This window comes from Phycodurus eques, chromosome 10 (assembly GCF_024500275.1).
Source record: "Phycodurus eques isolate BA_2022a chromosome 10, UOR_Pequ_1.1, whole genome shotgun sequence".
Lineage (NCBI taxonomy): Eukaryota > Metazoa > Chordata > Actinopteri > Syngnathiformes > Syngnathidae > Phycodurus > Phycodurus eques.
Genome location: NC_084534.1, coordinates 17775342 through 17897724, shown reverse-complemented (window position 1 = coordinate 17897724; position 122383 = coordinate 17775342). Strand labels below are relative to the sequence as shown.

Genomic DNA, 122383 nt, shown 5'->3' with positions numbered 1-122383 from the left:
TTTCAAGCCTTATTAACGCCCTCTGGATGGAGTTTAATTGGTGCATAATCTGGGAGCCAACTCCACCACCCACCCCCTTCCCCCTTCCCCTTCTGCCACACTGGGAGGCATCAGGGAGGCAGAATGTGTTGTACTGACGACTCTCAATTGCCCATAGGTGTGAATGTGTGCGCAAAGGGTTGTTTGTTTATATGTACCCTGCGATTGGCTGGCGACCAGTTCAGGATGTACCCCGCCTCTCGCCCGAAGATAACTGTGAGAGGCTCCAGCATGCCCGCGACCCTAGTGAGGATAAGCGGTACAGAAAATGGATGGATGGATGAACATTAACACAGCACTTAAATATAGGAAAAATAAAACCACAGTGTTTAAATACTGATTGTTTTTGTAGATTCTCAGTCATCCAGGTCACAATAATCCACAAAGGTTCAATCAAGGCAACTGGACTTTCTTGTTTGTTGAACACATTTTCTCTTTAAACAGAAAGGCTTTTTCGGTTCTAAATTTTTGCTGTCGGGTCTTCCTATTCATGCCTCGGTGGGTGTTCCCTGGGGTCGGTAACAATTAAAGGTGAATCGTCTGCAACAGACAAGAAAAGTCAATTTGCCTCAATGTAACATTTGCGGATTAAGCAATGATTTAATTAAAATGTATTGGACATAACAGTTAAATGAAAAAAAAGTAGCAATGTGCAAAAAAGTGACTGTTCAAGAATCAAGTTGTAATAAAGGTATTATGAGAAAAAATTAAGATATTACAAGAATAATGTAGTTTTAAAATAAAACAAAGCCATTTTAAAACGAATTAAAGGGCACATATTTTGCCAAACTAACTTTTTCTAATATTTGGGATGTAATATTTTCTCTATGGTGCCTAGGTAAAGGTGTGAAATATGATTTAACATCGTCCATGCATTCCTAAATTTCAGACGTTTTTCTGCCGAGAGGACTGAGGACTGCCGGTCATTTGAATTTCTCGACCTTATCTACATCACTAGGGAAGATCCCCTTACTGCTCCTTAGCCAGCGTGCTCTCACAAGCGGGTCTTCTAAACGCAGTCAACCAATCAGAGAAAAGGGGGTGGTCTAAGCCAAATATGGACAAAGCGGATGCAAAACTGGGTCAAACAGAACTAGCTGTCAGAGGGGCCTTTTCTGGGAACTTGTATGACAAAACCAAGGTTTTTTAAAAATTATTATTAATGAAAATGACACTTTTATACTAAGTCCATGTTAGACAGTCATTCTATGGCGGTCTAAATAGCCAAAATACAGGACCTTTAAGTTAAAATATTTAGATGAATATAATCCAAGAATAAAGTTTTTATTATATGAGAACAAAATTCTATCATAAAATCTTATATATAAGAGAAAATATTCTAATCGAGAATAAAGTGGTAAAATGTGATTTATTTATTTTTTATATCTACAAGACTAACGTCCGAATATTACGAGAACAGTCGCAAGTTTACACAAAGACTCTTAATATTAATAACATCCTAACTTTACCTGAAAAATTTGCCGTATTGCAAGAAAAAGTAGTATGCGTGAATAAATTCCAAATATTCTCCAGTTGTTTCTGGCATATTGTGAACGTGAAGACAGTTGAGAATTTGGGAACCCTGCACAGTGAATAGGAGCCAGTTTGAAAAGATCATGCAATTACTGTAAACATGGGACACACTTCCAAAAATCAAACTGACACAGAGACATACTCTTGTGTAACATCGTTTAGTGAGTGTGTTTGCGTGCGTGTGTGTGAGTGTGTGTGCGTGCGTGTGTGTGTGTGTCTGGAGTCTGATAGTTGTAGCGGCATGACCCTTTTTGGGTGCTAAATCCAAATCCAGACTTTATCTCTGGGATTATGCTGGGTTTAAACCCCAACGATGACCTCATCGCATCGCTAGGAGACAGTGGGGGAAACCCTAACTCGTGCGCGCGCACACACACACACACACACACACACAATACAGGAGACGCATGAGAAACAGACATTCCAAATGTCCTAATTCTCTATCATTTTTACTGTGCTAGCAAAAAATATTAATAATAACAAGATATCTTTTGTTCATTGCGTGCGAGTTTAAAAAGCTTTATACAGTTTTTCTATTTAGAATATAGATGAGTGCAACCACACTATACTACCATGATATACAGTAATGCAGTACATCACAGTGCAGTACTGTACAGTTAAGTTATTCTACAGTATGTTTTGTTGCACTATACTATGCTATACTGTACTATCTTAAGTTAACCTATACAATAGCATCGTGTAATATACTGTACAATACTATGTAGTATGTTATGTTATATGACACTGAAAAAAAGTCATTTGAATTTATTTAATTCGAACATGTACATCGGTTGCGCATGATTTAAACGTGTTAAACAACATATTGTAGATGTTTGATTATTTACGAGAACATTTTTTTAATCATGTGCAACTGAAAATTAAGTACTTTTTTCAGTGTATGCCATACTCTGCTCTAACATATATAATGTACTATATATACTATGCTATGTTGTGCTATATGCTAAAATAGATTATGCTCTTTCTTAGTGTACTAACTATAGGGTATGTTATGTGATACTATTCTACTGTATATTCTGCAATGCAATACTATGCTGGACTGCACTGTACAACACTGTTATACTACTACACACTGCCATGATGATAATAATAATAATAATAATAATGTACTTTTTAAACGTTATGCTATGCTGTTTTATGATATGCACTGTTGTACTATACTACTGTATACTGTCCAATATTATTTTATGTTGAACAATACGACATCATACACTGATATATCGTACAATACTATGGTACTCTGTTATACTATTATATAGTGTACTATACAATGCTATGTTGCACTATACTATGAAAGGACTAGATTATGCTATTTTCTGATGTACTATACTATAGTATACTATGTTGTGCTATACTCTGCTATTCTGTACAATTGGACGGCTGTGGTTCAGTTGGTAGAGCGGGTCGTCCAGTGACTGAAGGGTCGCCGGTTCGAATCCTGGCTCCGACTGTATGTCGAAGTGCCCTTGGGCAAGACACGGAACCCTAATTTGCTCCCAGTGTGCCTGGCAGCATACAGCAGTCGCCCATTGGTTTATGAATGTGTGTGTGAATGTGAGGCTTTGTAAAGTGCTTTGGGCACTGTGATGGTGTAGATAAAGCGCTATATAAGTGCAGTCCATTTACCATTTAAATATGTTCTGTAATATAATACTACAGTGCACTATACTATACTACACTATGCCATGATATACAGTACGATACCATTATAAATTAAACTGCACTAGTCTTTGCTACGTTATATTATACAATACCATATGCTATACTATGCTAGGCTATTTTGTTCTGTATATTCTGCATATATTCTACTGTACCGCACTATAGTATACTACACTTTTCCATGATACACTGTACTATACTATTATAAATTATGATGTGCTATTTTATTTTATAATTTGTTGTACCATTACCATACTATACTATACTGTCTATGTTACTTTATAACACAATGTTGTGCACTGCTACAATACGGTATCAAGACAACACAAGAATGCATAAAATAATCCCAATAAATACAGCAAAGAGCAAGATTTATGAATTAATATCTGAATTGCATGTGTCACGGACTAGGTCCTGATAAATGTCACCATGCCTGTCAACGATGTCAATGGTTCTGGTAAATTCTAAAAAGGGGCTGACAAGGGAACCCAATTCTAATGATGTTTTGATATTTTTCACCAAGTATCATTTCAGAGTTATTTGACAATATTGATATTTTGTCTCACCTCTATTCTTCTGTGAGACAGGCAGTAATACAAACCACAGAAAAGCCGATTCACATGTTCATTAAAATAGATTGGACAATTGGTGCAGGATTTTTTCAAGTCTGAACAAAAATTAATCCGACAGCTGCGACTGGTCCAGAATGCCGTTGCTTGAATTCTTATTGGTACCAGAAAACTGGACAACATCACATTGGTCATAGAATCTCTACCCTGGCTTCCTGTGAGTCATGAATAGATTTTTGTGAATTTGACTTGATGATCTATGTTTTTTTTTGTTTTTTTTAACTTGATAATCTGTTTTGTCTTTCACCATTTTGTTTTATATTTTCATTTATCCTGCTTTATGTGAGCATTTATCTTGCCTATCATGTTTTCATTTGATCTTGTTTATAATCATTATTTCTTTGCTTTTGTAAAGCACAATGGATTTGCCTTGTGTATGAATGGTGCTACACTAATAAACTTGCCTGCATACGCGTCATTACCGGCAAAATTAACCAATAAAATTAACCAATAGAGTATTGTTATTATTAAAGCTGTGGCCCAATGGTTAAGATCAGCGCCTACCACCGTGGGGGACCTAGGTTCAAGATCCCGACCAGACATTCGCCTAACATTCCCCGGACTCACTGCTGTGGTGTCCTTGAGCAAGACACTGATATGCCGAACTGCTTCCCGGGTGCTTCAGCTGCCCCCTGCTCCAGTGTGTTCCACTAACAAGTGTGTGTGTTCACTGTGATGGGTAAAATGCAGAGAACAAATTTTGTGTGCATGCATGCATGTTCATGACAATAAAGGTGATTCTTATTATTATTACGGTATTTCATTTTCAGAATCTCATGTTTTATAGCATCAATCAATATTTTAACATCCCTCACCAAAAATATCATGTTGTTTTAATCTCACATGAAGACATGGCAAAGAAGGAAAAATAGCTACTTAAATTATTCCTGTTGTGCTTTCAAGGATCCCTTCAGTACTGTAACTTAAGGCAGTATAGCTGCACACTCTTTTGTGTTGTTTTTCTCCCAAAACTTTCCTCATGATTTATTTATCGGTGCTTGGAGATCAGTGCTGCTTTTGTGGTGATTCCACATGGACCAAACCAAACATGCCCTATATTGTTCATTTTGGGGGAAAACTAAAAATGTACATCATCAGAACCATATTGGAAGCAGCCTGCTTGCATCCCCCGCCAAGTGGCTGATAAAACATTGCTGCGTTGTTTGGCACTGCGCCTTCAATTCTGTAGGAGGGGATTAACATAAAGCCTCCAGTGAAGGATGGTGTGATGTCTATATGCGCATAGTGTACATGCCTCTGCATACAAGTGTACGATGCCAAACCTTGCGCCAATCGGATGTAGATTGCCCCCAATTGGTTTTCATGGTGTGTGTGTGTGTGTGTGGGGGGGGATTATAAGGGTCCAGGGTGGTGACTGGAGAGGGAGGGGGGGCTAGTCGTGAAAGGCTATTTATGGATCCTCACCGAGGGCCCTTGTGTTCGTCAGCGATTGTCAGTTTCCCTCACCGCTGAACAGACAACCAATCATCCACTCGGCTCTGTTCCTATAGGAACATGCCAAATAAAGCAAAGACAATTAGCGTGCAGCTTTGATGTTATAATGATGTAAAAGGTACAGTACAATATTCAAAATGGAAGAAGACATGTAAGGGAGCAGGGAAATAGTTTTATTTTAGATTGAACTCCATTGATAAAACAAGTCAATTAAACTGCAGTGATCTCTGCATGCATGTTTTTGGGATGTGGGAGGAAACCGGAGTGCCCGGAGAAAACCCGCACAGGGACAACATACAAACTCTACACGGGCGGGGCCAGGGATTGAACCCCGGAACTCAGAACTGTGAGGTAGACACTCTAACCAGTCGTGCACCGTGCCGCGGTAGTTAATTGAAGACTCTAAATTGCCCGTAGATGTGAATGTGAGTGCGAATGGTTTGTATGTGCCCTGCGATTGGCTGGCAACCAGTTCAGGGTGTACCCCGCCTCCTGCCCGATGATAGCTGGAATTGGCTTCAGCACTCCCGCGACCTTTATGAGGATAAGCGGCTCAGAAAATGGATGGATGGATGGATGTTCCCTCACCTATTTGCGATTCATTACTGTAATCAGATTTTTGGGGAAACCTATCTTCTTTTATTTGCTGAAAAAATTGCCTATTTGCTGTTTCGTTCTCTTTCTGAAACATCGTAAGATCACACAAGATGATGCTAAAGCCCTGTCCAATGTAAAAATAGTGGTGCTAGAGTTGTGTGCTATATGCGGTATAGGCGGTATAAATCTGGCCCATGTTAGAGATTTGGACTACCGACCAATCGTGATAACGCTTGTTTATGACTACATAATATCTGCCTATGAATGTGAAAATGGCTTCAAACACACCTGACCACAGAGCTGCCGCCTGCCAGTACATGTTTTAAAGTCACCCATCCTTCCTGCTTACCTGGGCTTCTCTGAAACGACCTGCTAGGTGCTACGCTAACTTGCTCCCGCACCAGCTACGAGCTGCGGCTGGCTAGCTAGCACAGCTAAACACTGTCCTTCTAAAATGCAGATCTGCTCCCCTAGGACACTAATCCTACCCTCCATGGAGGCAAATAAGATACACTTCTGAAAAATATTGTTAATCACTAAAGAATGACAAGGAGTAGCTAAAAGAGAGAACACGAGAACATGGAGAAGCCCATGCTAACTGCTAAACTAATGTGAAATATTGATTAGAGTCGCAAAACACCAAAATAAGTGCTAAGGTGGGACAGTACACTTTTAACAGAAGTCTGGCTTCAGCTGTGTTTCAGCAAAGAGTAACCAACTATGACCAGCAAATTAGCAGGTAAAGTAAGTGATAATTTACCTTATTAAGTGTTACAAGAGAAAATAATGCAACAGCTACACAGCAAGCACACACGTCCAAAAACCGTAAATGAATAAGTACATTACCCAATTCGTCAGTGAGGACATGCAGCCTATGGGAACGTTTGCTGTGTTATTACCAAATGGTCACGTGGTGTGTCGGTTGGCAGAAAGTTTGTCCAACTAATGGCCAACTGGAAGTCATTGGGTAACTAACGCTTATTTTTGTTAATTAAAAAGGGTAGTGTCTTGTTGCGTTGTGGCCTGTACATACAGATTTGATAAGAATGATCCTAAGCACTTTTATCGCATGCCAAAAGAAATCTGAAGCTCATTTAAAGCTTTGGATCATGCGGCCATTACGCAAGGCAAGTGTAACCCACTGACCGACCATGTTTGCTTTTGGCACTTTAAATAATAGTAAGACACATAACTTTATATTATTTTGTTTTAAAATGTAATATTATGATATTAGATAGCATATTGTTCCTCCTTAATCTTTATATTTTTCATATTTGGCACAAAAGCAATGACAAAAGATTAATCTCACAGCTAATAACTTGATGCCTGCATTACATTTGGTTATATTTTACCTTTTACAGAAGGCCTATGTCTTCTAAAAGTACGCTAGAGCAAACAAATTACGAATGGAATATGAGCCTCAAGCGTTAACCAAATAGGCAAATAAACGTCACATATAGAGACATTTCATCGTCTGAACATTTTCAGCAACTGAATGACTAACATTTACTGGTATGCATCAAGAGACTTGTAGGATTTCATTCAATTCAGTCTCCATGTTTTCGTCTGCTGCGCTGTGGCTTGCGCTTCTGCCTTCCTGTACAATCTGAGGGTACCGTCATTGTCCGTCTTTTCAGTCACTGTTCATGCAATCATTGGGTGGTCTCACTGATCTGTCATTATAGCAACACCACTGATAAGTGTCTACACGGTAATGACTATCGTATGGCTGTTCTACTTTTATTTTACTTTGTTTTTATATTGTTGTTTACATTTTTATTACACTTCAAAGATGTTTTCCATGGAAGCATATTGTGAGACCTAATAAAAGCATTGTTCCCAGTTAAGTGAACTTTCTTTGATTAAAAAAAAACATATTCTCCAAGTCATAAACCAATCTGCAGCTTTTCTTAATCTGGAACCACTGTTTTGGCAGTCACTCAAATGTTGCAGTTTGCTAAATTTGCTGATTAAGCTTGAATTTTTATTTGTATGATATAACATAAGAAATAATACTTTGCTAACTTTTAAAGCCTTTTTTTCTGCAAAAAGTGAACTTTTACTCAGTTCTGCAGAACCTCCACAATTCCCTGCAACCTGAGATCGATCATGTTTTGATGGTTCCAAAACAAAAAAATTTTCAACTACTGCTTTCTTAGGGTCTAATATGCAAAAATGATGAATATTTTGGCCAAAATATGTCTTCTAAAAGTAGGCTAGAGCAAAATAGTCACCCCCCCCCCCCCAAACCAAAAGATGGTCTCCCCAAGTAAGGATGTAAATGCATGTGTTGATGTCAGCGGAAGCTGACCTTGGGGCGACATTGTCATCAATCAGTAACCCAATGTATCATCCATATTGTCTACTGGTGGATTCGTTTAGAGTGGCGCCATCCTATATGGTTTGGTGTGAAGCGGATAGACAGTATGTTGTGGGGAAAGGGGTCGTGGGGTTGGGGAGGGGGGATTCTCCATTGAAACGAGATGATCTCACCTCCTGTCTGCCACCCAGGAAGAAGAGTTTTCATTCATAAACTTGATGCGCTCATGTGGGCACATGCATACGGTACGAGCACTCCCGACAGGAAGTCAAGGATGCAGTCAATAAAGCAGGTGAGATCACTGCTGAACTCTGTAACGGGGTGGACAAACCTTTGTACTGCAGGGACCCATTTGATTTTTAAAAAACACAACTAGGCAAAACAATAAAAAATAAAACAATAAAAAACATTTATGTAAAATATGTAAAGAAACATTTATTTATTCATTTACTTTATTGATAAAAAAACGACATTATAATGTTTTGTTATTATTTCTAATTAATTAAATTGTACAAAATGTACAATTTACAATTAATTAATAAAATCCAATGTTAAATGTATGACACTTTATTTTACTTACAGTGAATCAATTAACCAATTATTTAATGAGATAAATGAGTCCTGTAATATTTGTTGTATTAATTTACTGTTCACCCCCAAAAATTGGCTGGTCAAGATGTATTTATTTAGTTTACATGTATTTTGTATTCATTTATCTCATTATATAATTAGTTTATTTAAAACAATAAAACACAAATTTGTAAAATAAATAATTATATATGCATTTAGTTAGTACAATTTTAAACAAATAATTATAATGAATTAACAAAAAATATTAGTAAAATAATGTATTCTCTACATGTACATGTATTTATTTTATGCTTTAATAAAATCATTTCATTAGAATTAAGAAAGTAAAAAATACTTAATAAAATAAATACATAGAAGTAGCCTATCCCAGCTATCTTTGGGTGACACGCGGGGTAGACCCTGAACTGGTTGCCAGCCAATCACAGAGCACATGTAAACAAACAACCACTCCCACACAACCTACCACGCATGTCTTTCTGATGTGGGAGGAAACCGGAGTACACGGAGTGCTCGGTGGGCTGGATTAAAGAACAGAGCGGGCAGTATGTGGCCCAGAGGCCATACTTTGCCCACCCCTGCTGTTTCAGGTTTCTCTCAGTAAGGATGTGTGACGCTTTCACCATGATTGACCTTGACAACAATGCTGCAAGACACAATGCATTGTGATTTTTCCCGTACAAGAGGGTCTCTTGGTATATGACTCATTCTTGTGTGATTTAAAAATATGATAATGCAACATTTAGATCAAGTGCCGCTTTGATCTGATGGGGGAGATTAGTGATGTTTCCCTTTGAGAGGCACGGAGGCAACGAGGAGAGGGTTAATCACCATAGAGGGGGAGACGGGAGAAGACTTCCTGACAGTCACGTGGTCTGTGCCAGGAAAAGGAGGGAGATGGAGATGGAGAGGGGCGGGGCGGGGTTCGGGAGCATGTTGCCATAGAAACAGAATCCTCAGTCGGCCGGTGTGAAGTCAGCGGTGCAATATGAGGTGGTGACTGCAGTTGGATGGAGGTGGGCGATGGGGTGTGTGTTTGTGACACACAGCGGAGGACGTACTCGGAATTCTAATAGGGCCACACGCGCGTGCGCAGACAAATAATTGGCAAAATCGTCTATCACGGGCGGGGAAACCTTTTGTGGGTGCAGTGTTATGGGGCTTTGGATCACAAACCCTCCAGCACAGTGGGCTAGTGTTTAGAAAATCTGCTTCAGAGTTCTGAGGTTCGGCGTTCGAATCTCAGCTCAGGCGTTTCTGCGGAGTTTGCGGTGTCTCCTACATTTTTGAAAAACATGCATGTTAAATTCTTTGAAGACTAAATAGTCTGTATGTGTAAATGTGAGTTAAAAGTAAAATAAAAATCCTGCTTCAATAAGAAAAACAAACCGTTCTAAAAGTTTAAATGCAAATGTATTGTACTTGACAAATGTACTCTACTGGATTAAAAAAAGGTTGCAGCAACTGTAACATTATGCCCAGTGTGAACATTTAATTCAGTGATTTTCCACATATAACTAAATAAAGACTCTGAATAGTCCATAGAAGTGAATGTCAGTGTGAATGCTAATTTGTCTATAAGTCCCCTGCGATTGGCTGGTGACCGGTCCACTTCTCTGGGCCAAAGTCAAAGCGGAGTTTGACGACTTGCTAAAAAACATCAAACTCTAATAAATAAACTCGGCAAGGTCAGATGAGTTAGCAACATGACATTTGGTTGATGTGTCTCATGAGCAGACCCACCAAAAAGTCTGAAGAACCCATGCTGTAAAACAAACAGGAAGCTGCCATTTTCGAGTCCTTTTAACTATTTCCAGGGGTCCTTCAAAGACAAATTTGTCCAATAGATTTTGTGCAATTGCTACTAAATTTGTACCACACATACTAGACAGATGGTTGGTGATAAATTGAATCTCAGTGTTCGTCTTTAAGTATGGGCGTTGTAGTATGACGGCTCACCATAGAACACCAAACTAAGAAATCATTTCCATTACATGTAAGAAAAAGATAAAGAATATAATTCATCATATTAAATGGTAAATGCATTAGTGAGTGCACGTTTTAAAGAGAGGTAATCTGTTAAAAGGGATAGGCACATAAACTACAGCCAAGTAATTGGCGACAGTATAATTACACAGGCCTGGCTATTCCAATTAAAGATGTAATATGCGTAAACCACGCTCAAGATTAACATTGAATTAACTACACTTCCCAAATACCCTGAAGTGGGGCTGCTCACCAGCTGCGAAGAGTGGGCGTGGAGCCTTAATAATTATGCGGACCATTATCATTATTATTAGGATCTTGTTTTGAGTCGAAAGGGGTGTTTGTAACTAGACATGTTGCAAGCACACAGACTAACACAAACATACACACAGCTCAAGTTAGCAAACATGCAGGGTTGGGAAATAAATAGTGGCACATCAACGAGACTTCAGTGAATTTGACTGCACTGCATTTTGTCTTCACACTGGTTATCAGACCACAACCTGAGATTAAATCCCAAGGGCAGCAATGGTATTACTTTGGCCAGAATAATTATTATACCTTATGAATTATGCATGCTGTTTATAACATGGCGGCACGGTGGTGCGAATGGTTAGAGCGTCAGCCTCACAGTTCTGAGGACCCGGGTTCAATTCCCAGGCCCCGCCTGTGTGGAGTTTGCATGTTCTCCCCGTGCCTGCGTGGGTTTTCTCCGGGCACTCCGGTTTCCTCCCACATCCCAAAAAACATGCATTAATTGGAGACTCTAAATTGCCCGTAGGCATGACTGTGAGTGCGAATGGTTGTTTGTTTGTATGTGCCCTGCGATTGGCTGGCAACCAGTTCAGGGTGTACCCCGCCTCCTGCCCGATGACAGCTGGGATCGGCTCCAGCACGCCCGCGACCCTGGTGAGGAGAAGCGGCTCAGAAAATGGATGGATGGATGGATGTTTATAACATCAACTAGTATCTCATATGCTTACCCGAGACACATTCTTTACATCAGCTATACAGTATAGATAGATAGAGATGCCAACATAATGTAAGATATGAAACAACTAAAAATAAATAGGAAAGGTAACTCATAATACAAAGATAAAAAACAATACAAAGGAGGCATAACATTAAAAAAATAATGGAATACAACAGGGTTGTATATGGATGACTGTACAACTCATCCAAAATATGATTGTGCGGGGTATTGTGCAACTTAGGCAAATTGTTCAAAGTTTTGGTATTAGAAACTATACATTACACGTCATTTTTTTGGAGTAACAATTATGCTGGTATTATTCTTCCAGAAAATTTTATATTTTGTATCTACATGCATTTTGTTTTTCTTTAAGGATATATAATTAATTTTCCCGTTCATAACTCCAGTTCAGAATAGTTCTGATGATATATGTAATAGATGGATGGATGGGTGGATGAATAGCTGAATAGATAGATAGATAGATAAATAGATAGATTAGATAGCCACAGTCTCAACGCTTTATCTATTGATCGATCGATCGATCGATCGATAGATAAAGCGATAAAGCTTTGAGACTGTGGCTGGATAGCACAGAGGAATGCGACAAAAAAGCCTTGCCCCAAAACCTGATAATTGACGTTATGACTGAGCGTCCGAGGGCTGCGCTGTTCCTTTTAAGGCAAGCAGAGACCGGCTCATTTCCTGTCATCGCTGTGTGTAAAACTGGAAGTGGCGAGCAGGAGGTGGAACAATGGTGAGACAGTGTGTGACGTTTCTGCATCTCAAGGTTTTGGGGTTGTGTGAGAGGATGGGCTTGGGACCAATGGGGAGCGCGCATGGCAGGAGGTGGGCCGATAAACATTCTTTCTAGACCTTGTTTATTTATGTTTATCTTTGCGCATGACTCGTCATTTTTTTGTGTGCGTTCACTCAAGTGAAACATCTGCTTTGATTATCTCTCTTGCAATGCCAACCAAAAACAGACGTCAGTACATGATGTCCAAGTAAAACTCAGAACACATAACGTGCTAAAGACAGGATAATCCTTTCAATTAGTCAAATATATTCATCATAAATCAGAGTCAGCCACATTGTCTGCCCTAAATTTGTATTCTCGTTGCCAACCATAGATATGCTAATGAGCCACTTGACTGCATGAGCCATTAGAGACATGAAGGGTCATTTATTCGACTGGAGAGGATTTAGTTGTGACAAATAAAAAAAAGTGTCAACACAAGGCGACGTGTTGTTCTGTTGCATCCAAAGCGATTAGCCAGTGTAATCCCATCAAGAGGAGGAGGAATGTTTATTTGGCGAGTGTATGTGGGATACTGTCCATGGTGCTGATTTAAGGCCGGAAAGCCTGATGGTAAACAGTGCTGATTAAACCTATGCTTTTACACTGCATGCCTTAAATCGGGAGTTTGTCATATAAAAAAACAACAACACTTGTTGTCATATTTGTTAAAACTGTCAGTATGACCTGACAGTAATACATAAGTAAAACGATCTGTGAAAAAAAATATGCCGTCTCTAACCCTGTCTTGTGCATATCAGAATTAGCTAAATTTCTTCTTGACACGTAAGCTTATTACCTCTTTTTGATTTTTAATTGATTGAACATGCCCAAAAGAAAAACTTCAAACCAATAACATTTTGTGTTATAGTAACACTCGATTATACGTAAGTCATCCCATCAATTTAGCAGCCATGGCTAACGTTGGCTTGATTACAGTGCTAATGCTAGCTTAGTACTGCTAGCTATTTTGGTGAAGCTGGATACTGTATGTGTTCTCTTTGACAATTATCACGACTATACTCTTTTATAATCATATGTTGTTATGAATGTCCATGTCTGAGAATCGTACATGTGCGCGTTTAGTGAGGGGCGTGGCTTTGTCAGAGATTCAAGGGTTGATTAGTCAATTAAGGAAGTAAGACTACATTCAAATCGAGCTAGCAGTTTTAACACTTAAAACACCCCTTTTCCCAGCAAATTTCTGATTAAATGCCTGTATCTAATTCATCCAATATTATATATATTTCCATGTACATTTCAAGTGACACATATCTCATATGACTCGTGTTTACACAGACATAAACAATAGTACAGTGGTACCTTGATTTACGAGTGACCTTGACCCGATTTATGAGTTTTTCAAAATATGAGCCATCCCTTGGGGGATTTTTTTTGTCTTGAATTGCGAACACAAATTTTAGTTGAGTGCTAGAATGCAGCAGTGACCTTTACAACAAGTAGTTATTTGGCAGACAGTGAACAAATGTTCAAAAAAAAAAGAGGCCAAGTGCTTGCTTCAAGCTGTTTATTGCTAATTTAATTCTCTACATTCGATTTAATTATGTTATTACTGTATGTTTTTATAAAGGACAGTACTTTTGAGTGGTGTTTTTCTTAGTATAAAAAGGTTGTCTTCTTGTGTCTTTTTGAGGCACTGGAACAGATTAATGGCATTTTTAATTATTTCAATTGGGTAAGATGATTTTAAGTTTGTATTTTTTGAGTTACGTGAACATATTAGTCTAAAGTCAAGGCATTACATTAACAATATAAATATTAAACGTTACATAGTGTTTAGTTGGCCTGTGCTTCCTATTCCCTCCATTGACTTAAATGACCGCTTACCCTCACCAGGGTCGTGGGTGTGCTAACGCCTATCCCAGCTAACTCTGGGCGAGAGGCAGGATACATCCCAAACTGGTCGCCAGCCAATCACAGGGCACATATAGACAAACAACCATTCACACTCACACCTACGGGCAGTTCAGTCTTCAATTAACCACGCATGTTTTTGGAATGTGGGAGGAAACCGGAGTACCTGAAGAAAACCCACGCAGGCCGGGAGAACAAACTCCATACAGGAGATGCAGGATTTGAACCCGGGTCCTCAGAACTGTGAGGCAGATGTGGTAACCAGTCGTTCACCATGCCACCCTAAGTATTTGAATGTAAAATATATTTAATTATATAATTGATTCTCTTTCTAATTGTGCCAGGCAGTCACATGCTTCCAAAATCCTCAAATCCATTTCCATATCCGGTTCTATGGTCATCATCAGACTTTTTTAACCAACAACTCATAATCCCAAACTATCTAATTCAGATAGTCTCTATTCCTAAATTTGAGACTTTCATTCAAAAAATATTAAAACATCAGATTATTTCCGTACAAGTGTTTATTCCCCCCCCCAAAAAACATAATTTAAATGAATATTCACTTTTTCTGATCATTCTTGATAACCAGTAGCGTACCAAACACGAGCGGAATGGGCCTGACAAAATTGAACTACAGCGCACTCTGCTGGTTGTAAGAAGTACGAGTAGCCGTGGATCCTGTTTCAAGGCTCTCTCTCACGCACACACGCAACACTGTTAAAGGTACCTGAAAAAGACATATTTCCAAAATGTTGCTAAATAAATTATTTACAAGTAAATTAACTTTTACTTTATTTGATTACTAATTTCATTTTAGCATTACAATAATTACAGTTACAGGGTTGCAAGTAATAAACGTTTTCGTTTTTGTTCAAGAGTACACACTGGCTATATTAGCTGCTGCTCAAGAACAAACTTACCAATATAATAAAAAAGTAAAACATAAATAACATAAACATAAATAATACAACAAATACAATAAAACAATAAAAAATACAAATAAATTTAAAAAAAACTTTGACAATGATGTCTTTTTCTGATAATAAGAATAACAGGGTTGCGTTGGCTGTATTGACGGAATCCATTATGACCCCCCCCCCCCGCCCCCCCAACCAAAAAAATGAAAAATGGAAGCAAGGACTTACCTCAGGTGTATTCATGACAAGAGCAATTATCTTGATGATGTCATTTCTGCTGAGACACGCAGCTTGCATTTTTTCTTTGCCTGCAATGTCTAAAAATGTTTTAGTAACAGGGTTGTGTGTTTGTTGAGAGACACTACTTCAGAGTTTAATAATACTTAAAATACACCTGTGATAAAACAAAATTTTTAACGATTACAAGGAAGACCCCCAAAACGCTGATTTGAAACCTTTATTTGAATGTTGTATAGAAAAAACTGCCATTTTAGGAGATGCTCAAGAGCTATTTGATATTCGCTTTATGCGAAGCGTCGCATGACCAAACCTGGAAAAAAGGCTTGTGGACTTCCTGTGTATACTGCGATCACTAGCACAACTACAGACTGATGACTTGATGGTTTGAACTCAAACTTGACAAAATGTAGTTTTGTTTATTGCTGATGTTTTTGGACAAAAGTTAAATGCATCTAGACCAGTGAGGATAAGGGGTTTGGAAAATGAAAATGATATATGTCAAGCCTAAACATCGGATATGGTCATCTTGGTAGTCGAAGAGATCTTCTGTAAAACAAAAGACAGTGTAGCAATACAATTTGTCTACAGTTGTTCGGTCCTGGTTTCCTGCCATAGGGCTCCGCCATCCACCTGAACCAGAAGGAAGTGCTTCGACCTTTTACAGAAGCTGGGCATAACCAAGGAATAGAGATCACTTTACAGCTACAGTTAACATTTTGTCTCAGGACAACTATAATTTACACAACTGGTGCATTTTTCTGTATTTTGTAGATTGTTGGAGATTTTATAGTACAGAAAATGTCCACCAATGGCGAAACCGATTTCCATTAGCTTCACAACATTCGAACAATAGAGATTGCAACTACTGAAAGCGCATCCATGTTTCCGCCGGTTCATCTAACAGACGCACAATATCCGGTCCTACCCTTAAATGTGTCCCCCGCCGGCTTGTTGCATTGATGAGGCGCGCGTGTGTGTTAGCGACGAATTTAGTCCGAACAAAATATTTCGCAAACACAAACAATAACACAACTTGGCACGGCGCATTGCAAAAGTCGCAGCGTGTCTCATTTGTCCTTCACGCCGCAGGGAGACGACACATGTCGACTGAAGCCAAGAGGCTGTGCGCGGACAGAATGGCTGGCAAAAAAATCGGAACCCACAACGGAACCTTTCACTGTGACGAGGTTCTGGCCTGTTTCTTCCTACAGCAATTACCCGAATACAAGGTGGGCACAATGTCTGTCATATGTAGCATTATTACGGCCTTGTGTCATTACAACATGCCACATCGGGGCGCTGTTATAAAGAGACATGGAAGTCTCGTTCATTGCATAGCTCCGAGTGCATATTGCAAAGGAAACGTCAATGTGTTATAGTGAGCAAATTGATCAAGTTTATCGGTATTACCTTATCGCGGTATTACTAAAAGAAATGGAAAATTGGGGATTGGCTGATGCCAGTGGCACAAGTCGAAACATTAGGTACACTTGCATAATCGAGAACAGTGGTTATCATACTTTTTTTTTTTTTTTTTTTTTTTTTACATTACTTTTTTTTTTTTTTTTTTTTCACATTAAGTATCCCTTCAAAAAATAGTTGGCTGGAAGTACCACTATAATATAAACATAAAAAAACTGTGCTTTAAAAGTGATTACATTAAAATAGCAGATAACAGTTTGAAATTGCCAAAGAGCCAAAACAATGAAATGTCTAAAAATAGAAAAAAATATTAGCAAAGACACTGTTACGAAAAATATACAACGATTAAACCAAAATTACTCAAAATACAAAAAAAGAAAATATGAAACAAATTAGCAAATATTCAATCATCTCACAAATTGTAGAAAACCAACTATTTGATGAAAAATACACAAATATTTGTAAATTGTAAGAAAATGAATGTAAACTACACAAAGATTAGAAAATATAAATACACAATTGTTAGACAAATATACATTAGAAAAAAAACATTGAAATTATAACATGTAAAATACAGAAATATTAGAAAAAATACAACAAAACGTTTGCCAAAAATACACACATTAGAAAAACTGGGACGGGCTTGGGACTCATTGTGGTTGGGTATTGGGGCACTGGGTGGAATTACACCCCATCCCTCCACTCCCCCAAAAAACAAACAAACAACAAAAAAAACCAAGTAAAATATAGAAATATTTGAAAAATTTAAGATTTGACAAATATCCCAAAATATTTGACAAAAAAAAAATTGTCTAAAAAAATATGAGACAAAATTCTCTGAGTGCATTCCACCCTGTTTTTTTTTTTTTTTTTTTTTGACTAGTGTAAATGAGAGCATTTGAGTAGCAAATGAGAGCATTGGAGTAGTGTTAATGAGAGCAAGACTCGTGTGTATGAGAGTGTTGAGTAGTCCTTATGAGAGCCTTTCAGTAGTTTTTGTGTACGTGTGTGGAAGCATTTGAATAGTAAGTGTGAGAGCTTATCCTGAATAATGTCCCTAACAGCCCCTTATACGTACGTGCGAGCGAGCACGTTGGCGGAGAGGTGTGTGTCGTGGTAAGACACATTTAGGAAACATTGTAGTGGCTGGCTTCAACTGTTCGGCTGGCCTGATGGCAGTATATATAAAAAAACAAAAAAAAAACCGAGTCGAGTTATTTGCAGTTTGTGACCGTCCACGACTGAACAATCAAGCAGAACACCAAAGATGTACCCTTACTTGACAGTTCACTATATTGATGGGGATTTTCAAATAAAAAGTCGGCGCTTACAGCCCGGTTTTATGCAACTGCATTTGCTTCCGTTAATTTCAATTAGTGATTGCACTTTGTAATAGCACATTTATTCAGTTAGCCCTTGGTAAAGTAGAATTTTTGCGGGTACATTTATTTTTTATAATATATTTTATAATATATATATATACATAAATAAATGTGCTATTACAAAGTGCAATCACTCATTGCAACTTAACGGAAGCAAAAAAAATGGTTAGGGAAATCCTCTCTCAATCAAAATCGAAATTATTTATCTTTTGTAAAGGCAGAATTTGCAAGTGTGCCTAATGAAGTGTCCAGTGAGTGTTCAAGGTTACCTAATGATTGATTGGCTTGTCAAAAGGTTAAACTTGGTTCCTCCTTCGGGTCCAATTAGGCCGTCACGATCACAGTAATTGCTGAGCAGGATTCATTTAATTTCCCATTCAATTAAATCCAGTCGGTTTAGGGCACCAAAATAAGACATTTGGATGAATCGGATGTCATTTCCCAACGACTTCCTGTCCCACCTGACCCCCGCTCATTGGATAATTGCACGTCCGTTCTGTTCATCGCTCAGGATGCAGAGATCGTGCGGACCAGGGACTCCACGCTGCTGGCTGGCTGTGACATTGTCGTTGACGTGGGAGGAGAGTTTGACCCACAGAGGCACCGCTACGATCATCATCAGAGGTATGTGGCGGTGATTTACGGCTATCTGGAGGATGACAAAGCTGCTCCGGCTCAAGGTGTTTAGTCCAGCGGGAGAATCCATGCCGGTGAACTTGATATACAACTTGTAAATTGTTTATGATTCTACGTATTGGGGATTAGATGAGGCTGTTGTGATGGTTGGACTGTCAAAGTGGAACGTGGTGTTGAAATGAAGCCAGCGGGGCCATTCTGTGACGTTGGTAGACTTTGAAAACCACATTTCCCATTGGGATTAATTATATTTGAGTCATCTGTTATAGAGTCCAACCCATCATCAAACTTTTATATACTGTATGCTTCAATTAACATTTTAACACTAAGAAAGAAACAGAAGTCAACTTGCCCAATGTTAAAACGTTAAAGCACTCGTTAAAACACTCAACGTTAAAGAGTCCATATTATGGAGAAATAGCTTTAATTGCTTGAGTACTCCATGTGTAATCCCATATAATGGTAATCCCATTTTCAAAGTGCGTTTGCCTCATCTGCGAGTGTACCATCGCTACACCAAAGAAGGGAAATGTGTATTTGTATCTCTATTTTTGGGCTAGTTATACAAACTACGTCACTGACTTCTCTCCGAAAAGCGATCTGAGAAGACGAAAGGTGAAGGAACTAAAATCCCACTTGTCTGGACAGCAGTTTTTTTTCTCACGGCTAACTTAAAAAGCAAAGGCAGCCACCGAAGAAGTATCTTTCAGAGTGACTCACTTCGTTGTTAATTTTAATAATAATAACTTGAATAATTTCATACTGATGAGAAAGTAATAGATATAATTACAACCTTGTCTTTAGGTCAGGTTTATTGTGGTTGGACACATCTGAGGACCAGTCCACAATTCCAGATAATTTCAGATGGCGAGCTAACCCATTTATAAATATGTTTTGCATTTTTCTAGTAGGTTGATCATTTTGACTTGTTAATTTTATAAGTAGCTCGCATGCTGAAAACGTGTGGGCAGCCCTGCACTTGAGTGTCTTCTACTTGCAGGTCCAGAGGGGAAAAAATGTAGCGTCCAGTAAAACAAGTCATTTTGGTAAAAATACTTCACACAATGAGAAGCGCAAGTTCTTGAATTGCAGATGCGATTCACTTGCTCAAAGGCGACTGGTCAGCTCGGTGCCCTGATGTTAGCAGCCATATATTTTCTTTTTTTCCCCTCCAACCATATGATAAAGTCATAGCAAGTCCCTTTTCCTGGCGGGCGGCTGTTGATAATTAGTGCTCTTCTATTGATCGCTCTCCCCGCTGTGCGTTCACGAGCCACACAGGCTGGCACCACACTGACAGGTGCCCACAGGAGAACGTGGGTGTCGCTCATATTGCGCAGATGGGCGGGGCGAGATGTGAGTAATGGGTCTAAGCGGGCTGCGGTGTGTGTGTGTGTGTGTGTGAAGTCGGCGATAGAAGGGACATTCAGCAACAGTTTAACAGATGGAGATCACAACACCGCTATTAATATCCCATTTTGAAAAAAATACACAAATAGAAAATAATAGTAAATATTGGATGACAAAAATACTAGAAAACTAAAGAAGATGGACACAAAAAATAATATTGAAACATAATAAAAAAAATCTTATTAAAAACAAAGATATATATATAAGATGTAAAACACACAAACAATACAAGAAGAATACAAAAAAATATCACGGAAAAATAGCAAACTAGTGAAGGATAATGTGTGTGTGTGTGTATATATATATATATATATATATATATGTCTGTGTATATATATATAGATGTGTGTATATACATGTGTATATATGTGTGTGTGTGTGTGTGTATATATATATATATATATATATATATATATATGTATATATGTATGTGTATATATGTATATATATATGTATATATATATGTATATATATATATATATGTATATATATGTATGTATATATGTGTATATATATATGTATATATTAGTTGACAAATTCACAAAAATTGGAATGAATACAAACATAAGAATATTTCACACATATTAAAAAAAATGAAAAAGAGATTAAAAATGCACAAATATTAGAAAACAAAAAAATATTAGACAAAATACAAGAAAACAGTGAGAAACAAAATGACAAAAAATGTTTTGTGCTTTACATCAGTAAACACAATTATTTGACAAAACCATTTGGGCAGATAACAAATATATTGGAATAATTAAGTACAAGTAGACTGTTAACAGTGAAAAGGGACAGCTCTCTGTCTGCACTAATCAACTTAATGAAGTGATCAGGTGAACTGAATGTGACAGGGAAGTCATTAAATCAAATTTTTGAAAAAAAGAGGAACAAAGTAACAAGATCAGACTTTCTTATTCCAATCGTGCCACCTTGGCAACACAAACATCCTTTTTTTCTCCATTTTTGTGTTGACTTCTCCTCTCACTTGTTAATGAGCACAGGGCTGCGCCATCTTGGCCAATTAGGCCCTTTAATGGCCCTGATTAGCCCCCACCTCCCTCACATGTCACTCATTCACTTGACAGTCACTTATCTGCTGTGGTGCAGATCGCGCGTGCCTTCCAATTAGGCCTGAATCAAATGACCAGCAGTGACTCGATGCCGCCGGATGAACCACCCTCCCAACCCCCCTTCCTTCCACCCTCCACACCATCTGTGCACGTGGCTGTTTATTTATGTGTGCTCACGCTTGCAAACATGCCACGCAACCTGCTAGCTCTCCATCTCTGTACAAAGCAAACTGCCACTGAAGCCTAATGGACTATACAATATTTGTGGGGCTCCGAATCCTCGCTATGGACCTCTGATACACATCCATCAGATATTACAATTTAAAAACAACTTAATGTTGAGTTTTTGATACTAATATTTATGTAACTGCTCTTTTTATGTCACAAATATTAATGGTGGACCTCCAGCTCTTGGGCTATAGGTGACCCGTGAGAGCATTTGATCTGGCCTGATATGCAATTCTAAAAGCAAATTAAATCTACGCGTAACAATGACTGGGCCCTTGTGCCTCATTTTCCACGGTGAATCCTCGAAAATTATTATAAAATGGACCGAGGCTAAAATTTGAAATTATGCAAAATTCTGTCGGGTTTAAGTTATTCCCGTGCCAATGTTGAGTCTTATATTGAAAAATTTACTTTTTAATTGCCTATGTACAATTACAGTGCCGTGCCAGTACCCCCTCTCAAATTCTTATATTTTTGCATAGTTTCCCCCCTTTCTTTTCCCCCCGTTTGAGATCACCAACAAATATAAATATCAGACAAATGTAACCCAAGTGAACTTAAAATGCTGTTTTTAAATGGTGAGTTCATTTATTTAGGAACAAAATCAACAGTTGAAGCTACATTGTGACCTTTTGGTACCTTTCGATGACCCTGCTCACATTCATGACGTCTGTCTTTACGTTCAGGACCTTCGCAGAAACCTTCCACAGCCTGCGTCCCGACAAGCCCTGGGTGACCAAGCTGAGCTCTGCCGGCCTGGTCTATCTCCACTTTGGCCGTCAGCTGCTGGCCCAGCTGACGCAGCTGAAGGAGGACGACAAGCAGCTGGAGATCCTCTATGACAAAGTGAGAGTGACAGGACAACGCTTCCCGGGGATGTTGTGTCTGCTGTTATTTTCTATTGGAACAAATGCCCACTGCGGGGAGGTGATAGAGGAAAACAAATCAATGCATTAATATAGTAGGAGGACATAAAGACCCTTTCCAAAAAATTTGAATATCATGGAAAAGTTTATTTATTTCCATAATTCCATTCAAAAAGTTAAACTTTCATAGATTATAGGCCCACAATTTAACAATTGCAAGTATTTATTTGTTTATTTTTACATAATTTGGGCTTCCATCTTATAAAACCCACAAAATCAGGAATTCCAAAAATTGGAATACTGTGACAAAGTAAGCCCAGGTTTTGCAGGCCATAAATGTTTTAAACTGAGTGTCACACACACTAATCATCTACTAAACTCAAAACACCTGCACAGGTTTCCCAAGGTGTCATTAAATTAAATCAATTGTCTCAGTTGGACTCAATATGGGGAAGACTGCTGACTTGACAACTGGCCAGAAGACCATGATTACAACCCTCCATAGGATGGGTAAGTTCATAGCTAAGGAGGCTGGCTGTTCATAAAGTCATTTCTTGCCATCATGTTTACATATACTTTATGTAAAAATCAATGATCAAAACACACAATAACCATCAATTTAGCATACAAAAGCTGTTTGCCAAGAAAATGTTTTCCTGCTTGATAGTAAAAAAAAAAAGAAAAAAAGAAAAAAAAACCTTGCAACATTTTAGTCAATCGGCGACCCAATAAAGATGACCCGGCATCTAAATTCGTAGGAATTGTAGTTAGTCCAACTGTACAGGGCTAGTAGTTCACATGGTTGCCAGATGTTTGTACACTCAGTTAAAAACATAAAGCAGTTCACAAGTAAACTAGCCAACTTAATATAGCGTTTACTTGAATTATTCATTTATACATTATATTTTGTGTAAATTAAAAATGCAGATGCTGATATATGTCACTGATGGTGTAGTGATACACTCGCTTGACTTTGGTGCGGGCAGCGTGGGTTCAGTTCCCACTCAGTGACAGTGTGAATGTGAGTGCGAATGGCTGTCTGTGCCTGTATGTGCCCTGCAACTGACTGGTAACCAGTTCAGGGTGTAGTCCGCCTTTCGCCCGAAGTCAGCTGGGATAGGCTCCAGCGACCCGCGATCCTGAACAGGAGAAACAGTGTTGAGAATGGAATGGAATGCTGATATATACACTGTATATTAAACCAGCCTAATATTCCACTTTCTGTAAAGCAAAAACCAATTTCCTACATTTTTTACATCATTCAAAACTGAGTATAACTGAGCTTTTCCACTGGGGTTCATTTTTCTGTGCACGTGTACCTACTGATGTGGCCAGTGAGTGTATGCCAATACAAGCATAATGTGAGGAAATTATGCTAACTGCAGGCACATTAGTTATTCCTGTTCAAATGTGGAGGCTCTTAAATAGGACATATTATGAAAGATTGACTTATTAAAATGCTTGTATACAGCGGGGTCAGGTGAGCAGTGGCTCATTTGCATGACACAGGCTCAGTTCAGGAGGCTAAAAAAAGTGAAAATGTGTTTAAATTCCTTATCCTTGGGGTATTTTGATGAAAGCATTTTACATGTTAATAAAACACTAGAGAACTGTTTTAAATTGTGGCAAAAACATGCATGTCTTTCAACCCCCCCCCCCCCAAAAAAAAGCATAGTATGTAAGAAAGGAAAAATTTGTTTATGGCGTTCTGCCTCCATCAGACACTTGGCGCAGAGAAGGACCAGAAATAACAGCAGCTAGTTGGAATTGTGGCACTTCCACTGTGACAGACTCCCGACTGAGAATACTGCAGTTCTATTTATTGAATTTTGGACCCACCAGCAGGAGGCACATGCATCTTTGCATGGCACATTAGGCTCGCCAAATCTTTGCACGCCATAAATGTAGTCACTATTAACTTGCATCATCTCCAGTCTGTGTGAATCCTCAAACATAATGTTTCGTGTATGCTCCACAGCTACTTTGTAAACACAGCTTTTTTTTTTATGCCTCGAAGCTCAGTTTCCCTTTTTACCTCCCTCTTATAGTGTCAACTGATCAGTGTATTACCTTGCATGTCCTGAGAGGAAAGGACATTTAGTCTGAAATACATCTCTATCTGTGCTGTCCCTCTATTGGATCTTGTCCAACCTTTTCAATTTAACTGTAAAATAGTAGCGGTCCTCTCTGGTTTAACAAGCTTGCATTGCACTTTAGCTCTCAGTCACTAGCTATACATTTGGACCTAATGGGCCCCAATGTCCCGTTGCTGCTTCCTTCCCTTTCTTGGAAAAAAAGGAGGCTTGACATCCATGCATTAATATAAAACTGCCTATTTCCATGTCATTACGCATTCATTAAGCTCTGTGCTCGCATCCTCTGTACACTTCCCGGCAGCTCTATGAGAACTTTGTGGAGGAGGTGGATGGTGTAGACAATGGCATTTCACAGTGTGATGGCGAGGCACGCTACGCCATATCCACGACACTGAGCGCACGTGTTGGCCACCTGAATCCGCGCTGGAACAGCAAGAGTCAGGACACTGAGGTGAGCGTGTTTGTGTGTGCGCGCGCACACTTTGTAGTGGAAATCACCGCGGCTCGTGACAGAAACGCAACGTGAAGCTCGGCATAAAAGGCAGTCATACATCAAACACTAGAATTGTTAGTGGAGCTAAAGGTTTTCCATACAATCCCATTATTCCGACTGTCAGCCCCTAAGCAGTATAAACAACTTTAATACCCACAGGTGCATAAAGTTGGCAAATATGCTTATTTCTTTTTTTCTATCTATTGCAGCAAATAGCTAATTGACTGACTAGTTTATAGTAAAATTACGTCAAAATCTGTCCGTTGAATATACAGAACTTTATTTCTTTCTCTGTGACAGTTCAATCCAGTTGCAGGGCGTCCTCTGTTTACGATGGAGTTTTGTTCCTTTTAGGGATGTCCCAATCAAAATTCTTCACTTCCGATTCGATATCGATATTGCAGCCTTGAGTTTTGGCCGATATCGGTCCGATCTGATATCGGCAATAATCATACATACTTGACTTATTTTGTAGTAGGGAATGTTAGAAAAAGCCTGATCAAGTGATATTACTCAAACAGAGAGCAATAATCAGCAACAGTAGGTTATGTAAATTTATTATTAATGAATATTTATTATTAATGAATAGATTACATAAAGTAACTTTTAAAAATAAGAATGTACTACCCTTGATTACAATAATAATTAGAAAATCCTGAAAAATAACTTAAAACCAATATTAAAAAATATAGATTTAAATTGCAACGTAACCACTGTTTAACTTAAACATAAGCATATTCTGCATTTGAATAGATACAAAAATTTGAAAACCATGAAAGATAACCTCAATAAATAAATACAAAATTATACTTTTAAAGTGCAACCTAGCAAAGTTCAATTCACTCTGTATATCGTCAGAACAGCATTTGCTTTCTCCATATGTGTAGCAATACACTTGAACTTCTGGATGCAACTGAGGTCTTGTTTTTGACAATGTCATGGCAGATAGGAAAGTAGGAATATGTAGTGAGGCTCAAGGTGCTTAACAGTCTCTGTGTCCCTTGTTGGGATCGCTGTTCCTGCTGTACACGCCTTGGCCTCTGAGGGGCACTGTGGTGCACGCAATGAGATGCACACTTGCAGTAACAAAAAAACTAGAAGTCACAATCGAATGTGGTTAATATCTGTTTCCTCATTAGTGTTAACAGGGGAATGCCTGCGGGGGAAATGGCACGTTATTGTGCTGACTGTCATGAGACACCTGCGATCTACCTATGCATAACCATCATCTGTGTCAACACATTATTTTATATTTTTCCATCATCCAGGCTGTACCAGCTTGGCCCATTTACTTTGTGCCATTTCCGTTCTCAAGTGAATCGATGCAATTGCCTCCAATTGCCCTGCTCTTTGCACAACTCACGCAGCAATGTAGTGAGCACAAAGGAGCTCCGATTTAATCGGAAAATTGCTTGGCAAAAATCCTCAATAGAACAGACTTTTTAGGATGCAAAGAGATTCTTATCTCTTCCTTGCCTGCTAAAGCTCAGACTCACAGTTCCCTGTAGTGCAAATCTGAACTGGAGTTATTTTGGCCATGTTGAATGAATATAAGTTGACTTTACCAGAGGATATTAATTTTTGGTTTTGTTCCTTAAACTGGCCTAACATGGCAAAGCTACACAAAACCGAGACATTTGTTCATAGCAAAATTAAAATGTCCCAATATAAACCATGTTTGAGTCTATATTTATCCATCTATCCATTTATCGTACAGCGTATCCTCATTGGGGTCGCCGGCGTGCTGGAGCCTATCCCAGCCAACTCTGGGCGAGGTACACTCTGAACTGGTCGCCAGCCAATCGCAGGGCACATATAAACAAACAACCATTCGCACTCACATTCACACCTAAAGGCAATTTAGAGTCTTCAATTAACCTACCATGCATGTTGTTGGGATGTGGGAGGAAACCGGAGTACCCGGAGAAAATCCACGCAGGCACGGGGAGAACATGCAAACTCCAAACAGGCGTGGCCGGATTTGACTGTACATTTAACTTAACTAAATATACAGTCGTGCTCAAAAATATTGGCACCCCCAAACTGCCAATATTTTTTTAGCAAACTTTTTATATATATTTGTCTAAAAAATCGTAACCGCTCACTGTTCTGGCATTTAGCAAATATAAATGACCCAAAACAGGAAAGGTTGAGTCAAATGTCATGTCAGACAGTCAAGGAAAAAAAAAAAGCATAATGTGTGTTTAAAGTCGTGGTCAAGTCTTGCTTGCTTTTTGAAAAACGACTGTAAATTAGTAATACAATTGTTTTAATATCCGAATTTTGACTACCCTGTCTTTCAACAGACAGTGGTGCCTCGAGATAGGAGTCGCCGATTGTCCGAATTTTTGTTTTGACTTGCAAGGCCAAACTTGAAACGAGTTTTGTATGGCGGTAGATGGCTCCACTCACTCCACAAAAAGCAGAAGTTTGGCTGATATAATTAGTTAATATACTTTTAAAAAGAGGATTCAAGTTATGGCTTGCCACAACCAGATGGAGTTTACTGTCAAACTCAAGAAATCCATTACGCCGGAAAAGTTATGGAGATAAGTTGGCAGAAGACATGAGCCATTCACGCTATGGAATGTGGAGGATTCACACAAAAGCAGATCGGCTCATATAACATTATTAAAGAAGAACTGCAGGTTATGTGGGGGTGCAAATGTTGTTACTGTACCGTATAAAATATAAACGCCGTTTCAAATAAGTTGGGCGTATTGCTAGACATGATGTCTGTGAGCCAGAGGCTGAGCTGCACTTTATTTGTTTACGGAGTAAACTAGTGACTGCAGCGAGAGACAATTATACTTTCTGTCGTTTACCTAATATGTTCAGTGTAGGAACTTTGTACACCTCTGTTTTGTACCGGAAAAAGCAAAAATGCAAATGCATGTAATCTTTTACTACTGCTACTGCTTTTACTACTGCTACTACCGCAACCCACTTTTAGGTCCAGACCAGCAGTAGCGAATCATATATATGGTATAGATCACTCTGAGGCTTGACTAACAAACAGATAAAAAAAACATGAAACATTATGCCGAACTTGCCAGCAAGAGCTCTTTTTACCGCATCAACTATATCTTTCCATCTGTAGGAGGGGTTCAAAAAGGCCTTGGCATTAGTTGGAGAAGAGTTTCTGGACCGTTTGGATTTCTACCTGTCTTGCTGGTTGCCAGCCCGCCAGGTTGTGGAAGAAGCCATCAATGAGCGGCACAAGGTACACACAAAATGTTTGATGTAGCTATAGTATCTTTTCCTGCGGTGTTCATTGAGTGTTGTTGTGTTTGAAAAACTTGAGACAGACAATGATTAGCTCCTCTTGTTTCCAGGTAGAGCCCAGTGGGCAGGTGATGGAGTTCTCCCAGGGCGGTTGTCCCTGGAAGGAGCATCTGTTCGCCTTGGAGAAGGAGCTCCAGGTGGAGACGCCCATCAAGTATGTGCTGTACTCCGACCAGATTGGACAGTGGAGGGTCCAGTGTGTTCCTGCGGGCCTCAACAGCTTCCAGAGCAGGTGATAACAGCTGGCAACATGATTTTTTTTTTTTAATAATGTCGACTCGACAATGTCCAGCTGCACGCTCATGTTACCAAAGGAGCCTGCATGTATACAGAGTGGTGACAGGCTTTGGCTCCACACTTTCCCCGATGCGTTTAGTTGACTCACTGCTCATTGGAGCATTTGACAACAACTCATGGAAGTACAAAAATTCCTGTTTGTAGAACGAGAAGCATCCTTTAGTTGAAGCAGAGGTCATTCCTCTGTAGAGAGCGAGAGTAAAAAAGATGTAAACACATCCTACATCTCAACAGAGCCCCCTGAACCCGGAAGTCATGTGTAGCTCCCTCACTTCTGGGAAACACTACATGGCCACTTGCCTACATGACGAATGCTTTCATTGACAGCCGATTATCCGTATCAACTCCACTCCTTTTTTAAAGGTGGATTTTAATGAATGTGAGCTTCACAAGTTCAATCTCGCTGGCAACATCCTCTATTGAACTAGTGTCTTTAATTAACCCGTCACCATAGGCGACCTGCATCCACCCAGGGGAATGCAGTGGAGCAAGGTCAGCCCAAATTTGCATAACTGTTGTTGCATGAGAGTCCACTCTATTAATGATGCCATTTAAAATAAATGTGATTGTTCAGTCATGAATGTATTTTTGTATAATGGACACAGGGTACAAAAACTGTAATAAAAGGTATTACTTGCCCAGCCCTATATTTGAGATACAAAATTTTCCATCACATTATAAATTGCACCCTAGTGAGGATAAGCAGTATGGAAAATGGATGGATGGGTTACGAATTGCGCCATGTAGTGACTCCAGGAGCTTCTATCTGAAGCTGGGGTCCATAATACTCTCCATGGTGATATGACCAAAAGAATATGGTGTTCAGTAGGTTCTGTCGCACAAGCCCCAGCCTGCAGTCCACCACCTTTGTCAGTCCAACTTCATGTTCATTCTTTTTTTAGTCTTGCTGATTAATGGCGGTGACGATGGGACGAAGCTGTCAGTGTGAATGTGTTAGATGATTAGCACCTTTCAGGAATGGCTCCTGTTTTCCAGGAGGGAAAACGTTTACCCGCTGAGACTGTCCACAAAGCTGCTCGATTAACGTCATCAGTGGCCCCACCGGAGTGCCGTAGTTGCTGTTATTGACTCGCTGTGCCAGCATGCCACACTTGCTTTGTATGTTGTTGGAGCTGCAAAAAACTTGCCTTTGTTTTTCCATTTTTAATCCTGCTAGTATTTTCTCTGTGAGCTGTGGTCACTGTACTGTAATTTGTGGCAACAAGTGGTGTTGGCGGCCGATCCCAGCTTGTTCCAATAATACAGTATTGCCGAATGGACATTCATTTGGCACGCGTTCAACATAAGTGCCTGTCAGATGGGCGCGCAGCGGAGCGCCTAAAAGCCGACTGTCTTCCGTCGCCCTTTTCCTCACTCACCTGGATGTGTCTCTTTAAAAATGGCAGTAACGGCGTTTGTCTTCAGCCAGCTGTGCTCTGGAGACAACCTTGAAGCAGGTGTAAGGGTTTGATTTGTGTTTCACTAAGGTGTGGCAATGATTGGCAGTGTGGGGATCAGCAATTACTCTGTGCAAACAAACTCAGATAGTGCCTTGGGGAACAAGCTGTAGGAGCAATTAAGTGTTATCTACGATTAACTACTTGGCTTCATAATTCTACTTAAGCAAAAATAGTATTATCAGCCATTAAAAATAAATAAGGAAACCACACATTTATTTTCCTATTAAAGATTATTTCCTGAACAACATAGCCTGAGACTCGTTGCCTAATTCCTTGCAATTGTAACGCACAAGCCAACAGTAACAAAATACTGTAAAGTAACTCCAGCCTACTTGTTCTTCATGAGAAGTATGAGCCTGTCAACATATCAAAGCAGTGAAGTGACACTAGCCCCTCTGACAATGTCTTCTCAGCAAATTAGGGCATCGGACGCGTAACTGTAGACATGGCATTTATTTGTCAGTCAGTCCAAAGTTGTTGCAAAGTTTCAGGGATAGCAAAGTACTGATGCAGAACAATGTCACTCTGTTCACTTTCTACCATTCGCTGTTGAATAGATTATACATAGTTACTACTGACTTTTTCTTGTTTAAAATGATCCCACACTTTGCTCTCTTCCTGCACAGATTTGCCTTTATTTCAGTCAGCAGTCTATTTAGGCAGCAAATTAGATGTCTCTGAATTAACTACACCCCTGAATGAAATCCATCGTACCTCAATAGTTTTCGGACATAGCAACTTCAGAACATGCTGTGACATTGTTAAAGAAGCCACCCTGCCCCATACACTGTTAGTAAGTAAAAGCATGTTTACTCTTGGAGGCAGCATTTCATACACTACACTGTGTATATGTAGCACATGGACAGATCCCCAAACACAAATTCCCCCCCACCGCGTCAACAACTTCACGGAGCAATCAAATACTTGCCGCTTATCCGAAGGAAATGCTCTCGGGATGAAACGTTTTTTGAAAACCCTACAAATGGTTTGGTTTGACTTTTTCAATTTGGTCCGCATGTGTCCCGTTTGGTTCATAACAGGTGCGACCTTTTTCTTCTTCTACATTTACCAATGAGGCGAGGCAGTGTGTCCACTCCAGAGCAAAGTAGCAAGTTAGCCAAGATGGTCTTGCATACATGTCATCTGCGTCATGTTTTCCAGCGATGTCACCAGGCGCTTCTTCGTGGTATTACTGCATGATAGTACCTTTGCATCATGATTTTGCAGACATTGTAGGCTGTTGCTTGAAAATGGTTCTGGATCTTCCCCTCGCCTAGCTGGTCATGTCATGGCTGGTGAAACTTGATGTGGGGTGTTTGTCATTTTACTTCAGTGGTGCTAGAGTACAAAATGGACTGGACTAGAGACTTTACACCGATCTGATTGGCTTGATCGATATCGGCCGATAATTAGCATTTTATGCTGATCGGCTTTGTCCTAGTACACCGAAGATCGGCTCTGCAAAAGACATTTACTTTGCGTCGCCATCGTGTGCAGTATATTTGAATCCAAAAGCTGGTTTATTTTTAGCCTTGTTGTGTGTCTTTTGACGTAGTACTGTAAATATCTGACGGGCAATAAAGTTATTTTTTTAAAATACGTTGGCGGTATGGGACAGACAACACGTCTGAGACCGACAACACGTAATGCCCGGATCAGACTACAAGACAAATTTGGTCTTTCACGATTGCACTATGTCAGACTACTGCAATAAAAGCTTGTATTCCGATACCCCCGCATCCCGTCTTTTATGATCACTGGGCTTTATCTTGTCAACTCAAACGCAACTGGATACACGCGTTACCATGGTGACGACAACAACAATCGATCGCGCGTGTATTGTATTGGTCAAAAAAGAACAAGATGAGGGAAAAACGTGGTGTTGGTGGTTACTGGTGCTCGGGAGAAGACGTTCATTCACGGATTGCTTGAGGTATGTTCAAGTAATTTTAATACGATACGGCTTGCAAGCAGGCAACCAAACATTATGTAGCCTAGCAAGCTCGTGCTAGCACTAACAGTTCTACGTAAACATGCCAGCGTTCTGTCGAATCATGCGCTAAGGTTTTGATGTGTGTGAAGTATTTTAATTACAATAAAGTAATTTAATTACAGTAAGTTAGCACCCATTATTTCTGTCATGATGTAATGTTGGTTTGACCTGACTGTTTAGAATACATAAACTGACAAGAGAATATTTGTGAAGATACTCAGTATACACATTGGTTTATCTAGTGATTGGATCAGTGATCGGTTATCTTTTTTTTTTTTTTTTTAACTCGCAGATCGGCCCCAAAAAAATCCTGATCGTGTGAAGACTAGTAACGGATACTGTACGTTTTCAGACTTAGGCAGACAACACAAGATTTACTTTGTTTAATTTCATACTTGATGAGTGGGGATGTACTCCAGAGATCCAACTATTTGTAACATATTAAAACCAAATCAATTATCCACAATATGTCCCCTGTAATATAAGATGTAATTAATTAAATTCCTCATTGTGGACACCAAGTGCTAAGCACAATAATAAATCCATTCATGTTTTGTGTTGAGAATACAAGGAGTCAGGCACACATGAGTGAGTGAATGAGTTTATCGCTCCACTTGAAGAGATCTGCAACGTACATTCATTTGGCGTATCTTCACTCTCACCCGTTCCGCTGCGTTGTCACTCCACTTACTCATCACATGACAGTGAAAGAACATTCCGATGTGCATATAACACGTTAGGCAGTAGAAAGTATTTAAATTACATTCCAGTTTATTGCCCTCAATCTTGGTTCCTCTGCCTCGAGCTCAAAATCATCCACCATGCAATTGCTTTTTTGTGACATTATTATAAAAATCTCCATTTTCTATATACCCCCACTTCCCATACACACACATACAGTATATGCACCCACCCCTTTCAGTGTCTCAGTGGATAATATAATCTCAACCCGTGACATAAAGATTAATCCCATAAATAATCACTTTCCCATGATAAAATATGTTTGCAGTTTGTTTCTGTCTCGCTTGTAACCAAAGGAAATGCATAATAGAGGTCTTAAGATGTTGCTAATATTTTGGTAACCATACTTAGCATGAGCAACCATAACTGAACATAATTGCCTTCACTAAATGGGATGGCTTTTGATGGGTTAATAATTAAATTTTTTGCTTTATATAGTTGGATGGTTTATCATCTTGACTCAATGCTCTACTCCTTATTGAAGCGTTTCCATTGGCACTAGATTATGTATTGGTGACGTACACCACCGCTGCTCGCTTGTTGATCTGTCAGATTTGTCATAATAGAAATGACAAATGCAAACGTTAGCTTATGTTTGCTCTGCCTTCGCTCTGGATGTTACAGTATAAACTCAACAATAAGACTGTAACGATACACCAAAGTTAAGAGTCTATTCGCATCTCAATTTCGGACCCACGGTTGGATACACGATTCGATTTAATGGTATTAGATTAATTATATTTATAATACAGTTTTAGGGCTGCAATTAACATTTATTTTAATAATCGATTATTCATTTTTTTACATCGTTGAGTTGGATAAGCATGTTTTCATTTGCTTCCCTTTAAAAAAAACAGGAATTTTTTTCAAATTGATAGGGCATAAAATGCACACACATAAATTGATTATGATTCAGTTGCTGGTTTGGTCCGTAACATGTCAGGAAATATAGGCCTAAATGTTGATCGTTGTTTTCCAAAGTAAAAGCAGATGTTTGCAAATGTCTTATTTTGATGAAACACAAAACTAATCTGTCTGCATTCATGGAGGACTAATGAAATCTGAGAATATTTACTGTTGAGAGATTGACATTAAGAGGAGTTGGACAATAAAAGTTAATGTCTCCAAAAAAATTATAGCTGATCGAAGTAGTTTTTCATTAAGTTGATGATCGATTAGTTGTCGATTAATCAGTTAATTGTTTCACTGCTATTATTCATTGATAGTGTATGATAAATACATTTGTCAGACTACACTGTGCCTGTGTTTTCTTCAGTGTCCCACTTAAAAATCATTTTGGGATAGTGTCTTTGAAGTTGCATTAACATCTTCCACACGACTTGGAGACGTTTTTGAAATACTTACGGCAGATAGTAAGTCGACGGATAGTCGATTACACGATTTCCATCTCTGTTCTCAACCGGGTAGCCGAAATGCTCCATTAGCTCTGACCTAAATGAGCTTGAAGGGCCCACAATTTCAGGTTTATTAGTCGTACTAGCCGTCATATTAGTGTCTTCGTCTCCTCCGGTTCACTTTGCGTAGTTGAACAGAACTAATATGTAGTAGCCACTGTTTTGCTCACTCCGGTCAGATGACTATCACCCCAAAAATGTGTCGCATGATGTGCAGTTGGAGGAGGCTTGCTGAAGAAATTTAGCTTCAATCTAGGATTATGTTTTTTTAAACTAACAAAAAACAATTTTTTAGTAAAGCGGCAACTGAATATGCCGTGTGAGCATGCGATATTACACAGGTTTTTTTGGGTGAGCGGGGGATCCAGCTCTTGTATTGTCTCATTAAATGGTGTGCTGGTGTTGTGTGCATGCAGTGTGTGTCTCCTGTTACTTCACACACTGTTTGCTGGTAAACACGTCATACAGTCCATTCTCCCTCTCTAACTCATCCTGTTAGTTGTTAAGTACCTCAACACTGATGATTCTTCCGCGATACGGAAAAGTACTACATCTTCAGCGCCTCCCAAGACAATGTCGTCAGAGAAAAAGCATGCTAAATTGAGATGGTGAACAAGGTATAATTGTAACCTGCGAAACACCCGACTGTCTGCTTTTATCCTCTTATTACTGATACAGGAATAGAAAGAGGGGTGGATGATGTGACCATGGCTGTTACTATTTTCACCTATGTCCACAGCATACATTCAACCACCCCACTATCAGTAGCTCTCCCATTGTTCCCCCCCATCTCACCATCTCTTTTATGTACAGTATTTTGTGTCTTTACGCTCTGTATCTGCTTTTTCCATGGTCAATCTTGTGCCATCCTTCCACTAATTCCTTCCCTTTCCCTCGCCCCCACCCAGCCGTCTCCCTATCTGGCCACCTCACCTTTCACACGTAACCTCATCCCCCTTCCCTGCGCTCCTTTCCACTCCACTGCAGAATTTCATTAGGTGTTGGCGCATGTTCAAGTCAACTCTGAAGCTCTCCAAAGCTTTAAATTCAAACAGGAGCATCGATGAATGGGAAAGAACAGTGTTTTAGATGAATACAAAAAGAAATAAAATAAATGTAAAAAAAAAATAAATAATCCAGATGGCTGTCTCTCTGGGCGGCCCGCGTCCTCCCAATAGACATGTGCCAACTGTTCTATAGGGGTGCTGTTATCACCTGTGTCCCTGCCACTGCACCTGTAGTGGAGGGCGGGGGAGAGGTTTATTTTTATCGGAAATGTGTGTGAGCATAGGGAGGAGAACAGTGGAAGCAGCGCTTCCTCGGAAAGGTAATGTGAGCTATAGGTGAAGCGGAAAGAAAATAGAGGCTGTACAACACAATATCATCTTCCTCTTTATTGCCCAAGAAATCTTCTCAACAGCCTCAAGGAGGAGGAAGGAATAATTGTTTTCCTGTCTTTGCTCCCAGGTGGCTTTAACTGTTCTCAAAGGTTATTTTGACTTTGGCCCATGAAGTTACAGTATGTTTTCACTGGCATGGAACCATGGGTTGTTGGTATATTTGTTAGTGTAAAGTTGAGTTTTTGGGTTATTTTTCCAAGAATGTCCTCGTGAAAGTATGGAGATGAGTCACACATTCTCCATTGTGTGACATCTTTAGCCACTAAAATGTTTCAAGAAATCTCTTTAATTTCACCCTGTTAGGAAAAATAAAAATAAAATCTGTCAGATTTTAATTAATTTGAATAAGATTTGTTCTCTGAAAATCCATCCATATTCTATACAGTTTGTCCTCATTAGGGTCATGGGTGTGCTGGACCCTATCCCAGCTATGTTGAGAGGCGGGGTACACTCTGGACTGGTCACCAGCAAATCGTAGGACACGCGCAAATAACCATTCACAATCACATTTACACGTAGAGACAGTGAGTCTTCAACCAACCTATCATGCATGTTTTCGGAATGTAGGTGGCAGCCCCCACGCACAGGAAGGCCAGAGCTGAGATTTGAACCCTGAAACTACTAATCACGAGTCCACCATGCTGCTTGTTCTATTTACAGTGCCACCATCCTGCATCATGAAGTGCTTTAATGTGAACTTTTTCAATTTCAGTGAGCTCTTGACATTTTAACATTTGGAAGGGGAATGAGGAACCGATGCTGTTAATTAAGGGAACCTGTGACATAAACCTTACATCAGGTCATGGGCTCATACATTTGTGAGGCACTCTACGTAACGTGACAAACTGTATTTTCAAACAGGTTTATCTACATCCATATCCACCTTAAACAAGGACTCACACAACATTGCAGAGAGATTACATGTCCGCGTCTTCTCTGCGTTAAAGACACCATGTCCACAAACAGTAACTTAAAGATGATCTAATACTGCACAGGGAAATGTGGCAAGACTCCACACTTTTTGCCACTGTTGACGAGCTTTAGTCGGTGCCCCCGTTCTGGTCAGCAACAGAGACTCGGCAATTAACTCTTTTGACAAACTGGAGATATTTTTTCATTGCTGTGCATTGTCAAGTGAGTTTAATTCAGTACACGTGCTAATTCAGTACAGCGCTTGTATCTTAAATTTGCACCTGCAAGTCAAAGCAAAAAAACATACGAATTACGGCTCGTATCACAAAACTCTTAACGTATCTCAAGGTGTGTGTGTGTGTAAAAAACCTACAAACCAGCAGCCAATGTTTAATGCAGTGAAACCATGATTCTTGAGTTTCATCTTTTAGCACTGAAGCACTCGCTGGTAGGGTCTACTGCGTAGGTGACTAACTCAAGGCCCGGGGGCCAGATGCGGCCCGCCACATCATTTTATGTGGTCCGCAAAAGCAAATCATGCTAGTCAAGTTCCGTGATTTTTGCTAAAATCTTTATCCAAATTGTCATAATAATAAACAATAATGTTGAGGTATTGCATTTTTCTGTTACCAAACCCTTCTTCTACAGTAACTTAAACAATACTTGAACAAACTATTATCCTTGTCTTCTGATTTCAAAACTAGTTATCCCTCAATTTGTTGTGTAATGGTAATAATATGATTTGGCGATTAAACATTTCCCTGTTCTAACGGCCCTCTGAGGGAAATCATAAATACAATGCGGCCCGAGACAAAAATGAGTTTGACACCCCTGGTCTACTGTATGTCATGATAGTACTTTAAAATGGAGATCTATGCGCCGTGCGACTAATTTTCTAATTGTGGACTTTATATCGCAGCTTCCTGACCTCTCATAACAACCGCTGCAAACCTTCCCACTCCTTCCCCTCATTACCAAGCCTGTTGACCTTTTCCGCGCAGGCAGCCATACAATGGAGCGATCCACCACTTGATTCATTTAACAGCGATTATGGCTGTGCTTCGCTCACCTCCGCAGGCTGTCTTTATGGAGATCAACATATATTGACATGAGTTCATGGCGCAGGGGCTGCAACGTGGTTGTGTGGCGCTTATGTTTTTGCCTTGGAAACACAATGCATACCAGGTGGACAATAATGGTAAGCTGTTAGGAATTTATTTTGTCGTACGGTTTCAATATTCACTCACATAACGGGCCGTGTCGTAAATTCAGTCTATACAACGATGGGCAATGCTGATAACGCTGCATCCAACAACGCTGCAACTCTGCTTCACCTCCATCTTTGACGGAATAGCCCAACTGTGACGTCACTTTAGGGCCAAAATCTGAACGACTTGCTTAAAGGCACATTTTCAAACATAGGCAAGTAACCAAAAAAAAATAATTATAGGGGAGCCTCGTTATACTATACTTCCATTCCTATGATAGTGATGTAATCCATATTTGTATCTCCGTGTACGTTCTTGTGCTGCTTGTCAACGTACAGTATTTTTTCGCTGTGTTTCATTCGTAACCCCAAAACTTCATGTCGGGATCGTCTTAATAAAAGATCCACCTCTACTAGGTTGTATAATTGTGTAACTTTACACTTGGAGTCTGTGGTGCGGCCGTGACCGTTGTGTCTGTGGCACAGACCCAACGATTAGTATACTGTACATACAAGCAATTAGTCATGGTTACATACTGGAGGCCCCCATATAAATTTTTATTTTTTATTTTTTCATAGTGTCATATTGTGTAGTTAAATGAATTATAAATGAGAATGAATTTAATTAAAAACTAGCGTATTTTACATTTCTTTATTTTTACCTCATCTTCAATTCACCTGGCCCATGTGTCCATTTTAAAAATCAAATGTGGCAAGTTTGCCAGCCATTTCCTGTAATAGACTGTAAAGTATACATGTACATTTCTTCTTTTCATCAAGCTTTTATTTGTTAAAAAAAAAAAAAACATGGCCCAAGATTGGCATGGTAGCTCTAGCTGCAAGTCATCTTTCATATATAGAAACCATTTTAAAGGCAGTCAGTGAGTGCTCTATCAGGATGTAAAATAGTGAGATAATGGAGATAAATGGCACTTCACAATGACATTGATACCCACACAGAAAAAGGGGTTGTGCTCAATTTGCGAGGTGGCAAATGAGCTGTTCTATGTTTTTTTATTTGATTTTACATTTTCATGCTCTCATCCACTTTGGCGGTGGTGAGGTCAGCCCCTCTCGGAGCCGATCTTTGCCCTGATTGACGGCAGACTCTGGTGTCCCTGTATGACTGTGATTTTTCACATAATTGGAGGAGAAGAATAAGGGCTGATTGCTTCTGGTGGTGTATTTGCGACGTCTGATTGAGGCCGCGCTACGGTTCATGTCCTTTAGCTACACATGAGGAGAAGCATAGACACAACACTTTTTGTACAGGAGGTTGAAACAGCTGCTGCCGCACGCGTGCTAACCCCGGTCTTTTGTCTTCAGACTGCCCCTGCTCGAGGAGTGGCGCGGCATCCGCGACGACCAGCTGTCCCAGCTCAGCGGCATCAAGGGCTGCGTCTTTGTGCACACCAACGGCTTTATCGGCGGGAACAAGACGCGGGAAGGGGCCCTGGAGATGGCCCGCAGCACCCTTCAGGCTGCCGCCAAGTCGTCTGCGAACGGCGAATGCTGATCGGTCTGAAAGCACCCCCCCCCCCCCTTTTTTTTTTGTTTGGGTTGTGTAGTCAGAGCTTGTTGGGGGTCACTAATGTTCATCTTGTTAGTCTAGGGATGGTTTGCAACTGGCCACAATATTAGGTACAACTGCACAGTCAAGTACAACGATAAGCTGCCTTTAAAGGTGATAATACTCAGTTTTGATGGACACTCTCAGAGGTGTTTCTAGCCAAAATAAGGTTACCACCTCTCATAGTAATGTAATACATGTCTACATTCCAAACCGTAGTAACACTAACGAAAGTAGAAGAGCCCTTTGCGGGTTTTAGACCTTTGCCAAGGCCCAAAAATGTTAATTTGAGTCTAGACAATATTGCACCTTCTTGTATACACGCATCATGCTCGTACTTGAATTTTCTCTGTAAGTTATTGTTTGAGAAATTTAGAAAAAAATAAAATAAATATTATAGTAATCACAAGATTTAACAAAAATCCACATCTGAACCCATTCTCCCCCTCCCCCCTAAAAAAAAAACCATCTGCAATGGCCATATCTCAAAGGTTAATTGAAGAAATTGTCCGTAGGCGTGAATGTGAGTGAGTGGTTGTTTTTCTATGTGCTCTGCGATTGGTTGTCGACCAGTTCAGGGTGTACCACGCCTCTCGCCCAGAGTCAGCTTGGATAGCCTCCAGCACGGCCGCGACCCTAGTGAGGATAAGCGGTACGGAAAATGGATGGATGGCTGGATGGCCATATCTGGATTCATACTCTATCAGGGTTGGTGGGTTGTAGACCTCTGCCAAGGCCCAAAGTAGCTAATTTGAGCCAAAACGAAAACTGCACACTTGTTTGCTCCTGTCCTGCATGCCAATGTAGTTTCTCTGTCAACTTCATACATTGTCAGACAAATTAAGGAATTTGTCAAACTAAATACAACATTTAAAGAAACAAACAATAGACTGGCATCCAAATTTCTTGTAGTATTATGACTATTTAAAAAAAGAAAAAATTCTGTATTTTTAAAAAATAATAATGAATACTCACAAAATTTGAAACAATACGCATCCACATATTCCTCTGAATATTATGACTAATCAAGCATTTTTTTTCTTGTAATTTGAGTTCGGTTATTTTTCAGTAATGGTCCTGATATCTGGAGCAGCGCTGAAATAATTTCTCGTTTTCCAGTGGTCCACAATTTTGGTCAATCTAGTAATTAACAAAAAAGAAAACCCCCTCCTTAGCAGAGGTAAATATTTTCAAGTTAATGCAAAACGGCATTATCATCTTTCTAAAGGCAGTTTTTGTTTTGATACAGCTCTTCCAATTGGATCCCATTTGATGTTGTCGCTGAACCTAATAAACTGCCATTCATTTCCATTAAAATGCTCTTAATACTTTGTGGTCTTTTCTATGTTTCTAGCAGTGAAGCTGTTGCTTTGCCAAATCTGATCATATCATCGCTGTCAACCATCTGCCAAGGTTGGCCATTGAAGCCTGCGAATAGCCATGAATTCCCTTTTTAAGGACGTCTAATTCATGCAGACCGGTACACAGAGGGGACGGCGAGCTCCTTTCATTGGTTGTGCACTACAAAGAAACGCGCAGGCTATTTCCACCAGGCTGCGGCATCAAAGCGTCTATAAGGCGCACCTTGATTAATGCACAAAAATTTCATTTTCAAAGGCCGTGAACAGGCGCTCCTCATGGCGGCCCAGTGAGCTACACGCTCAATTTCTGTCGGATTTTTAACACATATTTCCTTCCCTTGATGGTCAACCTGTTGCTCCCATCATACAGTCAGGTCCATAAATATTGGGACATCAACACAATTCTCATCTGTTTGGCTCTGAACACCACCACAATGGATTTCAAATGAAACGAAACAGTAACTGCAGGCTTTTTTAATTTGAGGGTTTTTACATCCAAATCAGGTGAACCGTGTAGGAATTACAAGTTTGTATAGATACCTCCAACTTTTAAAGGGACAAAAGGTAATGGGACATATTAACAATCTCAAATCACACTTTCACTTTTTAATACGTGGTTGCAAATCTTTTGAAGTCAATCACGTCTTAAGTCTGGAACGCATAGACGTCACCAGATGATGGATTTCATCTTTGGTGATGCTCTGCCAGACCTCGACTGCAACTGTCTTCATGTTCTTGGGGCATTTTCCCTTCAGTTTTGTCTTCAGCAAGTAAAATGCATGCTCCGTAAGATTCGGGTCAGGTGATTGACTTGGCCATTGCATAACATTCCACTTGCCTTTAAAAAAAAACAAAAAAAAACTTGACGAAACCGAAAACCAAAACTGAGGAACCCAAGGCCGAAAACTGAAACACCTGAACAAATGATCAATCAATCAAACTTTATTTGTAAGCACTTTTCATACAAAAAAGGCAACACAAAATTATTTGGATATTATATCAAGAACATTACCATGGGACAGTTATTGCAGTATATTATGTCAGAGGATAAAAGATTAGGCGACAATAAGGACGCACCGTTTGGGCTAGTAGCCGCTACCATGATAACGGAAAAGCCACGCGATTCCCATAATTCACTGGGACATGCAAATTTGAATTATTACAGTAAAAAGACATTTATCTTTGTTATTAATGTGTTTAAGTTAACAGTAGTTTGTTGAACATGTGTTATTTAATATTCATGCTTATTTCACATTTGTGGTTGATTTATGGCACTATAATCGTTTTATTTTGGTGAAAAAAGGTAGTTCGTTCTGAAACCGAAAATGCTGTTCTTGGCTATTTTCGGCCAAAACATTTGTTTGCACTGTGAAACTCCATCCAATGAGTTCTGAAGCAGTTGACTGAACATGAGCAGATAATATTGCCCGCAACACTTCAGAACTCAACCCGCTGCTTTTGTCAGCAGTCACATGATCGAGAAATGCAAGGGAACCGGTTCCATTGGAAGCCATACATGCCCACGCCATGACACGACCACCACCATGTTGCACTCAAAAACAGGAAGACTCATTCATTGTTATTCACTGCTGCGGACTGTTTCTTTGTCTGATCACTCTGCATCTCTCTCACACATTTTCTCCCCCCCTAGTGTTATTACATGGATCCGTCATGCTGTCGTATTGTAATTCACAGCAATTAGGGTGCCGTTGTTACGTGGGGAGTAATGGACGGATAACCACTGACTAGGAGGCAGCGGCAGAGTTATAGTCTGATTCGCTGCGGACTCCTATTAAAGGAAAATTTTAATTAATAAAATTTGCACTAATAAGCTACCTACCCGCCATCACCATTCCCGCACATCTGTTTTATTTATATATGGTGGCTGTCCAATGAAAAGTATTAATTTATCCCTAACACCAAATATGGATGTAAATGCACACAGATCAATTAATGTTCTCTCTTAAGCCACACTGGAACTGTTTCCCTACCCCAGAATACAGATAGTAAGGTCCCAGTCATGTCAATGTGTGAATGCATTCGCACATACTTTAAAAAAAAAAATTCTTATTCTGACAACTTGCAACGCCCCTTCCTCATTTCTCCACAAATTCAAACGTTCAAACGTTCAAATATTCATGACCTCTGATTGAAATGAAGAGAGACAAGTCATTCTTCCATATTTCACAACTTATTCCACTTCAAACTATTCACATTTGGGGAGTTGTTTGTATTTGGCAATGTCATGCGCCACACCACAACATAATTAAGAGACTACAGATATCTGAACATAAACTTTGCAGTAACACATGTAGACAGATAATTTAACAATACTCACAGGCATATAGTCTTTATCCTCTGCGAAGAATGACTACGTAATAACCCTGGCATACTGAGTAGCTGAGCCTCTAGTACAGTATGGCCGTATGTCTGTCTTGTACTGCCCCCAGACGACCGAGATGCAAACACCAGAATGAAAACGGTTTAATCCGGTTGATTGAAGACTCTAAATTACCCGGAGGTGTGAATGGGGGTGCGGATGGTTGTTTGTTTATATGTGCCCTGCGATTGGCTGGCGACCAGTTCAGAGTGTACCTCGCCCAGAGTTGGCTGGGATAGGCTCCGGCACGCCCGCGACCCTCGTGAGGATAAGCTGTACGATAAATGGATGGATGGATAAATATAGACTCAAACATGGTTTATATAGGGAAATTTTAATTTTGCTATGAACAAATGTCTCGGTTTTGTGTAGCTTTGCCATGTTTTTTCCAGTTTAAAGGTTGGTTTGTTTCTATGTGCCCTGCGATTGGCTGGCGACCAGTTCAGGGTGTACAACGCCTCTCGCCCGAAGATAGCTGGGATAGGCTCCAGCACGCCTGTGACCCTTGTGAGGATGAGCGGTACAGAAAATGGATGGATGGATGTCATAACTATGTTTTTAAAAAGTATAACGTCATAGAGTGCAATTTTTGTAATAACAAAACACGTAACAGATTATTTATTTTTTTAGGAGGGGAGTCTGGAACATTTCCAGTTATTAATAGGGAAAGGTGATTTGAGATACAGGTGTTTTGAGTTGCGAACAAATTCAACCTTTATCTCAAGGCACCACTCTATGTACAGTAGCGCCACTTTGTAAAGGCAGAATTTTCTAGCACAATGCAACATTTCTTATCCTTTTTTGGTTTTCCGTCTGCCTCAATACAACAAGGCTTTGTGCCGTTTGTCACGTGTATTGGTTGACAAATCCGGGGGGGGGGGGGGGGGGCTCACGGGTCCCACGAGGCAGCGCACTGGAAAAAATGGCTACCAAGCGGCTGGCTGAACAGAGCAGAGCACCTGCCCCCATGCTGACCTATTGTTAGTGCATTTAATCCCATGAGAAAGACAAGAAATGCTTGAGTGCTTTTCTTCTATCACTCCACACTGCACGGTGTGTGTGTGTGTGTGTGTGTGTGTGTGTTTATGTTGTCTTTGTCTTCCTGCGGATGAATCTTTTCCGCTATCAGCGTCTGTGTACAAATGAGCGCGAGCTTCATTTCATTTGCTGACAAACAGATGATGCCTCTCGCATTGTCAACAAACTTCATCCTCCTGTTTCCAGACAGACAACAGCCAACTCTTGTTATTCCTGCATCTCATCTTTCCAGAGCCTTTCTTGATTCTTTGCCTCCTCATCATTCTGGGTGGTAAAAAAGTGTCAAAGTCAGCCAATCCACAAGCATCTCCGTCGGTCTTGTCAGCCGAAGAGACTGCCGTCTGTCAGAAAAAATGCATTCACACACACACAAAAAACAACAACGCCTCTTCCACCCACAAAAATGAGCAGCTTTTTACTTGCAGCCTTTTGCATTCCATTTGTCAAGTCTGGAAACGTCACTTTCGACGAAGTTGATGGGCTCACTGCAGAGGAGGGACCCACCAAACATCTTGAGGGTCCTTTTGGGAGCTTTGGTACCGCTTGCTAGCTTGTGTGAAGAGAGCAGGACGCTCGCCACTAGAATATAAATCTGAGAAGAACACGTTTCTACATACAGCAAGAGTGCACAGTGTGTGTGTTTTGGTGATGAACACAAAGTCAAAACGTATGATCGATCCCACTTTAGCCGTGTAACCCACACCTATAATCAAGGCATGGAATTGATCGCAACTGGACTGTTCTGGTTCAGTCCAGTTGCGATCAATTCAATGCTCGGAGAATGAAGTGACCTAGATGAATGAGAATATTCACAGGCATCCTTCACCTGCTTATTTTTTTTCTTTGTGAAATAAGTCATCAACCATACCTGGCTAGACTGACACTTAAGTTGGAGACATGTCTAACACTGTATCAGGGGAAATTTCAGGAGGACCCTAAAATGCATTATTACCTTTACAGGTGACTTTAATTCAACCTTCCTTAAACCTTTTAAATGCACATGTCCAACTTTTCATCTAACAAGGAGCCGAAGGGCAAAATTCACAGCAAGTGTTTGATCCCGAATGGACTGATACATTTCCTTGTTCTCTTAAAATTGGTATTTAAACAGTCCTCTTCATCATGCTGCTCACATTTGAACACCACGAGACCAACACAACACCTAACAAAGGATCGACAGTACCTCACCGTTGAGGGGCTGCAGAAGGTTGACCCCCCCCCCCGTTTCTCAAAACAGGACCCGTTCTTGACAAACTATACAGTGTAAGGCCTGCTATCACTACTCCTGATGAAAACACCGACATCCCAGAGCAGACTTTGGTGCGAAACCAGGGAAAGTCTATCTGGAGGCCTCAACGAAAACTGGATTCAGCGAATGCTTGGCAGAGTGATAAAGCTTTACCCGGACCGACTTCAGGATGTTGAGCATCATAATCTTCTGCTTGAAGCCGCTTGGAGTCTTGGGCTTTGCGTGACTGCTCGAGGGGTTCAGTGTTTTCATTAGTGGTGGGAGTAGCAGTCCTTCCTTCCGCTGCATGGTTTGTCAAGAACAGATCCTGTTGCGAGAAACTTGCCATGGACGGTGTAAATGTGTACTACGCTTGGGTGCAGTGTGACAGCCATGAAGCTTCTCAACATGCCGCCGAACTGCAGTCGGGGGAAAAAAAAATAACTTCTTGCCAGGCGTCAATTTTCCAACACTGCTTCAATGTCAATTGGCGAGCCATTTTTGCAAAAATGCAAATGGCCTCATGTCTGTCCGAACGATACCTGAAATGAAATAGAAAGAAATATAATGATGACTTTTGGGACACCCTGTGCAAGAATAATCATATAACAACCAATTTAACCTTTTCGCAGCAGTGCCATTTCATATTTCTTGCTCAAGCATGTTTCATCACCCCCTCCCCATTCACACACACACACACACACACTTCCTCTTTAAAATATTAATGCCTTAATTCTCCTAGTGACATCCCTCCGCAGAAGACACGCCGCTTCTAAGGCCGCATGACACCTGTAATCAATACGAAAATAATATAGGCGTCCTCATGGCGGGTAAGGGAGGATGATGACGTGAGATGCACCTCGGGAGGAGAGGGAGAGGAAGCGAGAGGGGAGGAAGACACGCCTACTCCTCTTTCGTCCAAGTTCTCCCTCGCTCTCACTCCAGTCACTGATGATCGCCTCACGCGGACACAGCAGAGTAGACGTCAAAATTCATATTCGTTTTTTATGTGCCCGACCGAAGATGACGTCCAATCAGCTTTGGGGGAAACTCCACTGAAAATCCATCAAAGAGATTTGAGAACATTTAACGACACATTTCTGAGGAACCCATTCACATGTAAGTTGATCCATTTGTGGAGTTTGTTCAGGCTCTTCTTACTTGCTTTTAATGGTCTGGTTAAACTGCTTTATGTTTATGAAATGCTAATATAATACATGTGCATGGACTAAATGTTTTATCAAGTGTTTGTCATGTAGTCTAAGAACTAATTGGAGTGTGGAAGGGAAAAGTGTAAATGTGTCAAGTCACCTCTTCGTGTCTCACATCACATTTGTATTATCTTACTGCATGCACATGATTATTGCTATTAGTTGTTGATCTGCATGCGTTTTTATCCAATTATGGAAATACAGTAAGAGACGCTTCATTAATGTCGGCTCATTGGACATCACCGTCTCACTTGGATTCACTTGGAAGTCAAACTGATATTATAGTATTTTTCACTCATTTATAATTGAATTGTCTATTTATATTTGACAATTTATCATGAATTATTTTGAACCAGAACCAGATGGTCGGACACCATTTTGGCCCCAGGTAGATAAAAGAAGGAGAGGAAATCCATCCTTTCATTTTCTATACTGCTTGTCTGGATTAGGCTGGAGACTATCCCGGCTGACTTTGGCCAAGCGAAGAGGAATACAAAAATATACAAGACCAAAAAAATGGTGTAACGTGGGTTTTAATAAGAAGAAAAAAAAGTGTTGATCTTTATAAATACATAGAGTAATAACATAATTCAATAGAATGTGAAGAATTGAACAGTTTGCGCATCATACTGGCGGCTCATTCTGGTGTGTGCGCCTTGGCCACCAGGGGGGCAGTATAAAGCATCCCGATATACGACACGTAGATTTGATGTTGAAACGCCGAAGAAGAGTGTCTCAACTGAGCTGCGATAATATTTGATATTTTTCACAGAGGATAAAGAATACATACCTGTGAGTACTGTTATACGCTCTGTCTACACGTGTTGCTGCCACTTGTATTAAAACATAAGTTGTGTAGAAATTTCTAATTACACGGACATTGATGTTGGTTTCATTAGCCCATCTGTGGCATTTTGTATTGTGTGTTGGCATTACGCTGGCAGACTTTTGCAAGATAGTTGTGTTTAGTTTTCTTCAACTAGAAGTGGAAATGAACAGTTTGAAGCAAGCACTTGGCCTCTTTTGAAGAATTGTTTACTTTCTGCCAAACTTGAAGTTCGCTGCCACCAAAGCTAGCTAAAGTCATTCTAGTCATTTTTGCTCACAACTCAAGACAAAAAAAAAAAATCGGCCTAGCGACAGCTTGTAGCTTGGAAAACTCGTACGTGGGGTGACTTTGAAGGCGAGGTACCGCTGTACCGTCAAAATACTCCCCGTGAGGCCAGGACATCACGTCCTTGCTATCCATTGTCTCGCCTTTTCGTGTTGGTGCATGGAAAAGTCCGATATTTGAAAACGTGATGCTGAGTTAGGTGGTACTGATGTGAGCCAAGCGCACATTTTGCTCTTTGTGTGTGTTTGATGAATTGGCACAATACATATCCCCTGTAAAAATGTCATCAGAATCAGAATCAGAATCATCTTTATTTGCCAAGTATGTCCAAAACACACAAGGAATTTGTCTCCGGTAGTTGGAGCCGCTCTAGTACGACAGACAACAAACAATTTACAGACCACTTTGGGGACATAAAGACATTGACAAAAAACAATTGTGCAAAAAGATGCAGAGTCCTCTAGCACTTAGAGCAGTTCGAACGACTAACATTGCAATAGTCCGGTGCAATGACCATTGTGCAAAGGGCGCCGAGACTTCAAGGAGTGGATGCGCTTTAAAGTGAAAACTCAAAACTAAATTCCTACGTCTGCCCAGCGCGAAGGCACACTGAATTGTTTGTCTTTTGGTTCATGAGTTTCTACAAAACTCTGAGAGGTGAAATGTGGGCTATTCATTTTGGTGCAAATCAGGATTAAAATGTTTGGGTCACGTTAGCAAATGTCCCCTCTCTCAGAACACTAATGATACTTACTGCTATCATGTTTTTTTATTCCCCACTCTTTTTACTGTTTGACTGAGTCCTAAAGTAGAGAGAGTTGTTTTAATTTTATTTCATTATTAACTTAAATCGTTTTTACTCTCACTTTGCCCACGATTGTGGAAAGTGGGATTTTAGTTTCTTTGATTTTATTTTGTTTACAATTTTAGTCCCTGTCTCCTTGAGTGGTATTCAATCTTTTTATGATTTTGGAGGATAAGCGGTACAGAAGAAGGATGGATGGATTATTTTGTATTTCTAATAAAATTTTCAATATTTTCATTTCCCTTCATTCTTCGATGGAAAGTGTAATTTTCTTTGATTTCATTTCTGTTTTTGTTTTTCATTTTTATACTAAAGGAAAACGATATTGCGCCAAAATAAATATCATTCCCCCTTGCCCTGAAATATCATTTTTATTTGTTTTATTTTAAATCCTCCTCATCCTGAGTGCTACTTTAGTTTTGATTGCGCTGCAATTTGTCAAATGTAATTTCATTCGATGTTTCATTTTATTTTAATGTTACTTGATTTTTCTGCTCAAACTCCCTTTGCCATAAATAGAAATATTGTCCCAAAATATGATTTGATTTAATTTTCTAATATATATATATATATATATATATATTTGTGTAAAGTATACTTAGAATTTTCATTCACCCTCAAAAATGTGATTTTCTTTCTATTTTCTTGCCATTTTAAAACGCACATTCTCGTCTTACATCCTTCCTTAGTGTGATGCGTAGTCCGGACACGTCTTTTTACCTTTCAAGCGCGCAAGGGATTAGGGCAGCTGCTCCCCCCTTGACCAATGCTGGCCTCGTTGTCCCTCCTGTGTCTCTTATTGACGCTGCGAGACTCCAACCGGATTGAAGTTGTCTGTGTTAATAGCGCGCCGGGCCTTGCTTACACATCGATCCCATCCCCTTCTTCTACCCGTCATCCTCACAATGCGTGCATAATACCCAGAAGTCATCGCCACGAAATATGATAAAAGGGGCTGGGACTTTCATGGGAAGACAAACAGAGCTATAAATGAGTGGAATGGGATTCTTTTAGTCTGTATAAAAAGACAGTCAGGGAGAGGAACTGGGATTATTCCGGTTTGAGGGCTTGCGCGCACAAATGAAACATTTGGTGTTTACCTGTTCTGTTCGGCGCACTGGACAAAAATAGTTCTGTCACGCTCCTTACACATGAAAGAGACACTTAAATAGAGCCTGACATGAAAGGAGGGAACCTTGACCAAAACACTATTTTAATCTGCACTTTTGATTGAGCAGGTTCATAATATTTTTGTATTTTTTTATTTTTAAGACCTCGAATAGAATCATTACTGTCTGAATAGTTTTTTGATTGAGTTTTTTTCTAAATTATTATTATTATTATTTTAAACTTCCAAAAGAACCAAGACTGTTTGGGACTGGCATTTGCCATTTGTACTTGAATAACTTTTTCCTTTTAATATATCTACAGTATATATATATATATATATATATATATATATATATATATACATATATATATCATATTTTATTCATTTATCTATTGCTATTTTATCGATTGTGTGAGTAATTTATTTACATAGTTAATATTTTGTATTTTTTTGTTATTCATGTTATTTTTTAGAACGCAATTGCTTGTTCTTAGAGGGTAGGTACGTACATCATATGGAAAATTGCCTTTTTAACGGCTTGTATACAAACAGTTGGATCTAGTAAATCTTTTATTTTATTTTTTCTAAAACTATTGCACGTAAAACCATTCAGAAATTTTAAAAAGACTATGATGTAACAATGTAGCTAATTTACATAATAGCAAGTTTCTCCATCCATGACTTGGCAGCTTTGCTGGGTGAAGATTTGCCATCTTCAAGCGACAAACGGAATACACGCAAGCAAAATCATGACAAAGCCAAAAATTCAAATAAGATGCAATGCTAGTGCAAATTAGAATTCGCTAACAGTGTTAGCTTCTGAGAAATATTCATATGTCGACATGGGGCTACTTGGAAAATGTGGAGAAAGTTAAGCGCTGCGATTGTGAATAGAGCTGCGGCTCTGAAATATTTTGATCGTGCAGTATTTTACTGATCATGCAAATGATGGATCGAGTCATCGGATAATAATTGATTTCACATTATTAAACAGCAATCCCAATACAAAGTGTATATGTGAGGTGCAGGTATTATTTATGTCCGCTTGGGGTCACCATCCACACATTTTACACAGTCTACACTGCAGCACCTTTGCCTTTGAACGTGTGTGGCTTTCAAAGGCGGGGCCCGGCCCGGTGAGTGACGCGTGGGTCAGCGAATGACAGCTCGGATAGCTCTCGTCGGCTCGATTTAGCCAGTTGTGACCATAGCAGCTCAAATGTATTACGTTTCTTTCTTTTGTTCTCGTTTGTTCAATAAAGAAATTGAAACCGGTGCGTCCGTCCTCCATCCTCTTGTGAAAACCTATATTGTCCAAAAAATTGCTAAATTGTGCAATCTAGTAGAAAACAGCAAAAAATTAAAGAAAATTAAGATTTTAGTCTAGAATGAAACCCATTTGACCCAAATTACAATGCGTGATTGAATCCAATAAACCAAGAATTAAAAACTGTAATTTTCATGGGTTTCAATTGGCCAAAAGTGGCCACGACAGAGCAACAAGGATCAATGTATTATTATTATATATTGAAATATTTAAAAGGCCGAAGTTTTAAATGACACAATCGGCCCCATCCGTGGAGAGTTTGATTCCATTTGCAGCTGAAGCACAGATGGCCAGCATGGAGGCCATTAAGTACAGCGAGGGTGAACGTGATAAGATTGTACTCAAAAAGAAGGTAGCTTGCTCCTAAAGCGACAACAGCGAAGGCCTTTTTCATCGCTGTCTGCTTCAACAATAGCGTCCCCTGCTAAAGGTCATTGTGACGCATGTGTCGAGTCCTCCGCCACAAAGAGACCTCTTTCCTCCTCAATGTGCCAGACGGCGGCGGCGGCGGCGGCGTCCGAGTGGAGGTGCGCGTCGGGGGGCTGCGCCGAGGCCATGTGCCCGGTCCCACCACAGCAGCGATGGAGCACACCCCGAAAAGAAGAAGACCCCGAGGTGAGTGCGTCTCTGTCTGTTAACCCGCCGTCAGCCCCAGAATCGATCTATCTATCTATCTATCTATCTCTCTCTCTATCTATCTATCTATCTCTCTATCTATCTATCTATCTATCTATCTATCTATCTATCTATCTATCTCTCTATCTCTCTATCTCTCTATCTATCTATCTATCTATCTATCTCTCTATCTCTCTATCTCTCTATCTATCTATCTATCTATCTATCTATCTATCTCTCTATCTCTCTATCTCTCTATCTATCTATCTATCTATCTATCTATCTCTCTATCTCTCTATCTCTCTATCTCTCTATCTCTCTATCTCTCTATCTATCTATCTATCTATCTATCTATCTATCTATCTATCTATCTCTCTATCTATCTCTCTATCTATCTATCTCTCTCTCTATCTATCTATCTATCTATCTATCTATCTATCTATCTATCTATCTATCTATCTCTCTATCTATCTATCTATCTATCTATCTCTCTATCTATCTATCTATCTATCTATCTATCTATCTATCTATCTATCTCTCTATCTATCTATCTATCTCTCTATCTATCTATCTATCTATCTATCTATCTCTCTATCTATCTATCTATCTATCTATCTATCTCTCTATCTCTCTATCTATCTATCTATCTATCTATCTATCTATCTATCTATCTATCTATCTATCTATCTCTCTATCTATCTATCCATCCCTCGCTGCTACTTTCTTTCTCTCTCTGTTGTGCTTTATCTCCCTATCTCTCCTTCTGTCTCTATAGTTCTATTTCTCTCTATCTATATCTCTCTTTACCGCTCTTTCTCTGTATTTCTTTCGATCTCTCGCTATCTCTCTCTCACTATCTTTTTAGATTCGGATACAGTATTTCTCCGTCTCTATCTCTAGGAGGCAATTCGGTGCCGTGGCTGTTATTTTTCTGCTCCCTCTGGAGCCCGGCCCGCCCGCAGTGTCCCGACGGCTGCCGCTGCGCCTGGGACACGGCCACCGTGCTGTGCTCGGACGCCGGTCTCCGGGAGGTCCCCGAGGGGATCCCGTCAGACACGGTGTCGCTGCACCTGGAGCGCAACAACATCCGGAGCATCCCCGAGAGCGCTTTCGTGGAGCTGGCCCACTTGCGGGACCTCTACCTGGCGCACAACCGCATCGACTCGCTGTCCTCGGGGGCCCTGCGGCGCCTGGGCCCCGAGCTGCGCCTCCTGGACCTGTCCCACAACCAGCTGAGGCAGGCCAGCCCGGACGAATTCGGGGGCACGCGGGCCAAGACGCGCCTGTACCACAACCCCTGGCACTGCGACTGCACGCTCCAGGAACTCATGGAGACGCTCAACCTGGAACCCGAGACGGTCAACGGAATCGTCTGCGAGAGCTCGGTACGAGGGCTGGGCGAGGCCAGCCGCTGGGAGGACCCGGGCGTGCTGGGCGAGCACGCCGGACAGCCGCTGGTCAGGCTCCTGGACTCGGGCGTGAATTTCTGCAGCCTGCATAGGAAGACCACTGACGTGGCCATGCTGGTCACCATGTTCGTGTGGTTCTTCATGGTCATCGTGTACGTGGTCTACTACGTGAGGCAGAACCAAGCCGAGGCCCGTCGGCATCTTGAGTACCTGAAGAGTCTACCGAGTCCCCGTAAGACCCCTACTGAGACGGATACCCTAAGCACCGGCTTCTGAATGGGATGAACCGGAATGTTTCACCCCTCCTCCAGCTATTGATAACATTTCTTTAAAGAAAAAAAATCTGTTTGGTCATGCAAAATGGCCTTTTTATGCTGGAGCAATTTTTTGTGCAACAGGGGAGTTTCATAGACAGTGAACCCCCGCTATTAGGGAATAACCCCCACCGCAAATAGCAAAAATCTACGAATAATTGAAACGTCTCCGAAAATGGGTTTGTAATTGCCTATAGATGCCACAAGATGGCGGCAAAGCATTTGAAACAGAGACTGACTATTTGGTTTGGATTAATTTATTCACTGCGGTCTTCAGCGACACTGAATATTAGATGCGAGTACGCTTTGGACCCCGACTGCTACTGATGGCAGCAGCACGCTTCACAACATTCGGCCACCATCAATTCACATTGCTTTCTTTGTCGTTGAAGGAGAATATCAGTTGGTGGCGGTAATGTGCCATGAAGCTGCCAATGTACCCCAAGAAGAAGAACGCATCCAAATGCCCCCCTCCCCCATCCATACACGCCACTGGCGCAGTTGTGTTTCCTGCGTGTTGTATTGCAGTACAATACTGGAGTGGAACGGATTAATTGCATTTCCATTCATTTCAGCGGGGAAAGAGGATTTCAGATACGAGTGTTCTGAGACATGAGCGTGATCACGGAACAATGTAAACCCTTATCTCGAGGCACCACTGCAGTTCAATTATTCAACACAAACAAACCACCTTCACATGAGGCTCGTCAATAACACGAATCTGCAAAGGAATCGAGGCAGCGAGACTTGATTTTGTCTGTTGACGATGTTTCGCATTTCATCCAAAAAGGATTCTTCAGTTCCACATTTTTAGGATTCCCCTGATTTATTCCTCACGGGTGTGGGGTGTTGTTGTATAACAAAGACAAGAAGAAGACTGTTGCTCGCACAGCTCACCAAATAAGAGACGCAAAGCCAGTTGACGCTTACCGTAAAACTGACACGGAAAACAAAAGACAATTTAACATTGCAGATTTAAATACCAATATTTTCGACCAAACCATACTGTATCATTTCGTCTAACGAAAGTCCACTAGTTTAATGCGAACATAATCATAATGCAAATAATGCGCAACGCAAAACTCCATGGATGGGCGAACGGAAATTAGCCGTTACACACCTTTAAACAACTGCTACTTTAACACAACGTGGTACTACATTGATGGTGTAATTCAAACAAGCCTGGATACTGTAAAAAAACAACAACATTAAATTATCACAATATGGTCGGGGTGCCAAAGACGAACCGCAATGTAGCGGGCTTTCACTGTATGGAGAAACAGATGAATCCGCACAACAGGAAGGACTTGAATTGATCTTGCGGTGCCCTCTACTGCCTCTTCAGTGTCTCAATAAGGTCGAATTGGGACTAATTGCCTCTTAAGAAAGAAGCTCATCATCATCATCGTCATCATTATTATCTGGAGTGTGTTTGTCGTACGGACGCTACGTGTGCCAGGATTTGTGCGTGCATTTTCAGCCACTACACCATCAGTGACTTTAGTTAGAGACATTTAAATGCCAATAACTTCAACTTTTTTTTTTTAGTTTAAATTAATGTAATTTATTTTCATCTTACTGATCAAGATTTATTATCCATCCATCCATCCATCCATTTTCTTTACCGCTAATCCTTATTAGGGTCGCGGGCTGCTGGAGCCTATCCCAGCTAACTCCGGGCGGGAGGCAGGGTACACCCTGAACCGGTCGCCAGCCAATCGCAGGGCACATAGAAACAAACCAACATTCACAATCACATTCATACCTACGGGCAATTCAGTCTTCAAATAACCTACCCTGCATGTTTTTGGGATGTGGGAGGAAACCGGAGTACCAGGAGAAAACCCACGCGGGCACGGGGAGAACATGCAAACTCCACACAGGCGGGGCTGGGATTTGAACCCTGGTCCCCAGAACTGTGAGGCAGATGTGCTAACCACTCACTCACCGTGCGGTGTGATTTATTATTTTTTAAATTAATCAGGGGATTTTTTTCATTGAATTGTAATTGTGATAGCAGGTAATTTATTCTTATACCATTTTTTGATTGAGCACCAGATAATTGTATTTATTTGAACCATTTAATCATGTTATTTGTTCCTTTTTTTTTTTTTTTTTTATAAAACATGCCATTTATTATTTTTTTTAGATTTATATTTTGATTTTGTATTTTTATTTTATTGCTTAAAAGGGGGAATTATACATTTCATTTTTATTGAGCAAAGAGTTTATTTCATTTGATTTTATTGATTGAGCAGGTGATGATTTTATTATTGTACCAATTGAGCAATGTATTTTTTTAAATATCTGGTTCTGTTTTTAATTTATTGATTGAGTTGGCCATTTTTTAAATTTTGTTTTGTTGATTGAGCAGATGATTTCAATTTTTCTTATTTACATTTTTATTTATTTTGGTTTCATGTTCGTTCATAATTCATTTTCTGGTGTTTTTTTTCTTAATTTTTACAACACTGGACCAAGAGAACTGTTGATTTATCCTCAGGAATATAATAATATAACATATAATATAATAATATAATTTTTAATTACATTGAGTGAAAGCAAAACTTTCATTTATCCTTCTTCAGACGTGCTTACATTTAACTTAAGTGAATATGAAAAAGAATAAAATACAATTTAGACAAAAGATGGAATCTTAAAAAAACTTTTTTAATGTTAATGGCTGAATCTTATGAAGTCAAGATGTAAATTAAGGGAAATAAGTATTTTTTTTTCATGGAAAAAATAGATTTGAACTTTATAGTAATACAGTTGTAATAGTACGTGAAAGAAAAAAATAATGTTACAAGTAAAAATTGTAATATTTCAAGAATTTTTTATTTTTTATTTTTAGAAAAAACAAAATCCTAATCTTAAGAGAAAGTTTTAAAGTACTGGGGAAAAACGTTGCAATAACGAGACAAAAGTCAAATTATGATTAAAAAAAAAAGTTATACTTTCAGAAAAGAAAAATCTAAATCTTACGAGATTAGATTTCTAACGGTATGAGAACAAAGCTGTACTTTTTTTTTAAAAACAGTAGCTAATCTTTCGATACTGAAGTTGGAGTATTGCGACGAGATAAAAATGACATACTCGCACGAGAATAAAGAAGCAATGTTATGAGAAATAAATTGTATGATTATGATTTTTTTTTTTTTTTTAGAAATGAAACGAAATTTACCTCAACTTAAAGTTGCAATGATATGAAAAAAATTCAAGATGATCTAATAATTTTTGGTTTTTTTTTGAAAAAAAAAACTTGAAAATCGGCCTGACAATGTTGTGTTCAGGCCTGCCTGGAAATTTTTACATTCACTTCAAACTTTTTTTCACATAATGCTACAACTTTATTCTCATAGGATGACTTGATTGTCATAGTTTAATATATTGTATATATTATATATGGGAATGTCAAAGTGATTCATATACTCTTTTCTTTGACGATGGGACACAAACACAACTTTTGTCCCGATCACCTTTCAAATTTCTCTTAGGTGCCTCCTTGCCTTTTTTCCCCCAAACATTTTCTGTCAACTCACCTCAATGTGTGTCTGTGAAACAATTCACAAAAAAGGGAACTTTTAATTTTACATTACTAAGCCTCTTGATTGTATGTATTGTATGCACACATCTTCAGTCTTCTGTGTGACGTGTGCACTTTGTATTGTCAACTTGAATGTACCGTAATGTGTTCTATGTGACATACTCTATGTTGTATGATGAGTGGAATATATTTATCATTTTTGTATTATTGTCATTAGGTCCGCAAAATCCGTTTGTTATTGTCAGGTGACCTTCACAATAAATTCGTATGTGGACACTCGTGTATTGGAGTAACATACTAGTAGAGCGCACACACATACCATGATACACGACATGGCAAAGGTATTGGGACACCAGGCCAAAATGTGGGACCCGCGCTTACTAAAATGCATCATATAACATTACAATGGACATGTAAACTAATCCTTAAAAATATTACTTTTCTTCTCATAAATTGACCACTTTATTTTTATTTGAAAATGTTATTCTCACCAGTTTCTGATACTTTTTCCTGAAATATAAAACTTTTTTTTGGAACTCAATTTTTCTTGGACAACTTTTTTCTCATGACATTAAAACTTTTTTCAAGAGTAACAACTTTCTCCAGTAACAGAATGTTTTGTAACAGATTTTTGTTTCCCTTTTAGTATGACTATTCTCATGATATTAAAACTATTCTCATGATATTACGTTTAAAAATATAAAAACATGACTTTGTACTTGAAAGATTACTTTTTTCAGGTCACATTGCAACTTTTTTCTAAAATATTTTTTTCATGTAATATTACAATTGATGTTTATAATATTACAATGGTTATTCTTGTTAGCGTATATCCATCCATCCATTTTCAACACCGCTTATCCTGGTTAGGGTCACGGGCGGCTGGAGCCTATCCAGCTGACTTCGGGCGAAAGGCGGACTACACCCTGAACTGGTCGCCAGTCAGTCGCAGGGCACATATAGACACGGACGACCATTCGCACTCACATTCACACCGTCACTGAGTGCGAACTGAACCCACGCTGCCTGCACCGAAGTCAGGCGAGTGGACCACTACACCATCAGTGACTGTTAGTGTACATTGTTAATTAAATATTTATTTCCAAAACATTATATTATTCTCAACTTTATGACGCTTTTCCCCAAAATAATGTTTTTGTGTAATATTATAGTTTTTTTTTTGTTACAATTTTTTCCTCATAACGTTAGAACTTTATTGTCAGGACATTAAAACTTTTCTTTTAAATGATTATTTCCTTTAACATTTCAAACTAATTCTCATGAAATGTTTTTCAAATATTATATTTTCAAATATATATATTATATATATTTTCAAATATTATATATATATATATATATATCCATCCATTTTCTGTCTCCGCTTCTCCTCATGCGTGTGTCGCGGGCTTGCTGGAGCCTGTCCCAGCTATCTTCGGGCAGGAGGTGGGGTACACCCTGAGCTGGTGACCAGTCAATCGCAGGGCACATACAAACAAACAACCATTTGCACTTACATTTACACCTACGGGCAATTTAGAGTTGTCAATCAACCAACCATGCATGTTTTTGGGATGTGGGAGGAAACCGGAGTGCCCGGAGAAAACCCACGCAGGCACGGGGAGAACATGCAAACTTCATACAGGTAGGGCTGGGAATTTAACCCCGGTCATCAGAACTGTGAGGCAGACGCTCTAACCAGTCATCCACCGTGCCGCCTGAACTGATTTAGCTTGGTCAAAATAATTTTTTTTCAACAAAATCAACAAAAAGCTGGCATTTGAACAGGGGTGTGTAGACTTTTTATATCCACTGTTGAAATTTTTTTAGTTGAGTGTTTCATTGATGTATAAAAGTTAAAAAAAAAAAAAAAAAAAAGAAAGTACGTTGCTGATAGAAATGCTTGTGCCTTTTATTACTGTTATACTTGTATTGTGAAGACATACAGGAAGACCAGTCCACAGAATAAGAGCCTCGAATCATTTTAATCTACTAGACATGTTTGGTAAACCACACACTCACAATCTCTTTGTTCAGTGGCATCATTGGCATAAAAAAATGAAAAAAAAAAAAAATAATCTAATATTTTTTCCAGTGTGGGGGCCGAGAGCATCCAGAAAAAAAAAAAAAAAAAATCAGCCAACTTTGGTTTTTGTCTTTTATTTTCCAATTTACATTAACAAAAAAAAACAAGTCATGATCATAATATTAATATAAGAATGCTATTATCATTATAATTATTATTATTAATAAAATATACACAATCTCACGAACGCACGTGAGCTTTAAAAAAAGTCAAGTCACACCTCACGAGGCTAACGAGCCTTCTATTCTTTTTTCGGGGGGCTGTAAACAAACATTTAGTCGATTGTTTTAATCGTTTTTGCGCTGTGTGAGGTAGCTTTACGATTGGAAAAGAAATAAAAAGAAGACAAACTTTTAGTTGGGTGTGTAAAAAAAATTAATCGTGGAAAGTGACGGCACCTAGTCACCAAAGAAAAGTAATATATACGTGCACACATATATATTTTCTTTGGAATATAATTGTATAGAACTATAGCACCATTGTAAGCATACACAGTTATGGTCGATATGAGGAATATCTGCTGATATGACTTTTTTCTTTCTTTTTTGTTTTAGCAACATGTGTAAGTGGGCGTTTTATTGACTTAAAGCAACACACCGAGCCCAAACAATAAATAAATAACACGGACACATGAAGCTCTGAAGGTGAGATGCTGCGGTTGGTTGGTGCCATTCAGTGCAGGTATATCCTACGTAGTGAGTTCAATTTAGGGGGGGGGGAGGAAAAAAGCACTTTTTTTTACTTAGTAAAAGAAGAAGTCCCATTTATTAAAAAAAAAAAAAACAAAACAAAAAAACCAAAAACAAAGAAAAAGTGTCTTGATTTCTCTCCTCGTGATCCACGTTCATTTATTTGGATTTTTTTCCCCCTCCTCCTGCATCTCGATGGTCGTCTTACAAGAAGCACACGGCGCCCACTTCCACTCCAAACTCCTGGTCGGCACCACCGATGTCCATGGGTGCGATGTCCACGACGGGAAGGCGGGAGGTCTTCTGCGACCGGTACTCCAGGACCGTCTTGCCCCACTTGCCCGTGTGTCTCTGTACACGTGGGACAGCACAAAGCCGTTAAGCCCTTACATTTTTTTCCAGCGACTCATTTCCTATGCCAGGGTCATCCGAAAATAAATAAGTCAATAAATCAATTTCTTTCAAATTCCTACCGTGCAGCCGTCCTCCATGACGCTGTAGGTGAAGCGGCTGTTGCCCTCGGCGCGGATCTCCACGTCGTTGGAGCCCTGCAGCAGCACGGCCTTCTTCAGGTTGCCCGCCGAAGCGTCCATGTAGGCCACGCTGTTCTTACAGTGGTAGGTGATGTTCTGGGAGGCCTCGGTGGAAAGCAGGCGCAGGAACGTCATCTGGATGGCGGCCGTGTTGGGCGCTAGGTTATCGTCGCCGTAGCTGAACTGCAAGGAAAGCAAAACGTGCCAACGTGAGATTTGCTAACAAATAATTGCCATGGAGGAGAACCGCAGTCTCCTATATTTACTTCTTAGCCACAGTAAGCAGGCAAGTTTTATATTCGAGAGGAGACTGAGGGCAGCTGCAGGGAAGTGGAGACTGTGGAGTATAATACTGCAGCGAAAGGGTTAGCTTATGTTGGCATGTATGTGAATTTTTCTCATTTCTTGCTGTGTGTCCTCAAATGTGACAATGAGACAGTGGCAAGAAAGCGGGCTGTTGCAGCAACGTAGAGACTGTGAAGTACAATACTGCAGCGCCCAGAACGGAGGCACAGCAATGGGATAAGCTAACGTTTTATCATTTGTGGCCGTGCATACTCAAATGCTATAATGCCACGATGGCAAGAAAGCGGGCTCCTGCAACAAAGTGGAGACTGTGGAGTATTATACTTCAGCATCCACAATGCAGGCACAATAACAGAGAAAGCTAAAGTTGGCATGTGTGTTAATTTTTCTCCTTTGTATCCGTGAGTTGAAGAGAATGGAGTGTCCTCAAAAGTTACAATTACGTGACGGCAAGAAAGCGGACTGCTGCACCAAAGTAGAGACTATGGAGTATCATACTGGAACAGCCTAAGGGAAGCTCACGTTACCATGTGGAGTTATTTTTGTCACGCCTAGCTGTGTATCCTCAAATGGTACACTGATGTGACAGCAAGAAGGTGGGTCGCTGCAGAGAAGTGGAGACTGTGGAGTATTAATAGCGCCGAGCCAACAGGCCAATACTCACGTGGAATCCTCCGTTCATGATCTCTCCGAACCACACGTGTTTGCGGTCTTTGCTCTTGCTGGACCACCAGTTCTTGCGCGGGATGCTGGACGGTTTGGACCGGACACAGGACTCGCCCGTCTCCATGTTGCAGAACACCTTGATGGCGTCCACGGTGCAGCCCTGGTTGGGGTCGATCCAGTACTCTCCTGCGGGCCCACGAGGGGGGACAACATGTTGACTGCGTTCGGAATCGTTCGCTCATTCACTTCGTCCCGGGTTTCCAGACTTTTTCCCCCCAAGGGCCGCTTACAGAAAAACGGAAGCATGAAAAGGCCACTTTGACATTCTTGGACTTCATTAAACAAACTAAAACCAATCTATCAAGCTGTTAAATAATATATTTATTTGGAGGATTTGCTACATCACAGCTTTCTGTTGAAGGTGTTAAGGCAAACAGTTCTGGATTTTTCAAGATTTTGCGCTGGCCCGCAGCCCTGCATGTCACAAGAATAGCCTTAGACTGACCAAATCTCCATATTCAGAACCAAAGCAAAAGCAATCTGTGGTAAGCTGACAATCTTTAAAACAGGGTTTACTTGAGGATCCTGAGTAATCAAAAATGTGATAGGTTCACAAATTCATAACCTGACACAGAGCAGAAAGTGGAGAAAACATTGTTAGTTGTAAATAGTTTCTTTGCATATGTAGAAAAGCTCGATATGAAGCCAATTGGTTATTAGTTGTAGCAGTAGCTGTCGCATTTGTCAGACGCGTCGCAACCAAGGGGAATCTGGCTGTTGCAATCCCCCCACCATTTCAACTCCCACACTCGACAGTGTCGCAGTGCCGTGTTAAACGTTATTTTTTGTATATGCCGGCGGCTGCTGAAAGAAAAAGACAACGGGCCACAAATAGCCCCAGGCTGTAGTATGTAGTACCCCTGCCCTATGCCCCAATTACTGTGCTACAAAGTTAAATACAATTGAACTGTACTTAGGCAGTGATTCTTTGGTGTACCACTAGAGGGAGGTCGCAAACACATCACACTTTGAGAATCACTGATAAAGTGGACGGGGAGTGATTCTGAACACAGCCATTGACTTTACAAACCTAGATGCTAATGGCTACATGCTAACTAGCCGTCCCACTCACCGCTGTTCCAATCGGGATGGCAGAGCTTGAGGTCTCTACAGGTGCGAGCCGGGTTCTTCTTGGAGCCCTCAGGACTGCGGATGTTCTCTATTTGGTTGTTGAGGGATTTGAGCGTGGCGTCCACCTCGGCGTCGTGCTGTCGCAGGTTTCCGGAGGCCTGGTCGGCTCTCATGTACCTGAGAGGATCGGGAGACTTCTCCGTGTGACCCAGGCCGGCGAAGGCGGACATGTCGATGCCGGGGCCGGGAGGCCCGGGAGGACCGGGAGATCCGGGGTTTCCGGGAGGACCCTGATGGACGAAGGAGGGCGTTCATTTTTTCTGTCTTTCTTTTTTCTTCCATACACAGGTTCTAGCTCGTACTCACTGAAGGACCGGTCTCTCCACCGCGACCTCGAGGTCCGGGCGGTCCGATGGGTCCGGGCATACCGTTTGTACCCTCCTTTCCACTGGGCCCGATAGGACCAGGTGGTCCCTGTTTTCAAAAAGACATATTTTAAACCATCATCACGCAGGACCGCTGCAGCAAAGTGGAGACTTTAAATATTTTGTCTCCTCACTCTCTGTCCAGAAGGTCCAGCAGGTCCAGTAGCACCCTGGTCTCCAGATTGACCCTACAAAACATGAACGGGTGTTGTTTTTAAGCCCCCTACTCAAATAATATTGTATTAAAGGTAATTAGGTGTAGGGACAATGATGGCTGCTTACTGGAGGTCCAGGCAGACCCTGCAGACCAGTGAAGCCTCTGTGTCCCTTCTGTCCTCTCTCGCCAGACTCTCCACTTTCACCCTTATCACCGCGAGGTCCTTGGGGTCCCTGCAAACAAAGAGTCAAATAAAGAAAAGAATGAATCATCAATAATAAAATCAATAAATTAATTAAACATTAAGAATGAGAATGATCTATTATATAAAGTCGACACAGCCCTATAGAAAAGTCAAGTTTTTCTGGTGAAGACCAAGCTAAATCATTTCAGAACCTTTGCCAACATTAACGTGTCCTATAATTCTTTTGTTGAGGGGAATTAAAATAGCCGGCACGGTGCGCGGCTGGTTAGCACATCTGCCTAACAGTTCTTGGGGACCGTGGTTCAAATCCCGGCCCCGCCTGTGTGGAGTTTGCATGTTCCACCCCGTGCCTGGGTGGGTTTTCTCCGGGCACTCCAGTTTCCTCCCACACCCCAAAAACATGCATGGTAAATTAATTGAAGAGTCTAAATTGCCCATAGGTGTGAATGTGAGTGTGAATGGTTGTTTGTTCATATGTGCCCTGCAATTGGTTGGCAACCGGTTCAGGGTGTACCCCGCCTCCCGCCCGAAGTTAGCTGGGATAGGCTCCAGCAGCCTGCGACGCTAGTGAGGATAAGCGGTTAAGAAAATGGATGGATGGATGGATGGATGGAATTAAAATAAACAACTGAGATAATGTGGATGCACATGTGTACACACCCTCTTATAACTAGGGATGTGACTGTGTTCAGAATGAACCAATTACTTTCAAACGAATGTTAAATGGGAATCAGCACACACCTACCACCATTTAAAGTACCTCTAATTAACCTAAAATAAAGTTCAGATGTTCTAGTAGGCTTTTCCTGATGTTTTGGGGGGCTTTCTTGCAGAAGTCTGAATGTTTTGTACAAACACGGACTGCTATTTAGAACTGTTCATAATTCCCTCCACCAAGACTAAGGCTGCAGATCCAGCTGAAGAAAAACAGCCCAAAGGCATGATGTTGCTCCTGCCATGATTCACTGTAGGTATGGGGTTTGTGTTGGCCAAAAAGTTCAACCTCGGTTTGACAAAATCAAACAACAAAATCTCCCAAATGTGGGAAAATGGCACTTAACCTTACGTTACTTAAAAAATTGCCAACTTAGTATGCACACTTTGTAATACAGTGATGGTGGACATTCAACCACTGGACCATTATTTCTTACTGGGAAGTTTAACCGAACAGCATTCTGGAGCTAATTGTGTTCAAGTTCCAAGTATCCACTGTACATGAGAATGAATATTTTTTTCTTCAAGATTTACATACGGGCATCCCTCGGGCTCCAGCAGCTCCTGGAGGTCCGGCGGGCCCTTGTGCACCCTAATGAAGACGGACAAAAGGAACAATTGCAGTGAGTGAAAGTCAGTAAAGAACGTCACATTACCACCAACGGTTGCACTCACAGCCTCTCCTCTGTCTCCCTGTTTTCCGGTGGGCCCGACCGGGCCCGTGGAACCGGGACCGCCTGGTGCACCTGGAGCGCCAGTAGGACCAGTGTTACCGCGGTCACCCTGAAGTACAAAAAAACCCCCCAAAAAAAACAAAATTAAGTTTCAACAAGGTCGCTACTTTAGATTATATATAACAACCAATTTAGTGAGCACAACGGAGACAGAAAATCTCACCTTGATTCCTGGAGAACCGTCTCTACCAGGAGGCCCATCAGATCCAGGATTGCCCTGTCACATGAGAAATTCATTAATGTACTGTATCACGTATATCTGTAAAATAGTGATCTCCCCCTTTATTAGATGCCATGCCTTAATTAATCCACTTCCAAAAATAAATGTCGACCTCCAAATAGACGCCTAAGAGGGGGAAAAAACTGAACCGTGCCACTTGTTAAGGCGGGATTCACAGTTTCAAGTCTATTTCCATGTACTGTCCATTTAAAGTGACAGTATATGCACTGCAGCTGCGTTTACATTCACTGATGTAGATGCCCAAAATTATCTTTTTTTTAAATATATAAATATATATGTTATATTCATGAATCACAAAAATGTTACTTGAATTTGTATTTATTGATTGTTAAAAGTAACTCAATAATGTTATTTTATTTTATGTTTTTGATTTACATTCAAAATTAATAAATGACCTGTTTTCTAAAAAAACAGGTAATTTTATGTAAAAGCATGACTTTATTCGATGAAAATTAAGAGTTAATTTTTTAAATCTTCAAATTTTAAAGTCATTTTTAAAATAGAAAACCAAAAAGTGACTATTATTTACCTATTTATTGTTTTAATTATTCCAAATAATGTATTAAGTCCAAGTATTTTTTATTTAAAAAAAGTGTGTATTTTTGCATTTAAATGTATTAAAATGAATTTATTTATTTATTTAAAGTCAAAGTTTTCTTTATAAAACACTGAACAAAACTTGACTTCAATATCAGTTTATCACAATGTTTTAAAATCAAAAAGTGCATTTGGTTGTAAAAATTATTTTAATCAACTATTATTAGTTCTTTACAAAGTCAGACATTGTCTATAAAAAATGACAGTAGTTGTATTTATAACGTTTAAATAAATAATTAATTTAATATAAATTCAAAGCATTTTTAAATAAAAACTAAACAAAAACGTCATTTATTATATTACTATTTTTAAAAATACAAAACTAGTTTTTAAATCTGTATTTCAAATTCATTATTCGTGTTTTTAAGTCAAATTAAAAACTAAACAAAACCCTGATTTTAGTATTTTTTAAAAATTAATCCATTTAAAAAAGGAAAGGAAAAAGGAAAACACATGACTATTCTCTGAGAAATGGTTTGAAAAGAAACTAACAACAAATATAAAACTAGGAGAATGCATGATTGTTAGGAAGCCATTGTGTCGTTAAAGTAACAAGCATTTGTATACCCAAATGCCTCCTCTCAAATAGACACGTTTTCCTCTGCCCTTGTGTAAGCTCAAGTGGTAAACGCGTGTGTACTGTACATGTCATTTTGAGCGCTCTAATGGCCTCTGCCCACCCTGCTGTGCGCTTGGCCTTTCTCTGACCTCTCTGCCTGGCTCTCCTGCAGGTCCGGTGAGTCCGGGTGGTCCGACGGGTCCGGGGGGTCCGCGGTCTCCGCTGCCGCCGGGAGCTCCTTGCTTTCCAGGCTCACCCTGAGAGAGGAGAAAGACGAGGAAGTGAGTCATCAGTGCAAGCGTGTGTCAAGCTGATAAAGGTCCCTGTGGATGGAGATGGCAGTCTTTTGAGTCACAATCGTGAGTAAAATGTCGCCGTCGTGACTTATCGTAGAAATGCGATGGTGGAGGAATATGATTAGTATTTTGAGCTGAGCGACCACAGAAACAAGTGAGCTGACGCTATTTTTATCCATCTGCCAGTGGTGCGGAGATGCTTCATCCTTCTTACATTCTTATTTTACTAAATTTGAATACATCAAAAAACCTTCTACGGCTGTCTTTGTCTTCTTTTACTACAGTCGTTATAAATGCGCACTGCTTTAAAATGGAGGGCCCACAAGCATAATTTAGAGGCCACATTTGAGCATTTATGTACACTGAGTCACATGAAGATGGTATTTCATTTTATGAGCTTGACTAGCCGCACTTGAATTCGAAAACATTAGAGACCGTGAATGATTTCCAAATATATTGATAACAGCCACTAAAACAACTTGGCCCTTGCAGAAATGTATTTAAAATGTTACTAAATCATGTTATGTCAGAACTGAAAATGTCCCATTCTTTTTTCTGTCTTAGCTTTTTATCATGAAAGTTTTCACAGGCTCCATGCAGGTTAAAAAAAAACAAAACCAAATTGAACACTTTAATCCTCCTTTTATGTTTGTTTCTCAGGAAACGCAATAATGTTGCTGGGTCAGTTTGACCCCGGGGCATGTTTAGTTATCAAAAAGTGTCAGAAGCAGAAAAACAAACATTGTTTATGTCTCACAAGCAGAACAAGTTATTTAAAAAAATTGTATTAACTTTAAAATGGGTCAATTTGACCCGCAACACAAGACCTCTCCTTCACTTGAAGTGCCCACTCGGAGTGGACTGTATCACCAAATTTTTTGATAGACATTTTGCAACAATATTTTTGAATATAATGGCATTTTTACACTGACTTATTCATGCAAATGGCCTTATTGTACTTTATCTACACTTGACACAATGAAACGTTGACCATGTTAATGATTTGACGCAGTTAGATAACAATGTGGCATTTTTAAGGCCTTTGAATGATAGATCTAAGGATTAAATGTAATTTTTAATCTTTATTAAAAATCCGCAGACATACGTTATTATTATTACTAGTCGAAGACGTAGTAGTAATACTATTGTTATAATGGAAAAGGTCATGCAGGCAAGCATCCCTGTCACTTAAATGATGCCTTCATCTGGTCAGATACAACACGGATCCCCGCTGATCGCCATGACAACCTATATTCGCGACTCGAGGACTGATGGACGCAGACGGCGTCAGATAGTGTCATAGGTTCTATACAAATACCTATATGCATGGGCATATACGTATATAAGACGCTTCAATCCAAAGCTATGAAGTGCTGCTTTAAAGGGAGTCAGTAGATGTCATGACATGTTAATGACTAGTTAACAACGAATATTCAATGTACTCATTAGTAATGGAGCATGTAAGCAAAATAATCGTTCAAACAGTTATGTAAGGCTGACAGACCAAAGCTATATCTCACTGTGAAATTAATTATTTGTTGTGGTGAATGTTTGGGTACTTACAGAGGGTCCAGGCAGACCGGGGAAACCTCTCTCGCCGCGCTGTCCAGGCAAACCCACGATACCACGCTGACCGCCCAAACCCTGAGGGCCGGAGGGACCTAGAGCACCCTGAACAGAGGAAACAGAGACAAATGTAAAATCCCAAGCGTCAATGATTATGACTTACATTTATTCGCTGTCTCTTTCAACAATGAATGTTGAAATAGTTCCTAATTCCCCAATTCTGTTGGTTTGTGGGGCGGTTAGGATTCTGCCTAGCAACAAGGGACTATGAAAGACCAGAGGAAAAAAACAGTACCAGTGATGGCAAAAAGCGCAAAAGTGTGACAAACCGGAAGTGGGAAAACACATGGCTGCTCAGATAGCATGTGTTCAAAATGTAGTTTTCCTTTGTTTTTCTCTCTCTAAAATAATTTTAATGGATTTATTGTGAATAAAACACATTTAAACAATGTAAAATATATAATTTTACAATTACATTTAACTTTTAAAATTTATTGAATGAAAATAATTGGTTAATTAATTATAAACAAATTCGAAATAAATTAATAATAAATAATATGATAAGAAAATATTTTATTGCATTAATTTAGCGGGTTCCCCCCCTAAAATTGATTAATCAAAATATGTTTATTTTATTAAATAAATGGTTCATTGATTTATTGTAAATAATACAAAAATAACAAATAATAAAATTAATTATGTTATGTATAGATTGGATTATTTAATTTATTTTATCAAATAACTGGTTAATTAATTATAATTAAACTAATAATATGTGTATTGCAAGTAATTATCAATAATAGAATAACTTATAAAGCAATTATTGAAATGTAACATGGAGTAGGGATGCATGTTTTACTTCATCCTACTCCTTTTCTTTAATGTATTTTTGTTTATCAAATTTTTTTATGTGGTCTTTGAAATAAATGACTTAATTCATTCATTCATTACAATACATAATGATGAAAAATAATTATTATTAAAAAGAAATATTTTACACACTGAATACATTTGAACCTTTTTTCCCATTTTACATCATTTTCGAATGACTTGGCTGATCTGTCCATTTTAAAAACATTTAAAAAATCCAACGTGTCCTTTGCACACAAATGTTTTCCCACCCCTCGGCGAAATGCTACAAATGTTAGCCATCATTTTATGTTCCACTTTCCATAGTCTGCCTGTTGCCTTCGTCATTGGTGCCAACTTTAGCACACACACTACATCAAAATGGATTTGGCCATCATCCCTGTTAGTAGTACTCTATGCAGTGATTCCTCCCATAACACACGCACACGCACATGTATACACACACACACACACACATACACACACACACACACACGGTGGGAGCCGACAAAGAATTGGGTGTGGGCAAGATGACGATAACATGTATGTAGCAGACAGCAGGGGCCCATCATATGTTGAGTATGCAATCATTTGTCAGATGTTATTTTCTGGACATACGTAAAAGCCGAGGGCCCTCCCATTATTCTGTCAGTAAAATGGAGCCTGCTCTCCTTTGCACTCCCCTGCTATTACGTTCAATGACAGCTATCTGTAAGTAAGGATGGAATTGTCTCTCTACGGGCTGACAGCGCCACTTTAAACTAGAACTGTACCAAACAGAGACGTCTAATAATCCCTCACCCCCTGTCCTACAATGTCGCTAAAAAGGGATGCCACACTCACAGGGGGACCGTCCTCTCCAGCGTCTCCCTTCTCTCCAGGAGCCCCAGCCGGACCGCGAAGTCCAGCGTCGCCCTGTCTACCTGGGGGGCCGCCGTCTCCCCTCACGCCCTTGGGGCCGTCTTTGCCAGAGGGGCCTGCGGGACCAGCGGGTCCAGGATTGCCCTAGGAAGCATCCAATTAATTACAGAAAAAACTGAGATAAGAATGAATGAAAACCATTTTCCATTTTTTCCTTCAAATAGTAACATTCATAATGTCATATGAAAGTATTTAATATGAAGACATTTTCCATTGATTGTGTCTCAAAATAACTACACCATATCATTTTTGGATAAAGAAAAACATGTATCTCCATTTTTTTATTTTCAAAATACTGGAAATAATGCATAAATACTCACATTCATAATATAATGACAACTCATTTAATTTGGAGATACATGGATTTTGTTTCAATAACTATATCATTGCTGAATTTTTTTTATATCATTTTACTGTATCTCACTTTTTAAAATAAGAAAATAAATATATTTTCTCAAAAGATAGAAAACTTAATTAACAATTATTAACAACAATAATATCATAATGTAGAGGTGTTCTTTTCATTTGAAAAGTTGTAATAAAAATGATTTTGCGTAAAAAAAAATACAAATATAAAGAGTCATAATGTATTTAAAAAAAATAAATAATTTTAATGTAATTTTTATTTCTGGAATAAAACATCAACACATTTTAACATTCATATTATAACAACAAAATATTGAATTTGGAGATTCTTTCCATGATTTATGTTTCTTTTCATCTATAAATAATTTGTCATTGTTGAAGAAGGGAAAGCATGTATCTCCACTAAATTGTTTCTTTTAAATACACATTTAACAAATATTAAAATTCATAACATAATAAGACAAATTAATTGGGAGGTACATGCTTTTTCTTTAGTTTAGACTAAAAATAATTTCAGTAAATCATTGCTATTATTTTGTCATTTGAAAATACACCCCATAAAAACATTTCTTATTCTTATTTGAAAAGAAAAAACATAATAAGTAACATATAAATAATAATGTATAATAATAATAATAAATAACAAATATTAACATATTTAATTTGGAGATTACTTCTGAAGAATTATATCATTGTTGAACAAAGAAAACCATTAATCTCCATTTTTACTGACTCGTGTCTTACTTATAAAAAGGAATAAAATAAAAATGTTTGAGCTACATACTTTTCATAGGATATGAAAAGTATGTAGCTTTTCATATATATATATTTGTTATATAAAAATCTGCAGATTTTTATAAAACAAATATATAGTTTGGTGCAAGTTGCTTGTACAGTACAGTAAAATACTGCATCGCGGGAGAAAAAAAACAATCATTGGGCGACTTACATTGGGACCGGGGGGTCCGACACGGCCAGCGGCTCCAGGAAAACCGGTGGCGCCCTGAAAGAGAGCGAGGGGATAAAAATCTTCTGTCCAATAGAAATTCAATAGAAGTGATGGCGATGCTGTTGGGTGACATGAGGTCGCTTACGGGCGGTCCCTGAGCGCCGCGTGCTCCTTTAGGTCCAAAAACACCAGTAGGGCCCTGGAAAACAAACACACAATACGCTGCACCTTAGTGGTAAATTCATGGCGTGCATTCTATTTTACCTCAGTTGCTTCAGGATGATTAATTCCACATAATTAGCCACATTCTTAACATTCAATCGATTATTACGTCCATGTTATATTTTACTCAGGTCACTCACAGCGGGTCCAGGTGCACCTGATGGTCCTTGTGGTCCAGGGGCACCAGCGTCACCCTTCTGGCCAGACTCTCCCATCTCTCCCTTGAGTCCGGGTTGTCCGTCAGAGCCCTGGTGGAGAGACGTGAACGATTTTAGCTCATCTTGATGACATTGTGTTAGCTTGTGGTGGCAAACTGGTGGCTGTAGTTAGCGTTTAGCATTTTTTATTTTTTTTGAATGGTCATCAGTGTTCCTGAAATTAACCTAAAATGGAAAAATTACGCAAAAACTGACATATGTTCCGAGCAATAAAATGTGCCCCATTGAAAACCATTGTAAATGCCATTTTTTTATTCTAGATTTTTATCATAAAAAATTAACTAATTCAATCCCTTATGTTAACTTATATTTTGGACTCAGGGCTTACATTTTATTATTTGTCCACCACAGATATTTTTATTTCAACCATATTTTTCTGTGTGTTGAAATATGTTTAAGATGTGTTTAAAAGGTGTGTTGAAATAAGTTTTAATGTGAGTGCAGTGTGTGTGGGGTAATTTAAGGTTTAAACTATCCAAGGCGTGGAGCCGGCAATAGAAAAAGCTATCTCCTGTGAACTTCTGCTAAGACCTCAGTGCCTCCAAAAGTAGCTGGACAGCTGACCTGAGGCACCAGGCAGGAGTTTAGGGATGGAGCAGCCCCGAGAGGTAAGGCGGGGGGGAGACCATTTCAAAAATTAAAACAAAGCAAAGAATCTTAAAATGAAAACTAAAGTGCACAGGCAACCATGCAGTGAAGACAGGACAGAATCAATCTGTTCCAGTTAAGAGGTCAGCAGCAGCATATTGAGCCCACTGTAGATGTTTGAGGTATGATTGGGTGACCCCTCCCCCCCAAAAAATATTAGTATTTTAGAGCTGAACTTTTATTCTATACGGTCTCTCTACATCAGAGATTTGCATCAATCGCGGTTGGGTCTGAAACATAACACCTGGGATAATCTGGAAATCATATTTATACAGCAGATTTTGGGAAGCTTTTTCATCATTAGGGAGCAATGAGTTAGGATCTTTAAATGACTTTTAAAGGTTAAGAGTACAATTGAGCTAATTTGACCAAGTGCAACCCCCCACGCCCCACCCCACACCCTCAATTAAAGCCGGCTCATTTCCAAGTAAAAATGACAGTAGGAATTAGGAACTGTTTTTGTCACATCTCTATCCATTTTGAGTGCGTGTGGTGATAAGCTGTGACGGCTATAAATGGATGTGCGGAAATGACGAGCACGACATCGTGCGTCATCCTCACATATAGTATACTTGATAATTAACCATGCGAATGTCTTGTCTGTCTCGGTGTTACTTACAGGGGGTCCAGCAAATCCAGCAGGCCCTGGAGGTCCAGTCTCACCTCGGTCACCCTGTCGGCGGACACAATGGTCAAAGGGTGAATGTACAATTGCGACATATTACATTCATTTGGGAGGAAAAACCTACAGGAGCACCACGGGTACCAGGAGCTCCAGAAGGACCAGCAGGACCGGATTCACCCTTTAAATAAAACACAATAGTAAATAAATTACACCAGTATACAGTTCAAGATTAATTGTGTACATGACGAAAAATATCAACCGTACCTTTTCACCATTGGGACCGCCAGGACCAGGAGGGCCGATGGGACCAGTAAGACCCTGAAAAGGTTAAAAATGAAATAAATTCTATTGTATATATATATATAAACATTTGAAAAAAACTATATTATTATACATTATGAGCATGTGCACAATTTTGCTCATCCCGGTAGAAATGTACTTAAAGGATCTGGTGACTTTGTAAATTTGCTCAAAAGGACAAAGAGGAACTTGAACCGAATATTTTTTCCAGTTGGTACCAAATTTGAACCACATATAGCAGACAGATGGACAAATTACGAAAATTCTCAGTTGTCATTGCATGGGCGGAGCGAGGCAGCAGATTTTGGCTCGGTAGTTCCCCTCTGATTTTTTGGGTAAATTCAGCCCCCCAAGTCAAGTTGACTTAGAAACACAAAATTTGGTGGCATGTCTATCATGAGGAGACCTGCAAAAATGTCTCAAGTACCCATGCCCAACACCGGACACCAGAACTTGTCTGTTTTGATCTAAAGTGTGTTTTTCAGAGTCAATTTGTCCATTTCCATCCGTCCTCCAAAGAGGAACGTGACCTAGAGATTTTCTCTGAATTCTACCAAATTTGAACCATGAATATTACGCGTATGGGTGCCGCAAAAATGCGAAAGGTTTTAGTTTTCATCATTGTGTGAGGGTGGCGCATGAAAGCGAAGTTCAATGCCTCGTCATAAAAATCCAAAAGTTTACCAAATATCTTGTTTTGACAGATAATTAATTAATTAATTAATTAATTCAGAGTTGTGTCTTAATACTTTTGTACAGTGGTGTTTCTTCAGCACTTTAAACTCACCCTGCCACCATCTTTTCCAGGAGCACCCTCAGGTCCCTTCTCTCCAAGGTCACCCTATGAAGGTTTAAAAAAAAAAAAAAAAAAAAAAGGTAATTTACAATCAGCAATATTGTGTGCGCGGACATAACTTCAAGCCCAACAAACGAACGTAGGGATACGTCCTTACTCTGTCTCCTTTGGGTCCGGGAATACCGGATCCTCCTCTCTCTCCAGGCATACCCTGGCAGACCGGGGGGTCCCTGAGCTCCGCCACCTCCAGCGGGCCCGATAGCTCCCTAAGCAGCAAGACGAGATGGCAGACAAAATGAAGCGAGCTCAGAGCAGCGGCAGGAGCGGCTTACGAAAGTGGAAAATAACCGTAACAAAATCGTCAATCAAGTCCACGTGCGAATCTACTGGTGAATGTTAGCACCTTCACCACAAGGTAACAGCGTATTTGTCTTTGAACTTGGTGAAACATGGAAACGCTGTAAACAATTGCATGTTTAAAATCAGGAGGCAGTTTGTACAAGTTAGTACAAGTGGGACCGCAGCCACCTTGTTAGTCTCAGAACCTTGTTTACAGCCTTCCTTGCACAATCAATCGCACAGGAATAAACTAAAATAGACAACTCTTGGTGTTTTCCACTGTTTCTTATAGTAAAGTAGAAAATAGGGGCCTAAAAGTTATAATATATATTTATATGTGAGGATACATGGATAAGCGGTAAGAAAATTAATAAATGAATAGATGGATGGATAATATATACAAGGGTTTCCAACACCAGCTACCATCAGTTCTTAATTGTCTCGTGATGCTTTGTTTTGACATATACGGAGGGTGTTAGATTGTGCAGGTGTACCAAATGAATGTCCTGGCTAGTTGATAAATCCCAATTGACCCTCTCAGGGACCAATTCCAGGCTGTCTTTTAGTTGCTGCTGTCTGACATTTTACAAAGATAAGGACATCATTTCAGATAACCCAGCATGTGAAAATGGCATCTGCTTAAACCACGTTGCTGCGATTAAGCAGCTTAAATCTTCCGGTGGTTGGATTTGAAACACACAGCAGATTGCACCTGTGTAAAGTCGATTTGTACTTAAATAATCATTGTTTGCTGTTGAGTGTAGTGAAGCCTTATCAAAATGATTCTCTAATAACATTTCCTCTCCAGGAAAAAGCAGCAAAACAGAAAAACAGCAGGCAGCTATTTATTTTGGATGCAATAAATGGAGTGGCGAGGTGTGTTGCATTTATGACTCATAATGACCCACCTTGGGGCCATCAGTTCCAGGGGTTCCTGGCAGGCCTCGGGGTCCCTGCAGACCCTGAGAACCGGCGGCTCCTCTCTCTCCGGGGAAGCCTCGCTCTCCCTGCACATCAACGGAAGTCAATCAATCAAGTAACTGAATTAAATGTTCAAATTATGCATAATGTTACACTATATTATGTTATATGTTGGGTAACTTTAACTTTAAAAAAAAAAAAATCCAGTACAGTACATTTGTTAAGTACAGTTCAGTTGTATTTAATTTTAAAGTACAAGACATTTGCATTTAATCGTTTAGAACTGGTTGTTTTCCTTTATTTAGGTATAATCATATCTAACGTTTCTACTACCACTATAAGTGACTCAGTATGATGCTGTAATATTTTTTGTCATTTTTCATAGAGGATAAAGAATATATGTCTGTGAGTATTGATTTATTATCTGTTTACATATGTTGCTCCACCGCTGTGTTCTAAAACTGCAACTATCTATGCTAACTGCTAGCATGTCAATGAAGCTAAGCTAAGTGAACTAAGTGAAAACAACCACATGGCAAAGCCATGTGGTTGTTTTAAATACACAAGGTGTAATTTCCTTTGTTTTATGTTCAGTTTGACAGTAAACATCAATCGGGAGTGACATTAAACAGCTTGAAGCCTCTTTTTGATGAATTGTTCACTATTTGTCAAATTGGCCAGATGAAGGCTCATACACTATTATGGCAAAAGCATTCGCTCACCTGCCTTGACTCTCATCTGCTCTTACTGATCTGAAGCGATATCCCATCCTAAATCCATCTGGTTTAATATGATGTTGGTCTTTTCAGTTGTAACTGCTTCAACTATTGTGGGAAGGCTTTCAGCAAGGTTTAGGACTGAGTTTATGGGAATGCGGAATTTTTGTCCATTCTTCCAGGAGCATATTTGTGAAGTCACACTGATGTTGGACAAAAAGGCCTGGCTCACTGTCCACTCGAAAATACCCAAAGGTGTTCTATCGGGTTGAGGGCAAGAAACTGTGCAGGCCAGTCAGGTTCATTCTCTCATGCATGGCTTTATGGACCTTGCTTTGTGCACTGGTGCACAGACATGTTGGAAGAGGAAAGGGTAATCCCCAAATCCAATTTTTTCTTGAAAAACAAGTAAATCGGGTCACTCATATGTCAAAGCACCACTGTACTTTTTAGGATTTTTTTTTTTTTTTTAGAAAAAAAAAACTCATTACGTGGCTATTGTATTTTAATGTTGGTCATTATGGAGGTACTTCGAAAGCTTAATATATTTTGAGGTGGTACTTGGTGTGAAAAATATTGACAACCAATCAAACACACATACACAGACAGGTACGTGTAAGTAGATTAATGGATTCTGTCAACGTACCCTGGGTCCAGTGGCACCGGCAGCTCCGCCTTCTCCTGGAACCCCCTGGCACAGGAGAGAGGAAGTGACACGTGAAGAAACAGAAAGTGGGCCTTGGAGAGTCCAGAGATACAAACAGAAGCGCCCTAAAAAGTGACAAGTGCCTAATTTCCTATGTTGTTCATAAGATGCAATCTGTGCTTTAAAGTGAAAAAAAAAAAACAAAACAACAACAAGGATATATTCTTAAAAATTCTTAAAAATGAAATAAAAATAAATAATAAAGCCAGAAATGTTTAAGGAACTTGCAATTAAATAATACTAAAAATATATCACAATAATTAATACAATAAATAAATATTAAACTGCGAGAGGTTGAAGGAAAATGTTCTTCAATAATACATTACTACTTCTACGACCTACTTTTTACCTATTTAACTTTAAACTAGACATTTTAAAGTGCCTATTTCTTTTATTAAAACATAGAATTTCTGATTTCAGGTACTTAATTGAGTATAAATAAATAATACAAATAATTTTTAAAACTATATAAAACAGAATAAATACATACTGTACATGAACCCTGAAAGGTTGAAGTAGCATGTAATATAATTAGAACAATATAAGCAATAAACAAAATACAAATATTGTAATAATAATAATAATAATAATAAATACAGATTTAACGGTAAAATAGAATAAATAAAAACTGAGTTTGACAAAGCATGTACTTAATATATATTTATACAATAATATAAAATAAAATAAGTAAAAATACAAGTGGGTGAAGGAACATGCACTTAGAATAAAAAAAAACAACAATATTTATAGAGTAACAAAAAAGAACATACTACTTATTTGACCTTTTGGAGTCTGATACTGAATAATAATAATAATAATAATTCAGGGTGTATCCCGCCTCCCGCCCGGAAGATAGCTGGTTATTGGCTCCAGCAGCCCGCAACGCTAGTGAGGATAAGCAGTAAAGAAAATGGATGGATGGATAATAATAATAATAATAATAAACATAATTATATAAGAATCATCATCATCATCATTATCATCATCATCACTGAATTAATTCAGTATGATGAAGGTTATTACTTTGATGAGGGCAATTAACCCTGAGAGCTTTAGGAATACGCACTTACAGAATGAAAATATAAATAATGATAAAATAATAACAGCTACCTTAGCCATCTCATGCCAGATAACAAAACGAACAGGCTTTCTTCTCACACACAGGACAAAAACAACAACACATAGTATAGCACAGTATAAATCCTTCAAATGGACTGCATAATATCTATATTGTATTCACTGTAAAAAAAAAATAAAAAAAAATTTACGTGTGTGAAAATGAATGTTAGCAGCGCTTTCAAAAATGCAAAAATATCAGTAGTGAGTCATACACACCCAGCTGGAAGTTTGACTTACAGCAAAAGCAAAGTCATTTGCTAAACCTTTGCCAGGTTCCTTGAGGACTAAATGAGATTGTCCTCAAGCTTCCAAGTGGCTCGCAAATGCTTGACATGATTGAATGACTGCTCAGTGTGCACGTACCTGATCTCCAGGCTTGCCTCCCTCACCGGGGGGACCAGGGGGGCCGGGCAGACCCTGTGTAGACACACAACATAAGAATCACCATATGGGCGAGCATTACATTTGCGCATGCATATCAATAACATATTTATTAGGCATATATTTATCATAATTAGATAAACTAATATCTTGCAATACATACTCAATAAATACTACCTAGTGATGACTGGACAAGAGGTTGTAATAAAGGTTATTATTAATATGTCTGACAGTTTATTTTCTTAATTTCATTTTATTTTGGATTTCGCACTCCGTAGTGCGTAACTATAGTTGGTCATATCATCCATCCATCCATCCATCCATTTTCTGAGCCGCTTCTCCTCACTAGGGTCGCGGGCGTGCTGGAGCCTATCCCATCTATCATCGGGCAGGAGGCGAGGTCCACCCTGAACTGCCTATCCCAGCCAATCACAGGGCACATACAAACAAACAACCATTCGCACTCACAGTCACACCTACGGGCAATTTTGAGTCTTCAATTAACCTACCCTGCATGTTTTTGGGATGTGGGAGGAAACTGGAGTGCCCAGAGAAAACCCACGCAACCACGGGGACAACATGCAAACTCCACACAGGCGGGGCCGGGGATTGAACCCCAGTCCTCAGAACTGTGAGGCAGACGCTCTAACCAGTCGTCCAACTGCTGCTCATATCATGTTTTATCCATCCATCCATTTTCTGAGCCGTTTATCCTCACTAGGGTCGCGGGCGCGCTGGAGTCCTATCCCAGCTGTCATCGGGCAGGAGGCGGGGTACACCCTGAACTGGTTGCCAGCCAATCGCAGGGCACATACAAACAGACAACCATTCGCACTCACAGTCATGCCTACGGGCAATTTAGAGTCTCCAATTTATGCATGTTTTTGGGATGTGGGAGGAAACCGGAGTGCCCGGAGAAAACCCACGCAGGCATGGGGAGAACATGCAAACTCCACACAGGCGGGGCCGGGGATTGAACCCGGGTCCTCAGAACTGTGAGGCTGACGATCTAACCAGTCGGCCACCGTGCCGCCCCATGTTTTATTTATTTTTAAAATAATTAATTACTATTTTCTATTTGTAATAGCTACTTTTTACTGTCTTTTGACCAGAGGTGTATTTTTGTTTATTCATTGTCAGATTTAATTTTTTTTGTTTAAATATCTCGGTTCCAAGATATTTTAAATACAATAATAAAAAAATAAATATGTATATGTTCATTTTTTGTTTTAGAAAATATTCACATTTTAATTGTAGATGTTGAGGTTTTTCAATTGTATTTTTATTTTTCCTTTTATAACATAAAGGTTGTTATTGTCTGTGTCCAATGAAAAACATTTTGTGTCTAAAAAATAGGATTGTTTTTGATGCAATGAAAAAAAAACAAAATTTGGAAAATAATATTAGAATTTTTTTTTCAATCAAATTATTTTAAATCATAGAACCATTAAGTTAAAAAAGTTATTTATTTATTTTTTAAACTTTTCAAATCAAATTTTAGTTTTTGAACGGGAAATGTTTTTACTTTTTCAATTTATTTAAAAAAAATTATTTATGCATTTTTATGGCACAGATGTTGATATTGTCGCTGCCCTGTGAAAACATTTATTTGAACTGAAATACAACAACATAATTTTGCACTTTGGATCCAACCAAAAAAAAAAAACAACAACACAATTTTGCGACATGCTTTTCATTGTGAAGTTATGCAAATGAGTGTGTAAGTGTGAGAGTTTTACCTGGAAACCAGAGGGACCGGGTTGACCTTGCTCTCCTCTCTCGCCAGCGGGTCCCTGAAGACAAAAGTAACCAAATTACTGTAACTATTGCCATAATATACACGTCGGAAAAAAAAAACTTTATATTAGCAGCCATCCATAACATTTGTGATGGGCTGTTAAAGATACGTACAGAAGGACCGGGGGGTCCGGCGGCACCAGTTTCTCCATCTTTGCCAGGCAGACCCTGAGGAGGAGAAAGAAATCCAATGTTCACATGTGTTTTATGTGGTTTCTTTTGTTGATGATTGCTTCACACTTACTCTCAGACCATGAGCTCCAACCAATCCCTTCTCTCCAGATTTGCCAGGCTCGCCCTAAAAACAAACAACAGGGACAGAATGCAGAAGTGAGAGTTGATAAAGAAAAATGTGTGATTAGTGTTAGGGTGGCGAATAGGTCAGTGCCACTACATCCAGCAGATGGTCGTAGGGCACGGCTTAGTCTGCCTTGATTGCAAAAATAAAGTATGCAATAAACTCATATTTTTTAGTAGAATCAGTAGAATCCTCTGCCCAAAGTTGCCAAGTAAACATCATAGTGTATGTGACCCGTACATTACTGTTTGTTTTTAATTGGACTTAGGGGCACAAATGATTATGCCCCATGAATTATACCTGCCAACAAGTGGCAAACAGAGCAATTCTCAAGGCAATTCTGTGGATTAACTTCAACTGAAGTTGTTACATTTTAGATGAATAAAGGGGTCTGTGCCCCAATCATATCGCCCTGTCCTTCCTTACTCTGTTGTGTGGAGCAGTAGAATCCTCTCCCCCAAAGTCAAGAGACAAGCACATGAAAATTTTATTTCGGGCGTGGGTGCACAACTGACCGTCTCAGTAATTCTTCCTAGCCTCAAGTGACTGTGCAGGTGCATGTGAGCACTATAATTTTCCTGGTACGTAGCACACATGCACATTAAATAACCAATACATGTAAAGTAATTGTCGCATGATGACAATATGTTCAGCTTAACGTTCTGATAGCTCGCTTACAGTTGCTCCTTTGGGGCCGGGGAATCCCATGACGCCAGGCTGTCCACGGGCGCCCTGTGGGCCAGGAGGTCCCGGTCGGCCGTCTTCACCCGGCGCTCCCTGCGTGGTCAGAAAAAGACAATTGTAGTTACACAGCACTTGTAGGTAATAAGATGGCAAAGTTGTTAATAATTGAAGGAGGAACTCATCCAAAAAAATAATGTGCATGCAATGAACTGAGGATGTCGAAATCAAATCACAGCCCCTTGAAGCAGGAGATGGTGTCTTTTTTTGTCAGCATTCACACAGTTAGTGGTATGGAATGCACTCACAGAAGGTCCGACTTTGCCTTGGGGACCAGCGTCACCGGGACGTCCAGTAAGACCCTGCCAGAGGACACAGACACACAAGCAACAAACACATAGATCATTTGCAGAGAGACGAGATGCACATGTCCAGTGAGGGTATTCAATCCTCTGGTAGATTCCATAATTAAATAGTTACTCCTGCAAGAAATGGAAAATACATAAATGAGCTTAAGGTGGTGGACCTTTTCCTGATTAGGGATGAAACGATTTATGCTTCACTGATAAAACATGAAAACATTTCAGACTGCTTCGTAAATCTTGTTAATACCATATTTAGTGTCTTTGAGGTTGGTGGTTGTCTTTTGAGGATGGTGGTTGTCTTTTGACTCTTCTCAAACAGAATAGCGACCCCAGATGTACAAAAACTTCAAAGACACGCATAACCCAAACCCAACAGGAAGTGACCTGGGACTTCCTATTCGTAAGGTTCGACCTTTTTCGCAAGGTTGCTGATGCCATACTTACAGTTCATCAAAGAGCTAGTCGTGGTACGTCACACCTACACCTACCAAACCTGGCAGGTACGTGTATTATGCCGACTTCTACACAATTGTAATTACAACCTATACCCTAAACTCAACAGAAACTGACCTACTGGCCTTTTAAAGTTACACTTTTGGAAAATTTACAGGTGTCACACTTCTGAAAATTTATCCTACAGATTTAATCTGATTGACTTCAAACTTGGTCAGTTCCATCTCAACACCTGGGCAATTAAAAGTTATAAAAAGCTTTTTTTCCCGACATACTATATGCCGATTGCGGTTCTTCGCCTTTCTGAACTCGCCACAAACAAAACATGGTGACAGTTCATCAAAGACCTATTTGCGCTACGTTGCACCTACGCCTATGAAAATTCCTAATTGCATGTAGCACCCCCACACAAGCAAAATTGTAATTACAACCCATGTCCTAAACTCAACAGAAAATGATCTACGGCTTTTTAAATGGAACATTCAGAGTAGTTAGAAGTCCCACCATCGTTACCAACAATACATACAGTAGTGTAGTAGGCCTAAGAGTTCATTACCTTCTTTCAACACCTGCATTTTCTCAATGTAACCTTTGAGTAGGCTTTGCACTTGCCCAACAGCAGTGGTGTCCTACCTGTGGCCTGGGGGCCATTTGCGGGCCATCCCCTATTTTTGTGTGGCCCGCATTTTCTCAATGTAACCTTTGAGAAGGCTTTGCACTGGCCCAACAGCAGTGGTGTCAACCTATGGTATGGGGGCCATTTGCGTTCCTTACTTCATCGTGCCAATACGGCAACCTGCCACGACCTCAAACTGTCAGTACCCCAACGAGTCCGAGGTGCGAGGGCCCAATTATAGCTGCTCGCAGCTCTAGTTTGTATTGTTTTCTGATATAATTGTATATGGTACTTTTCCATTTTTTATATATCTGTGTATTTTTTGTCTAATATTCATGTATTTTTCTTCTAAAATTTGGCATTATTTTCTTTCTAAAATATTTGTATTCTTTTCTAAGATTTCAAAAAATACTTTTCATCAAAGATATTTTTCTGGTTTGTATATTTTTTGTAATTGTCTTTTATCATTTCTAATATTTTGTATTCTTTTCTGAGATATTTTTATTCTTTTTTTAATATTTAAACATTTTTCATCCTATATGTTATCATATATGTATTGTTCTTTTTCTTTATTTATCTTTTCTAGTTCTTTTAAAAAACATGTTTATATTGTCACCATTGGGTAAAAACTTCCTATGTCCAAATTTGGTCAATTTCATTTTTTTCTTTTTATATATTTATCTATCCAGGTAAGGAAATTGAGAACAGAGTCTCACTCACATTGCCGACCTGGCTGCATACAGCAGAGTAAAACAAAGCAAACACAACAAACTATATAATGTGATATACAGTAGTTACATATGTTAGTCAGCCCTCATGTAGGTATTTTATTTTTACAAATTATTGACCAATCTAAAGTTTTTAAAAGAGGTTGAGAACTCTTATGATACATGTTTGATAACAAAATATATTTTTTAATTTATGAAAAATAATGGTTTTAGAAATGCAAGGATTCTGTCCGACAACCACAATATACTACACAATATATATTTTTTCTTATATAGAGTATATTTTGTAAAATTTGGGTCAAAGGTTTTGTACTTTTGTGTATTTATATATATATATATAATTACTTATTTATTTTATATTTCTAATGATACGATACTGAAAACCTTGGCCATTTTGCTCACTACAATCGTGATATAACTTTCATACTATAAGTGATCATTGACCTTTTCCGCTGCGGGACTAATAGCAAAGGATTATTCTCAAGCATGATCCAAAACTAACTCATCAATCTATTTCCTTACTCTGGCACCGGGAAGACCGGACTCTCCGGGACGGCCGGGGTCACCGTTAGCACCCTTGGGACCACTGGCACCGGAGGGTCCACGCTCACCGGGGGCACCCTGAGAGAGAGAGAGAGAGAGAGAGAGAGAGAGAGAGAGAGAGAGAGAGAGAGAGAGAGAGAGAGAGAGAATTAAGGAATTAAAAACAGGCTTTTCATTCCAGCCCAAAAAAAGCCAACAGGATTAGAGGGGCTCTCCTTTTGATGGTGTGAAGCCTTTCATTGACCTGCTGGAGATGGGCAGATTAAATTCTGGCAGGTTCATTTGATTGTAAATGAGATTTGTGTTTTTTGGGAGGTCACGTTAAATGAGATTCTGTTGCTGACATATGAGACATTTGGGTCACTGGTGAAGAAAAGGATTCAGAGATATGCTGCCATCGGGTGGCCTCAAGATGGAACGACATGCCTCACTACAAGTCTGAGCCTTGTTACCATTTGCACATGAAAGCATAGAACAGCCCCAAATTTTTTTTTTTTTTTTTTTTTGCTCCACACACCTCCTTGAACATCCAGAAAGAGTTTGTGCACCCCCTGATAACAAAGGCAGGCATTATGGTTAACAAACATTATGGTTAGCAAACACAAAACTGATACGAATGCACTTTCATATGTCAATTATAAAAATTGTAAAATAAGGATAGAAACCTGCCCCTGTTTTTTGTTTTTATTTTTTTTTCATTTATTTATTTTTTGCACCCCGGGGGTGTGTAAAACAACAGGAATCTAGTGGCTACAAGATACAATTACATGCCTCAATAGAAGGCTATTGTCAGTAAGTGTGTAATTACAGTACCAGACAGCCGTTACACACCCGGAGGTGCGCACAACGCATTTTGGAATTCTCATGGCCACAATAAGGAATTACATGCTTCAATACAAGTCTGAGTTCTAGTCTCTACCAGTTACCATTTACACATGAAAATACAGAACAGTCCTTCCCAAACTTCCCCCAATTTTTTTTTTTTTTTTTTAGTCACGCACCACCTTCAACATCCCAACAGAGGTGGTGCACCCCATCTGCCCTGCACCCACAGTTGAATTATTATTATTATTATTATTATTAAATGTTCACAGAATTCTGGTTGTAAATGCAAAATTGAGGCACCATTACACTTTTAATATCACGCACCCAAGGATATGTGCACGCCACAGTTTGGGAATCTGGTGGCCACAAAATGGAATTATATGCTCCAATGGAAGACTAACCTTAATTATTATTTACGCAAGAAAATACAGAATAGTTTCCCCAAAATTCTTTAAAGCCACACACCCTCTTCAACATCCCAACAGGGTTGGCGCACCCCCCGCCTTTGCACATCCCTTGAGAGAGAAAAACACAGCCAACAGTTCAGGCTTTAAATACTTGATTACACTGATCAATCTTTTGTACCCCTGGAGGTGCATGCACCACAGGTTGGGAAACTAGTGGCAATAAGATCGGTACTATTTGCACATCAAAGATGGAACAGCTTTTCTCAAACTTTTTTAAGCCATTCACCCCTTTAATATTCCGTCAGAGTTGGCACACCCCCACTCCCACCTTGCACCCGTCACTGAATAGTAATACAGCCAATTGTTTGGGCTGTAAATATGTATTTGTGAGACACAATATTTATTTTATCTTATTATATATAAATGCTCAGGAAGGGCTAGTGAGGCTTTCACTCTGTGGAACCACCCATAACATGCATCATTAAACAAATAATTAGTGCATGCCTTTTTTTGAATGCAGTTTAACAAAAATGTTAAAAGGTGTTAAGGAGGTGCAAAATATCCTTCCGAAATAACACAGGCAATACAATACAACAAAATGTGCTATTGTGAGTTTGGCAAAATAAAGATGCGCAGCTTAATGTGTTTTGCCTTGACGCTATTGTAAATGTGTCAGCAAAAATGGGAAGTACTTTTTTAAGGGGAGTTGATATTTAAAGGTTAAGGTGTCCAGAGGATTAAAATTTAATTATAGTCCTGTCGGAGGAGATAACATTGACTCGTGATTTACATTTTGCGAGCATGATAGCAAAAAGGTGCAATTGCAAACTGCAAGTTGACAAGAATGGATTCTATGGGCGCTACCACACACATTTCCTTATCTCTCGCTAATGCATTTTAATAAGGGAAAAGTTCCATTTTCGGTAGGAATCATAATCACAATAACTTGTGGAAATAAGGACATGACTCACCTTGGGACCAGCCAGACCATCTTGACCTGGGAAACCGCGGTTACCGGGAGATCCCTGGAAACAAACCAGAGTTACTATTAGGAAGACATGAGTTACTAATTTTACAATTTACCTATTGGGCCTCTTCAGGAAATGTATGATAAAAATTACCGGTGATAATTTTTCATTAGGACAAATTAGAATACAGATTTACATGTAGATTTAGAATGAGCCCCTGTGAGTAATTGCCACCCATACAAAAAGGTTTGCGATTGCCTATAGATTGCCAAAAGATGGCGGCAAAGCAATTTCTATTAGACAAAGCTATGGCCTGACTCAAAGAAGGTCCTCCCCTTCATTCAACATAGGTACTTAGCACTCAGATGCCACCAGATGGCGCCAAATAAATATTTTTATTTGCACAACCTACGCAAATAGAAAAATGAGTGAATACTGGACTGCAAATATGCGAGGGGCCCGCTTTACAGTATTGAAATTTGAACAGCTAAAAAGGGATTTTTATTTGTTTGTGTGTTAAAAAGTTCGAACAAATACAGAACTTTCAGATTGCTATACTGTATATATTTTACAGTACTCACTCTCTCTCCGTGAGGTCCAATTGGTCCAGCAGCACCGGGTTCGCCTCTGGGTCCTCTCTTGCCTTCTTCTCCTTGTGGGCCGGGGGCTCCCTGAGGACCAGCTGGTCCCTGCACAGAACAGCCATTATTTGCACTTAATGTCAAGTACAGGGAATTAACGAAATGGGTGCATTGTTCTCGAAACATTTAAACAAATGCTATTTTTCCTCAAAGTCAGAAGTGACCATATTTGGACATAAGAGCAGATGGTTTGCAATGCTATTTTCATGATTTTTCCACTAGTGTGTTGAACAATTGTCAATTTCCAAGAAACCTAAACAGTGACAGCCCATCCGTCCAATTTCTATAGCGCTTGTCCACATTAGGTGGTGGGTTATCTGGAAAGCATCCCAGTTGACTTTTGGCAAGAGGAGCAGGGGCACACCCTTGACTTGTCGCCAGCCAATCGCAAGGCACATAGAAAAACAACCAGTCACACCCACATTCCCACCTGTGGACAATTTAGAATCTTTATTTAACCTAACAAGTATGTTTTTTTTGTTTTTGTGGGAGGAAGCCACAGTATCTGGAGAAAACCCACACAAGCACAGAGAGAATATGAAACGCCTCACAGAGATGCTCCAATAGAGATTTGAACCCTGATTTCCTTACTGCAAGGCAGAGGTGATGACCACTATATCAATGAAAAATTACTGCTGCTTGCAATTTAAAGAACGTGGAGAACGTAGATTGATGATTTGATTTGTTTTACACCTTGTCTGTGTGAATGTGAGGGGGAAAAGTCTGTCTAAATGTGTCATGCTATAAGATGGCCGACCAGTCAAGGGTGTATCCCACTTCTCTCGCCAAAAGTGAGCTGGGATAGGCTCCAGCTCAGTTTGTCTTACAGTATGTGCACTGCAATTGACTCGTGACTTGTACCACTCCTCTTTCGCCATATGTCTGCTGGGATAAGATAGAAAATGGATGGATGGAAATTTTCTTGGTTTGACTCTGATTAAAGTGAGTCGTGACTTTGTGACTTAGGGGAAATGTGTTTCCCAGGGTAAATGTGAATGAAAAAAAAAAATGAAATTACACTTACAAGCTCTCCTTTAGGTCCTGCCTCTCCCTTGAAGCCTGTGATACCTGGATCTCCCTGAAGGACAACACACACACACAAAAACAGACCTTCAACTTCAAATACTCCTAAAGTGCAAATCCACGTATTTTCCGGATGAAAGCCACGATCTCTGGTGGCTGTATTATGTGATGATCACGTACAGATGTTCCTTTTGGCCCGAGAGGTCCGGTCGCTCCCTGAGGCCCAGGAGGCCCGCGAGGTCCGGGGAAACCGGGAGCACCTGCGATACCGGGAGCACCCTTCAAAGCAAAAGACTCAGTATTAGTGCTTTATTTCCAGTTTTATGATAATATAACTCAAAAACACTCATTAACTGATCCCAATACAGTATTTTATTTTATTTTGTTTACTTACTGATGATCCTTTAGCTCCGGGGATACCATCAGTACCGGGGTTTCCCTTTAGAGAACAAAACACTAAAGTAAGCCTCTCTGCAATAGTCCATAGTCCATAATTGTAATAAATAGTAAGGACCAAGTATTTCACGTCAAATCACTTACAGAAGCGCCTGAAGGTCCAGATGATCCGGGCGTGCCGGACTCTCCACGGGGCCCCTGCGCACCTTCGGGTCCACGAGCACCAGTGGGACCAGCTTCTCCCTGATAGACAACACAAGGAGATGTTATTGTTCAGTCTGGGCTCCCTCTAGTGGTAAGATAAAGAATCACTGCCTAAGTACACAGTTCAGTTGTATTCAACTTTTATGATAGATATATTTGTATTTAATCTTTATTAACTGTTTTTAATTCAATCCAGTTTAGTGTGTCTCAAACACAACATTTTGAAGCATTCTCTAGCTTCTGTATTTAGCATTAAAAAAAACAACAACCCCTTATTGGGCACTTGCCAGATATCCCAGCACACTTTATGGGATTACAGCTAGGCGTTGAATGGAATTCCTTTCCTATAGGACTCCGTAGTATGACATAACTAGAGTGCATCTGTAGGAGAAAAAAAAAGGCTGTGAAGTGGATGGATAGGATTCCTCTGCTCACATAGCAGACTACTGATGCTATTTCACTTCATGGCCGTCAATCCGTCAGAAAAAATGCCAAAGTTCCAGACCAAATACGTGACTCATTTTGAGGTCAGGAAGAGGTTTGAGGTGGATATTTTTAGCCTTGGTTTATTCAGCTGAGGTCCTCATTATGCTTTTGTTTCTCTTGGGTCCGTTTTGCGCCTAAATGTGGTCCATCAAATACCGAATAGGCTCATTTAACAGCACTTCTATTACAGTGTCTGAAGTCTTAGGAAGACAAATTTTAGACCTCACATTCCTTAAACGTGACCCACGGGGAGTAGGCGACAGTACTATAACTCAATACTATAATCACAATATTTTAAGAAAATAGGATATTTTTTATATACAGGAGGTGTTCGGTTTATGACATAGTTCCGTTGCTACGGTGGTGAAGTAACCAGAAATTCACAGTAATCTATCAAAACAACTTGGCTAATGCAGTAGTAAACTCATAAATACAGCCAATACATGTATGAAAACCCTTTGTCGGCCATAAATATGACAAACATTAAGTATGGCGCAAACTTAAAGCTAACAAAATGAAGTTAAACGTTACAAAATTATAATAGTTAAATAAGTTCTAAATCAATTCCTTCCATACTGAATCATTTTTTTAAATCTCATCTGATTTCATCCAGTGAGCTCAATATGAGTTGCCGTATGCAGAATGAATGTTGCTGTTAATACTGTATCTTCTTCTTCCCAGCGTTTTCCTTATTGGGCATTGTATTTTTGTGTATTTTATTTCGCTAGGTTTCTGTTTGGATTGTACACCCTTTCTTTTTGGTTTTAGCCTGATACAAACAAAATGTAAATAAAGATTTAGGTTGTTTGATAACTGAGCGTACCTCCACATGCATGCTGTGTGAAGGCGTACTCCTATGCTGGCCAGCAAACTGGTTTAATAATGCACGCTGTTTGTCGCTTCTAAACTGTATAAACTGCCGTCACCGTCATAAATCCAGGACCCGGCTGTACTTACCTAAATATAACTTTTTTCCCCATATGTTATGTTAATAAAACATTAGCTGTATGTTTCTTGTCAGCAGTCAATAAACTCGCCAAAATGCTAACCTTGGAAAATGCCCAAAATGGGCACAGGTCCCTTGATACTTTCATGTGTTCTGTTATGATCGACATGTCCAACAAATTCCATGACGATTGGTGGAACTGGTGTCCGGAGGGAATTTTGTTTTCCAAATTTCCAAGAATTATTTTCCCAATGTACAATTTTTGCCAGTTGGGGCTGCCTATGAATGGCTTTATGGTGGGATGTGTGTGGACTTAAGAGTTTTATGTCTTATGGCGAGTCATCAAACTTTGCCGCCGTGATTCGCCCGCAAGCAATGACGAAAACTCAAATGTTTTGAAATTTAGCGTAGGCCAGGTGTCTCGTAAATCTTTAGCCTAATAGCACAGTTGCCTTTGCCTAGTCGTATTTGAACATTTTCGGAAAGCAAGAAAAGTCACGTTTAGGAAGCCCATTGGCATTTTTTATGAATTTGGTGACAGTAAGTTAAAACTGGCAATCAACTATACTACTTGACTAACAATATGAAGTTCAAATTTGGTACTAAGTGGACCAAAGAATCGAAGGGGAGTCCTTACTCCTTCAATTGTTCAAAGTGACCATAAAATATAGTCATGATCAACATGCCTACAAAATTTCATGTAGCTAAGTGAAACTGGCTTTGGGTGCTGGATTTTGTTTTTAAATCCCGGGGAGCTGCTAATGAGCCAAACTTTGGGAATCACGCCCGCAACGAATTCCGAATGTAAATTTTGTGAGTTTTGGAGTATGGAATAGCCTTCAAAATGGCGATTTATTCTACCAACGTCAGCATGTTGGCAGGAGCTTGCTAGTTGCCTAATCCATCATACAAAATTTGAAAAAGAGACATTTTTAAGACCTCTGAGCAACGGTTTCAAGGATAAAGTGTCATGTTTAAGGATAATTAAAGCCTTTATTTTGGAAAATCTAATTAAGGACTTCTTAAGGATCGGCGATCGGTGTATTAGAATTTTAACAGTCTTCACATGGGACACACAGAGCGCAAAATTAAGCTGCACAAAAGGTCGCAGACATTAAAACTGCCTCCATGACTGCCAGATTTTCCAAAGAGATATTCCATTTGTGAATTCCCAAAAGAATGAAAAGACGGCAGAGCATCAATACCGAGGCCCGTGAAGCAGCTCCAGCTCGCCGAGACTGTCTGCACATTCCGGATGAATAAATCAGAGTTGGGGGGGAAATGAGACCCTCAGTCCAAGTTTCCACACAGATGGCTGCTTTTAAAGCGCTTTTCAATGCAGCACAGCTTTCTCTCATTTCAAAGCTTGACCACTTGTTCCTAACGTAAGCTCTGTCCGATCTGAATTCCTTGACTAGATACGAATAGACCCCAATTGTTACAATTTGTCTGTGTATTAGACTGTAGACAAAACCTTGAAAGAAATAGATACAAATCTCTTTTTTGGGGGGGTTAAAGTAGCGCAAGTATTTGCTGTAAACACAGATTGCAGGTTAAGTGGGCAAAATGCTAAAAGAAAAGGTTCCCTTCTCTATAAATTAGACCATTTTGAGGTTTTCCTACAAGAGACTGTCATCTGCTTCTGGATCGTTTCCATTCCATAAACTCCCCCCAGCTGCCATCATTTTTACAGGCCTCTCTTAATCTATCTAAAAGGAATGAATGTAATTTTCTGTAAGTAATTGTAATTTCATTAAATGTGATTTAATTTCACTAAATAGGATTTAATTTAATTCAATTGTATTTGATTTAATTGTATTTCATTGCATTGTTATATAAGTGCAGTCCATGTATCATTTAATACAATATGTACAATTTCATTTAATAATAACATTTTATTTTTTACAGTTGATTTGCTTTAATCTGATTTAATATTGTTTTATTTGAAGAAATCTAGGGTAGTTTAATTTAATTTGAATGCTTTTATTTTATTTAATACATTTTATTTTAACGAAAAAATATTTAATACTCTTTGAATCAACTTAATTTGATTTAGTTTAATTTTATTTGATTTTGTTTGATTTAATAATTTATCTTATCTGATTTAAAATAAAAATAAAATGTTTGGTTTTATTGCTTAATTTAATACATTTAATAACATTTTATTGTATTTAATAATTTAATTTTGTAATTAAAATGTAGTTAAAATACTTTAATTTCATTTAAGTTATTTTTATTTGAGTTTATTTTATTGAATATTATTGTAATTTATTTCATCTGATTTAATGTGAATAAAATATATTTTATTAACAGTGATCTTCCCCCACCCCGCCCCCAAAAAACTGTGATATTTTCATTGAATGTTATTCATTACCGTGTCAACATGAAATTTAAATGTTCATTTGCGTGGTAAAATGTTCCAGAGCCAATTGGTCCGTCCGCTATGACACAAAGTGACAATAAACGAAAAGGAAGTTGTTCAGCTAACTGTGAGACTGACCTTTGAACCAGGAGAACCAGGGAAGCCGGGAGCTCCAGAAGGACCGACCGGGCCCTACGCAAGGAACAAAAAAAAAGAAAACAATTTATGGGATTTCTTTTTAAAAAAATATTCACCTTAATTCCTTTCTTGTTACTTTTCGATGCGCTCCAATGAAAATCAGGCACCACATTTTGTAAATGTAAATGGAAATGTTTTCGGTTCTTTTTTTAAAGTCCGCCAATAAAATAAATGTTATGAAATGCGTGCCATTTAAAAAAATAAATAAAAATTCCCAAAGTGTTTGTCTATTTATCCAACGACGAAAATGACTTGAGTCTGATTGGACTAAAAAGCAATACAACTTACGAACTATCTTTTAATGCAAGCTTTCCATTGGACGGCGATATTATACAGTATGCCCGTTGATTCCAGTGTAAAGTTTCCAACTTTAAAAACAAAGACTAAGGATGAACAAGGACGTTTTAAACATTGGATACCTACCGGGGGACCAGCAGGACCGGGCAAACCATCATTACCACGGGCACCCTAGAATAAACAAAAGGAACCACAAAGTCAGCACGTTACATGAAATATTGTTATCTGAATAAAGCTTCATTATTTAGGCACTCACAGCAACGCCACTGGGTCCAGGGCGACCTCTCTCCCCGGGCAGACCTCGAGGTCCCTGTGGAGGTCATAATGGTGTCATTAACACTGGGACCTATACACATTTGGTATACAGTACAGTTGTGCCTTGATGTACGTTAATTCGTTCCGTGACCACGCTCATATCGGAAAACACTCGAATCTCAAATATTTTTTTCCATCCATCCATTTTCCAAGCCGCTTATCCTCACAAGGAGCCTATCCCAGCTATTCCAGTGAAATTTAATTGACATGTTTAGTAATAGAACCCCAGTATTGTATGATAAAAACATACAGTAATTTGTGCATCATGATTACATGCCCTGGTTAGCAAATCTGTCTCACAGTTCTGAGGACCAGGGTTCAAATACGGCCACACCTGTGTGGATGTTCTCCCCGTGCCTGCATGGATTTTCTCCGGATACTCTGGTTTCCTCCCACATCCCAAAAACATTAATGGTAGGTTAATAGAAAACTCTAAATTACCCGTGTGCGTGTGAATGTTTGTTTGTTTATATGTCCCCTGGTAATACTCTCTGGTTTATGTTTAGTTGGAAAGTAAACTTCAACTGGAAGTGTCAAAAAGCAGCTCTAAACAAGCATCTGCCAAATTCATAGCTTGTATCTCGGAAAACTCACAAGTTGAGGTATATAATGTAAACATACATACCATTGGTCCAGGAGCGCCGCTCTCTCCAGGAGCACCAGACTCTCCCTGCACACAGGAAGTTAACATCATCATCATTATTTTTTTTAAATGTGGATTTTATACAGTTAACAACGCCCCGCCCCCACAATTGTACAGATTTTCTTTCTTTCTTTCAAATCCATCTTTTTTTAGATCATGTATGATGTTCTTTGAGATGAAGTCAGATTTTTTTTAAACAAATGGTAATTTTGTTTCTGATGTAATATTACAAAAATAAAATATCGTAAAAAAAAAGTTGCATATTCTCAAGAAAGGTTTAATCTTATAAAATAAAAAAAACATATGTTTTTAATACATTTGAATATTTAACATATTTTTTAGAACAATATTCAGATTTTTTAGAAGAAAAAGTTTCCTGACAAAAGGTCATTATAGAATGAAAATAAAGTCAAATATTTTGGATAATAAAAAAAATGCTTCATTTTGTTTCAGAAAGTTACATTTTACAAAAATTCACATTTATAAAAACAGCAGATTTCTCTCTGACAACAAAAGTAATAATTTAACAAAAATAAAGTTCTATTTTTTAGGATAAAGTAATTAATATTTGATTATTCATTTTCTTTCTTTTTTTTTTTTTTTTTTTTTTTTAGAAAAAAAAAGTCATTTTCTGAGATAAAAAAAAACTTATTTTCAACAAAAACAAAATCAGGATAAAAAAATTCAGATTTGTATTTTAGATAAAACGTATTTTTTTCCACAAAAGAAATGTAATTTCTCTCAGAGAAAAATTCATAATGCTATTTTGCTTTACAATTTTTTTCAAGAAAAAAAGTCAAACTTGAACAAGAAATTGAATGTATTTCTTTAAAATGACATTTGTATTGCCTTTTCTTTTCTAGAAAATCTTGAAAAATACAACTTTATTCTCACAAAGAAAATTTACATTCTTAAGGCTTTAATTAGGATGTTTTTTTTCTAATACTCCTTCGTAATATATAGTGGGGTCATCAAGATTCAATAAATGTAATAGATCATACCTTTGACCCAAGAGCACCGGTCTCTCCCTTAGTACCATCAAGACCAGGGTATCCCTAGACCAACAGACAGAAGAAAACATTATTAATGAACAATTAAAAATATATTAAATTTTTCTTGTTGGAAAGAATGAAGAAGACCAAGCGCACTCACTCGATGTCCCTTGATGCCAGGCAGGCCGGGCGTTCCGGGAAATCCGCGAGCTCCCTGCAAAGCAGACAACATGTGAGGTGGTCAGGGGCTGACAAATGAACGCCTACCTCACATAGATGCTTTTTTCCATTCGAAAAAACCAACAACAAAAAAACCCTCCGTTTATACACTGATAGTTTGTTTACATGTGGGCATGAATGACATAACTGCATTTGGTCTCTGTCGCTAACCAAAACAGAAACACCTAACAAAGCAGACTGATCAACCGAAGGGTGGAGTCTTCAAAAATATTTTTTTGTTTCATCAAAATGGCTTTGGCAAAAGACCCTGACAAAGTGTCACTCCAAAATGTTGTGTCTATCAGTCCTTTGTATTTACATTCAAACACACCTGACATAAGTTGTAATATGAGTCAATATGATCTTTGAGACTTTCCCATTTCACTCTCAATAGTTGCAATTTTCCATTTAACTTCATACTGTATTCATTGCATTAAGTAGAGTTACAATGTTAGAAATGCATACAGGTCAAGCACCAACACTTATTAATAAATTAACTGCAGGCAGCCATATGCAAAGAGCAAACTATCTAAGCTTTTAAGATTTTTGGCTAATGTCATCATTTAATGAATGCGTGGTGGACCTCGATTTAGCTACATGATTCAGTTAACAAAATGACTGTGTACTGTTTAACAAATATATTTAGAATTTCTCTCTTTTTTTTTTTTTCTCTTTTTATCCATCCATCCATCCATCCATCCATTTTCTGAGCCGCTTCTCCTCACTAGGGTCGCGGGCGTGCTGGAGCCAATCCCAGCTGTCATCGGGCGGGGTACACCCTGAACTGGTTGCCAGCCAATCAATTGATATTTCACTATGATAAAGTGGACATGTTAAGCTTGACCGCACCCAACCACACACATCATGTTTGGTAACTTATAATAAGACCTCAGAGTTTCATTATTCTGTGACATTTTTATGATGACTGAGTGATTCTGATGAGGACACCAAAGGCACTTTTTAGCTATATTGACTCATATGCCGATAAAATTGTTGAATGTTATTCCAAAATGTGTTCATACAAATAAAGGCCTCCCCTCCCAAAAGACAACTTGCTCCGATACAGTTTTTCCCAACCTTTACTGAGCCAAGGCACCTGTTCTACGTTGGAAAAATGTCACGACACACAACCAAACAAAAATGTCACAGAACGTATGAATACTGAAATAATGATGATCCCGTCTCAAATTATTCACAAATATATTTACTCGGTGTGAAATATGGGGCTGTTTAGCTGAATAAGAAGCTATTATTCACTCGTCTGAATGGCAATAGGTGGATACACAGGTTAATTGGACCTTCTGCCGTCTCGTGGAAGTCACTGTCACGTCGCGAGATATATTTGTAATTTTGGAACACATTAAGTGGAATTGGATAATTCTCCACAGCGGCTCCTGATGATCTCTCATAAGCACCCTGGTTGGGGATCACTCTTATAATAGGTGCCCCCAGCCACCTGCAGTTAAGAACTGTAATGTCACACTCACCTGCGGTCCAGAAGGTCCACGCTCGCCTGATTTTCCAGATTTGCCAGCCTCACCCTAAATCATATACAAAAATGTAAAAAAGAAGGAATTAGAAATACTACACATTTTGTGAGCCTTTGTACAGTGCTGCTTCTTATAATTATTGTAATTATTGGGCAAGTAGTGCTCCGAGTGCGTATATAGTGACATCAAATGTCTGCTGCCATCGAGTGGCTAAATAGAGAATGACATCTCTATGTCAACGCATGAGTCAGGAACATTAATGATATGGATTGTGGAAAATGCTTAATTGAAAAATAAGTACAACGATGAGGTTTCCGATAATAAATGATCACGTGATTCGTGATACTCTCACACAGTTTAACATGTTGCCTTCAGCCTTAAAATAGGTTGAAACTTTGAGGACAAAATAATATTCAATCAAATTCCCAAGTCAAAATTTGTAAAAAAAATAAAATAAAAAAAATAAGGAAATAAATAAAAAAATTAAAAATTTAAAAATTAAAATTAAGTAAAATAGTTTTCAGACTGTGACATCTAAAGTTCTAAATACATAAAATATTAAATAAACATACATTTAAATCATTACAAATAATATTCAAACAATTACAGAAACAAAACAAAAATAATCAAATAAATAAGTGCTTTTTGGATTCCTCATAACATTTCATGCCATATTAATATTTATTAATAAGAAGAAACCGATTAAAAAATATTATCTAACGAAATTCACAAATGAAAGATATGTAAAAATAATTCTGAAAATACATAAGATAGTAAACATATATAAAATTATTTTTAAAATATTCAAATAAAAAAGTCCTGCTTTTATTCCTCATAACATCTTAGGGAATTTTAATATTCATTAATAATAACAACAAACTAATAATTAAAACAATAAAAAAAACTTAAGATGACCAAAAACTTTAAAAGCATTACATACAAAAATAATTGCAAAAACAAGTAATCAAAAAGTAGTTATTTTACTCCTGATAATATTTCAGGCCATTTTAATAATTAATAATAATAATTACCCAAAAAAATAAAAATTCAGAAAAATATACAAACAGTTATAAAGGAATTAAACAAAACTTCTTCTTTTTTAATTTCTTACAACATTTGAGGTCATTTTAAAACTTTCGTTCACTAAAAGTGCAAACTAACTGCAGGGACTTTATGATGAAACTAGGAACTTTTGTAGGACCATTGTGCGTTTCGACTGCTGGAACTAGGGTCTAAATTTAGTTCCAAAGTAATTAGTTAGAATAAAAAAAGACACTGATAAATTTATACTTTAGGGTGCAGGGGCTGAAATTCTGAGCCTGATTGGAACATTTTAGTTCCTGGAACTACAAATACCAAGAGGTCAAAGTTCCTGGAACGCTGAGTGGAAATGTGACTAAAGTAACTATCAACATATCGCTCTGAATCTGAATTAAAGCAAGCCAAATTGTTTGCCTTTCATTAGTAACTTTTACACACTCACGTCATCTCCAGGTTTTCCAGAGGGTCCAGGGGGTCCACGGGGTCCCATGGCGCCCTGTGAATGACGAGGAAACGAACACAGGTATGATACCAAGATACCATCGGCATTGTGTCTTTACTTCACAAGCACGCGGTCCACACGAGTCCCCTCAGTGCGCTGGTCGAACTTTTCCCAGTTGGCGAGCATTGCTTTTAATCACACATAATTATGCGGTGTTAAGGGGGAAACGCAAAATAATCCCAAACTCCACAGGGGAAGATTAGCACAGCCCTCAAATTCAATCTACCTGCTGAGGGATTGGTACTGGGCAGGGTTTGTGATTTCTGGAAGCTTCATTAGGGGTAAATAAATGGGAGGATGAAGCAGAAAGTGAACTCAAACTGCAGCGAGGGTTTGTCTACATGAATAAATCCATAAAAGAGAAACAGATGTTATCACAATCTGCACATGGCCACTTGTGCACACTGTCAGGAGCTCAGCTTTGACTCATAAGTGGAGAAAAATGTTGAATTTGTTTTTAGAAAATGCCAGTAGGGAGGAACAGCAAATAGGTGGATGAATAGAATGAAGGACCATTTTGCATTCATAGCGATGATATATAGTGAGATGATATATTGATATAGCATAATGTATGCAGAGGTGGGAATGACACTCACAGCTTGTCCGGGTTCTCCAGCCTCTCCATGGCTGCCTTGGAATCCTTGAGGGCCCTATAGGAGGGAAGGAGAGGAAGACATTTAAAAAATGCATCCATTTTCTGTCCCACTTATCCTCATTAAATAAATTTGAATTAAAATTAGAATCAGAATTACAGTTATTACATCATGATAAGCTTATTAAAATAAGATGATTAAAAATGACTAATCTCTTTGATTTATTTTAATAAAATAAAAATTAAAGAAACAATAAATAAATACCACAAGTAAAAATGCAAATACATACAATTCAAAAAGAATTAAGGCGCTAAATTAAATGATCCTAATGTGTTCTGTAATACTTTGCTAAAATAAATAAAATAGAATTAATAGTACAAAGGAAAATTTAGAAGCTAAAGATGACTGATATCATGTGTTCTCTAATACTGTAATAAAAAAATAAATACAAGTAAAAGTAATGAAACTATAAAATGAAAGTAATACATAAAAAAATAATATAATAAATATCAATATAATATAATAAAAAAAACTGAAATTACTCAAAATAATAAAATGCGTAATAAAGTCAAATAAAACAATAAACTAAAGCTAAATAGTACCGATCCCATGCAATGTGTTCTTTAGTACTATAATAAAAAATTTAAAAAAGTAAAAGTAAAAATGTAAATTAAGAAGCTAAACATTACTGAGCGAATGTATTCTCTCATACTGTATGGATACAAAACAATCATGAGCTCATAAGCTCTTGTCTTAAAGGATTCTCCAATAAAATAAAAATACATAAAATAAAAAAATAAAAGTAATAAAAAGTCCGTAAATTAAAATTGACAAAAGAGTAAAACAGTGTAATAAAATCAAATAAATAAAATGAATTCAAATACTAAAATACAAATAATAAATCAATTAAGAAGATAAAAATAACAGAACGGATCATGTTCTCTAATAATGTAATAAAATAAATGGGAAAAAAGGAAACATTCAGGTGAAAACAAAAGTAAAAATTTAAAATGAGAAAACTAAGAAGCTAAACAGCTTTTTTTTCGCTAACACTGTAATAAAATAAAAAGAAATAAATGAAAACAAGAAGCTAAAATCACTGATCCTAATGTATCCTCTAATACTGCAAATAAAAGAAAAAAGAAAACAATAAACAAAACAAATATGATTATAAGATGATCCATTGTTTGCTTGATATTTGGCATGATTACACATGACTCCAAGAGACACCCATTAAATACTGGTACTAAAGTTTGTATGAAGGTACATTTAAAAAAAAAAAAAAAAAAAAAAAGTAAATACAGTGGTGCCTTGAGATACGAGTGACTCAACTAATGCATATGTCGAGATATTAGGATGTTTTGCCTTGACTTGCAAGCGGAAACTTGAGATACGAGTTCTGTATGGTGGCGGTGAACTCAATTCAACTCACTCCACAATAAGCAGCAGTTAGTTTATTATAAAACAACCGAACATTGCCTTAAGAATGGCCCACTAGCTTAATGCTAACATAAAATGGAAAACGCGATTGACGTGCAAACACTTAGCATTGATGGTCGCGGCAACAGATATTTGAGCACAAATAGCAATACACGTAGAAAGATAATGTAACAATAACAGCAATATATTATTTATCCTCTACGAAAAATTACTAATATCACAGCATTTCATTGCACACCAGAAGGAGTAACACAATGAATTGGATTGCAGCATTAAATCATGATGCACAGAATGAATTGTTTAAATTCTAATTATTTTTTTTATTACTGTTTTTATAAAGTACAATATTATAGAGTGTTATTTTTCCTTCTTAAAAAACACAAACACCATATGTTTGTTTCCTTCGGGGGAGGGTTGGAATGGATTAATGGGATTTCCATTCATTGCAATAGGGAAAGATGATTTGCGATCAGAGTGTTTTGAGTTACGAGCGTGGTCACGAAACAAATGAGACCTGTATCTCAATTACCACTGTATAGGGCATTTGGATGAGATTTTACATGGACTATTTGATCAGTGATTCAAGCCTCAATCTTGACAACAAAACTGAAGATGTGCTTTGAGCGCTACTGAGGGCCATCCTAGTTTTAAATGCAAAATAATTTTTTCCTCCTCCTGGAAGCACGTAGTGTATATCAAGTAGAGACCCGTCGGCGGGCATCGCCTGTTTAGTTTGTTTTCCCTCTGCAGGCTAAGAGGAAGCTGCGAGGCCTACAGGTGAGGAGGAGGAGGCGTAGAAGACAAGGGCGGGGGAGCGAGACATAACTTGTCAGGTGTTTTGGGGGGGACACCCTGGAGCTTGCAGCTGGGAGTATTCCACGCATTTGCCGCTTTATAAACACCTAGTTTGTCCGGGTTATGTGTTACACTCATCAGTTCTTGCTGTGAATTATCGTGTGTATGTGTGTGGCGGGAAGTGAACTGTAAAGTTTATACTGTACAGTGCGTACTTACAGGAGATCCAGTAGGGCCAGGTGGTCCTCGGGGACCCATTGGGCCCTGGAAGGACAGGAACGACACAATCAGTAATTAACATCTTCCAGCATCCATAAGATTAGGTACACCAGCTAAGATTCCATATACCTTTACTAAACTTACTGAGGTATTTATTCAACAATATTATAATTGTGGTGGTGCTTCTGTTAATTTAATATTACACACACTTCCCAGTATAAAGTAATGCCACAATTGAGCAATTATGTTTTTCTTTTTTGTGGCATCTCATCGTTATTTAATGCTTCGTTAATATACTTAAAGAGAAGGTTTGCAATTTTCAAAAACAACACCCTTTGTCATATTTGTTAAAATTGTCACAATTACCTGACAGGAGTACATTGATGAAATAATCTGTGAAAAATTCTGCCGTCTCTGTCCCCCGTCTTGTACCTCTAATTAAATTTTTAAGAATTCCACCGCACACGAGGAAAAACAACCATTCAGAGAACCAAGGAGTGACCGACGAAGTGTCAGTCATTTGTCGTGCACTCACAGGCACACTCAACGCCTTGCGCTGACCTGTTACCTTGGGCTTCGGGGGCTTTGCTGATAAAAATGCCAATCCCTTGTTTGCCAACAACTAGTCAATAGACGAGCAAAGAGAAGCAGCGCAAGCAGACCTCAGGCAGCTTAGAGAATTTAGAAGCGATGCGAAATTTCTGCTTGAGAGGTAAGTTTATCACCGCTTCTTGATTTAATTGATTGTAAATTTAAAAAAAAATACAACTTCAAGCCATTTAGTGTTATAATAACACTCCATAATGAGTGAGTCATGCTACCAACGTAGCAGCCGCTGCGAACATTGGCTTGTTTACTGTGCTGATGCTAGCATAGTATTGCGAGCGCTGCTATTTAGTTGAAGCTGGGTATGTGTTTTCTGTGACTATTTATCATGACTGCACACTTTCATAATCGCATGCCATTTTGGCAGGCTATGTTTGAGAATTGTACTATTTTTACCAGTCTTTTTTAACACAGGTTTCTGTACTTGTACTTACCGGTAAGTACCGAGTGTGAGTACTTTTACCATCTCAGGCAGCGACAGTACAGTACAGTATTTGAAGCTCACTAATGGCTATAAATCACCTTGTCTTTTTGGTTCTCAAGCTATACCACCTCCACATGTAAAAAAAATCATTTGAAATTCAACAGTGTCATCCACGCTGGTTGTGCAGTTCCACGGTTGACAGTTCAGCGGCATGTTTGAACTCTGCGTGACTTCTTTTAGGCGGCGACACGAAAGGAAAAACAAGATGAACGCGGGTCTAATTATTCCCCTCAGCAGCAGCAGGTGAGATTCCTGCGACTCATTTCTCTTCGGCTCAGCCTCAATCTCAACCCCCCCACGCCCGACCACTTAACATGAGAAAAATCACATTCTGTGAAGGTGATGAGGCAAACACTCACTTTGGTGAAACGACGTGGGGAATTAAGCGTTAGCAAGTTCTTTAAATGGCTAGGATGGTGAGAAATGTGGTTAACATGTCTGCCTCACAATTCTGAGGTTCTGGGTTTGAATCTCGGCTCCAGCATTTTTGCATGTTCTCACCGTCCTTGTGTGGCTTTTCGATTCTGACTTTTTTCCACATTCCAAAACTGAAGACACGGACACAGGAACAAAGATTTTAAATTGTCCATAGGTTTGATTGTAAGCGGGAATGCTTATTAGTCTACCAGTGCCGTGGGATTGGTGTCAACCAGTCCAGGGTGTACCCACTTTTCTCGCCAAAAGTCATCTAGGAAAAAACACTGCCCTGCTTCCTTTGCCCAAAATCAGCTGGGGCAACCAGTCCGTGTCGTACCCCGCTTCTCTCGCTAAAAGTTAATTGGGATTGGCATCAATTTGCCTGTGACTCTTACAGTATAAGCAGAAGCACGATAGAAATTGATGGAAGTTCTTCAAATATTTTGAGAGTTAAACATATGCCCTCATAACTGTCCCTTTCAGCATCTTGGCTCTGCTTTAAAATAATCACCCCCCAAAAAATCTCATAAATGTGGCACAGTGGTCCTCAGAAGTGAATGAAAGTCACCTTTGAGTGGGAGCGGGAAGCCTTGACCACCGTGGCTTAAGGATTATCAATGGAGCTCTGTAATATCATAACTTCGGCATATACTGTATGAGTGCGTTTAAGAGGGTCTCAGTAGCAGTGTTGTTCCACAGTGTGGTCGAGTCGGGGTCCAGCGCGTATGTTTTTTTTTTTTTAATTAAATGTCACTCTTCCAGACTTGACTGGGAGCCAAAGTAAAGCCGCTGGTCTGGTCCTGAACTCTTGATTCCGTCTTCCAAAAACCTTTCCGGGCGGAATAAGCTTCTTTAGTTGAAAACCTTCCTCTTTCCTCACCCTCCTTGATCATTTTAAATCCCCGTCATGATGACGAGGTATCCATCTCGTGGAGCTCCTCTGGTCCCGCAGGTCAGTCAGCACCCAGATGTTTTTTTGTTCTCTCTTTTAAACCCGCAGCTTTGTGAAACATTGATGAGCGCTTGCAAAAGGAAAGAATATGAAGAAAAAGAAGAAGGCTCACCATGGGTCCTTGCATCACGCCCATCTGAGCGCCACCGCCGGCCTTCTCGTCGAAGCCACCCGCCATCTGAGCAGCAAAATTCTGAAGAACAAAAGACATCATGAGTTAGAGAATAAAACATTACAGTACCCTGGTTTCATCGCTGGGTATAGGTTCCAGACCCACTAAAATAGGTCAAAATCTGCGATATAGAGACCATACAAAAAACATCTTATCTTCTTAAAACACTTTTAAAATACGTAAACATATTTGAACACACCAAAAAATTACAAGCATAAAATGCATAGAAAATACTACTGTAGTGCTTGCATACATGCATGTGCCTTTAAGAGGCGGGGGTCTGGTGGGGTGGCGTGTGAGCTGTGGCTGACAGCAGCATTTGTGTGAATGTCCTCATTGTGTTTATGCATTTTAGTCTTTTCCCAGCGTTCAATAAATGGCTAAAAACAATGCATCGGTTACTGTGGCTCTCCTTTCCTACATGGGAGGGCATCACAGATTTCTGCTTTAGACAAGTGGATAAATTTCACCAAAAAGTATGTAACATTTCAGATTTGTCCTCCAAACCGGCACTACTTTTTCCTATTCAAAGCAGGCAGCAAGATGTCACATTGTGTTCAACGACTTAAGTTATGTCTGTTTACTGTTATTGCTGCTGGCTAATGGTTTGTACAGGGCGGGCTTGGTTTACAACGGAGTTCCGTTCCTATGGCAGCGATGTAACCCGATTTTGTAGATAGTCTATCACGAATTTACTAACCTCTGAGGTATGTTTTTGGTTCAAACTAGGCAGGGCTTATTCCCTAGTCCCGGTGAATAGCGGGAGGTTAACTATATTGGAAATATTTCTATGAAAAACCCTTCTAGGCGATCAAAATAAAACAATTCAATGAAAAACAGTAAATACGGTGGTAATGAGTATTGTTCTTGTAACAATGTAGTCTGCGAAAAATAGTTATTTGCACACGTTTCATAACCTCAAAATCTCATACGTTAGGAGTCATGGAAAACCGAGGACCCTCTGTATTATCTTTGCAAAGGCAGATTCAATATTAGTTCGTGCAAGTGTTGTTGTTTCTGTTCAGCGTATACAGTATGGCTTACTAGGGTCCGAGTACAAGGCAGTAGGAAGGCCCTCTTGGAATCGTTTGTTATTCATCATCTGACGAATAAATGGTCTCAACATAACAGAAAAACTCGAGCGTGCGTGTCCCGGTCAAAATGTATGTGTATCTATGTAAAACTCACTTGGTAGCTCCTTGTGGAAAGTTAGAATCAAATCAGTCCCAGAAACCAGTTTCACAGAGAGCCATGAAATTGAGTGGTCGTCTCGATCATAACAGAATGCACGAAAAAGCCTTGAGGATCTATGCTTGAAATTCAACACCAAGTCATCCATTTTGGTTCAAAGCAGCCATTTTGGGTGAATTCCAGGGCTTGTACTTTGAAGAACTTCTACACCTAGCCTCTGTGGGGGGCAAGCCAGCCCAACTCAATGCTGGTCCCAAACTTGGATAACTAGTTAGAGTGAGGAAGGGCTGTAAAATCTTAAATTCTGTTTGGGTGACGATGGATATTTGACTGGAGATTTTTTCAACGGTTATTCCCGACACGCGTGGTCGAGGGCTGTCGGGGTGGCCAGTGGGGTGGCCACGTTTGTCGCTGTGGAGGCCGTGGCCACCCCTTGGCTCCGCCTATGCTAGGCTCATATGCTCTTTCGAGGTGACCGTCCAGCTCACATTCACAAAGAGTCTCCTGTTTTTTTTTGCAATAACACCCCACATTAAAAATAAGTCACTTCCCTGCCCTTTTCCTACTTCCCCCACTACCTTCAACACCCCTCTTTTCTCAAAGAATGATAAGAATTTTCTATTGAGCTTTTTTTGGTCTACTGTCCCTGAGCATCGCGGGATACTTACTCCGCCAAGCCCAGGGGGTCCATTAGGTCCTGGTGGTCCAGGGGGCCCAGGGTTTCCGGGGGTGCCAGGCTCGCCATCTCTGCCACGAGGACCGGGTGTTCCCTGCAATCAATAGAGAGGATAATTTACTGTACTGTACATTCAAAAAACAGACACTGATCATATCATTAATGGTATAAGAAGTTGTTTTATTCCTATTCATTGAATTTTCGGTGCAAAAAGAATCACATTTGTAATATTTTTAGTTGCCTTATTGCCTTTTTAGGTAAGAGGCTTAATAATAAACATATTGAATAAATAACAACCTGACAGCGTCAATTAAAACCTTGCAAAGTTACGTTGACAGCTTTTGTACCAGATCTGATTAGATTGTGTAAAATGCTGTGGCTCACGAGTTGCAACATGCTGCCAATTTTCTTTTTTGTCTGAGTTTGTTGTCACATTTCTGTCAGGCCAATTATATTACATACTACTCCTGCACTCACTGTAGTAATCTCGCCACACTGCACTATTTGCATATCTGTCGTTGACCAATACTGGCCACTCATGCCAGAGTAGCATCTGCCCCACTTGCACACTGACTGAGGAGTATCTGCAACATTTGCACAATCAACATTGTACCAGATTATCGCACTACTAGTCACTTTAAACTGCATGCACTCCTTGAAGTCTCGGCGCCCTTTGCACAATGGTCATTGCACCGGACTATTGCGAGATTAGTCATTCGAACAGCTCTAAGTGCTAGAGGACTCTGCATCTATTTTGCACAATTGTCAAAAAATAATAATAATTTGTACCGGCATTACCAGATAACGAGCTTCCCTTTATTGCTCAGTGAGTTTTTCTCAATGTCTTTATGTCTCAAAAGTGTTCTCTGTCAATTGACTGTCTGTTGTCGTACTAGAGCGTCTCCAATTACCGGAGACAAATTCCTTGTGTGTTTTTTGGACATACTTGGCAAATAAAGATGATTCTGATATTAATAAGTTAATATCACCATAAGGTGTTTTTAACACTTTCCCATTTCACCCACCAAAAGTTGAGATTTTCTATTGAAGGTCAAATTCATTTTATTCAGGAGATGTTATGCTGTTACTAAATGCATATTTACCAAGCCCTCACAATTGTTTTTAAATTAACTGTAAGAAGACAATGGACCTGCAAACAGCTAAATATGGGAACTTGCTGACAGGGTGGACAGTTTTGCTACCATTTAATGATCACATGGTGGACTTTTTGGTAGCAGGCTGACTGTGTACTGTTTAACAAATAGATTTTGAATGAATTTCTAAAAGGTTTTTCTATCGATTGATATTTCACTATGACATGGACATGTTAAGACTGACAGTATCCAACTTCATACGTTATATGATGAAGATTACAAAACAAGTGTAAATATTTGTTCTGCAGCTATCCACTGTGTCAGTCTTTGTTGAAGAAAGACAAAATACTGGCTTTAATGTCACTGAATAAATCATTGGGTTTCTTAAAGGGGCAGTAACCCCTTAATGGCAGAGTGGACAACAATTTCAGGGACACGCAAAATATTCAATATGAATGTGTTAATAGAATATACATGATCAAAATTATTCACTTCATCACAAAACCCGTTGAGGACAATAAAACCATATAAATTTTTTTTTAAATAATTTAACCACTTATTACACACACTGTAATTAGCAAAGCAGTGGGACATATATAATAAGATATCAGAGTTAGATTGTTCGGCTACATTTTCATGTTGACTGAGTGATTCTGATGACGTCAAAGGCACTTCATAGTAATATTAAACTTAATGTTAATATCATTGCTGTATTGTGAAATACAATATGTTGAAAAGATTGTTTGTGTATATTTATGTCATACAGTACCCAAAATATATTGTTTATAACAAGTCAAATTACCCCCTAGTAGCTTTGTTAGTGTAATAGTTTTCGCTTAGAGCATGTCCCTGCTGTTATTATTGACATTATGCACCTTGTATCTACATTTGTGTTGTATATATTTTCACTGATTTCATTTTGGTAAACATACATATCTTTGTAATATGCCACTATTCTGCTTCTTATTGTTGCCAAGCAATGATGATAAAGTTCTATTCTGTTTTATTATGACAGTGTTCCTTCATTGGATGTAATGTGATGTAGTGAACACTACACTACTGCTGCTGGTGGCTAACAATCAATTAAGCCTCAACTTTGACTTTGTAGAAGAATGGGTGTTAATGTTCTCCTTAAGGACATGTTCAAGGTGTCAGATGATGCATGTGTGGACAAATCACAAGAATGTGCTGAGAGGTGGCCGGCCATGTGTTATACTTGCATATAAACAAAAAGTGTGTATAACACGCTGATCGAAGGTTGTGTGGTTTGCTGTGTGCCCACGATGAGAGGCCTTGGGTTTACATTAAGAGTCTCCAACAGGCCTGCTTGAGTCCCAGCTTAATGTAAATAACAGGTGACTCAATGAAAGGCCGCCTTTCTGCATACTCGTATCTGCCCATACCACCTTAAGGGGACATACTGTACCTCTTGAGTCAATACAAAATAAAGGAGACTGACCTTCTCTCCGTTTTCTCCTCTTGGTCCTCGCTGTCCCTGTTCTCCTGGTGGGCCCTGAGTGAGTAAGTCATGTTAGATCCAAGGCTCACTCACTTTACATGCACTGAATGAAAAAATAAAAAGTATGACTGAGAACGGACCAATGGGCCAGGTGGTCCTCTTGGTCCTACGACCTGTGTTGTAAGAGAGGAAAGAATACATCAATTAGTAACTAGAGGATTCATTTTCTGTAGAAATTGTGGGTGAACTATAAAGCATAAACTGTTTTAGAATGAATAATGGGTAAAAAAATGTTGAATGTGAGACTAAATAAAAGCTTAATTTAAATGATACAAGTACATTTTTAAAACACAGCCATCATTTTTAGATTGATGCAATGGCAAATGTGGAATACTAAAAAACATGGGAATGTGAAAAATACTACCCAAAATATCCTGAATGAGCTAAACAGTTTGGAGGGGGAATGGTTTGAATTGTTTGAGAAATGTGGAAGGAGGAGGTAAATATGTTAAATGTGTGCATTGGTTGGGGAATGTCGTCGTAGGAAATGTGAAAAATTTAAAAATATGGGAATTTTCGGAATGGGAAAGATATTTCCCAAGATATGTGGAAAAGGTCTGCATTGGCTTGGCAATGCTGTCATGGAAAATGCGGAACACAGTAAAATGTGTGGATTTGGGCAATGGTTCCCAATAGGGGTGGAACGGTTTATAAAAAAAAAACACCCAAACCATTCGGTTCGACTGTTTTTGGTTCCGCGTGTCCTGTTCAGTTCATAACAAGCGCAACTACTTTTTCTCATTTATTAATGAGGCGAAGCAGTGTACAGTAGCGCTAATGCAAGCCAAGATGGTAGTGCGCGGCTGTGGCGTTGTGCAGGAAATGCCATCCGGGTCATGCCCTTCCAGCGCTACAGCAGCCAATCATATTGTAGCGGGGCGCGTCCTGCCTTGAACTCGAGTCCAATCCATAATAATGCGAGAGAGACCATCGTAAGCCACCACTAGTCTGTATCTCTCCAAGACAGGATCTCTGGTGCATAAAACGGACAACAGGGAGTCACAACTCACCGGACATAAAGTTGTCCCGAAATGTATGGACCTGACTGGAAGTCTTAATCAATGCTGCTAGTAACATAAAGATAACGTTTATAGAGTGAACGTAATGCATGAGCTGAGCTCATTCACATATGATTATCGGTTTACATAAACCGTGTCGGTTTATGTGCTTCATATAAGAATTATGTAATAACTTGAGTTTTTATTTAGGATAGTAATGGTTAGATCAGTGTTTTCAAACCTTTGTTGAGCCCAGGAATTTAGTTTATATTAGAAAAACAAGTTTTAACCTAACTATACAAAACAATAGATTTTCCGAAGAGTCACCGTGTACTAAACAGAACCAAAAACAGTGACCGATAAAACAGAGATATTTACGAACCAAACCATTGATATTGTGAAATGTTCCACTCCTAGTTTCCGAGATATCCCGAATTTTGTGAATACTTTGAAGTTAAAATGGTTTGAATCAGTTAAAGAATGTGGAAGGATGAGGTACATTGTAAAATGTTTCATTTATTTAAATATGATTAATTATAATGAAGAATGTGGATGAATGGGAAAAGTTGGAATTTAGAGAATGTGAAAAAATGGTTTCCAATGTGTCTTAAATTTGGTGAATGTTTTGAAGATGTGATTGTTAAGAATTGTGGAAGGAGTAGCATGTTGGAAAAACTGCCGCGAATCATATTACTAAAATATACTACATACTACTATAAAAGATTTTGGTACAGAATAAAATTGTTAATTTGCTTAGTGTTCATGGTAAAAGGTCTACTAATACCAATGCATCCCTCAACATTCCTTTGCAGAGCTTCAAAAGACATTTTGGATGTCTTACCACTTTACAAAGAGGGGGGGCAAGGCATTATCTCCCCCAACACCAACACCACTCATCAGAGCAGACTCGTTACTAGCTAACCTCCGAATGGGAAAGCATTTAAACGAACGATAGGATAAACAACTCCGTTTTTATTTGCAGCCGCAAAGTAGCGTGTGTTCAGAGGGCCAAAGTATTTCCAGGTGGCCCAAGCCTGCGACGGCCTTGTCGGGCTTAGATAACAATTGAGCCTTTCTATCTCACTGAGTACATATCAACAGTACTGGGGAGCGACTCATGACATGTAACGACATTACATAATTTAATTACAAAACGTATGTAATTGTAATTCTTGACATGTGAGTGCGAATGGTTGTTTGTTTGTATGGGACCAGTTCAGGGTGTACCCCGCCTCTTGCCCAGAGTTAGCTGAGAAAGGTGCCAGCACGCCTGCGACCATAGTGAGGATAAGCGGTATGGAAAATAGGTGGATGGATAACCCATCCATCCATCCATTTTCTACCGCTTATCCGAGGTCGGGATGCAGGGGCAGTAGCTTTACCAGGGACGCCCAGACTTCCCTCTCCCCACCCACTTCATCCAACTCTTTCGGGGGGTTCCCGGGGCGTTCCCAGGCCAGCCGAGAGACATAGTCTCTCCAGCGTGTCCTGGGATGTCCCCGGGGTCTCCTCCCGGTGGGACGTGCCAAGAAACACCTTACCAGGGAGGCGTCCGGGAGGCACCCGAATCAGATGCCCCAGCCACCTCATCTGGCTCCTCTCAATGCGGAGGAGCAGCGGCTCTACTCTGAGGTTCTCCCGGATGACCGAGCTTCTCACCCTATCTCTAAGGGAGAGCCCGGACACCCTGCGGAGGAACCTCATTTCGGCCGCTTGTATCTGGGATCTTGTTCTTTGGGTCACGACCCACAGCTCGTTACCATAGGTGAGGGTAGGAACGTAGATCGACCGGTGAATTGAGAGCTTCGCCTTTCGGCTTAGCTCCTTCTTTACCACAACGGACCGATACAAAGTCCGTGTCACTGCAGACGCTGCACCGATCCGCCTGTCGGTCTCCCTTTCCATTCTTTCCTCACTCGTGAACAAGACCCCAAGATACTTGAACTACTCCACTTGGGGCAGAATCTCATCCCCGTTGCTTTTGGAAATTTCCAAGATTACAATTTTAGTTCTATTTGAAGAATTGCTGCAAGAGCTTGGATCTTTTTCATATCACTTCCTCCTTCTAAAGCCTGCGATTGGCTCTCTCTGGTCCTGTGCCATTCTGACGTTTTTCTCAAACATTACGTACTTTTCCAAATATGACCTTCAAACACCACCTTGTGGTCCAATATATTAAATTGTCTGAGATTTTGAAACGGTTGACTCATAGTTACACTTTTGACCACGTAAAAGAACATCGACTTTTGAACATCTTAATAATTTGGGACTTTTTTGGGGAACGTTCACTTATCTGGGACATTTGTCATTAGGTCAACATGGTATGGTATGGTGGTTTTCCACATGGGGTAGACATATAATGCAACAAACATTTTTTTATGTACATACATTTCATTGTTTTGTTTACTGGTTATTATTTGTGTAAAGAACAAATATGTGATGAATTCCAAAATAATGATCTATACTTTTAATCCACATTGTAGAGGAAACATCCAACAGTCCTGTTGATGCATTCATTAAGAAATTACTAAAAGTCATTATAATGTAATCAAATGTAATTAGTTACATTACTTTGAGAATGTAATTGAAATAGTTACACTACTATTTCATTTTCAACATTTCCAAAGTAATCTTCCCAACACTGCAACACTATCAATATAAAATCTTATCCTTCCTTTATTTGTGTGTTGATCGTTGAGTGGTATTAACTTACATCTGTAATATCTCCTGGTTCACCTTTCTGGCCCTGTGAGAAAACAACAACAACAACAACAAAAAAACAGTTAATAATAGATGCTGTGCCCAACTATTGAATCTTCCACTTCAATAAATAAATGCCACGCCTCAAATACCCCTCCGTGCGATTAAAATAATGTGGTGTTAGAATAGTGCAATATATATTCTTTCAATCTAACACTACCACAGCAGCAGATTTACCATGGAGTCAGAGACGTAATTGATGATGGATAATAGTGTAATATTATTTTTAAATATCATTATTTATTTGAGGAAAACTACCATAAAAGATATACAATATGATCATAAAAGTTGCCCTGTGACCAGTCCAGGGTATAACCTGCGTTGTTAAAAAAAAAAAGAGTACATGCCCAGACATTACTGAGTTAAAGTCATCTTACAGTAAACTCTCCTTTGTATGATTAGCCAAGTAAGATATTGAAATGAAAATCTCCTGCAGTGTCACTGGATCCATGAATAGAACAGCTTGGAAGAAATAACCACTGGTACCTCAACGTCTAAACATCTAAAAGCTGTAGGCTCAAAAATGAACACAGGACCTTCATTACACACACACCCACACGTACACACATGTACGTACACACGCACGCACACACAAAGCTCACCTTTGCTCCAGGTGTTCCTGAGACGTGGCAGTAGAGACGATAAAAAAAGAGTTAGCACACAGGTTAACATACAATGCAAAAACAACACATTTTAATGTCTCTCTCGACACGCTGATAAGCTGTTTTTTCTACCACTTTAAAGTACTCCACTCTAAAGAGAACCCTGCAAAAATGTGATATTTTGGTACCCCAAATTGCCCATTTGGATGTTGCTGAAACTCCATCTTGAGCGTAAAAGCGTTAAAGGAAAAGGCAGATGTTTCATACCATCCGCCAGGCAGCAGGCGATGGTAGAAAGCACATCATTTACAAGGTGACCCCAAAAAATGTACTCACGCTTTGTTTTGATCTAGGTGTTTATTTTCATATTTAAAAGTCTAATTAGTCTATGTAAAGAAAATAACATTAAATTTGACCAGTTCACGGTGTAGGGTGTACTCTCGCCCAAAGAGAGCTGGGATAGGCTTCAACACACCCGCGACCCTAGTGAGGATAAGCGTAAATGGATGGAAGGATGGTTATAGTAATTTAATGGCATTAAAGAAGTGGTACGTAGACTCCCTCTAGTGGTATGAAAAATAATCACTGAATTAATTGTTCAAGCTGTGCATAATGTTAAAGTGGTTTAACAATTCTAATCCAGTGCAGCACATTTTTAAAGTGTAGTTCAGATGCATTTAAATACAATTTATTTGTTAATCTTTTAGAACTGTTTGTTTCCTATCACTGATTTAGGTAAACATTTTCTTTAATTCGGCAATCGATATTAATTTAATCATTATTTATGTAATTTTGTTTTCTTTTTATATTTCTATATTTAAGCACAGTGTTGATGTAGAAAATGTGCTTAATGTTACAGTGGCGACCAAAAATATTAAATATACTTTTTAGGGATAAAAACTCTACCTCGTTTATGCTGAACATTCAATATTCAGTCTATATATGCCTACTACCTACTGTATTTTAATTTTACTCATTACGGTGTTACTCGAAGAGACAAGTATTTTTTGAGGCGGTACTTTGTGTAGAGTTTGAGAGAGGGAGAGACCTACTGGGTCTAAACAAAAAATATACTCGGCAGTCAAAGAAAGTACATTTTTAGGTGCACCTTGTATGTATGTAAATAACATTATTACACGTATTAACCAATTGTTGCTGTTGTTTGAATGCAACATTGAAACATTTGAGCTCCTAAAATAGAGGAAATAACACATTTGCACTGTCCAATGAAAATCATCAAAAGAACATTTGCGTTTTTTGTTTTTAGTACAAGGCCAGACAAATCACCAAATTTGAGGGAAATGAAGGACTTTTGAACATTTTTATGTAAAGAAGTACATGCTTCGGCAGGGTGAAGAAATGGTCAGCATGTGTGCTTCACATTTTGGAGGTTAGGTGTTTGAATCCGGGCTTTGGACTTCCTGTTTTGCGTATGCATATTGTCCCTGTGCTCACGTGGGTTTTCTCCCACATTCGAAAAATGCATGTTAGTTCCATTTAAGGCGCGAAATTGTCCAGGGGTGTGAATATGAATGGTTGTTTGTCTATTTGTGCCGATTGGCTAGCGACCAGTCTAAGGTGTAGCCCACCTGTCGTTCAAAGCCAGCTGGGATGGGGTCCAGCTCACCAGGCTGAAGATAAGTGGTGTAGAAAATAGGTGGAATTACATACTTTTCATTGGACAGTCAAAATATAAAAATATTTCCTCATATTAACTTTAAAAATTCTACTGCCAGTCAAGAAAAATAAAAAGTAGCGCACATAGAAGCCAAACTTAAGAAATGTGGACTTCTAATGAGAAACTATGTAATTTAACACTGCTGACAGCTACGGCTGCGCCTGTAGTTACTGCCATTATGTCTTGCACAGTTAGCAAGCATGTGAACGGTCACAAAAAAGCATCTTATTCAATCAACAGGCAGGCACTTGATTTCACTCATGCTTCCCCAGTGAGTTTTTTTTCCTTCTAAATATAAAACTCATTCATGAAGCCCTAATAGTTTTCTCTTCACATCACACACAAAAGCACTGAGAGAGTGAGGGATAGAAATGCGAAGCTGCGTCTCCTTGAATTGAGGTATTTACTTTAATGGGTCACACATGTGTTTTTAACACCATGCTAGAAAAAAGACTATAGCTTGTGAAAAAAAAAAAAAAAAAAAACTTTAGGGAAGCATTTCAATGAAATCCGCTTTTTTTTTAAATTTTTTTTTTTAAATCATGTATTTACTTTGAGGTGACAAACAGAAAATAAGGGATTTTCTCCACCTGCCCCAAAGTAAGTAACATGAACCTGCAAGTGGTGGGTAATTTATTTATGAGAGGATTGAGATAAATAAATTACAACCAATGGGCGGCGATGGGTCAGCGGCGCAGATGGGGCAACACTCTCCGAATGGGATTTCGGGCTTGGGGCAGTCTCTGAGCTCCTCGCAGACTATTTCGTCACACAGGACGGTTCCGGTGTCGCACACGCAGATGCGACACGGCTCGGGCTTCCACACGTCCTTGTCACTAAAGCGCTGGCCGTCCTGCAAGCAGCTAAGAGCATCCTCCTCTGCGCCGGCCAGAGGGCACGGGTGTCAGGGCATGTGTGGATGGGAGGGGGAGGGGGGAAGGAGATTGAGTAACAAGATAATCACATAATATGGATTTCATAGGTACAGGTGCATCTCTACAAATTAGAATATTCTAGAAAAGTTCATTGGTTTCAGTAGTTCAGTTCAAAAAGTTTATTCATTCATTTAACAATACTTCTCAGAAGACAAATTCTTACCTAATTTCTATACTAAAAATCATTTTGATATGTTTTAATTTAATATTCAAATTTCTTGATTTGGGGTTTTTATTAGTTGTAAGCTCGTCAAAAGATGGAAAACATGAATTTATATCTATGATACGTTATATCATGGGAAGTTGTAATATATAAGAAAAAAGTCTGGATATTTACAAGTATAAACAATCATAATTTTATCAGAATAAAGTTGTATTTTTTTTATAATATAAAGTCAAAATATTATTTCATTTATCTGTTAAAGTTTGAAGAGGGAACAAAGTCAGATTTCAAACAATTGAATTTGAAATATACAACTTTATTCTCATATTATATTAGAATATTCCGCTTTAAATCACTAAAAAGACATACTATATTCTTATCATTATCCACCTTTTCTTCTACCCCGCACCCTCCACAACCCCGATTTTATTAATTCAGTGATTTCAGATTTATGTGATACATCACAATTGTACCAGAGCTTTTAATTGTCTCAAAGCTAAGGTAGGGAATTGTGTTATAATTGGTTTATTATAGTCTGGTCCCCAGCTATGCAATGCAACGTTGTTAAATAATACATCATGAACATTTATTGAAAAATTATTTCTCCCCCTACTCTAACTTATTAAGATGCACCTGTATATGTTGGAAACAGTAGGATGGAATACACTTACCAATTGGTCCTCCTCATACACACATCATAACTAGTTCATCCAATACTTAAAGTTGTAATTCTACCATGATGCTTGCCTGGTTAAGTTCCATAAGAGAGGTAAAACATTATATACACCCGTCAGTGTGATGCAGTGCAGTTTGACACCACTGCAACCACTTTAATCAACAGCAAAATCGAGCAATATCATCTTGACAGAGTCATGTGTTTCGTGCATGTGTGCTTCCTGTTGTGGCTGCTCGCTCAAAACAAATAAAAGTAGCACACTAATTTGCATTAATTTCCGTTTGACACTGTTGAGTGAAGCCTGACGTTTATACATAAACCCATTGTGATTCACAACACATTTGTTTGCGTTGTGCTTCCTGGAACTTACACAAGAAAGTGTCAAAAGACTGTAAGTTAAAATAGTTCCTTCATTCGGCACCATTTCCAAAGGATCTTGCCGATTTAGCAGCATGAGCGAGAGCAGGGGTGTGCAACCTACAGTCCGGGCCCATAGAGGGCCTGAAAGTGCTTTTAAAGCTGACCTGCTATTTTAAAATTATTTTAAAAAGAAATAATAAGCCCCCAAAATAATTTTACCAACAAATGGTCAACATACATTTTGTGATCGCTGCAGTCATTTGCTCATAAATGTAGTATGGCCCTCGGATGACTGAAAAACAAAAGGCTTTTTACCACTGACCAACTATACATTTAAAACATTGGATTGAAAAAGAGTATAAATCGGTTTGGACATAGAGCAATAGTAAAAATGTAAAATTAATATATCCTAACATAACTTCTTACAGTCTTTTGTAAAACAAAACAACAACAAAAACACACAAATTCACTAAAAATGTGTGGCAATTATGAATCACATTGGTTAGTATAAACTGGGATGCTTAATCCCATTTACAGTCAACCTAGGACATGACCACAGGGTGGCGGTCTAATATTGCAGGATTGAGCCTTGCAGGAAATAACTTCACAAGAGCTGAAGACCATGTGCAAATAAAAAAAAAATAATACAATAAAATAAAAACCTTAAATATAGGGCTGGATTACATTTATTGGACAGGAGAGACAGACTTGGCATACCAACGTCAATTTGGCTGGCCAATCCGATGCCTCTCAATGCTGCTACTGTACTTTAAACCCCCCTTCCAACAATGAGCTTGTTGGTCCTTTGTCGCACTGGAGTTTATTTTTTCCACTCACAGATGCTGTGATTGCATGTGCCACTCATGCGAGGAAGTACAGAAAAGCTCCCCCACCCTCCAAATACAGTAGCCGTGGTTAAATTTTGGAAAAGTGCTCAGGTGGAGTTGACCTAAAGGCCCCCCATGTGCCATGAATGAATGAGGCCTTTCTGGAGGGGACGGACAGAGCGGGCAATTCACAAACCTTTGGCCTTGCATAAACACAGCATGGGTTTTTGGGAGCCCACCTGGGTGCCGGGGGTTGGGTTGCTGTCTGAGGTGGAAAAGTGCTCAGCATTCATGTGCACACCTTCTGATGTAGGCACATGTCCGCTTCAATCAAAAAAAGATGTTGCAACAATGCAAATGAGACGCCTCTCTCTCGTGCTGGCAACTTTGCTCTCCAGAAGAAAGGAGATGAGGGTGGGGGATGAAAAGCATAAAGTGCTCCCAGGTGCATCTTGAGGAGCTGTTTTCCATCTTATGCTGTCTGGTGAAATTGTAGCAATCCACGGACCTGTTTTTTTCTTCTTCTTCACTAAAAGGGTCAAAAAGCGACCTAAGACTCCTCAGATAACTTTACTACCACTCTCCATCCCTTTTTTTTTTTTTTGTCCAAGTTAACAGTGAGAAAAGAAGGGGGTGCATTATAACAGAGGGCCCAACATTTTGGTGAGGGTAACCTGAGACCTGACTGGCTTTGACTTTGGCCCAACTATCCCACTTTTGTCCCCATTTTTAGGCTTAAATACATCTTGAATTAGCTCCTTCTGAAGATGATAACAAAAGCCCCCATTTTATATATTTTTTTCCAATCATCTCTTGCTTGCATGCAGGCTGACTGTCACATTTTATGGCTAATCTTTAAAGCAGATGGAAAACTTGCTTATGGAACGCTATTCCTGGAGCCTATCCCTCACTCTTAAACCTCTCACGGATACTCAATTTCACTTCAGAGGGACTCTATTGCCAATTTATTTAATTACTGATGGAGTGGCTATCATTTGAAATTGTCATGCAAATATTAGTGGTGAACGTGAAAAAGGGAGGCAAGCACAGATTTGCCTGGATGCCCTCTGACAGTAATGGAATGTGAACACTTTTCACCAAAGGCCCTTGTAGCCTGACCACCTTTCAATTGTTTTTGCCCAGCCCCTCCTCGTCACCCTCAATATCAGTGATTATCTTAAGTGTGACACGAAAGAATCACTGAATTAGATATTTAAACTGTGCATATTAGTGTCTTAAACTTTTTTTTTTAAATCCAGTGCAGCACATTTGTTACGTACAGTTCAGTTGTATTTAACTTTAAAGTATAATACATTTGCATTGAATCGTTATTAAAGTGAGTTTTTTTTTAAATTTTGCTATATTCACGTGCTGTGTCAATGTTCAAACAATGAATAATGTTACAGTGGCTTACAATTGTATCCAATTTTGTAGGAATACAAACTTTTTTTTTTTTTTTTATGAACACTTGGTCCGACTAAGCTGTTGTATTTTAAGGTTGGTTAATTGTGGTGGTACTTGAAGAGCCACCAAATTTTTAAGCGCAAAAACTTCGATAGCCACCGCGATATATTAAGTGCATCTAGTTAAAAGGTGAGCGTGGCATTGCTCATAAAGCCCCCACAGGTGTTCATCTTTGGGGCAGCAGGAAGAGGGAGAGTAAGGAAGACACCCAAGGGGGAGTGAAAACCTGTGCGAGTGGTTTATCATTTTTCACTTTCACTCACTTACATTCACATGTATAGTTACGTTTTATGTCACCAGGCAAAGCAGTGGACACGGGCAACCATCCCACTTAGTTGCCAGAAGGTCCACACAACTGTTAGTCACGCACACACACCTGCTCTTCAGAGCCAGCGAATTGTTTTCAACTTGTGCGTAAAAGCACCGCACTGTGCGCAAAAACGACCACTTGGACTCATAAGGATAAGAAGAGGCAGTCAGAAAAGTAAAGGGAACTTACGGTTATCGTCCTGACATTCGACAATGGCTAATAGGCACACTTGTGCAGCTGCAAGTAGCAGTAGAGTCCTTGAATCCAGGAAGCTGAACATGTCTAAATATTAGACACGCAGTGACCCTGGAGGGAAAAAGAAGTTTTTGCGCGAACGGAGTCTCTCAAGTGCGTGTGTCCTCCAGTGATTTCAAAGCCGCACCATTCGACAGTCACCTTTGTTGAGCGGCGACGAGGGGAGGAGGGGGGGAAATCCGGCAGGCAGGACTCGGACCTGCAGGAACAAGCTCAGCACCGACCGCTTTGCGGGCCACAAGCGGTAGTTTTATGTCCCTGTTGCCTTCAATGAATCTTCGTATATTCCCAAATATCAGCCCGGCCCCTTACCCCCAGTTAGGCTGAAATCTGAGCTGACTTTCCCTCCCATTCTGTCTCCCAGTTCCCCCCATACCTCCTTCCATCAGTCCTAGACCACTCCTTTCCCCACGTGCTGCCACTGAACCCCCCCTGTCCAAAAAATAACTTGCTTCCCAACTTTGCTTCCCTCCCTCTTTCCTTCATGTCGGGTTCATAGAAAGCTTTTCATGCAGCTTTTTTTTGTTGTTGCTGTGACCCCAATGAACTCCCAACAGGTGTCACGTGGGAAAAACACATGCAAATCACATGTAAACGGAGCCGCACAAAAGAATTTTCCCTCAAACGTTCCTAAAATGCCTAATGCCTAGCAGATCATGGCAACATCATATATCACAAAAATATGCCTCCCTGTGGAATATGACATAAAAGGCAAACTGATTGCACCCCGAGGCTGACTTGAAAATACCGACTGTGTTTGCCTCGACAGGTTTGTTCAAAGACGCACATATTTTTGGGTTGTTTGCGCTGGACTACAATAATTCATGGAAATCTCGCTTGAGCCAAGTCGTGCCAAGCAGTTCTTGCAATTACAAAACATGACATGCTTAAAAAAAAATTGCTCAGTTATTACACACACTCACCGAACCAACTGGAATAGAATATGGATGAAAGGGGACATATTACGGACATTTTTTACGATTTAATGTCTTGTATACAAATATTTGGGTTGCTGGAGTGTCTGCCCATTCAATAAGTTTGAAAACACACAAACAAATCTTTTGTGAGCTGTTTTTTGTTGTTGTTTTTTTAATGTGTCTGTGTGAGCCTTTCTGAATTTTGGTGGATTGTAATGTAACAGTGGGCCAAATTTACAAAATACCGACACCACACCGATTTTCTACGCCCATAAGCTAGGCTCGGCGAAGATCTGCCATTTTCACGTCACACCTAGCAGGCACATAATCAAATCTTTGACAAAATTGTCAATGTGGGGATGGGGGTGTGATGTGAGTGCTGCATGCACCACATATCCGGATATGCAAACTAAGTGACAAAGTATAATTTGGCAACTTGGTGATGAAGTGCTGCCTCCACTAGTGAAAATTAAAATCATGCTTTGATTCCATCATTATGGGGCTCGTTTTTCTCTTCAGAATCTAGGCTGTTTGAGAACTCGTAGCTAGCTCTGGCAAGAGAAGCATTGTACACCCTGGACTGGTTGGCAGCCAATTGCAGGGCACACATAGACAAACAACCATTCACAAACACATTCACAACTATGGACAATTTTAAGTCCTCAATGACCCTAAAATGCATGTTTCTAAATCCACACAGGAAGGCTTGAGCTGAGATTTAAACCCAGAACATCAGAACTGTGAGCCAGACATGTTAACCACTACTTCAACACAACTACAATGATGTAAATGTTTATAAAGCACCCCACATTACATAAATGACATTTACTTTCCGGAGCAAACGTTTGTGGCTTCAATTTGTTTCTAAAAATAAATCATAGGGAATACAGTTTTGGCTGCATCTTCTTTGTAAGGTCTTTCACCCCTAAGCAGGTTGTGACCTGTGGGATTTGACCTTTGAACAACTCGGCCACTTTATTGGCCAGGGGAGCAGCTGGTGCACCACCAAGTCTATTTTCTACTACCTCTGCCATCTAAGGGGGGAAAAAAAGAAAGAACGTGTTTTGTTTGTTTGTGGGGGTCATCAATTTAGTTCCTACTTAAGAGTGGCACATTATGATTATGGGGAAATCCTGTCATAAACACCTGCAAAGCTCCACAGGCTCCACATTTGGACAGCATGAGACTACTACTGCCAAAAACAATTTCATTCATTTACAACTTGGCTTGACCCAAACAGAGAAACATTTGACTTAATCCTATATTAGAAGCTACCATTTTTACATTAATTTTCACACTGACATGGAACTTGTGCAGTTTTTGTCGTCCGTACTGTACAAGTAGAATGCATCCATACATTTCCTATTGAGATTCTCTTCATTAGGATCGCAGTTTAGCTGGAGTCTATGCCAGCTGACTTTTGACGAGGGGACAAGGGTCCACCCTTGACTGGTTGCCAGCAAATTACCAGCAAATTACAGGACACATATCGAAATTATCCTCATTTGTGTCAGGGGTGAAACGGAGTCTATCCCATCTGACATTTGTAGAGAGAAGCGGAGTCCACCCTGGACTGGATCCCAGCGAATCACAGGGCACATACAGAAAAAGAGTCTTTAGAGCCTTCAAGGAACCTATCATGCATGTTTTTGGAAAGTGAGAGGAAGCCGGAGAAAATTCTCGCAAGCACAGGGAGAACATGCAAACTCCATACAGGAAGCCCTGAGCTGAGATTCAAGAACTGTGAAGCAGACTTGCTAACCACTAGGTCACCAAGCTGGCCTCTATTTGACTATGTAACTGTAACTTATAATTGTTTCTTTTTTTTTTGCATCCGAGTGGAGGTCCCATAAAGCCTGCAGCTTCACGATCAAAGTCACAGGATCACAGACTACCAATTACACATCCATAGACTGCAGATCTAATATCAGCTTTGGAGCTGGTCTCCTCTACAATCTGGCTGACGGTTAGGGGCCTGTTGGTGTGGTGTTCACACGTTCAAAACCCATGTACGTGTGTTAGGGTCATTGATGTGTTTACAGGAATGAAATCTGCTGGGCCACCAACCACATACAGCATGTGGACTACATACCAGGAAAATTACTTTGTCTTACTGGCTGATCTTTACACTTTTAACTTCTAGTTTCTCTTGCCGCATACTCAAACAAAAAGTCAACAGCAACTTGGAGCAACACAATTACTAACATTATATTTCCTGGTCGCATAATATTCCTATGTTGTCATTTGTTGTCTGGCACTGGAGATAATTCATAGGACATAATTTAAAAAAAATGGCATCATCAGTCAAACTCATAATGCTGTTTCCTTGGCAACATGGGGAAGACAGCAAAGCTGCCATATAACGCAGGAAAAGGACAGGCATACCAGCAGGAACCCAGTCAGATAAAAATAAAATCAGTTTGTGTCACTAGAGAGTCTCTGATTTGTATTTAGATTTTTTTTCTCAAACTGTGTGAAATCGTGGCCAAATAGTGAAATTGCACGCAATGTCTTGAGTGACATCCATAACTGGAATAGTGTCAAAGAATAGGTTAACCAATGTATAGTACAACCTGAAAAAGTAAGGACATGCATATGCACCACCTCGCTATGAGTTTCTGGTTCCATGGTTATTATGACACGTTTCCTCTTTGCCATCACTGCTACCTGCTCTGTGGTGGCTTCACAGAAAAAGAAAAAGGCTATTAAAAGTTCATTCCTTGAAAAAAAAAAAAAAGAAAAAAAGTTGTGAACCACTTTCCTATGTCGCTGTACTAGGGTTATCATAGACTGGTCAATAGAGGGCACTAGGGCACCAATAAGACACACACACACAAAAAAAAAAAAAATACAAATGAAATAATGCAATTAAAATATTTTGAAATATGTGTA

The 122383-nt window shown here is 39.2% G+C and overlaps 3 protein-coding genes across 3 annotated transcripts; 2 read left to right on the top strand and 1 right to left on the bottom strand.

Annotated features, from left to right (window-relative positions):
- The first annotated feature begins 16559 nt into the window (after positions 1-16559).
- myg1 (myg1 exonuclease) lies at positions 16560-40842 on the top strand. The gene is made up of 7 exons (XM_061687887.1): positions 16560-16857; positions 18944-19056; positions 22466-22625; positions 25043-25192; positions 28335-28457; positions 28570-28751; positions 39271-40842. The coding sequence occupies exons 1-7, from the start codon at positions 16588-16590 to the stop codon at positions 39458-39460; spliced, it is 1188 nt and encodes a 395-aa protein (XP_061543871.1). The 5' UTR covers positions 16560-16587; the 3' UTR covers positions 39461-40842.
- Positions 40843-51532: 10690 nt separating this feature from the next.
- Positions 51533-53389, top strand: LOC133408490 (leucine-rich repeat-containing protein 3-like). The gene is made up of 2 exons (XM_061687481.1): positions 51533-51704; positions 52605-53389. Exons 1-2 carry the CDS (start codon positions 51533-51535, stop codon positions 53387-53389), a joined length of 957 nt encoding a protein of 318 aa, XP_061543465.1.
- A 5747-nt stretch (positions 53390-59136) lies between these two features.
- col2a1b (collagen, type II, alpha 1b) lies at positions 59137-118833 on the bottom strand. Its single transcript, XM_061687643.1, is given in 56 exon segments — positions 59137-60097; positions 60220-60462; positions 61250-61437; positions 62384-62672; positions 62749-62856; positions 62942-62995; positions 63090-63197; positions 64422-64475; positions 64559-64666; positions 64781-64834; positions 66164-66271; positions 67874-67981; positions 69569-69730; positions 70962-71015; positions 71107-71160; positions 71324-71431; positions 72669-72722; positions 72799-72852; positions 72939-72992; positions 73762-73815; positions 73928-73984; positions 73986-74036; positions 75018-75116; positions 76393-76437; positions 77935-77988; positions 79692-79745; positions 79864-79917; positions 79994-80047; positions 80726-80824; positions 81037-81090; positions 83413-83511; positions 85637-85690; positions 86215-86322; positions 87299-87352; positions 87478-87576; positions 87692-87736; positions 87838-87936; positions 91830-91883; positions 92313-92357; positions 92443-92496; positions 93127-93171; positions 94146-94199; positions 94297-94350; positions 95843-95896; positions 97329-97382; positions 97985-98038; positions 100436-100480; positions 103007-103087; positions 104926-105027; positions 107487-107540; positions 107627-107659; positions 111258-111290; positions 111907-111923; positions 114254-114463; positions 118509-118625; positions 118716-118833. Coding segments are annotated over 55 exon segments (4476 nt in total). The 5' UTR covers positions 118600-118625; positions 118716-118833; the 3' UTR covers positions 59137-59950.
- Between the last annotated feature and the right edge of the window lie 3550 nt (positions 118834-122383).

Excerpts from the sequence above, each read along its gene's own strand:
- myg1 (XM_061687887.1), top strand. The coding sequence starts at position 16,588 with ATGAGGCGCGCGTGTGTGTTAGCGACGAATTTAGTCCGAACAAAATAT. Across the intron at positions 19,057-22,465 it reads CGCTACGATCATCATCAGAG|GACCTTCGCAGAAACCTTCC; the intron begins GTATGTGGCGGT and ends CTTTACGTTCAG. Across the intron at positions 25,193-28,334 it reads GCAAGAGTCAGGACACTGAG|GAGGGGTTCAAAAAGGCCTT; the intron begins GTGAGCGTGTTT and ends TTCCATCTGTAG.
- LOC133408490 (XM_061687481.1), top strand. The coding sequence starts at position 51,533 with ATGTGTCGAGTCCTCCGCCACAAAGAGACCTCTTTCCTCCTCAATGTG. Across the intron at positions 51,705-52,604 it reads GAAAAGAAGAAGACCCCGAG|GAGGCAATTCGGTGCCGTGG; the intron begins GTGAGTGCGTCT and ends CTCTATCTCTAG.